At 54.0% G+C, this 121,896-nt stretch overlaps 2 protein-coding genes across 2 annotated transcripts; one reads left to right on the top strand and one right to left on the bottom strand.

The window, feature by feature from the left end:
- The first annotated feature begins 32,606 nt into the window (after positions 1-32,606).
- BAIAP2L1 (BAR/IMD domain containing adaptor protein 2 like 1) lies at positions 32,607-113,424 on the top strand. The gene is made up of 14 exons (XM_062180657.1): positions 32,607-32,854; positions 59,612-59,687; positions 63,552-63,638; positions 93,390-93,451; positions 93,566-93,637; positions 95,336-95,473; positions 96,005-96,157; positions 98,300-98,467; positions 101,082-101,223; positions 102,696-102,903; positions 103,471-103,548; positions 104,447-104,627; positions 112,052-112,089; positions 112,352-113,424. Exons 1-14 carry the CDS (start codon positions 32,804-32,806, stop codon positions 112,425-112,427), a joined length of 1,530 nt encoding a protein of 509 aa, XP_062036641.1. The 5' UTR covers positions 32,607-32,803; the 3' UTR covers positions 112,428-113,424.
- A 137-nt stretch (positions 113,425-113,561) lies between these two features.
- On the bottom strand, positions 113,562-120,004 carry BRI3 (brain protein I3). Its single transcript, XM_062180658.1, has 3 exons — positions 119,796-120,004; positions 119,481-119,583; positions 113,562-113,914 (listed from the first exon to the last, which is right to left on the bottom strand). The coding sequence occupies exons 1-3, from the start codon at positions 119,935-119,937 to the stop codon at positions 113,782-113,784; spliced, it is 378 nt and encodes a 125-aa protein (XP_062036642.1). The 5' UTR covers positions 119,938-120,004; the 3' UTR covers positions 113,562-113,781.
- Positions 120,005-121,896: the final 1,892 nt, after the last annotated feature.

The raw sequence follows: 121,896 nt of genomic DNA on the forward strand, positions 1-121,896 counted from the left end.
CACCATGTGCTGTAGAGTAACACCTCCTGCCTCTCCTGGGGACACTGGGTGGGTGGGTGGGGCACCCAGTCCCTCCCTCCTGCCCCATCCCCATTGTGGCCAGCGAGTGACCCCTGCTTGCCAGTTAGGGGACAATGGACGAGGATTGTTAGTGCCAGGAGACTGGAGCCCTTACCACCCAGGGACCGGATGAACAGGTGACACTGGACCAGCCAGATCTCCGCTCAGCCCCAGAAACTGGAAACCCTACTAGAAGCTCAGGACCCAGACCATGGTGCCACAGGGGCTGGTCCCTTCTGCGGCCTAGCCTCGGCAGACGCCCGTGCCCGCACAGGGCCGCTCCTCCTGTGTCCCCTGTGCCTGTGTCCCCATCCTCTCCTCCTGAAAGGGGACAGGAAACCCAGAAACGCCGGCAGGGTGGCCGGGGAGAGCCAAAGCCTGTCTGGGCCGTGGAGCGTGGCTGGCTGGGGCCGGCCGGTGGGCACTCAGACGTCACGTCAGAACAGGAAGCTGCCAGACGAAAGCGTGTTCGGGGCCTGAACAACAGAGGGACCCGTTCACTGCTGGCCTGTGTCAGGGGGCCTGCAAAACGCGTGAGCACCCAGATTGGCACCTTGATTGGTTTCCCGCCACCAGGACCTGCTAGGTCTGGCTTCTCTCCACAGGATGCTGCACTTCTCACACTCCCTCTCCCTCTCCTTGTTCTACAAGCCCTTGCTCCCTGCCCCTAGGTTTCCAGAACCCCTCTGGGGTTTCTAACTGAACCTGAGTCTCTCGGTTTGCAGACCTACTCTGGCTAAGCCGCAGGTTAAGCGGCTGCCTGCGATGCCGGCTTCCCGTATGAGCGCAGGTTTGAGTCCCAGCTGCTCCATCTCCAAGTTCCTGAGAAGTGGGGCACCTCATAGGGCTGGCCTTGTGGCACAGTGGGTTAACCCGTCTGTGACCCCAGCATCCCGTACGGGCACCAGTTGGAGCCCCAGCTGCTCCACTTCCGATCCAGCTCCCTGCGAACAGCATGGAAAAGCAGTGGAGGATGGCCCAAGTGCTTGGGCCTCCGCACCCACGTGGGAAACAGGGGTTTCCAGGTTCCTGGCTTCAGCCTGGCCCAGCCCTGGCTGTTGCAGCCATCTGGGAAGTGAACCGATGGATGGAAGATCTCTCTGTCTCTCCCTCTCTCTCTCTCTGGCACTCTGCCTTTCAAATATATAAAGCTTTTTTTAAAAAATGGGGCACCTCTTAAGGTAATGCTAAAAATGACTTCCACGAGGTGTCTCAATTTCCTTGGTTTAATGAATCTGTGAAAATCTGGTCCTCCAAATCTATGCATCCTCCCCAAAATAGTCACTCCGATCTCGGGGTGCTGCTCTCGATGGCCTCCTGTGAGCCCAACGGCGTTGTGGGCTTCGTGATTCCGGGAACACCAGGACCTTTGATGTTTAGGCAGCGTGGTGGCACCCCCCACCAGGGCTCCCTCGAGAGAGATCTCTGGGCTCAACACTGGAAGGAGGAGTGGTTTTCTTCTGGCGGCATGGTCACTGCCATGCAATCCTGGCGCCGACTACCCGGAGGTAGATTTAAGGGATCAGTCTCCAGCAAGACCACCCCCGCTTCCGACGCCAGCCCCAGCTGCAAGGCTGCCAGGCCACTCTTCCCACCCTCACTCATCCCCTCCCCAACTGTGGTGGCTGCGTGAGAGAGAGCCCAGTCACTCCATGCCCAGTGACCCAGTTCCCCTGGGAGCAATGAGAACTAGGGGCTGTGTGTCCTCTCCCCACCCTTGGCTCCCCTACCCTGGTCCAAGGATTCTGGGCAGAAGCTGGCAACCCAGCTAGGATCCATACATAAGACGCTAGCTTGCCCAACTGTATCCGTTCTCCCCCAAGAAATGTCACACCTTGATGTGCAAATGAGGGCATTGTGAATAAGAAGACTTTCATGTTAATAAATGCTTCCGGGGCTGACGCTGTGGCTCAGCGAGTTAATGCCCTGGCTTGAAGCGCCAGCATCCCATATGGGCGCCGGTTCGAGACCCGGCTGCTCCACTTCCAATCCAGCTCTCTGCTGTGACCTGGGAAAGCAGTGGAAGATGGCCCAAGTCCTTGGGGCCCTGTACCCACATGGGAGACCTGGAAGAAGCTCCTGGCTCCTGGCTTTGAATCGGCAGAGCTCTTGCCGTTGAGGCCATCTGAGGAGTGAACCATCAGATGAAAGACCTCTCTCTCTGCCTCTCCTCTCTCTGTGTAACCTCTGACTTTCAAATAAATAAATAAATCTAAAATAAATGCTTCCAACCTTGGCAGGGTAAGACAGTGGTAATCGGAGGAAACCCCGCCCCCAAAGCTCTTCCCCCCCTACAAAGGCACATTTCCGACAAAACTTGCACCTGCCGTGGTGTCATTGGACAGCAGCTCCACAAGAAAGGAGCCTGTGGCTGTCATTCAGCCTGTATCACCTGGGGCCAAGCAGATGAAGCAGGTGAGCTCTCCCAGGTCCCTTCCCAAACCCGCCCAGGTCTCCCCATCCCCTCCGGATGGCCACACAGTACTCCGTGCTCATCTGTATCTACTAAACTACGGGAGCAGTGTTCCAGGGACGTGTTGTGCTTTAACGATTCATGTCACCGCTTCCCCCAGGGGCAGGCTGCACGTGCCTCTCCAGATGTGCAGGGAATTCCACGAAGAAAACTGCAGACGTCAGCCGCACCCCTTCGCCAGCTGCCTGGGCGAATGAGCTGGAGCCCACGGCAGATTCAAGAGCTGAAGAAGGGGGAGCAGAGCCACCTGCCCAAGCGGCCTGTTCCCCTTTCACATCCGGATTTTCTGGGTCACCATCTTTGGTTTTTTTTGTTTTTTGTTTTTTTGACAGGCAGAGTGGATAGTGAGAGAGAGAGAGAGACAGAGAGAAAGGTCTTCCTTTTTGCCATTGGTTCACCCTCCAATGGCCGCTGCAGCCGGCGCACCACGCTGATCCGAAGCCAGGAGCCAGGTGCTTCTCCCGGTCTCCCATGCGGGTGCAGGGCCCAAGCACTTGGGCCATCCTCCACTGCCTTCCCGGGTCACAGCAGAGAGCTGGCCTGGAAGAGGGGCAACCGGGATAGAATCCAGCGCCCCAACCAGGACTAGAACCCGGTGTGCCGGCGCCGCAAAGTGGAGGAGTAGCCTGTTAAGCCACGGCGCCGGCCCACCATCTTTGTTAAAAGTTCTCATTTTTGAGACGACTCTCGATAACTTGCAGCTGTGAGAAGTGACACAGAGACCTCCGTGTGCCCTTTACTGGGGTGCCTCCCATGCTGACGTCTGGCAAATGACAGCACTATATCAGACCACTGACAGAGAGAGAGACAGAGAGAGCGAGAGGGAGAGAGAGAGAGAGAGAGGGAGAGAGAGCACTTCCGTTCACTGCTTTGCTCTCCAGATAGTCCCAATAGCCAGGGCTGAGTCAGGGTGAAGCCAGGAGCCAGGAACTCCATTCAGGCCTCCCACGTGGGTGCTGGGGCCCAGGCACTTGGGCCATCTTCCACTGCTTTCCCAAATGTGCTAGCAGGGAGCTGGACCAGAAGCAGAGCAGCTGGGACTTGTGAACTGGTGGCCATATGCAATGCCAGTGTCCCAAGCAGTGGCTTAACCCACTGTGCCGCAACCCCAGCCCCGGGCCACTGATTTTTTAAAAAAAGATTTATTTATATATTTGAAAGGCAGAGTTACAGAGAGGCAGAGGTGGGGGGGGGGGGTGGGGGGAGAGAGAGAGAGAGAGTTCTTCCATCTACTGGTTCACTCCCCAAATGGCTGCAATGGCCAGAGCTAGGCCAATCTGAAGCCAGGAGCCAGGAGCTTGGAGCTTCTTCCAGGTCTCCCACACAGGTGCAGGGGCCCAAGGACTTGGGCCATCTTCCACTGCTTTCTCAGGCCATAGCAGAGAGCTGAATCAGAAGTGGAGCAGCTGGGTCTTGAACCAGCACCCATATGGATGTCAGCACCGCAGGTAGCAGCTTTATGCCACAGCGCCGGCCCCGCCACCAATATTTAAAACACTAGCATCCAATCCCTCTTTCATAGTGTTTGACGGGAGGCCTGTTTTTACCATCCTGGAATCCTTGACTCCCACCCAGCTATTCCTAAATCTGCTTTGCTTGTCCACCCAGTGTTGCCTGTCTGGATGAAGTGCCCAGCCCCACCACCACCCCGTTTTGAACTCCCAAATCCCTCTCTTGCCTGCTCCCACCCACATCCAAAACACCCACGGGTCCTGCTGAGCCCGGCTGAAGAACCCTGGTGCACCTGCTCCTCCCTTCCCCTTCCACAGCGACCCTGGCATGAGCCCTGGCCAGCGCCCTCCAGCAGAGGGAGCTGGGAGGTCTGGGGGCCCAGAGGAAAGTGCGAAGGATTCAACATGGTCGCAGCAGAGCGTGGAACCGAGTGTGGGCCTGTCTACGTTGCGGGGCGGGGGGAGGGGATCCCCTGGGCTGCAGGGCCCCGCACCTGCAAAGCCAAGACCAAGGGGAGCTCCCTCGGGGTTGAACAAAGCTGGGTTTATTGACTGGATGCAGCAAGGGCGAACTCGGACTGTGGGGAACCCTGGGGCATCTCTGCAAGGACTTGGGGTTCAGGCTGTGTTGTGTGCCTCGGGGAGACTGAAGGCAGCAAGACGTGGCTCCAGACCGGGTGCTGTCAGGGATCGGGCGATTCTACAACTGGACCCGGAAATAATTCCCATCTAGAAGGCGAAAAGTATGCAACAAGGCAAGATCTGGGATTTTTTTTTTTTTTTCTTTTTCTTTTTGACAGGCAGAGTGGACAGTGAGAGAGAGAGAGACAGAGAGAAAGGTCTTCCTTTTTGCCATTGGTTCACCCTCCAATGGCTGCTGCGGCCGGCGCATCTCGTTGATCCGAAGCCAGGAGCCAGGTGCTTCTCCTGGTCTCCCATGCGGGTGCAGGGCCCAAGCGCTTGAGCCATCCTCCACTGCCTTCCCGGGCCATAGCAGAGAGCTGGCCTGGAAGAGGGGCAACCGGGATAGAATCCGGCACCCTAACGGGGACTAGAACCCGGTGTGCTGGCGCCGCAAGGCGGAGGATTAGCCTGTTAAGCCACGGCACAGGCCTTTTTTTTTTTTTTAAGAAGGGAAATTCAGGGGCTGGCATCATGGCACAAAAGGTTAAGCCGCTGCCTGCGATGCCAGCATCCTGTCTGGGCGCTGGTTTGAGCCCAGGCTGCTCCACTTCTGATCCACCTCCCTCCTAGTGCACCTGGGAGGGCAGTGGAGGGTGCTTGGGCCCTGTAGCCCATGTGGGAGATCCGGATGGAGCTCCAGACTCCTGGCAGCTTTGGCCTGGCTCAGTCTCAACCATTACAGCCATTTGGGAAATGGAACAGCAGATGGAAATCTCTCTCTCTCTCTCTCTCTCTCTCTCTCTGCAACCTTCACATAAATAAGTGATGTAAGACCCCCGACAGGTGTCTCACACTTTTACCGACCCCAGAAACACGATTCCAATCCAATCGCTGCAAGTGCATGAGGAAGTTTATTACATCTGCGCAGATGGGCCATCTCTGTGCAAGAAGAGAGGCACTGATCATCAACCGCACAGCGTATTTAAGATTGAAAACCACAACATTAGCATATCTCCATAGCATAACACAAAGAATCACAAGATAAACCGCAGCATGACAAACCATCATAAGATCCAGGGTGAGGGTACAAAAGACCTTAAGCAAGCATAAACACGGGGTCATCATAACCAAAAACTTAACATAGCTCCTAAAATAATAATCATATGCTCAATTATCTCATAAACGCATTAGCACAATCATCACATGCTACAAATTTAACTAAAGTTCAATTAGCTCATGAAAGCATTTTGCAAGCCCAGCTATTTTGTACAAAAGCAGAACAATATGCAGTTAGCCAAGCGACTCCATTTTAAACCCAGGCTGCCTAATTTCTTTCTTTAAACCTGTCTAATTTCCTTCATTCCCCCCTTTTCTTTTGGTCAAATTTTAATCTTAAAATTTTAGGAATTACTTTCTAAATTTTGTCCCATATTGGTAACAATTTCTTTGTTTTATAGGGGAGTCTGATCAGAAAACAGGTGCAAGGAGGGCCACCATATCCCAGAAGGGGCCACGCGGGCCACACAACCTCAGCGGTACCAGATATTACCTCCCACGTGATCTTCATTGGGATATGTGGGCTGCCCATCACCGGGGTAAAACAATACAGCCAATCTTATAAGCACAGAAGCAAGTCTGCAGGGTAGGGGAAGTAGGCCCCGCAGAATACAAAGTTACAAAAAGGCATCAAAATTCAAAAACAGAAAATACAACAGAGACAAAAAAAACAGAAAACACATTCCTAAAGAAGTCATACAAATTTGGATTAATACCTGGTGCCTGTTCAGCTGAATTGACCCAAATACTTTCTGTGACTTTCACACACCCTCTTCGACTTACTTTAAACATTTTACCATTTCCATTTCAGTCTAGAGTAAACTAGCCATCCGGATAAAGTCATTCTGACAAACCATGTCCTTTCCTTATATAAAAAGCTCTCTCTTTTTTAAACCCTTTTTACCAACAATACTCTTTTCTTTTATGTCCTTTATTTTTAAACTTTGGCACTGCTGGGTCAGGACCAAGGTATGGGTGATAAACACTTCTACTTTTAATAAACTAAAGAAGTCTATTCATTATGCAGGGTCAGCAATACTTCTTCTTTAGCAATAACAGTATCACACAGATCTATTTGGTAACTTCCAGAAAAATCTCTTAACCAGAATTATATATAAAGTAGAGCCTCTTCCACTTCTTGCTGGATGGAAAAGGTGACGTTCTGCAGCACTCTGGACGTCTTGCTCGATCCCAGTCCAGGCTGCGGCGTAGGCAAACTCACAGTCACTTATCTTCTGCTGCTCGGAGAGCAGAGCCAGGGACTGCTTCTTCAGGAAGCCCTTTAAAGCCCTATAAGGCAAACATTTAAGCAAAGCCTGGCAAAATAGGGAAGTTGCAAAAGTGTAGCAGCATATAAAAAATATGTAGCATTATAAAAATGTGTAGCAGCAATTTGACCCAGTCTCCAGTGCCAGTCCCCACCATTAATTATATGTTTTTCCTAACTATATCCCCAGTACCTTGGCTACCGCTACCACCATCTGACTTACCCTATAACTTTCTATTTCCAACACCTGTGCCACCGTCTGACTTACCCTGGAGACGAAAGCCGGCCCGGTGTCTGACCCCAGTACCTTTGATAGTCCAAATCAGGGAAACATTGGCGCAATTCTTCTTCCTGGTCGATAAAGCCTCTGTCCATTTTGAGTTCCCCGTAGGTAGTGGCGAGAGCGTACCTGCTGTTCTTGTGCATTGCCACCCGCTCCTTTTTCTTAGCTGCACGGAGTGCATGGTCCATAGCGATCAGCCCTGCCTGCCGAGCAGAGTCCTCGGGGGGTTGAAGGTGGAAACCCAGACGTGTCCCAATGAGGGAGGGGCCGAGGGGCCGCTGTCGCCCAGTCTCACCACTCCGCTGCTGTCGTCTTTCCTCTCGCTGGCTTGCAGAGGCCGTTTTCGGTCAGTTCAGTCTCGTGTGGCAGTCGTACACCACTTGACTCTCGTTGTTAGTCGGACCTTAGGCAGACTTGTCCTTTTGGGCACTTTTCTGTGCTTTTGCCAGTCTCCGGGGGTCCCTGCTTACCCTGATTCTCCCTTACTCTGCTTCCTGTTAACTGTGGTGGTCAGGATCCTAGTTAGTTCCTCTTTCTTAGCCCATTTTAAACTTCCCCTTTTTTAACTAAAAAACTTTAACCCCTTCAGCTAAGCTCCTCAGGAGAGTCTGGCAGTAGAGACTGAGTCTTTTACAAAATTCCATTTAAGTAAAGTAAAATTAATGTTAATAAAACAGGCCCTGCAAGTCCTGTCAGGGCTTGTCTTCCCAGTTATATGGAGGAGGAGGACGGCCAGTTAGAACGGGCCGGGGGTCCTCCCTCCTCTGCTTCATTCTAACTGTTACATTTTGGTAGGTTTGTACAATCTTAACTATTTGTTTCCCTTTTGGCTAGACCTCCCGTTTGATCCACATTTGAACTAGCAATACATTTGAACTAGCAACGCCTGGTTGTTTAGCGTTAGCTGGACGGAGACTTCATCGGTCCCTCTTTAAAGGATCTGGCTTCTGAGCCAGAGACTGGAGCAGCTAGAAAGAAACATGTTTATAGCTGAAGTTTAGCACTTTTAATTTAAACAGCCGATTGGTTATTATCTCTGCAAGATGAGAGATCTCTTTTTGACATCTCCAGGGGCCCTCTGGGGGTGTCAAAAGTTCGGATAATTTAGAACTTGGATTTTTAGAAAGTCTGTGAATAACTGATTCAGTAGACACTGTTAAAATAGACATTACAATTTTTGCAAAAACAGATTTTAAAACTTAAACCATTTTTAGGTATTTTGTTGTAACAGAAGATCAGACTTTAACTTTAGGTCAATGTAATTTTGGCATTAGCACTTAACCCAAAGAAAACTCTGTAAACAATTCTAAAGTTGCAAACCCTTTAAAACTTTTTATGACTTGCTTACATTTTCTGAAACTTTATACCTGTAGTTACTTTTACATAGTCTTAAATTGTTATGTATAGACAATCTATGAAAATACATGTTAACAAACTCAAACAGTCTCTCCTATCGAATTTAAGATGTGAAAAGTACAATACATTTTTTTTTTACATTTTGCTTAGCATTAATGCCTAGATGGCTTAAGACACTGAGTTCTGAATTAAAAGTCAAAATTACATTTCCATGCTTTTAAGTAACATAAGAATAACTCCTCCTGAACAGCAAACATGGGCACAACTTTGAAAAGACAGCATAGGTCTGACACCATTTATAACATTTTAATATATTTTACATAATCTAAATTGACTCAAGCAGCGGTTACTTTAACAAATTTTAGAGTCTCATCCTTTGAGAGTTCCAGGGATCCGACTGGAAGCCCAAAGTTGGAAGACTCAGTTTAGAATTTAAGCTGTCAGAGTCAAGCAGTTTGGCCAACAATTAGTACACTTCTAATCAATTGGGTAATCACTCAAACACTGAAAACAGATAAACAACATAAACAACTTCGCGTTGCAGTTTTCCCAATTAAGACTCATAAAGTAAGACTCAAAGATGTAGTTAATTCCTGTCCCATATTGAAGGGGAAAGGCAAATAAGGAAAGTATATTAAAACGCAGAAAACAACCACAAGACTCACAAATCACAAGACTTCACAAAGACACTGCGCACAACACTGGAACGAGACCTGCGCGCCCTAATGAGACGAGACCTGCGCGCAACAAAACTGAAACCAAAACGGGAGTGGCTGCTGCCACCAGCTCTTCTCCCGGGGAAAAAACCCTACTGAATCCTAACCAGAGCTTCCGATGAGAGCGAGGCGGCTGCCACCCGCCACGCCCCCCAGGTAAGCTTAGTGATGGGAGCGAAGCGGCTGCCACCCGCCAGGCCCCCCCAGAATACCGCCAATGGAGCGTCCTCCAAGGGCCTGAGCCAGGGGTCTTGACACGTCTGTCCTTCCTACTACTGGCTCTTTTCAGATACAGGTCCTGCAGGCACAATCTCAGTAAAACATAAACCTCCGGTACGTCAAGCGCCCCGGGAAGAAAATAAAATAATAACAAAATCAACAAAACACACAAAAACACTTAAAACAGCAAAAACTTACCTCCGATTGGAAAATGGAGCGTGGGTCTGGGGTCTCGAATCTCGGTGGAACCTCCAAGAATGTAAGACCCCCGACAGGTGTCTCACACTTTTACCGACCCCAGAAACACGATTCCAATCCAATCGCTGCAAGTGCATGAGGAAGTTTATTACATCTGCGCAGATGGGCCATCTCTGTGCAAGAAGAGAGGCACTGATCATCAACCGCACAGCGTATTTAAGATTGAAAACCACAACATTAGCATATCTCCATAGCATAACACAAAGAATCACAAGATAAACCGCAGCATGACAAACCATCATAAGATCCAGGGTGAGGGTACAAAAGACCTTAAGCAAGCATAAACACGGGGTCATCATAACCAAAAACTTAACATAGCTCCTAAAATAATAATCATATGCTCAATTATCTCATAAACGCATTAGCACAATCATCACATGCTACAAATTTAACTAAAGTTCAATTAGCTCATGAAAGCATTTTGCAAGCCCAGCTATTTTGTACAAAAGCAGAACAATATGCAGTTAGCCAAGCGACTCCATTTTAAACCCAGGCTGCCTAATTTCTTTCTTTAAACCTGTCTAATTTCCTTCAGTGAATCTTTAAGAAAGAAAAGAAATTTAAAGGAGCAGGCACTTGGGCCAGCCAGGATGCCGTGGTTTGGACGAGGGCCATGGTTGTCTGTGTTCCTATGGGATGTCGGGGGCTCTTGCTGCTGTCTTGACCCATCACAGTCAGGTCAATGACCTGGGAAGGTGTGTTCAACAGGAGGACGCCCAGGCCTAGCCGGGAGTGTCCATGATGGCCCAGCTTCGTGCCAGGCCCTGACTCCCCTTGCCACTTCCCACTGGTCTCCAGACACAGCCCGCAGGACGCAGTAAATGCCAAACCGGATCGTAGCAGTCCTCTGCTCAAACCGCCAGCATCCCCTAAGGTGGGTTCAATTGTGCCCCCCCAGAGTAGATGCCCACGTGCTAACCGCCAGGCAATTGCAGCCATTGTGGAGCCAAGGATCGAAGACGAGACCATGCGGGTCTTCCAAGCCAGGTGCTCTGACCATGTCCCTGCAAGGAGAGGCTAGGAGCAAGACACAGAGAGGAAGCCATGTGCACACAGAGGCAGGGGTCCGAGCGATGCGGCCACAGCCAAGGGTGTGTGGAGCCCCAGAAGCTGGGGACAACCTGGACTACGTTCTCCCCCAGAGCCTTCAGAGGGACCGTGGCCCCGCCCGTTCCACGACATCCCACTTCTGGCCTCTGACACAGGGACCTGGGGCCGGCGCTGTGGGGCAGCGAGGGGAGCCACCGCTTGCAATGCCCACAGCCCATGTCAGAGCACCGGTTCAAGTCCCGGCTGCTCCACCTCCCAGCCAGCTCCCTGCTGATATGCCTGGGAAGGCAGCGGAAGACGGCCCAAGTGCCTGGGCCCCTGCACCCACGTGGGAGACCGGGATGGAGCTCCTGGCTCCAGCCTGGCCTAAACCTGGATGTTGGAGCCACTTGGGGAGTGAACCAGTAGAAGGAAAATCTCTCTCTTTCTCTCCCCTTCCACCCCTTTCTCTGTGGGTGTCACTGTGCCATACAAATAAAAAAATAAAAAAAAAAAAAAACACCAAGGAACACATGCATTTCTGTTGTGGGAGCCACCACGTCATTTGTCGTTGAGCTGAAAAATGATCCCAATCTTTCCCGGCCCCACCAGCCCCAAGCCCTGGGCTGCTTCTCTCCAGTTCTCTATCCTACTCCCCTCCGACTTCTCCCATCGCCCCACCCCACCCCGTGCCCCAGCCACACCCACCTTTCCTGTGCTCCACACCCTGCCCTTCACTACTGCTGGTCCACTTGCTGTTCTTGCTGCTGCCGGACCCTCCCTCACGGAGGTCCCTGTGCCGACACCTCCCCTCGGCGAGCCCCTCCCTGGTGTCTGTCATTTCTTTGTTGACCTGTCTAATGTGCGTCTCCCACATAGAAGGCTCTGGGCGGAGGGAGGTGGGGTCAGCTGCCCTGTTTTCCACACTCTCAGAACAGCTTTGTAAACCTCTACTTATTTTAGAGGCAAAGGGACACAGAAGTTCCCATCTGCTGCTGGGTCGCTCCCCGGATGCCTGCAATGGCTGGGGTTAAGCCGGGTCCAAGCCAGGAACTCAGTCCAGGCCTCCCCCGTGGGTGGCAGAGACCCAGTCACCTGAGCCATCGCTGCTGCCTCCCAGGATCCACGTTAGCAAGAAGATGGAGGAAGCAGCCGGAGCCGGGACTTGAACCCAGGGACTCCAGAGTGCGATGCTGGTGTCTTAACTACCTGCCTGGAGTCACCCAGCTCACAAGTGGTACAGCCAGGCCACAAACCCAGGTGGCGGGCCCAGGGGTCAGTGGGCAGTGGGCCCTGGGGTCAATTGGCAGTGGGCCACGGGGTCAGTGGGCAGTGGCCCCCAGGGTCTGTGGGTAGCAGGTTGGGACACTCCGCTCAACCCACAAAAGTGTGACAACACATGTCGGCTGAGTGCGTAGGTTTTCCTGGAAGCGTGGGCTCCAGCCTGTCCCAGGGGGTACCCATCAGGCCGGAGGGAAAAAGGACCCCGACAAGTCTCTCCCACATCCGTGCCCCTCCCAACTGGGCCACCCCACCACTTCCTGGCAAGGCCTGGCTGGGGACGAATGAAGGAGAACAGAGCATCCAAGGAGCCACAGAAGCAGCGAGGAACATTCTGGAAGAACTCTGAGTACCCCGGAATGGGCCACCTCTCCCTCTGTTCCCCCAGCCCCCCGCCCTGACCCCTCCCATGTCCCACCCTGCAACTTTATTTGCTCATCCCCACCGCACCTGGGCCTGAGCTCCTGGGAGAATTCAGTGTGCAGCAGTGGCTCCGCCCTCTGACCCCCTCCGCCCCCAGCACTGGAGCACCCACCCACAAGGTCTGCAGGGACCAGGCCCCTGAGCCTTCGGAAGCCCGCCCCCGCCCTGGGCTGTTTGGCCCAGGGCAGGAGGGTGGGGTGGGCGGGGCTTTTCCCTTGTTGTGTAGCACTTTCTGGCCTGTTGTGCAGAATATTAGCATCTTGCTGCATTGGCAAACAGCCCCGGGGGACACGTGATCAAGAAATACAGTTGCTAAAGAAGGGAATGAGGACTGTGCACCATAATCAGAAACAGAGCGGCGCCCCCGGGGGCAAACGAGAAGGGGGCCGGGTGGAAGATGAGTGAGAAAAGAAAATCAGACAAGAAAATAAAACCTCGCACCAAGCATGCAGGAACTCTGGCCGGAAGGCAACTGTGCCCCACCCCTCCCCCCCCAGAATGAGGGCCTGGGGCCCAGGAGTCGGCCACGCCCCCTCCCCCCCACCCCGCCTTCCTCTGGCCGTGCCCTCAATGGCTTTTCTGAGTCCTGCATCCATGGTGATTTTTTTATCTTCAGGTTAAAAAAAAGAAGAAGAACCCTGGTTTCTTTGGCAACCTCGCTTTTCTCCACACTTCTCGAAGCCCCTGGAACGCTGTCCGCAGAGCTGAGGGCCCGAGGAGGGTTTCTTTGTAAGGCCTTGGGATGCGGCGCTTCCTGGAGGTTGCTAGGTAGCCTGGAAGGTGAGCGCTCCTGTCTCCCGGGGCACCCAATGCTGCTGATGCGATGCTAATGGGAGAAGCTTCTGGGTCCCTAGAAACACACCCTGGGAGAATCTCTCCCGCTCATTCGCCTTGTGAACGGAGCTTTTGTCCACACTTCCTAATTAGCACCCCGCCCAAGAAGTCAGCAGCGCAGGACACAGAGCCCTGATTGGAGTTAGGATCCGGATTTTCCTCGCATCTCCTTCAAAGTTACGGGGCAGGTGTTCGGGGCAGCCGCTGGGATGCCACTTGGGAGGCACAGTGTCCCACAGGGTCCCACAGGTGTGGCAGGGACTCCAGCACCCGAGTCATCATTAGATCCCTCACAGGTACCCACCAGCAGGAAGCAGGATCCGGCACACGGGAGCCAGGACCCAAACGCGGGCAGCCTGAGCAGTGTCTCCACCACTGTACCAAGTGCCCGCCCCTAGACCCCACCTCTGGATGGGAGATTGACAAGAGCAGGTGCGACCAGAGACCGCGCTGACACCACCAGCCCATGGACCCACAGAGACATAGGCGGAGGGGGCTGCTGGGAAGCAGAGACTGCCAGTGAGCAGGAATTGTGCTGGACCCTGAACTGTGAGTGCCCAGCTGCTGCCATGGCTCCTGTGAGAAGTGGGGCCTTGTGGGAGGGCAGGAGAGGAAACAGAGGGAGGTCTCCCACATGGGTGCAGGGGCTCATCTTCCGCTGTGTTCCCAGGAGCATCAGCACGGAGCTGGATCGGAAGTGGAGCAGCTGGAATTCGAACCTGAGTCTATATGGGATGCCGGCATTGCAGGCAGTGGCTTTACCCGCTACCCCACAACGCCCCTGGAGCCTTTTTTTACTTTGTTCTTTGTCGTCGTTGAAACCTCAGAGTGGTCCCAACACAGCTCAGTTTCCCAGCATGCACTTGTCTCCAAGGGAACCAGGAGTCCCCGGAGAGAAAGTATGTGTGAGCGGCACCCACGGGGGACCTTGGCATGGGGAGCGCCGGGCCCAGAGTCCTGGGTTGGGATGCCGGGCCTCAGCTGAGCCGCCCAGGGCTTCCTGCTTCTGCTGTCTGGGCCCATGGCCCACAGCAGCGCTGTCCAGGCAAGGCCACCTCCTGTCGGCTGTCTGTCTGCCAGCCTGCCTGATCCCGGTTGTCCCCCACTTCCCCACGCAGCCAATCTGAGGGGTTCGCTGTGCACACTTGGATTTAAGCGTGTGCTTTGACATCTGTGCTGTGGTTGTGGGTTCAGGCCCGTGACCATGACCCAGGCCCCTGGGGAGGGACACGGGGGCACCTGCACCTGCCCAGCGCATGAACAAGGCCCCGGATGGGACAGTGCCTGGGAAACGGTTGTCCTGGAGGAGTTGCCTTGGAGTCTCCTCCCAGGACACAGGCAGCACCCTTCCTCCCCTGTCCGGAGGGCGGGGAGTGCTCGGACCAGGGTGGGAGGGTGGGCGGGGGCGTGGCTGGGAGAACTTCAAGATGAAGTTACACGCAAGAGACCAGGAATTCCGGACATCGCACAAGCAGCCCACGCACGGCCCAGCAACCAGGGGGTCCCCTCTGAGGCTGTGCACCATCCATTCCCTGCTGCACGCCAGACGTGGGTCCCAGACCACAGAGCACCGGGCACCGAGGGGCAGGGAAGGGGTGGGTGTGGCTCCCTGACACGCCAGGGCGACATCATGGGCAGTGAGGCTGGAGAAAGCCCCCAGGGCCTGGAGAGGGGAGGACCAGCGGGCAGCAAAAAGGGACAGCAGGACACAGGCTAGGCTTTGGGCAAGAGACAGGAGACATCTTAGGAGCAGCTGTGAGAGGCTTGAGGGGTACCAGACCCCACCCCTAATTCTGGGGTGGAAGGGGGACCAGAGGAGAAAGCCCCCCCAACAAGAGGCTGCAGAGGTGTGGTCGTTTGGGGCGACTGAATCAACAGGGCAGGAGAGGCATTCGGGGGTCGCTCAGACACATTTCAGGCTGTGGGGTTGAATCCTGGGGAGCTTTGGGCAACTATGGGGCAACTGCACCCCCTGGTGGCCGTGGAGTGGTGCAGCAAGTAGGCATTCCCCAGAGGTGGTCCCCAAGGGGGTGTGTTGGAGGTGGCGCAGGTGCACCTGCGGCTGGGCAATGCTAGGAACACGACCCAGTCCTTGCCATTGCTGTGACCTGGGCACAGAGTCCACGGTCGGAGCCAACAACCTCCCCTGTGCCCTTTCTCCCAGGGACGCGCCTGTGTGTAACCCTCGACGAAGAAATATATCTCCCTCCCGGCCGTGCTGCGGCTCAAAAGGGCGCGCGGCTCACTAGGCTAATCCTCCGCCTGTGGCGCCGGCACACCGGGTTCTAGTCCCGTTTGGGGTGCCGGATTCTGTCCCGGTTGCCCCTCTTCCAGGCCAGCTCTCTACTGTGGCCCGGGAAGGCAGTGGAGGATGGCCCAAGTGCTTGGGCCCCTGCACCTGCATGGGAGACCAGGAGGAGGCACCTGGCTCCTGGCTTTGGATCAGCGCAGTGTGCCGGCTGTAGCGGCCATTGGAGGGTGAACCAACAGAAGGAAGACCTTTCTCTCTGTCTCTCTCTCTCTCTGTCTAACTCTGCAAGCAAGCAAGGAGGGAGGGAGAGAGAAAGAGAGAGAGAGAGAAAGAAAGAGAGAGAGCCCAGGGCTGGCACCATGGCTCACTTGGTTAATCCTCTGCCTGCTGCGCCCGCATCCCATATGGGCACCGGGTTCTAATCCCAGTTGCTCTTCTTCCAATCCAGCTCTCTGCTGCACCCCAGGAAGGCACTGGAGCATGGTGGCCCAAGTGCTTGGGCCCCTGCACCCACATGGGAGACCAGGAGGAAGCACCTGGCTCCTGGCTTCGGATAGGCGCAGCGCCGGCCGTAGCGGCCATTTGGGGAGTGAACCAACGGAAGGAAGATCTGTCTCTCTCTCTCTCTCTCTCTCACTGTCTATAACGCTACCTGTCAAATAAAAGAAAGAAAGAAAGAAAGAAAGAAAGAAAGAAAGAAAGAAAGAAAGAAAGAAAGAAAGAAAGAAAGAAAGAAAGAGAAAGAAACACAGCCCATTACTAGAGGACAGAGTAGGGTCCCTACATCATGGGGAGTTCACAGAATCTTGCAACAAATCACCCATAATCCACCACTCCGATGCTACCCACCTTCAGTGGTCGACTATACCCATCTCGTCAGCCACTCACCTGTCGATCCAACCACTGCCCCCCCACCCGCCAGCAAACCATCCTATTTTTGTGACGTCAGTACGTGGGACCAGAGCGCTCTGTCCTGGCCCACCCCCATCAATCCACCACCCACCCCCTCAGCAACCACCCCTCTGACTGTTCCCGTCACAGATGAACGCTGGGGCTGTTCTAGGGGTCCACACAAATGGAATCACCACAGAGCGAGTCTTGGGTGTAGCCACATCAGAATCCAGAAAGCTGGCCAGGTGATTCGGCGCCTCCCCCAGGGCTGGCCAACAAGCCTGGGGGCGCTTGGGCCTTTGCCAGAGGTCACAGAAAGCACATCCATGACCAGGACTCAGGTCCCCGTCCTGCTCACCCTCTGTACTGGACAACAGCAGGGATTCTTCTAGAACGATGGTCCTCAAGCCTCAGCAGCCATGGGCATCAGGTCCCCGAGGTCCGAGCTGTGTGGCTGGCACAAGCCAGGTGCCGCAGGCCCGGGGCCCGCAGCTGAGCGTTCCTGGCCTAGAAGCCCCCTGCCAGATGACTGGTGGTCACTCTCCCTGCAGCTTCCTGCACAGGACCTGCAAGTGAGCTCCATGACCGTGGGGGCCACAGGAGGGTGGGTGCCTTCATCCCACGCGGCCTCTCTTCTCCCCGGGGTCACTGCACGGGATTTCCTTGGTGTTTCAGCAAAGGAACCCCACCTTGTGGTGGCGGGGGGAGAAGGGGGTCTTCCCCCCTCTGCCGACTCGCTGATGCGCATCTCTCAAGGCTGCCTGGGCCCAGGTAACCCACTGCCAAGGGCTGGGAGTGTTGGCTCTGCTGTCACATCCAGGACAGAGGCCACCTCCCCATGCTGGATGCTCGGCTTGGGGGTGAAAGAGGTCGTTTTCAGGGTACACACCATGCTGCTTGCATTTTTTACATATATATACATTTTATTTATTAAGACACAGAGATTTCCCATTGCTGGTTTGCAACGGCTGAGGCTGGGCCGAGCCCAAGGGGCCCCGGGGACTCCATCCAGGTCTCCCACGTGGGTGGCAGGGACCCCATGATTCGAGCCATCAGCACCATCCCCCAGGGTCTGAGGGCTGGGCGGGGAATTCAGATGGTCCAGGCTGGGATGCCAGAGGCGCCTCCACTCTAAGTTGCCTGCCCCGCCACTCTTTATCATATTATCTCTATGTTCATTAGGGAAGTGGAAAACCCACAAATTCACACACTCTATGATGTACACTGTCTCCTCCTTAAGTACATACAGAAGAGGGACTGATCTGAAGCACCGATGCTGACAGATGAATACCACAGGAGCTGACGGGGGTGTGGTGATATGGGGGGGCTGGGGAGGGTGGCGAGGCTGCAGGGGGCTGAGAGGCCTCCCACCCATGGCTTCCGGGAAAGGGCACTGGGTCCCATTAGGAAAATTCACTTTTTTTTCCCAGAAGCTTTAAATCGCGGCACCGAGGCCAAAAAAATTTGCTATTATTTTGCATTTGTATTTTGTGACTTATTTTGCATATTACTGTCAGTATAAGAGCACACTTATTTCCCTTAAAATATGGGAATTTGTGAATAAGCTGCAATTTTAAAGTGTGATTTTTATAATGTTTCTGGACGAGGCTTCTTTTTCCTTGAGGGACTCATTTTCAATTTTATAATAAAAGTCAGCTGGAATAGAAGATTGTGTATAAAAAAGTTACTTTAGAGACAAATTTCCAATATCTCTTTACTTATAAATGAGTTGTGTTGTTATCAAAAAGCAACCTTATTCAATTATGTTTGTTTGTTTATTTTACACTCTGTTCCATAGAGAACCAAGACAACTTATAGAGAGAAGACATATGACAAAATAAAACACTAAAACTGGGAGTTGAGGGAAAGCAGAAGGAAATATGTAGGCTCTGCGGAGCCGAGTGGTTAACACATTAAAGTTTGTAATTTGGAGGCTGGCACTGTGGCATAGTAGGTTAAGACTCTGCCTGAAGCGCTGGCATCCCATATGGGCACCAGTTCGTGTCCCAGATGCTCCTGTTCTGATCCAGCTCTCTGCTGTGGCCTGGGAAAGCAGTAGAAGATGGCCCAAGTCCTTGGGCCCCTGCACCCACGTGGGAGACCCACAGGAAGCTCCTGACTCCTGGCTCCTGGCTTCGGATCGGCACAGCTCTAGCCATTGGGGCCATCTGGGAAGTGAACCAGCAGATGGAGGATCTCTCTCTCTCTCTCTCTGTGCCTCTCCTTCTTTTTTGGTGTAACTCTGGCTTTCAGCGTCCCTTATGGGCACTGGTTCAAGTTCCAGCTGCTCCACTTTCGATACAACTCCCTGCTCATCCACTGATTCACTACCCAGATGGCCGCAACAGCCAGGGCTGGGTCAGACCAAAGCCAGGAGCCAGAAGCCTCTTCCAGGTCTCCCACCTGGGAGAAGGGGCCCAAGCACTTGAGCCATCTTCTGCTGCTTTTCCCAGGCCATTAGTAGGGAGCTGGATTGGAAGTGGAGCAGCCGGGACTGGAACCAGTGCCTATGTGGGATGCCAGGGTGGTGGCTTTACCTGCCATGCCATGATGCTGGCCCCAACAACTTCTAACATTTCCCATGTCAGAGGCACAGGGAAAGCTCTGGAGGACCTCACACCAGCAACGTCTGGGAGTCACACATCACTTCTCACAACTCAGAGGCCAGAACTGGTCACGCAGCTTCCCACAACCACAAGAGCACCAGGAAGTAAAATCCTTCCATGCGACAGAAGGGACAGCACTGGAGACGTTTCGAGAGAAGCTCCTCGCCTGACCACCATGATTGTGTAGAATGGAGTCCACAAAAGCAAGAAAACACAGCGTGCAGAATGGTGCCTGGCACATGGTGGGTGCCCAGTACGTAGAGAATGCATGTGTCACGTGACTACATTCTCATCTGGAATGGACAGGGGTTCGACGTAAACCCCACATCAAGTGGGCACACGACAAGCGGGTTACATGGCGGTTCTGGGTCTGCTCCTGTGCCTTCCTTAGGGCTCAGAAAATCAGTGTCAAGGTTTTCCTGTGGCTGGTGCTCTTGGGGATGAGCCTCTGGGGGTGCCACGAGCCCCATCAGAGTGCCTGGGTTCGAGTCTTGGCTCAGCTTGGATTCCAGCTTCCTGCTAATGTGCACCTGGGAGGCAGCAGGTGACAGCTTGAGTACGTGGGTCCCTGACACCCACGTGGGAGACCCAGATTGGCTTCTGGTCTCCTGGCTTCAGCCTGGCCCAGCTCCAGCTGTTGTGGGCACTTGGGGAGTGAACCAGTGCATAGAAGATCTCTCTCTCTCTCTCTCTCTCTCTCTCTCTCTGCCTCTTAAATACAATAAGTAATTTTTTAAAAAAACTTTCCAAGAAGGGGTCCTATAGGTTTCTCTGGGCTTTCAAAGTTCCCCTAAGCCAAATCAAGAACAAGTGATCCGGGGAGAGCAAGAGGTTGGGTATGCCGGGAGCAAGGCCAGAACCCACAACCAGCATCAGTAAAGAATGACAGGGAAATCATTTCCCCTCTCTCTGTGGCTCATTCTCCTCGCCCAGGCAGGGAGCCTGTGTGGGCGATCAGCTGAACAGGTATTTTCCATGCTGGCAAAGACTGCAAGGCTGGGATCCCCTGGGGAGGAGCAGCGCCCTCATCCGTGCAGCCAGTGCGCCATCTAGTGGACAGAGCAGGCAGCAGCTCAGCTCAGCGCGTACCTGAGGACCCAGGCGGCAGCTGGAGCCCAGAGCCATCGTTCCTTCTGTGTCTTTAACTTTTCATCGCTCCCGGAAAAGGAGGTCCCTGCTGCATCCCCCAGAATTACACGGCCCTGGAGAAAAGGGCAAAATCCAGTCCCAGTGAGGATCTAGGCTGACCCGGGGGCAGAGACGGGTGATGGGAGGGGACAGGGGGCTGAAGGTGCCAGGGGACCCAGCTGCTCCCCCACAGCCATGGTGGCAGAGCTGCAGGATGATCCCTAGGGACTTTTCCCACCCCAACACATCACAGCACCAAAGGACACCCCCTGGGCTTGGAGACCTTCGCCTCCCCGGGCAGGCCTGGCCCTGCCATGGTCGAGGTTCTATCTCCAAGGCAAACAGAGCTGTCCCTGTATCGGTGACTGGTTGTTTGCCGATGATGTCACGTCCGTCCTGGGCTGCCTGCTGGCCGTGACTCAAGGGTGAGCAGCTGTTCAAGGTGAATCAGAGCGGGACCCACCCAGACAGGCAAGAATGTGGCTCCGGCCGCGCCCTGCTCCTTGGCGATCCCAGCTCGGGGAGACACTGGAGAGCTGCGAGGGAGGAAGGGGCATCTCAGATCCCCAACCCCTGCACTCAGCATCTCCGTCGATGGCCATGTGGGCCGGAGCTCCCCGAATCTCATTCCCAAATGAAATGGGGAGGCCAGGGACACACAGCAAGAGGAGGGAGGGTTACTGATTGTCCTGGTGCACAGGCAGCCAAATTAGGAGCAAAGGTTTCAAAAGGCAGGGGTGGTAGTGGTCATGGGGCCCCGGGGCTTCCCCTGTAGCGGCCTCCTCCACAGGTGACCCCAGGGGCAGGTGACCCCCGTTTCTGGCTTCCTGCTCCTCCGTTGTGGCTGTGGAAGGTCAATCACAGGCTCACAAAATTAAATCAGAACTTGAAGGCAGCTTGAAAGACACTCCCACCGGCCCAGCCCGGGGTGGAGGTGGGGCTGTGGAAATCGCACAGGACTGGGGGCGAGAGAGCACCCCAGCAAAGGCAGCAGGAGCCACAGCAGCTGTGGACCACTGGAGATCAAGGGCGGCCTGGAGGGTGACAGGAGCTATCCCCCCCCCCCCCCCGGGCCCCGGGCAGTACCACCCAGCCATGCAGCCCCAGGAGCAGGGGTTACCCCCCCCCCCCCCCCCCCGCACAGTCCTCCAGGCTTTGGAGGAGGAGCCTGACCTGGAGCCCCACCTGGGGGCGGGGGTCTGGCAGCCGAATCCCTGGAGAAGCACCCTGGGGAAAGTGATGGCTCTCTGTGCCCCCTCGGGGCCCTGGGGAGTACTGACCACCCCCCGCTGCTGCTGACCCAGGGAAGAAGAGGCCCCTGGGACACGGTGTGACTTGCTCCGAGTCACCCCGGGTAGCCCAGGGCCACTGTGCGTTGGGATGGTGGTTTCTTGTTGTACCTGCCGTCCCTTTTACACCGGCCTGGAAGCGTCTACACTGTGGCGTAGCGGGGAAAGCCTCCATCTGTGATGCTGACATCCCATAATGTGTGCCGCTCAGAGACCCGGCTGCTCCACTTCCAAGCTCCTTGCGAATGTGTCTGGGGAAGTAGTGGAAGATGGCCCAAGTGCCTGGACCCCTGCACCCATGTAGGAGGCCCGGATGAAGCTCCTGGCTCCTGGCTCTGGCTTTGGCCTGGAGCTAATTTGTATCTTTAGTGCCAAATACCCAATTGTTATCAAACTCAAGGACTTTGAGCGACATCTTGTGATACCAGTAAACTGCTAGAATCTCATCTCCTTGTGCAGAGGAAGGCCATGTGCACCCTGGGAGGCGGCGGTGAGGGGCCCCCGCCACCCACGTGGGAGATCCGGGTGGAGTTCCTGGCTCCAGGCTTCCGCCTGGCTCAGCCCCAGCTGTTATGGGTAGATGAGGAGGAGTCAACCGGCTCAAGCCGAGATGGGAGATTTCTCTCACGTGCTCTCTCTCTCTCTCTCTCTCTCTCTCTCTCTGCCTTTCAAATAAATAAACCATTTTTTCAAAATGATGCAAGAGAACTTTCCCGCTCAGGGACGTCTGCAGACGTTGCCGTGTGAGCAGCTTTGCAACGACTCACTCAAAAGCAAAGTGGGTGGTTCCTCTTTACAAGGTTCATGTTTGCCAACTTGGAAAAAAAACGATCCTGAACTTTATACCCTGTACCTTGGAAAAAAGTGGGTGTAAAATGAAGTTGTTCTGGAAAAGTGAAATGAAACGCTTTTGGAAAGCGGCCGAAGGAGCCAGATCCCCGGACAACAGGCCATCTTCCAGGGCAGCTGCAACCTTCCCTGTGGTTTCCCCTTTTGGTCTCCATCATCACATTCGAATCTCGCAGTCCCTGGGGCTTTGGGGTTAATTCCAAAATATGGCCATCCCCACAATGAAAAATCCGAGTGTAAAGACTTTCAACCAGTCCCTTCTCACCGTCTGGATCTTTTTGTTTGAAGAAGCACTGTGTTTGCCCAGATCAAATCCAACACAATCTCAGATTCTCTCCGAGTTTAAGGTCAGTGCAGTCAGCCTTCCACACCTGTGGGCTCTGCACCCAAGAAGTCAACCCACTGCATATCTAAAATATTTAAAGAAAGACAGTATCTATGGGGTCAGCGCTGTGGCTTAGTGGGTAAAGCTGCCACCTGCAGCACCAGCATCCCATTTGGGCACCGGTTCGAGTCCCGGATGCTCCACTTCCTATCCAGCTCTCTGCTATGGCCTGGGAAAGCAGTGGGAGATGTCCTAAGTCCTTGGGCCCCTGCATCCATGTGGGAGACCTGGAGGAAGATCCTGGCTCCTGGCTTTGGATTGGCTCAGCTCTAGCCATTATAGCCATTTGGGGAGTGAACCAGCGGATGGTAGAACCCCCCCCCCCAGCCTCTGCCTTTCAAATGAATAAATGAATATTTTAAAGAAATATGTGCAAAGAAACACAGCATCTATGGGAGCCAGCATTGTAGCACAGAGGGTTAAGCTGCCTGCAATGCTGCCAGCCCACATGAGTGCCAGTTTGAGCCCCAGCTGCTTCACTTCTGATCCCGCTCCCTGCTGATGCACCTGGGAAAGCAGCAGAAGATGGCCCAAGTACATGGGCCCCTGCCAGCCACGTGGGAGGGCTGGAGGAAGTTCCAGGCTCCTGGCTTTGGTCTGGCTCAGCCCTGGCCATGGTGTCCATTTGGGGAGTGAACCAACAGATGGAAGACCTCTCTTCCTCCTCTCTGTAACTCTGCCTTTCAATCAAATAAGTAAATCTTAAGAGAGAGAGAGAGAGAGAGAGAGAGAGACAGTATGTGTAGTGAACATGTCATTTTTCTCTAAATACAGCATTACAACTATTAACATAGCGTTTGCATGGTGTTAAGTAATGCAAGTCATCCAGAGATTATTCAAATTATGAGAGACACTTGCATAGGTTATATACAGGGTACTGATACCTTCTATGGAAGGGACTTGAGCTTCTACAGATTTCGGTACCCAAGAATGTGCTGGAACCAACCCCAGAACAGATCTAAGGGACAACTGCCTGTGTCCCTTAGGAGGACTTGAGCTGCCGGTTCCAGTCCTGGCCACTCTGCAGCTAATGACGCACCTGGGAAGACAGTGGAGGATGGCCCAGGGGCTTGGGCCTCTGCAACCCACGTGGGAGACCAGAATGGAGCTCCTGGCTTTTGGCTTCAGCCTGGCCCAGACCTAGCTGTTGCAGCCATTTGGGGAGTGAACCACGGATGGATGCTCCTACTCTCCCCGCCCTGTCACTCTGCCTTTCAAATAAATAAATCTTGGCCGGGCGCTGCGGCTCACTAGGCTAATCCTCTACCTTGCGGCACCGGCACATCAGGTTCTAGTCCCGGTGGGGCGCCGGATTCTGTCCCGGTTGCCCCTCTTCCAGGCCAGCTCTCTGCTGTGGCCAGGGAGTGCCGTGGAGGATGGCCCAAGTGCTTGGGTCCTGCACCCCATGGTAGACCAGGAGAAGCACCTGGCTCCTGCCATTGGATCAGCGCGGTGCGCCGGCCGCAGCGCGCCAACCGCGGCAGCCAATGGAGGGTGAACCAACGGCAAAGGAAGACCTTTCTCTCTGTCTCTCTCTCTCACTGTCCACTCTGCCTGTCAAAAAACAAAAACAAAACAAAAAAAAAAACAAATAAATAAATCTTAAAATCGGAAATCTCCGTGCTCACGGAGAGCCCCACCTCTCTCTGCTCCGCCCATCCCAGCTGCTTGGAGACCTGTCATGCGAGATGGAAGATGGTGGCTACTCCTCCAGTGGACGTCACATCCGTCCAGGACGGAGGCCAAGCGAAGGGCTACCGGCTCCCAACCACTCCACATTTTAGCGTTCGCAGCAAACCTTTGTTTACATTGTCTCTTGGGCTGGGATGTGTTTCGTTGGCTTCCAGAAGATAAGAAAACCACGTGACTTCTTTTGGATCTTGTTTCTAAGCTCACCACAAGCCCTGAGTGTTTAAAAAAAAAAAAAAAATTGAATCTCTGCCCTTTGGTGTCTTTGGCCTTTCCAACGCTATAGCAGCTTTGGATTTTAAATTTCTTTAAACACAACAAATAATGAATGGGATGCAATGTTTCCCTCGACCAGCGCCTCTTAGTGATGGGTGAGAAGCTCTGTGCACGGTGAGTTTCTGATCCCTATTTCCTGATACTGTAGCAGGACTGATGCTGAAATTTTAATGGGATGCTATGAGGAACAGAACTGCAAAGTCTGCCTTCCGTCCTCAGCGGAGCCCGCATTGATTCCTATAAGCATGCATAGGCTCTTCTGTCAGTGTCAATACGTTGGGGACGTTTTTTAAGAAACGTATAAATTGCTAGTCAAGGCTCTGCTTAATTATTTATAATTGTATGCATTTGCCTAATGGAAATTTTCATTTTTTTGCTGAATTTCCAGGTCCTCGGGGCTGATCCATCCGCTTTTAGCGAAACAGCTGTCTTCAGGGTAGGGTGCTCAGAGATTCACGGAAGTCCCGAGTCAGCCGGAGGTTACGGGAGGTCTGAGCTGTTCTGGAGAGAGATTCTGGAGAAATGCTAGGGCCCCGTGTGAAAGCGGCTGCTGTGGTGAGGTGGTACCAGGCCCGTGAACCCGAACCTGGGTGTGTGATAAGGAAGATGCAGGACACAAGGCTCACGGGAAGCATCCTTGTGTGGCCGACCTCGCCCGTCCCGAGAGAATTAAAGAGTGCTCGGATGGAGAGTGGTGGGCGTGGGTGTTGAACCTGGTGGTTACGATGCTCGTACCTGGCATCAGAGGGCCTGGGTCCCATCCCTGGCTCCAGTTCCCGACCCCGGCTTCCTGCCACTGCAGACCCCGGGAGACAGATGGCTCAAGGAATTGGGTTCCCAGGAGACCTGGATTACAACTCCTGGCTGCTGCTTCTAGCCCCAACCGTTGTAGGCATTTGGGGAGTGAACTGCCAGATGGGAGAAGTCTCTCTGCCTTGCAAATAAATAACATTTTAAAAAGACAAATTATAGGGCCGGCGCTGCAGCTCACTAGGCTAATCCTCCACCTGCGGCGCCGGCACACCGGGTTCTAGTCCCGGTTGGGTCATTGGATTCTGTCCTGGCTGCCCCTCTTCCAGGCCAGCTCTCTGCTATGGCCCGGGAAGGCAGTGGAGGATGGCCCAGGTCCTTGGGCCCTGCACCTGCATGGGAGACCAGGAGAAGCACCTGGCTCCTGGCTTCAGATCAGCGCACCACGCCGGCTGCAGCGGCCATTGTGGGGTGAACCAACGGAAAAAGGAAGACCTTTCTCTCTGTCTCTCTCTCTCTCACTTCAAACTCTGCCTGTTAAAACACACACACACACACAAATTATAGCACCTCGGGCTGTTCACAGTGGGGAGAGGCTGGGCGCGGCAGCATTTTCCAAGTCCTGCATTTCAGAAACTGCCCCCAGTGAGAGGTAAAATCATTCTAGAACTCCAGGAAAAGTGCTGAGCACACAAGGATGCAAATGCTACTCAGAGGCCCCTGGCAGAAGTGGGCAATATCTGGAGTTTGGTAAGCGCAGAAAACACATTTGCTTAGGGAAGGAAAGTCTGGAACTTTCTCTGCTGAGGCTTTCCCATGGAAAACAAAAATGAAGACAGGGAGCAGGAAGATAGGGCAGGCAGATCCATTTCCACGGTTCTGGCTGGGCCATTTCTCTGTGCAGCCAAATGGCTGAGCAACAGCCAGAGAGCAGGCCAGTGTCTCCCCTCTCCGACCTTCCAGAAGCAAAGAATGTTCAGGTTATCTTGGCCCTGGCCAAATAGCCTTTCCTCCCAGAAGCTAGCTTGCACCTAGAGAAGAAAGATTTCAGAACCAGATAGGTAGACAAAAGTAAAAAAAAAAAAAAAAAAAATAGGAATTTTACAATCAGAAGTAACTTGAAGACCAAGTACCCTACTTCCAAGGTGAAGAACTCAGGCGCAGAAATGAACGCTGCCTGGCCCCAGCCAACCTCCTGACGGGGAGAAATGGAAACACGACACTCGGCCCCCTTGTCCGGGGGACTTAGCATCCACACACGGTCTCCGCGGAGCCAACAGAGGGCCTTTTCTTGAGGTTTCTGGCAGGCTGGACAATTCAGAATTCCTCCAGGGATGAATATTTCAAGTGAGGGATAAAATGCTACAATAAAAATGTTTCAAGGCCGGCGCCGTGGCTCAACAGGCTAATCCTCCGCCTTGCGGCGCCGGCACACCGGGTTCTAGTCCCGGTCGGGGCTCCGGATTCTGTCCTGGTTGCCCCTCTTCCAGGCCAGCTCTCTGCTGTGGCCAGGGAGTGCAGAGGAGGATGGCCCAAGTCCTTGGGCCCTGCACCCCATGGGAGACCAGGAGAAGCACCTGGCTCCTGCCATCAGATCAGCGTGGTGCACTGGCCGCAGCGCGCCAGCCGCGGCGGCCATTGGAGGGTGAACCAACGGCAAAAGGAAGACCCTTCTCTCTGTCTCTCTCTCTCTCTGTCCACTCTGCCTGTCTAAAAAAAAAAAAAAAAAAAAAGTTTCAATACATAGCTGAGTTTGGAAGACAGAGAGAGAGAGAGAGAGATCTCAGATACCAAAAACAGACAGATGACGTGGGGGCTCCAGGATTGGTGGCGAAGGCACTGGCTCAGATGTCCAGGAGATTCACCGTCACTGGACGACCACTTGGTAACAAGGACAGAGGAAGTGGGCACCAGAGAAGGTGTCTTGGCCTAGGGAGGACCAGGGAGCTTGGCTTGACTGGGATCTTGAGTAGGAAGAGGTAACCTCCTAGGAGAAATTAGCCCACCAGGCCTGTGACATGGGGCAGGTGCACACTAGGCTGTGATGAGGTCCTTGGGGCACCTGGCAGGCACGGATGCAAACTTCTTGGAGGGATACCTGACAACCCTGGCCATATGGAACAAAAAGATCCCCCGAGGATGACTTTGCAATGAAAAAAATACGGAATGGACTCACCTGGATGGAGAAACAGCTGCCGCCATGACTGCTGAAGGGGAATTTAAACCAAACTACACAAAATAGAACAGAGGGAAAAATAATACAAAGGGCTGCCATGGTGGCTCAGTGGGTTAAGCTGCTGCCCGTGGTGCCGGCATCCCATGTGAATGCTGGTTCAAGCCCCAGCTGCTCCACTTTCGGTCCAGCTCTCTCCCATGTAGGAGAACCTGGATATAGTTCCAGGCTCGTATAGTTCCAACCCTGGTTGGCCGTGGTGACCGTTTGGGGAATGAGCCAACAGACAGTAGCTCTCTGTCCGTCTTTCTGTGTCTCTCCATCTCTCTTTAACTCTGCCTTTCAAAAAATAATTTCTTTTTAGAAAAATACAGAATTGCCCAGGAGAGACTACAAAGTAATATTGTAAATTATTAAAGGACCAAAGGAGCCGTCGGGAAGCAACCCTTTGAAAAGGAAAGTTGAAAGACTTACAACAACTAAAAAGATCAAATTTGTAAAATGCCCCACAACCCAAAGTTCAGGTCCAGCTGGCTTCACTGGTGAATTTTATCAAACACTTAAAGAAAATAAATACGAATATTCCATCAACTCTTCCAAGAAATGGAAGACGAGGGTCACAATGACTAGGGCTGGGCCATGTTGAAGCCAAGAGCCAGGAGCTTCTTCCAGGTCTCCCACGTGGGTGCAGGGGCCCAGGTACTTGGGCCATCTTCTACTGCTTTCCCAGGCACATTAGCAGGGAGCTGGATCGGAAGTGGAGCAGCCGGGACTTGAACCAGTGTCCACATGGGATGCCGGCACTGCAGATGACGCCTTAACCCGCTGCGCCAGAGCGCCGGCCCCAGGAAAAGATCCTAACTACTTATGATTTCATCTTCTTCACAGTGCATGCTTAACACTGAGCGACCTGCAACGCACAAGACAGAAACGACCCTCACCCTCACGGTGGCCCCAGTCACACAACACAGTGGCTTCTCGTGGCTGCTATCAGAAATGGCTGCACCTGCAACAGCTTAAAACAACACACACTGATTCTCCTGCAGAGGCTCTGGGTCCCGGGTGGATCCTAGGGCAGATCCATTTCCTGCCAACTCCTTGATGGGCCGCCCCTGCCTCCCTTCAAAGTGTGACACTTCAGCCTCCTCCTCTGGCCGGCTCCCCCCACCACCCCCACCGCCCCCTGTCCTTCTTATTTCTAACCTTTGTGACAATGTCACACCCAGGACCATCTCCCACCCCCACCCCCACCCCAAACATCACATTCTGTAGATTAAGAACCGGACACCTCTGGGCAAGGGGGGGCATGGCTCCGCCTCCATTGGAATTAGAATGCTGTGGCAGAGGGGGCCCCAAAGTGACAATCTCTGTGGGGCTGCAATCCAGAGGATGGGGGGAGGGAGGAACTGCAGGGCGGGGGAGGGGGGCAGGAGAACGTTCTAGGCAGACGGACTGGGGAGTCAAGCACTCCATGGCCCCGGGCCGGGCTTGGCAGCTGGAGGAGTGGGTTTAGATAGGAAGAAATGTTACAGGAAGGCAAATGAGTTTCCAGTCCACCTTGAGTCTTCCAGAGGCAGAAAAAAACCGCAAAGCGCCATCCTATCTACTTCAATTATTATTTCTTTTTTGGTAGGAATTTGTCCCGATCTACTGTTACTGGCAAGGGACCTCTTTTGTCACAAGACAGAGTGGAATTCTCATGAGCCTCCCTAGAGCAAGAGAGAGAGAGAGAGAGAGGGAGGGCCCTCAACTGGGGGTCTCACAGTAAGTTCAGAAAGACATCGACCCCCCCCAAACAAGAGCTTGTTCTGGTTGCGACTTTCAAAAATCTTGTCACCTGCCATTGTGTCCTGCCGACATTGTCACCAGCTACAGGATCTCGGGGGATTCAAGCCAGCCGGAGCAGGAGCTGAGGGAGGGGCCCCTGGCTGCCGGGGCCCTGGGAAGCTGACACGCCCAGATTCAGGCGGGGCCAGCTGGAGCAGTCGGCAGCCTGAGTCACCCCCTCTGTCCATTCACTTTCCCTGCCTCTGGGCTGCACACCGGCCAAGAGCAACTAGCACTGTGGGTTCTCAGCTTTACAGGAAACCAAACACACACTGGAGGAGTCTTCCACAAGCAGCCTTTTGAGAGCTCACCCACTTTTTTTTTTATTTTAATTTATTTGAGAGACAGAGCAGGAAACAGAGCTCTCATTCAGAGGTTCACGCCCCAAATACATACAATGGCCAGGCCTGGGCTCAAGCTCTCTCACCGGGGATGTCAGGGAATTAATGACTTGAGCCATCACTCTTGCCTTCCCGGGTGTGCAGCAGCAGGAAGCTGGAGTCAGGAGCTGGCACTGGGAACTGAAGCCAGGCACTGCAGAGTCTTAGTGGCCAGGTCAACCACCCATCCCTGTGGCTACCTTTGTGCCCGCGGCGTGACTGACTGTACCTCTGTTACAGCTGTCATTGCCATTCTCCTGAAATTCCACCTTCTGCATCTATATTAAAGAACAGCTCCTGGGGCCGGCGCTGTGGTACAGTGGGTTACAGCCCTGGCCTACAGCACCTGCATCCTATAAGGGTGCCAGTTCAAGTCCCGGCTGCTCCACTTCCGATCCAGCTTTCTGCTATAGCCTGGGAAAGCAGTAGAGATGGCCCAAGTCCTGGGGCCCCTGCACCTGCGTGGGAGACCTGGAAGAAGCTCCTGGCTCCTGGCTTTGGATTGGTTCAGCTCCGGCTGTTGCAGCCATTTGGGGAGTGAACCAGGGAATAGAAGACCCCTCTCTCTCTCTCTCTCTCTACCTCTCTCTGTAAGTCTATCTTTCAAATGAATAAAATACATTTTTGAAAAAAAGAAAAAAGAATGGCTCCAGCTCAGTTCACTCTGCACACCCCACCCTCTGCAGAGCACCCACACAGAGCAGCCAATTCACCCCTGCTCTTTTGTTCAATGGAGACCTTCCAGACACTCACAGGCCAAGCCTGGAGTTGGGGGGGGGGGTGCCCAGAGCCTGCAACAATCCTAGCAGAGACAGACTAAGAAGCAGCCATTCTCAAAGACTTCTAGGGGCCGGCACTGTGGCATGGAGGGTCAAGCTACCGCCTCCAGCGTCTGAAGCCCCTGTGGACGCTGGTTCGAATCCTGGCTGCTCCACTTCCCAGCTCTCTGCTGTGGCATGGGAAAGCAACAGAAGATGGCCCAAATCCTATGGCCCCTGCACCCACGTGGGAGACCTGGAAGAAGCTCCTGGCTCTCAGCTTTGACTCGGCCCAACCCTGGCCATTGCAGCTATTTGGGGAGTGAGCCAGCGAGTGCAAGATTTCTCTCTATCACTTCCTCTCTCTCCCTCTCCTTCTCTGTAACTCTGACTTTCAAATAAATAAATTGTTAAGAAAAAAAGAAAAGGAAGACTTCTAAAGGAACAGGACGATCCTAGCCAGGAACTTATTCCCTTAAAGGAGAATTCAGAATAATCAAATATACCTGTTTCAAAACCTGCACACAGTTCCGGGACTAACCCGAGAGGCTTGCTGGGTTTATGGTGTCTCGCTCATCTGTCTGTGGGCTCCCAACCACACCATGAGCTGCGGAGTTTTAAAGGTTAAGTCTCTCATTCTCTCTCTCTCTCTCTCTCTCTCTCTCTCTCTCTCTCTCCCTGTTCCTTGGATGGCTGCCTGGCAGCAGAGGGCGAAGTGACCTCATTCATCTCAGAAGGCACAGGGGCAAGTGATTTGTAAAGCGAAGGCAGAGACTGCCAAGTTTAAATGGAAACGGACAGACACACTCGGAGGGTCTAATAGGCAACATCTCGGGGCACACGGAACCCAGCTGGCGAAGCTCGCAGACCCAGGACCAGAAATCTATTAAGGAAGAAGGAAGTCACCGCAGTGGCCTGAAACCCGGGGACACACAACATTCCGGTTCCCCAGCATTGCCTGCCTTAGGGTTTGCGAAACCCGATAAGACTCCCCAGTGTGCACGTGGCTGTGTCCGTCCTAAGTCCAGTGGCTTCTCACTCTCTCTCGCCGTTCCCACGAGCCACACACTGTCTCTGTGTGCATTCCCTAATGAACTTTATCACTGGAGCAGCGTGGACGGGCTCTCGGCCCAACTGCTCACAACAGACCCAGCGACTGCAGGCAGAGACAGCCGCTTTCAGGAACCTAAGCCCAGGCAGGAGCTCCCTGGGGGAGAAGCCATTCTGGACCCCCAGGGTCTGGCCACCTCCGCCCTTGGTGTACAACCTGGGACGGCCCCGGGACAGCAGCTGCCTCACCCCTGGGTGTGGGGGAGGCAGGGGTGGGGCAGGGACCAGGGAGCCCTGGAGCCTCGCACCTGCACCTGCCCAGGGAGTGACAACCTGCCGCTGGTCATCAAATCCCATAACCGTCTCCTGAATGGCATTGAGTGAAAGTTCAGTAACCAGATCTCAGCGATTATTCTTTTTTTTTTTTTTTTTTTGACGGCCCAGCCCTGGGGATTCCCTCCAACTTTTGGGGGCCATCGAGGGGGAAGGGCGGTTCAACTACAGAAAAGTACACCTGGGGACTATGGGACCCCCCGCCCCCCGCTGCCCCAAGAGGTCGGACTTGGGGGAACCATGCGGGCCCTTGGGAGCCGCAGGATTCACACCAGGCCCAGGTCCTGGACGCGCCAGGAGAGGGCGCGCTGTGGCCGCCCCGCCCCGTCCGCCTCAGGTGGGGCGGCCCCGCCCCCTCAGGCCAGCTCACCTCCGCCCCGCCCACCTCCGGCCGGCGCCGCCTCAGCCGCCCCGCCCGCTGCACCCGCCTGGCGTGGGCCACGCCCACTCCGGCTCGGCCCGCCTCCTTCGGGGGGCGGTCCCCTCCGGCGGTCTCCGATTGGGCCGTCCCGTCCACCGAGCCGCCAGGCCCCGCCCAGCAGGCGGCCTCAGGGGGCGCCGCCCCGCCCAGTCGGGGGGGCCGGGCCACGCCCACCCCGCCCGCCGCGCGCGTCTCAGGTGGGGCCGCCCGGTCCCGCCCGTGTCGCTCGCTCGGGCCGCGTCGGGCGGCGTTCTCCTCAGTTCTTGGCGGGCTGCGGACGCCGCGGCGCTCTCCGGCCGACGGCTGCGGACCCTCGAGGGCTCGTCAGGCGCGCCCCGGCGCCCCCGCCGCCCGGAGTCCGGAGACCACGAGGCGCCGCCGCGTCGTCCCGCGCTCGCCGGCCCGGCGGCTGCAGCCATGTCGCGGGGTCCCGAGGAGGTGAACCGGCTCACGGAGAGCACCTACCGGGTGAGGCTGGGGGCCGCGGCCCGGGGCGGGGGCGTCGCTGGGGGCCTCGGGGCCCCGGGAGGCGCCGAGGCTGGGGGCGCCCGGGCCGAGCCGTCCCTGGGGAGTCCCCTCTGGGGGGGCTGGGGGCTTCTCTGGGGGGGGTCCTGCCCGCTGGGGCGCCCGGGCCGCGCCGTCTCTGGGGAGTCCCCCCTCTAGGGGAGGAACTGGGGGCTTCTCTGGGGGGGTCCTGCCCTGGGGAGTCCCCTCTGCGGGGAGCTGGGGGCTTCTCTGGGGGGGTCCTGCCCGCTGGGGCGCCCGCCCCGCGCCGTCCCTGGGGAGTCCCCCCTCTAGGGGGGGAACTGGGGGCTTCTCTGGGGGGGGTCCTGCCCTGGGGAGTCCCCTCTGCGGGGAGCTGGGGGCTTCTCTGGGGGGGGTCCTGCCCGCTGGGGCGCCCTGGCCGAGCCGTCCCTGGGGAGTCCCCTCTGGGGGGAGCTGGGGGCTTCTCGGGGGGGGGGTCCTGCCCGCTGGGGCGCCCGCCCCGCGCTCCCCTCCCCCACCCGCCCCGCGCCGCGGTTGCGGGAGTCGGAGGCGGCCGAGACCCAGCCGGCCGGGCCGCCGGGCTTCGGCCCTCCGAGACCCAGGGGCCGGGCTCCGGTTTCCACCGGGTGAGGCGAGCGTGCGGGGAGGCGCCCCGGGCCCTGGGAGGGGGCGAAGCCTGGAGCGGCCCCCGTGGCCGGGAGCCGGCGAGTGCCCGAGGTGTTAGCAAAGTCGCCCCGAGATGGAGCACTGCGTTGTCGGTCGGGCTCTGAACGTGCGTGCGTTAGAGAGGGTTTTTTTCCCAGACGCAGACATAGGCTTAGCGGCCGGTTTGGTAAATTTAAGCACTTAGAAATGAATTCCGGTTGAAATAAGAGATGTGTTTAATCATCTACTATTAATAGAATACAAAACAACTTTTGTTTTAATCCGGCCTAGGCTCCTTGAAGCCGTGAGACTTGAAAGTTCTCGAAATTCAACCGGAGCCGCAATTTAAGGCCATTTTGATAGATTTTTTTTTTCCAACCCTACAGCTGAGTTTGCAAAGTCGGAGTGAGTTCCTGAAATCAGAGGGCTTTATTGACTTTTACTGGATAAGAATAAAAAGACAGGATGAAAATACTTTCATAATCTCTTTTAAAGTCCCAAAGATTTCCCTTCTTCCAATATGAATTATACTCTTGGAGTAGATGCGGTGGACACGGTCGGCCCTGTTTTGGGGCCCGGCGGCTATGGCCACAAGCTGTCCCTTATTTGTGTATTTCTTACATGGAGGGCAGTCTTTAAACATTTGAAGGTTAAACCCTTCTATTTGTATTGAGGTTGCTAATATTTAATCCTGAGGAAGTGGGGCGGGAGGTGGGGCTGCTGCCCAAGTGGCTCCATAAAATGGTCTCACCCCCACCTGGAGTCAGACTTGGGGAGCAGTGGCCTGTCAGTTAAGGAAGAGCTGGGATTGGGGAGTGCAGATCTTCGCACACTTGAGGCGGGGTTCAGGTCTCCTGTGGAGTAGGGGAGCACCCCTGAGCCCTCCCCTCCACCGCCTCCTGGCACCCGGCGTGTTTACCTTCCTCTTGGGAGCTGAGGTCAGCTGGAGAGGGGCGGTCATAGTCAGCGCTCGCCTTGCTCCTTCTCCCACCTCTTCCCGACTTTTGCTTTTAGTGAGGACTCCTTGCAGGAGCTGTACTCCAGCCACAAAAGCCAGCGCTCTGTCATGTCACGTTACCCGGAGAACGAGGACAGGAGGCGGGCAGTGTAGACTTGATCATTTTGGTCACTCGTATTTGTTAGCATCAACGGTCTGAATCGCTTTGGCGTTTTGAAAGATTGTCCCGCACTGAAGATCCGTGCCTTAGTGCCTGGCGCTCCCAGGTGTTTGGAGGCGTGCGGAAAGCTAAGTGTTAGCTGGGTGTAATCACCGGTTCCTCGTCGATGTTTTAGGGTCACAGTTTTGTGTGTGTGGAGGTGCTGGGATCAGAACCAACAGAGCACCAGACACATTTCTTTAATCTGGGAAACGAAGCCAAGGCTGCCAGCCCTTGCCTGAGCCGTGATGGGGCTGACGGGCTCACAGGTGTTTGGAAGCCTGAAAAGCCTTCCACCACCACCTCATTGGGCGCTTCCCTGCCCACCCCCACCTGCGGTGATCAAAGCTGGAAGCGATTTATGGTTAATATGGCAAAAATCCACCGGCAGTGTGGGTGCGTGGAGCTGTGTTAAAAAGGAACTTCCTTCGTGTTACCCAGCAATCGACAGTATTTTACTACCAGAAACACAACCTAACCAGCTGCGATTACAAAAGCCACCTGCAAGTGAGACTTTATGACTTGCCAGAAGGGGTTTAGAGTTTTTTTTTTTTTTAATACTCAAATTTCTCCAGCTTTGGAATAAAGGACTGAATTCCTTAGAGAAAAAGGAGGGATTATAAAGGAGTGTAAGCCTTTGCTGTCAGTCTCGGATAGCCTCACACGTACACATTCGCATTTGCTGCGCTTTGTCGGATGCATGCTTGACAGATGATTCATGGGGGGCCGTGCTCACTCCCAGGATGTGTGTTTTACTACTTGGCAAACAAATGGCATGGCGATAGGCCCCAATATGTCAAGTACTGTGACCGTTGATAATCAGAGTTCACGCGAAGGTCCCTCCCCTTTGCTACACTGTGGTCTATAGTATGCTCATAATTTGCCCTCAAAAGCTTGCTTGTGATTTTTTTTTTTTTTTTTGCATGGTTTTCTGATGAGTACATGCTTTAGTGGTAGAGGAAGAAATAAAGTTCAAAAAACCCCTTAATTAAGGGTAGCCACAGCCTTCCTCGAAGTTCCAACTGTTAAAGTCTAAGGAAGTGGGTGTGGTGTCATCACCTGGCTGCCCCAGCAGAGCAGTGAGTGAAAGGCAAAGGGACACAGGTCTCTGAATGTCACCTTCTCCAGGAGGCCCTAACAATGCTTATCGAAAATTCCGGACCACTCCCTCTGTCTCCCCACCCGACCTTAGCTTGTTTGTCTCCACCCCCAGCACTTCCTTAGAACACACAATGTCATATGTCATGTTTGTTGCCACCTACCCGGCCCCAGAGTGGACTGCAGCAGAGGGAGGGTTTTGTTCTGTTGGGTTCCAAGCACCCAGTCCAGTTCCTGGCATGGAGTGGGCCTGTGTAGTCACTGCGTGAGTGCAGTTTATGGGGTCAGTGTCCTGTGCTGGGCTCCGGGCTCCTTCCCTGGACTCTTTGCAAAGAGTTTCCCTTCATTCTAAATGGACATCAGCGCTTGGCGGGGATCTGTGTTTTGTTTGCTTGCTTGTCATTCTTAGATTGAGAAACAGGCCTTGGGCCTGTGAGTGCCCAGCGTCCACATGCCACTCAGCACCCAGTCCTCCAGGCAAATTTGTTTTCGAGGGGCCAGCCCATGAGAAACTATGCTAGTATACCTTTTCATAACTGGGACAGTTAAGATGTCACTGAAGTGGTTTTTTTTTTTTTTTTTTTTTTTTTTTTTTTGGTCATTCTGTGAATTCATCATCGTTGGGACGATTTAAATGAGCTTTTTAATAAGAAAATTAAGAGCATTTGTTTTTTCATCAGGTAGAGCAAGCAATCTGGGCGTGGGTATTGGGTTTTGTTCCCTGGTTTTATCCTTGCTCACCTCGGGTTTAATGGGAGATGTGTAGGAGAAAGTCTGGCGTGGCTGGCTCCAGGGTGGACAGTGATGACAGGTGTAGCAAGTAACACTTCTGAGAGCTCTGTCTTAGGTATGTTTATCGCTGTAGCCGTTTGCAGCTTGTTATCGTCATCCTTTCCCGGAATGCTGCTACTTCAGGTGTGCTCAAGATAAGATGGGGTTTACAGAGGCACAGGCAGCTTGCCCTTGGCTCCACGAGGGCTAAAAAGGGTGGGCGCCAGTGAGAATCAGGTACCAGGCCTCAGCAGGAACGGTCGCCAGATACCGGATATTAAACTGAACAGCCCAGTACTTTACTTTTAGTCTGATAAATGAAGATACATAAAGCCAACCGATGGGCTGCTTTCCTTGTCCTGAACATTTCTTTCTTGACTGGAAAGGGGTTTTGGAATCTTCACATTGCTGGGAAGCCTGGGAAACTGGGACCACTTGGACAAGTGACACTGTTTAGGAGCTTCAAGTGCTTTGAGTTTATATTTGTGACGTTATTTCAGTATTTGGCATTCGTTTTTTGGCCTTACACAGACTGTCAAGGGATCCTAATGTGCATGCAATTGCAACAAATTGAATTTTTATTTTCTTTAACATCCCACACAGCTATTTATTCTGCAGTTAAAAAGTAAAGGTTATAAAAACTGCACAAACAGTATCTGTTGACACATGGAAATACATTTGTATTGTAAATCGCTGTGGATCTACAGTATACATAAGGAACGTTTAAGTGTATAGATCTCACTAAATTGTCACAAAGCGAACACACCTGTGTAACTGGCACCACGACCGAGAGGTGGGCCGTAACCAGCCCCCAAGTTCCTTCATGCTGCCTTCCATCCACTACACCTGCTCCAAGGGTGGCTACTCTCCCAACTCCTAGCTTTGTCTGCTTTTTTTTTTTCTAATAAATTTGGAGCAGAATACATGTTCTTTTTAAAGATTTATTTATTTGAAAGGTAGAGTTGAGAAAGAGACAAGACAGAGATCTTCTAACCTAGTTAACTCCCCAGGTGGTTGCAACAGCTAGGGCTGATTCAGGCCAAAGCCAGGAGCTAGGGGCTCCATCCAGGTCTCCCACGTGAGTGGCAGGGGCCCAAGAACTTGAGCCATCTTCTGCTACTTTCCCAGGCACACTAGCAGGGAGCTGGAGCGGAAGTGGAACAGCTGGGACTCAGCAGTGCTCGTACGGGATGCTCGTGTTGCAGGTGGCAGCTTAGCCCCTGGCGCTACAGTGCCAGCCCGTTGTTTATCTTTCACCCAGGGTGCTTGTCGGACACACCTCGGGTGATGGAGCAGTCGTAGTTCATTCATTCTTGTTGCTTGTAGGACATGTTCCACTGTGCAGCTACATCACAGTCGAGCCACTTGTTGGGCATTTGAATCACTGCTCCAGAAGGCCGTGGACAGAGCCCTGGGAGCATTCTAGTATGGGTGTGGACAGCCTGGGCGCCCGTTTTTCCTGGGCATACACATAGGAGTGGATTTGCTGGCTGCGGTGTATCTGACCATTTTCCTGTAGCTAGAAACTCCCCGGCAGTTTTCCAAAGTGGTAGCACTAGCTGGCATTCCCACCAGCAGCCTACAGAGAGTTCCGGTCGCTCCAGACCTTGCCAGCAGCTGTTATTTTCCATACGTATGTGCAAATAAAAATTTAAGTTAGAGCCAAAACAAAACCGCCCTGGGCCTGCTGGTGATGGACTCTCTCTGCTGGACACCTGCAGCCTCCGTGGGGCCCGGCGGGAGATCTTTGGTTCTTCGCCTCAGAAGACAGCCAGCATCCTGCGCGTGTGGCTCTGCACGTGGAGTTGTGCACTCTCTAGAGTAAAGCGTAAACTTCAGTCTGTTAGACTGTCAAGTTCCCCGGGCTCAGCACGTCAGAGTTTTGGTATGGAGGGATGTGGAGGGCATAGCTGAGCCTATTGAAGCAGTTACAGTGAATTGAATTTTCCTCTTACTTGAGTATTAAAGTAGCTTTCCCTGTCTTTTAATGTAACTTTTTTTTGAAAATGTGCCTACTGTACCATTAAAGGCACAACAGGCTAGTTTTAAACAAGACTGTCAGTGAGTTACAGTTTAATCAAAACTAGAATTTTCTAAAAGATTTCTTTTTCCCCCAGTTGGATTATAACTGAACATGCTTGAGGACAGGTCCCCAGAATTAACCTTCCAGCCTCTCCCACAGTCATTCACATGTTGTTACACATATTTAATCTTGGAGGCTTGTGTAAAACCTTTTCTCTGGGACAGGCACTGTGCTTCTGAGGGTAGAGCCTCCATCTATGGAGCTGACATCCTATATGGGCTCCAGTTTGAGTCCCAGCTGCTCTACTTGTGATCCAGCTCCCTGCGAATATGCATGGGAAAGTAGTAGAGGATGGCCAAGTCCTTGGGCCCACGTACTCGTGTGGGGGACCTGGATGAAGCTCCTGATTTTGGACCAGCCCAGCCCCGGCCGTTACGACCATTTGGAGAGTAAACCAGCCAGTGGAAGATCTCATGTCTCTCTCTAACTCTGCCTTTCAAATAAATAAATAAATATTTAAAGAAGAAAACATTTTTCGCTAGTACTGTAGTATTTCCCAAATCTATGAAAACATACACTGGAAATAACACCCAGCGTCCCACCACCCAGAGAGGACGCGCTCATTGCTGCAGCCTGTGTCCTGCGGTGCTCACTTCCGTGCCACTGTTCTGTGCTTCGTCGTTCTGTGACGCCACGGCACTCCGTTCTCCATCACGATGTGTGTGGACGCATCCTTGCCAGTTCTTTGCTCTGACGGCGCTGTAGTGTGGGTATCATTGCAGGTAAAAGCTTTGCCCAAACCCATGATGCAAAATACCTAGCGAAGCTGCGGATCAAAGGATCAGCCCGTTTTATTTTTCTAATTTATTTATTCGAGCGAGGGAGAGAGAGAGTGAACACTCCCATCTGCTGGTTTACTCCCCGGATGACTGCTGTAGCTAGGGCTGCACCAGAGCAGGAGGTGGGAGTTCAGCCCAGGTCTCCCACGTGGTGACAGGAACCCAGCTGCTTGAGCCGTCCAGGGTCTGCATTAGCAGTAGGCTGCAGTCAGTGGCCAGGGAGCAAGCCCAGGCTCTCCCGTCGGGGACATGGGCACCTTAACCACTAGCTAAATGTCTGCTCCTACTAGGTACATTTTAAATCCTAATTGTTCCACATTACAAAATTCCCCCCAGAATACAATACAGCTCCAGAGTTTTTTTTTGCACCAAAATAAAGTCTACCTTTTGATTCCACTTTCCGTGAACTTTTTGAATCATCAACAAGTGCACCAAATGATGCTATGATCTGTGTTGTACGAAGGCAGCCTTTCTCCAGACTCTGACCAGTTAAGTAGATCTTGTAAGAGCACCTCTTTTTATGCCCTGTGGAAGATGTGTGTGCACGCACATGCATATATATATATATTCCCTCCCTCACTCCCTCTCTCTCTCTCTCTCTCGATTTTCTCCATGAACTTAGAACAGAGTAAGGACAGACCCAAGTGCTTCCCTCCTTATTTTGCCCAACCTTGATTTTATGCTTACCGTTTTCCTGACCTTGAGTCTCTTCCTGGTTTATGGCTGTTTTAGTGCCTGACTGTTCTGATTGCTAACAGCTGCCTGAAACCTTTGTGATAAAGGTGAGGCCGCTGCGAATGAGATAAAATGTTGCCAGTTTCTCTTTCAAAAATCAAAAATAAACAAGCCTTAGCAGAATGTGTGGAGTAAAATACATGAATGTGGCGCCACTCGGAGGTCTGGTCTGAGCCATGTGCACAGCCTCCTGGAGCTGGGAGCAGGAGCTGGGAGACTAGTTAGGTTGTCCGAACTGTTTGTTTATGTGGTACTTGGGAGGCTAAAACATTCCTAAGCCCTAGCATGTCCTGCAGGGAGAGTATCAAGCTGGCTGTGGTTACCTGCCGGCAGGAGGGAGATGGGGACTGCCTGCTCTCCTCTCCACCTTTTGCATTGTTTACTTTGTTTTTCTTTTCTGTGAATGGGTTACTTTTATAATGTTTTACCTGGAAGAAGTAGAAATGATGTATGTATTTTCCATTTCATTGGGTAAAAAGCTTTCTCTTTTTTTGACAGGCAGAGTTAGAGAGAAAGGTCTTCCTTTGCCGTTGTTCACCCCCTAATGGCCGCTGCAGCCGGCGCACCACGCTGATCCGAAGCCAGGAGCCAGGTGCTTCCCCTGGACTCCCATGCGGGTGCCATCCTCCACTGTACTCCCGGGCCACAGCAGAGAGCTGGCCTGGAAGAGGGGCAACCGGAAGAGAATCCGGCGCCCCGACCAGGACTAGAACCCGGGGTGCCTGCGCCACAGGCGGAGGATTAGCCTAGTGAAGCTGCGGCGCCAGCCTAAGGGTAAAAAGCTTTAACAACTACTAAAGTTTGCCTTTTTATAATTCTGTGTTGTAAGTTAACCTTTTAAAGGTAAATCTTACAGTTTTTTTTCTTTAGATTTATTTATTTAAAGTCACTTACACAGAGAGAGGAGAGGCAGAGAGAGAGAGAGGTCTTCCAGCCGCTGGTTCACTCCCCAGTTGGCTGCAGCGACCATTTCACCAGTCCAAAGCCAGGCCGTCCTGCACGGATCTCCCAGGCCACAGCAGAGAGCTGGATTGGAAGTGGGCAGCCAGGACTCGAACTGGCGCCCATGTGGGACGCTGGCACTACAGGCAGCGGCTTCACCCGCTACGGCACAGTGCTGGCCCTTACAGTTTCTTAATTATCAAGTCTGGGAGTACCTTTTTTTTTTTTAAAGATTTTATTTATTTTATTTGAGGGTTAGAGTTACAGACAGTGAGAGGGAGAGACAGAAAGATCCTCCCTCTATTGGCTCACTCCCCAAATGGCCGCAATGGCCGGAGTTGCGCTGATCCGAAGCCAGGAGCCAGGCATCTCTTCCCGGTCTCCTATGTGGGTGCAGGGACCCAAGGACTTGGGCTATCATCTACTGCCCTCCCAGGCCACAGCAGAGAGCTGGACCTGAAGAGGGGCAGCAGGGACTAGAGCCGGCACCCATATGGGATGTCGGCCCCGCAGGCGGAGGTGGATCAACCTACTATGCCACGGCACTGGCCCTGGGAGTACATTTTTAACATTTACTAACCCAAGACTACAAATGCAACAGAAAATTAGCTCAACAAAATGGAAAACACTCGAATTCCAGTGCGGGAAGCTCTTTAACCCATCTTGGGCCTGACATTGCAAGTAGCTGATCCTTTTCAAAGTGCAGCTGTGTCCTTGAAGACAAAGAAGTACGAACAGCCTGTCAGAAGTCAGGGGGACGTTCGGCTCATTAGGACACATTGCCTAGAATAAACATGCAGAGGCTTGGGTGAAGGTCAGAGCAGGTCTTGGTAGCAAATCCAGCTACCAGCCACCGTTGCAGTGCAGGACAACCACAGGCTGTGTTTGGGGCTAGGAGACTGGCGCAGGAGACAGCCGTGTCACCTGCATGTGCCTGTCACAGGCAGGTGCCTGAGACTTGAGTTAATAGACCGATCAGTCAGTTTCCCCTGTGAAACTAAGTGGGGCAGGTGCGGTGCGGTGCGGTGCGGTGCAGGCTGAGCTGCCCCATTGAGTGCCCGGGATGGAGTCCTGCTGAGGTGCGAGTCAGCGTCCAGGAGGCCGCAGGGGATGAGTCCCTGCCCACCCTGAGGCAGACCTAGAGAAGGTTCCCCACTTGGCCTGGCCCACCTCTGCTACTTGAGTAGAGAACCAGCAGATAGATTCTCTCTGTTTCTCTCTGTTCTGCCTTTCCAATAACTAAAAAATACATTTAAAAATAAAACTCCAGTGACAAATAAGAAAACTTACAACGATGATTCCTTATACTGGAATGCTGCGATTTTTCTCTTAAGCTTTGATGGTTCTCACTGGCCACATGATGTGTGTACCGCTGCAGGTGGGCTTCGTCTTTGAGCAGTTTGAGGTGCAGGATGGCAGCTGTTTCTGACAGCTCAGTGTATTTCTAAGTGTAACGTGCTTTTCCTGTGCAAGACCTGTTCTTGTTAGAACTCAGTCCAGCTTCTGTGTTGTTTGAGAAGACGTCCCACTAACCAACCCATCCTTTGCCTTACCCCAGATTGGTGCGTGTACCTGCTAATGTTATATCATTATCTGTTATACCAGATTGGGGTGTGTGCCTGCTAGTGTCATGTCACCCCAGATTGGTGCGTGTGTGCCTGCTAGTGTCATGTCACCCCAGATTGGTGCGTGTGTGCCTGCTAGTGTCATGTCACCCCAGATTGGGGTGTGTGCCTGCTAGTGTCATGTCGCTCCAGATTGGTGTGTGTGTGCCTGCTAGTGTCATGTCGCTCCAGGTTGGCGTGTGTGTGCCTGCTAGTGTCATGTCACCCCAGATTGGTGCGTGTGTGCCTGCTAGTGTCATGTCACCCCAGATTGGTGCGTGTGTGCCTGCTAGTGTCATGTCACTCCAGGTTGGCGTGTGTGCCTGCTAGTGTCATGTCACCCCAGATTGGTGCGTGTGCCTGCTAGTGTCATGTCACCCCAGATTGGTGCGTGTGTGCCTGCTAGTGTCATGTCACCCCAGATTGGTGCGTGTGTGCCTGCTAGTGTCATGTCACCCCAGATTGGTGCGTGTGTGCCTGCTAGTGTCATGTCGCTCCAGGTTGGCGTGTGTGCCTGCTAGTGTCATGTCGCTCCAGGTTGGCGTGTGCCTGCTAGTGTCATGTCGCTCCAGATTGGTGTGTGTGTGCCTGCTAGTGTCATGTCACCCCAGATTGGTGCGTGTGTGCCTGCTAGTGTCATGTCACCCCAGATTGGTGCGTGTGTGCCTGCTAGTGTCATGTCACTCCAGGTTGGCGTGTGTGCCTGCTAGTGTCATGTCGCTCCAGGTTGGCGTGTGTGCCTGCTAGTGTGTTCCTCCTTGACCTTGGGCATTGGTTTCCTCTGCTAATCGGCTAGTGACAACACCTGCCTCCTGAGGTGCTACAACTTGAAAGCTCTGAGGACGGTTTCTGGCCCATAGTAGGTGCCGCGGTAGTGTTGGCTGGGGCTCGGAGTGGCATGTGTTTACTGGACCATAAACCGCACACGGACATTGATTTTCTTCTGTTGTGTTTACTGCTGTCTTCAGTATCTAGAAGAGTGACTGACACAGAGGTGGAGCTGAGTAAATATTTAATTGTGTTGAAATGACTGGCACATAGTTTTCTTTCCCTCTATGAGCCGTATGCTCCTTGAGAGTTTTTAATCCCTCGTCTTGGTGGTAATGTCGTAAATACCGGGAGATACTTGTGGGGTAGGTAACCGAAGTTGTGTACTTATCACATACTTGGGACTCAAATCATCACCTCCCCTCAGCCAGCAGGATTGGGAAGCCCCCGTGAAAACAGGTGTCCTGACCCAAGCACCGTGAGGTCATTCATTGCCAAACTTCCTGCCGGCGTTCATGCTTTCTCCATCTGCTTTCTCAAGCAGCACAGCTGTGCCAAGCACTGTGGTCGCTACTGAGACCCAGACCGGAGAAAAGACAAGTGGCCTGTGCCTCTCCAGACTCGATAGCTTGGGGACACCCAAGCCAGCCTTGGAGGATCTCCAGCCTCCCTCCACCGTGGCCCACCCTGGGGCACCGATGGTCTCCCTTGACCTTGTCCCAGAGGGCCCTGCCTTTGCCATTTCAGTTCCTGGGAGTTTCAACCTGGGAAGAGAGGAGAAAGAGTCGGTGCCTAGGCAGGTGGAGTTGGAGAAGGGTGTTGCAGGCCGTCTGTGAGATGGCTCTGGAAAGCGGGATACATGGGAGAAAAATGACATGCATTAGAAATTTTTACTTCTCTTCCTGGTACTTAACCTGGGAAGTGTAAGTAAAGAACTTGGACTATTTTTCAATGATTTGGGGGCTTTCGAGCAATCTTTATCAGATGGGAAGGGCTGGCTTGTGAGGAGCGGAGTGGCCCAGCTCTCCAGAATCACCTGCTGTGTGAAGCCAGTGTCCTTTGACCGCGTGCCTGGGAACTGCTTGGGGCCGCTTCCAAACAGAGTCAGCCTAGCTCCTGGGCCGACCTTTCCTGTAAATTCGTTGTTTGCTTTTTATCCCGGGACACACCTTTTAACAGCGATAACCAGGCAGGCAAGAACACTTCACTGAGCAGTACGGCGTGCTCCACAGCCTTCACAGTGTGTCTCTGTCAGCAGCTCTCTTAAACCCACTGACTAATCAAGTACGGTTTCCTTCCTATGTGCCGTTTGTCTGTGACAGTTATCTCTACGTGATACTCAAGAAATGCTAAAAATGTATTTCTTGTTGTCTGCACACCAGCCTGCATTGCCTTGGTGTTTTGTGTACCCAGCTCTCTGTTAGACCGCGTGTTCTCCAGGACTGCCGCACTCTCCTTGTGGTAGGTCCAGCATGGAGGTGGGCACCCTGTATCTGTGTAGGCATGGAAGCAAGGAGCACAAATGTTTCCTTTCGTTGCTTCAAAGGCCCACAGGAGAGGAGTTTGCAGTTACTGGAGTGAAACCTAAGTACACAGTGTTACATACGCATCCATTCATCTTCCCTCCGTCCCCCCTCTCTCTCTCTCTCTGACACACACAAAGAAGGAAACACCACCACCAACAAAAATACACACACACATTCAGATTCTGGTTGCATCACTTTTAACCTAAAGCTGTGTGACGTGGCCATCACACTGATACTGGGCCTAGAACAGGAAGGATTGTGTTCCCATTCTTTCAGATAAGAGCAGAGGCCTCCACAAACCATGCAAAAATGTATAACAGCTGGAATCTCAAGAAGTGGTTTTTATTTCAATCCAACAGGTACTATTTCCTCTGAAGTTCAGAGTCTAAACGTCGCTTGATTTCTGGGGCGGGGTCTCATAATCTCCTGCCCCGTGGAGGCCATCGTGGGCCAGACCTCACTCCCAGTCTGTCGGCTTGCTAATCGCAGGCCAGGAATGCCTGCGGTTTCAACCCTGAAGACTTTTTCAGCACTGCCAAGAAATGTGTGTAACTGTAGAGCTTTTGCATCTGCTGTCGGATGACCTTAAGCCCAGTGTCACTGTCTGCACTTCAGCTACAAGAAACAATCATTTCAAACAATTTCATCCACAGACAAATGTACAGCTTTTGTTTAGTATTTTAAAAATCATGAAATTTTCTAGTCTTGAGCTGGGTTCACATGGCTGGTTTCTTTTTTTTTTTCCAGGTTATTCTATGAGATGGTCATGAACTCAGAATGCCTGTATGTGGTTCTCCCTCCATATTATTATTGTTTTTTAAATAACAGTTGAAGAACCTAGGTTTTTACACTAGTTTATCGGGGACTCAATTTTCTTGTCCAAAAGGTGCAAGCACTCGGGGAACATCCCCCGTGGGTGGAGGTCTTACTGTTCTCGGGGCTTTAGTTTCACAGTAATTCTTGCTGCCTGCGTGAGGAGGGAGTCTGTTGCAAAAACCTGTTTCTTTAAGCAGTGGAGGAAGAAGTGGTGGCTAAGAGACCACGCTTGGTGGTGCCCCACGTGTCTCCCTGGGTGACTGCACTGGCCTTGATCACTTGGCTGGTTCTCAGGTGGCTCGGGCTCCACCAGGTGCTCCAGGGCTCTGTGAAAAAGCCTCGCGGCGCCCCAAGGCTGGTCCGTCCCTCTGTGTCACCGACCCTAGCCTCGACGTCAAGGATGGAGTCGCGGAAGCCTGCGGGCTTCTCAGCTCCCTCTCCAGCGTGCCTTCTGCACCCTCAAGAACACTTCTGCAGAAATCATCCCGTATAAAACAAACCCTGGATTATGGATAAAGCAGGGGACAGTGCAGGGCGAACAATGAAGCAGTCACCGTGGAAGCTCTGCAGAGGGCCTTCTCCGTGGGGTGAAGATCGCGAAGCCGCCTCCTTGAAGGGCACCGTAAGGGTCTCTGTCTGGGGGAACATTTGCCATCCTGGCTGGAAAGGCAGCTCTAACCCAGCAGAAGATTTCTCAGAGTAGATGGGTTATAGTTTCCTACTAATGGCTCAAATTGATTTTCACCCTGGGAGGGGCAGTGCTGCAGACTGCTCTGTGGGCATAAGCGCTCTGCAGGCCAGGAGCACTGTCCCTGGTGGCCCAGCCCCGTGTTCACATCGGACAGCAGATGCCTGGCTCCCCTGGGGACAGGCTGGTTAGGAAAGACCTGGGAACGGGCAAACCCGCACAACTCTGTGACCATCTCATGCATTAGGGATGTGAGTCCTAAGGCTTTGGCAGACTGGGATGTAACAAGAGTCAAGGGTTTTCGTTATTGCTGGTTTTCTTTTCTTTTTTTTAATTTGACAGGTAGAGTTAGAGAGAGAGAGAAAGGTCTTGCTTCCGTTGGTTCACTCCCCTAATGGCCGCTACGGCTGGTGCTGCACTGATCCAAAGCCAGGAACCGGGTACTTCCTCCCTGTCTCTCATGCACGTGCAGGGACCCAAGCACCTGGGCCATCCTCCACTGCCCCCCTGGGCCACAGCAGAGAGCTGGACTGGAAGAGGAGCAACTGGGACTAGTACTCGGCACTCAACTAGAACCCAGTGTGCTGGCGCCGCAGGCAGAGGATTAGCCAAATGAGCCACAGTGCTGGCCTATTGCTGTTGATTCCTTAAAAAAATAAAAACATTGGGGCCAGTGCTGTGGCGTAGCAGGTAAGGCCACCACCTGCAGTGCTGGCATCTGATATGAGTCCCAGCCACTCTACTTCCAATCCAGCTGCCTGCTAATGGCCTGGGAAAGCAGTGGAAGATGACCCAAGTCCTTGGTCCCCTGCACCCACTTGGGAGACCTGGAGGAAGCTCCTGGCTCCTGGCTTCAGATTGGCCCAGCTCGCTCCTTCTGGGGAGTGAACCACCGCCCCTGCCTCTGCCTTTCAAATAAATGAATAAATCTTTAAAAATAAAAACATTGTTGAGGTTTAATTTATTTATGAAGGTACACAAGTCTTCATAAAGTTCATGAAAAATGGCTGTTATGGAAAAATGACATGGACTTCCATAGTTTTCCACACAAAAATAAACTTTTAATTCCATTTTTCCATGTGCATTTTGAAATACCCTCCTATCATAAAATTTACTTTTTTTTATATAAAAGATTTATTTGAAAGTCAGAATTACAGAGAGAAGGAGAGGCTGAGAGAGATCTTCTATCTGCTGGTTTACTCCCCAGTTGGCCGCAACGGCCGGAGCTGCGCCCGATCAGAAGCTGGGATCCAGGAGCTTCCTCGGGCTCTCCCACGCGGGTGCAGGGGCCCAAGGACTTGGGCCATCTTCCACTGCTTTCCCAGGCCACAGCAGAGAGCTGGATGGGAAGTGGAGTATCCAGGACTCAAACCGGCGCCCATATGGGATGCCGGCACTGCAGGCGGTGGCTTTACCCGCTACTCCACAGCGTCAGCCTCATAAAATTTACTGTTTTAAGTGTGTGATACAGTGATTTCCAGTGAATTTGCCAAGTCATCCAATCACTTGTCTGATTTTGTAACCTGTCACCTCAAAAAGATGCTGGGTGCCCATTTGATGTCACTCCTCGTTCTGACTCCTGGTGCTTGGCTAATGTATTTGTGTCTGGATTTTTCTGTCCTGGACTTTCACATAAATGAGGTCAGACAATGCTCGGTGTTTTGTGAGTAACTTAGCATAATGGAGATCGTGTGTGGTATGCATCAGTACTTCAGTACTTTTTATCCCTGAATAATACTTCATTGTATAAACAGACCACGTTTTGTTCAGCCGTTCACCAGCTGATGGACATTTGAGTTGTTTCTAACAAGGACACACACCACACACACATACACATATTTATTTGAAAGACAGAGATGGCGATCTCCCATATGTTGGTTTACTCCCCAGAAGGTACCTTTTGTACCCACGTTAATGCCTGGTCTTAAGAGGTAATTTAAATGACAACTTGGAAAACCATAGGCTAGGGAAGCAACGTTCACACAGAAAGTGCTGGCCATTGTCTGTTTTTTTGTACGCCTGTTGGGACTTAGTTGGTGACGGGCGGGGCCCTTGGTCAGAGCTGTTGCTTTGAGCTAAAGAAGTTGCCAGCGGCTACCCCATTGCCTCATGCTCGATGTCATGGCTAAGTGGCCCGCTGGGCCATTGTGTCTGAGCTGTGAGCTCAGGGGAGCTGGCAGAGCTCAATAGGTGAGCACGCAAGTCTCTCCCTGACACAGTGAGGGGATGCACAGGTGGGTAAGGGAAGGCCGTTGGCCACGAATTCCGTAAGGAGACAGTGCACAGGTAATTCTGTGTGAGGTCGTGATGAGCACTTAGAAGAAAGGGAAGCCAGGAACAGAGGAGAGAGGGAAGAGCAGGGTGACAGGGTCGAGGAAGACGTCCGCAGGAGTTGTGACTGACGTGGGTACAAAGGGTTTCCAGGAGCGGCAGGTGCAGAGTCGCTGAGGTCACCGTGCCTGGAGCCCCCAGGGCTTTGGGAGAGCCGGCCACAGCCCAAGCGCAGGAGGAAACTAGGTCTCAGTCCCAGGGGATGGTGCCTTTCGCCACGCTGGTGAGAGCACAAAAGTCACAGGTGACGTTTCTCTGTGATGACCGTGAGAAGTGAGGCTCAGACTATGGAATGTGGCATGCTAGGAGATCACTTGGCATTGTCTTCCCCTGCTTCGCTGTGTCCAGTCGTGTGCACTGTTTTACTCCTGACAAGGGAAATAGTTAAGACACCTTTTACAAAGCTACATTTTTTTTTTTTTTACTTATCAAATGGGCACAGGTGTGACGATACAAGTGTTGGGGAAGACAAGGTAAAGCAGTACTTTCCTGCAGCGCCGGTGGGAGCATCAGTTGCTGCAGCCACTGTCTTCAAGTTTGACAGTGACAAACAGAAAGGCTGTCACGTGTGCGTGTGCCAGCCAGCAGTGCTGTTTGCAGGTAAACCCTTAGCCTGTGTGCGCAGGAGACAGGTACATGCCTTTTAGTTGGCTTTCATGAACACTTGTGAGCCATCCAAATGCCGCTCAGTAGAGGAATAGCTGGGTAAAGTGCAGTGTATTTGTATGATGAACGTGTGTATATTTATATAGAAAACAAAAAGGTTCATTTCCAGAAATTGTCCTTTTCCTCAGGGAAACCCTTTGTCTTAAGGCCTCTCAGCTGATTGGATGACCCCATCCATGTAATTGAGGAGAGCTGACTGTGGGTGTTAACTTGTCTACACGGCACCTTCCCTGTAGCCCCCTTAGGTCATGCTCCTAAAACTACCTCCCACAGTGGGCAACCACAGAGAAAAACAGGAGCACTCGGTGCGGGTCCAGATGAACAGGGCTCAGAAGCCTAACGCTGAGTGCAGAGAGAAGAGTGAAATGTATTCTATGATACCATTTAAATACATGTATATATACTTTAAAACACAGCATCATGACCGTGTGTGTAAAAGTATAAAGTGCAGGTCAGAGTTTATGTCCGTCTTAATTAGCAGCTCTCCCAGCTTCCCCTGGGGAGGAGAAGCGAGCTGTGAGGCTTGGATGAGGTGGCCGAGTATCCTGCTGTTCTGCCTGGTGTTTGCGTACCTTTCTAGCAAAAGGAACCAGTGTGACAGTTTTAACGTTTTTGTGGGAGACTTCCTGCTGTTGTGGATTCTTTGTCTTCTCCCGCCTCACTCCGCCCCCCGCCCCCCGCCTTTTTTTTTTAAGAGAGAAAGAGAAGGAGGGCCAGCAATTAGTGTGTCCAGGGTGAATCGGTCCATGTCATTAGAACATCTTAGATGAACTAGTCATCAGACATCAGAAGTCAGATAACACCTCGGAAGAGAAAACAGCCAGGCAGAGTCCCATGACCTCCCACGCTGACGTGGTGCTCTGACCCCGTGAACGTGCTGTCGCCTTATTTCACAATGCACGCGAAGGCACTGCCGAGGCCTTGGGGCAAGCACACAGGTTGGGAAACTGCTGGGGCTTGACTCCGCCTCTCGCCGTCCCGAGGGACAGCAGAGCTTTGGTGTGTCACCTGTGAAATGAGGATGATAGCCAGCACAGCATTGGGAGCAAAAGCGATGAGCTGCTTGTTGTCATCCAGAAACAGGAGCGGCCTGCGCGTGTCAAAGTGGGTCTCGCCTGGAAACACGAGGGGGGCGCTGTCAGCTGAGTGGGGCAGACGCGCCCCTCAGCTTTGTTTTCCCCAGCACCCTCACACTTGGAGGTGGGGGCTGACCCCTTGCTCTCCACAGTCCCGACGAAGTGGAGGTAGCTGGAGCTGCACGTGCAGACGGGAGGCTCGCCTGTTGGAAGGGCAGAGCCGTCAGCTTTTCTCTTGCAGTATCAGTGAGGACAGTGGGCCCAGTGTGTGCCAAGTGTCAAGTACTCTGACGAGCACGGAGGTACTCCCGAGCATTAGGTTGTCTCGTTCAGTCCTCTCCGTGCTGGGGGAGCGGGGAGCATACAGAGTCTCCTTATTGCCGTTTTAGAGAAGAGATTGGGGCTCAGAGGGATCGTGTTTGTCCAAGGACTCAGAGCCGGAGTGTCTAGCACAGCACGTGCCCACACCTCCCAGACCCATTGCAGATGTAGGGCATGTTACAAATTCTAGATAACACAAATAGGTAGAAGACAAAGTCACACCCAACACAGTGTACTTCCAAAAGCTGGTGGAAAAATGGGATTAGAAGTTTCGCTTTAGCGCCACAAAAGTTGATACGCACAGCATTTTTCATAATAAACGCACCCGCAGTGTGCATGGGTTTCAGAATTGTTTTGCACTGGGGCAGGCGTTTAGCTCATGGTTAAGACGCCGCTTGGGACACCCAGGTTCCGCGCCACACCTGGCTCTGGCCCCTGACTCCAGCTTCTTGCTAACGCAGACCCTGCGAGGCAGCACACAGTGGCTTATGGTTGCCACCCATGTGGGAGACCTGGACAGCGTTCCTGGCTCCAGCTCTGGCCTAGCGCAGTCCACTGCCAGCCGTGCTGGGCACTGGGGACTGAACCAGCAGATGGCAGTTCCGCTTCTCTGTCACTTAAATAACGTTTTGCACCAAAATAAAAATACTTTAATTTGGTTTTTCATAAATATTTCTTTCTTTCTTTTTTTTTTTTTTTTTTTTGACAGGCAGAGTTAGACTGAGAGAAAGGTCTTCCTTTCCATTGGTTCACCCCCTAAATGGCCACTAAGGCCGGCGCGCTGCGCCAATCTGAAGCCAGAAGCCAGGTGCTTTCTCCCGGTCTCCCATGCAGGTGCAGGGCCCAAACACTTGGGCCATCCTCCACTGCCTTCCCAGGCCACAGCAGAGAGCTGGCCTGGAAGAGGGGCAACCGGGACAGAATCCGGCACCCCGACCGGGACTAGAACCCGGGGTACCGGCGCTGCAGGTGTAGGATTAGCCAAGTGATCCGCGGCGCTGGCCATGAGTATTTGGAAGTGCCTTGTGTGATGGCTCGTACAGATGACAAGGGAGCATTTTGTGTTTATGTATTGGAATGAGTGTTTCTGATCCAGCGTTGCAGTTCAGAGATGTCTCGTTGTCTTTTTCTTTTCCTGGCCTGGGCTCCACCTTCATTACAGATGTGAACAGTGTGATTTGTGACCATCTGATAGCCTGCAAGGAGCTGCCTCTTTGCCAAGTTTCCTTAAAATACTTTCCCTAAAGGCAGAGGAGGTGGTCGGTGTTGGTGAGGCTCCTCCAGGAACTGCAGCTTCCAGCGGCACTCAAGGATGAAGCAAGATTTTCTAACAATCACATGTGTCTAGAAGTGTCCTAAGTGACTCCTTGGGACAGATAACTCACCACCTGCCTTGGGAATGTGCCCTGCTTAGTTTGAGCACTGTATAGACAGGACATGTACATTACCCGAGTCAAGTTCCAGAACTCTCTGCTTAGAGATTCTTAACCTTGAAAGCTTATCCTGTGTAATTATTACACTTAAAAGGTTGTTTTGGCTTACTTGAAGGGCAGAGAAAGTCCGAGACAGAGTTCTTCCATCCACTGGTTCACTCCCCAAATGCCTGTTACAGCCAGGTCTGGGCCCGGCTGAAGCCAGGAGCCTGGAACTCAGTCTGGGTCTTCGTGTGGGTGGCAGGAACCCAAGCATGTGAGCCATCATCTGCTGCCTCTCGGGTTGCTTAGTAACAGAAGCTGGAATTTGAATCAGCCAGGACTCAGACTCAGGCACGCCCATGGGGAATGTGAGCATGTCAAGCAGAGGCTTCACCGCCATGCCACCTACCTCCATCAAAAAAAAAAAAAATATATATATATATATATATATATATATATTGAAAGAGAGAGATCTTGCATGTGCTGTTTCACTCCCCAGATGGCCTCAACAGCCAGCGCTGGACCAGGCCAAAGTCAGGAGCTTTATTGATTCTCCCATGTGGGTACCAGGGACCCAAACACTTGGGCCATGTAGTGGAACAGCAAGGACTCAAACCAGCACTCACTTGGGATGCCAGTGTCTCAAGAGGCAGATTTACCTGCTACACCACAATGCTGCCCCTCTTCACTTTTTAAAATTTATTTATTTATTTTGAAAGGCAGAGTGGCAGAAAGAGAGAGAGAGGTCTTCCATCCGTTAGTTCACTCTCCAAATGGCCACAGTGGCAGGAGCTGGGCCGATCCAAAGTCAGGAGCCTGGAGCTTCTTCCAGGTCTCCCACATGGCTGAAGGGGTCCAAGGACTTCAGCTATCTTCTGCTACTTTCCCAGTCACATTGGCAGGGAGCCAGATCAGAAGTGGAGCAGCTGGGACTTGAACCAGTGCCCATATAGGATGCTGGCACTGCAGGTGGTAGCTTTTCCTGCTGTGCCATAGCTCCAGCCCCCCTCTATTCACTTTTTAAACAGAAAAACTACCAAAATATCAAATATCTTGTTCTTGCTCCTGTTTAGAACTGGAAAAAGAAATGAGAAGAAAAATTCTTAAGAAATTTAAAGTTCAGCCAGCGCTACAGCTCACTAGGCTAATCCTCCACCTTCAGCACCGGCACCCCAGGTTCTAGTCCTGGTTGGGGCGCCAGATTCTGTCCCAGTTGCTCCTCTTCCAGTCCAGCTCTCTGCTGTGGCCCAGGAAGGCTGTGGAGGATGGCCCAAGTGAATGGGACCTGCACCCGCATGGGAGACCAGGAGGAAGCACCTAGCTCCTGGCTTTAGATCGGTGCAGCGCTGGCCGTAATGGCCATTTGGGGGGTGAACCAATGGAAGGAAGACCTTTCTCACTGTCTCTCTCTCTCACTGTCTAACTCTGCCTGTCAAGAAAAAAAAAAAAAAAGAAACTTAAAGTTTGCTTGGGTTGGCTGTCAGGCCTTGCCACAATTGAATTAATTTATTAATTATGCACAGTTGATTTATGGGTAGTTCTGAATGGGCAAAGGTAATATTCAAAAATGACCCCAAAAAGTTTAAATGCTAAGGAAGTTAGAAGCCATCTTTGGATTGTGTGACTGCTGTTAGAATTAGGATCTGAAACTTTATAGGAGGCAGGGGACATGGCTGGGATGAGCTGACCAGCTGGGAACCTGGTGGACAGTGACTGTGGCTGCTTCCTCGTGTGTTGTGCAGAACTGCTGACCACTGACTGTCCGGGGCTGCTGAACTTTTGCAGTAGAATCCAGTCCTGTTCACGTAAAGTATGGCAGTGGTATTGCCAGTCTGTTAGCTGAGACTTTATCCTGTAGCCGTGGCTATCCGTACTTTTCCCTGATGGGAAGCGAAACTCTAGCTGGTTGAAGTGGTTTGGCAAATTGTCCTCTTGGCCAGGCGGGGGTAACTGCTAGCTCTGTATCCTAAGCTTTTGTTACTTTTTTTTGTGTCAAAATAGTGCTTACCTATTTTCTGTTCACTCTAAGATACACTTGGAATAATCTGCAGCCTTTTATTTTTTAGTGCCAGACTTATATTGAGTCTGTATTGTTGACGACTCCAAATTTTGCAGACTATGTGACAGTCTGAGTTTAGCAAGCCTGGCCAGAGCAGTGGCCTCTGACCCGACCCCTTGGCCTCCCCCAAGCCATGAGGCCAGTTCAGTTTCCAAGTGCACCCATTGGGACTGCAACACCTTACAGATCGGGGAAGACCAGGGCTGCTTTGCTTTTTTGTTCCTGGGTTTAAAAATAACATGTACTTCAGCTAAAATAATTACATTAATGGCTTAGAGCCAGTCTAGAAATGGGTTTTCCACTGCTTAAAGTGGCAAAACTTTTAGGAGGGAAAATTTGTGTAGCTGAACCTAAATAATAAAATAAATTTTTTTTTTGAAGTATCCATGTCCAAGTTTTCAAATGTAACAGCTCTTGTGTGGTTTCCTCTGAAGCTGATTGTAGTCTCAAGTCTTGAACTTCGTTTCTTCGATAGACTCTTGTAGGTAGTGCCTTGTGTTTGATATTAACTTTGGAAGTTCTCATCATTCTCTCATTTTTGGTATTTCAAGATGTTGGAGTTAGAAGAGAACATTTGAATTAGAGCAAGAAAATTTTTTTTTTTTTTTTTTTTTTTGGACAGGCAGAGTGGATAGTGAGAGAGAGAGAGACAGAGAGAAAGGTCTTCCTTTTTGCCGTTGGTTCACCCTCCAATGGTCACTGCTGCCGGCACATCTCACTGATCCGAAGCCAGGAGCCAGGTGCTTCTCCTGGTCTCCCATGGGGTGCAGGGCCCAAGGACCTGGGCCATCCTCCACTGCACTCCCGGGCCATAGCAGAGAGCTGGCCTGGAAGAGGGGCAACCAGGATAGAATCCGGTGCCCCAACTGGGACTAGAACCCGGTGTGCCGGCACCGCAAGGCGGAGGATTAGCCTGTTAAGCCATGGTGCCGGCCAAGAAATTAAATTATACCTTCCTGTTGTTTGGGTTAGAGCAGTGTTCCAGAGTGGATCTGTGCTTCTCTGTGCTGTATGCTGTGTCGGTTGCCTAATGCTTGTACCATCTGGACTCAGTGTCACAGGACTAGTAAAAGATTTCAAAGACGATAACTTTAAAATAGTTTTACCTTTTAATTAGAAGGTTTTATAGTGAAGTTGCTAGATCTGTAAAATTGCTGTAATCTTGAAAGACTGCTGATGGGAATGCAAAATTTCAGCTACTCTGGAAAAAGGTGTGGCTGTGCCTCACAAAGTGGAACGTACACATACCATATGTCGCAGCAGTTGGACTCTGGGTGTTTATCTTAAGATATGAAAACTTATGTTCACACAAAGACCAGGACACGGTTGTCCCTATCAGCTCTGTTTGGAGTAGCGAATGGCTGGAAGCAGCCCAGATGTTCTTCGGCGGGTGAGTGGAGGAACTGTGATGCAGCCACACCGTGGAATATGACGAGCCAGGAAGGGGGATAGGCTGTGGCTGCACACGTGCTGTGTCGAGTGAGTCGGTCTCAGAAGGTTGGGCCCCGTGTGATTCGTGTTCACAATCAGTCTCACAGGGACTGAGACTGGACGAGCTTGGAGATTGCCAGAGGTGGGGATAGGAGGGTGTGCCTGTGAGGAGCAGCACAAGGACTTCCTGGATGTTGACGGATGGCCTGGGGAGAGGGCTGTGCCAGTCTGTGCATGTGATACGGTGTCATGGAAACAAACAGTAAAATAAAAACTGATAAAATCCAAGGGAGGGCATCTGCTTCCTGGGTCTGATAAGGTGCGGATGGGAGGTGCTGGGGAGAGCTGCGTGGGAACTCGATTATTTTCCAAATAGGAGTTAAAGAAGACGACAGCGAAGGGATCTGAGGAGACAGGACAGACAGCTGCTGCTGCAGGTACCCACTGCGCCGTCCTGCAGAGGGTGGCTGAAGGGCCGCTGGTTGTAAACAGTCTGGGCACAGCCGTCTGGCTCCAGTCCTGCTAAATGAGTGGCCTTCCAGTGAGGTGTGGCAGTCACCCCATGCGTGTTTCTTTTCTTCCTTTTGAGAACATGTAAAATGATGGCAAAGGAATTAAAGATCAAAAAACCTGCAAAAGAAGCCTAAAAGGAAACATCAGTTGGCAAAAAGCTTAGAGAAATGTTGGGTAATAGAAAATAGAGGAGTGTTAGTTGGCCCCAGAGGACCTGGAGAACTGATGAGCACGGGGCCATTCTCTCCAGGAAGCCCCGGAAGCTGAGGGCCAGGCCCACCAAAGGTGGGGACCCCGGGTGCATGGGGCTGGAGCAGGAGGCGGGTATGTGAGGTGCTGGGACTCCAGTTCCCTCCGCTGCCCCTGCCACCGCCACCTGCCTCTCCCTCTTTTGCTGGCTGGGATTCTCAGTCGCGGACTGGTTGAGTCAGAGGAGCAATGGCCTGGGAAGCACCAGCTGAGTGGAGGGGTGGAAACAAAGGAATTCATTCAGCTCTTTTCACTGTGGGGTTCCCAGCCCCACTCCTGACTGGGAAAGCTGTCCCTCCCCCCAGGCAGTGACGGGAAATCAGAGAAACTTCTGTGGAGGACCCCAGTGGCCCCAGCTGTTGTATGTGTATGTGACCGGTCTTCCTCAGCTTCCGAGTGAAGCCAGCGGCCACCCTGTCCCACAGCCACCGCTTCCAGGCAGCGTCTCAGGGCTGTGCTGCTAGCCAGGATCACTGGACGTCTAAGGAAAGCCTTCAACACTGCAGGCAGAGGGAAGCCTAGCGGTGAGAAGGAGGAACAGGAGGTGCAGTGGGGAACTGGGATAAAACAGAAAAACCACAACTCGGATAAAAGAAAGACATTGCATTCATAAAACGGGGACAGAAGGGCACTTCTAAAAATGAAGAAACGCGAAAGTGTTTGGGGCCGGCACTGTAGTGCAGCGGGCTAAAGCCCTGGCCTGAAGCGCCAGCATCCTATATGGGTGCCGTTTCTAGTCCTGGCTGCTCCTCTTCTGATACAGCTCTCTGCTGTGGCCTGGGAAAGCAGTAGAAGATGGCCCAAGTCCTTGAGCCCCTGCACCCACATGGGAGACCTGGAAGAAGCTCCTGGCTCCTGGCTTCAGATCGGCCCAGCTCCAGCTGTTGTGGCCATCTTGGGGAGGGAACCAGCGGATGGAAGACCTCTCTCTCTCTCTCTGTCTCTGTCTCTACCTCTCTCTCTAACTCTTTCAAAGAAATAAAAAATAAATCTTTTAAAAAAAGTGTCCTTAGAAATTAAAAATATATCAAAAGCTTAAAAAATAGAAAAGTTGGAATGTAAAGCTAAGGATATCTATCCAAGACAAACAGTAAAAAGACTTAGGAAGAAGGAGACTAGAGAATAAATCCCGGATGTGTAAAATCCCCATCAGAGTTCCAGGAAGAATGAAGACGCAGGGTATAAGGATGTTGTCCAGACCCAAAGGACTTAATTTTCCGCATGGCTGGGGTGCACTCAGTGTCCAGTAATATAAATTAAAAACTGCCCACACTGAGACAGCATTAGGAGATTTCAGAACGCAGGGACAAAGGGAAGCCTTCCCAAAATAAACTATAAAAAAAAAAATCCCGAGAGAAATGACAGCTGACTTCTCAGGAGCAAAGCTGAGTGCCAAAGACAAGTGGAGCAGTATCTCAAAAAATCTAAGGGAAATAATTTCAATCTATTACACCTCACTCAGCAAAATACCAAGTAAATGCCAAGGTAAAAATAACTTCAGACATACGAGGACTCCGTTTACCTCTCGTGCATCCTCTCTTGGACCGTTTTTGGAGAATGGTTCTCAGCAGAAAGAAAGGAGAGAGAGAAGCGGGGCCGACTGAGGGCTGTGACATGGGTGACCAGACAGGGATGTGCGAAGGCAGGAGCCTGGCAGGTCCAGGCACAGTTGGGCCACACCGAGGAAGAGGACACACAGTCCTTGGAGGAGGTTCTGGGGGCTGACAGTTGTGTCATTTGACAAATATTGATGGGCCTCTGCTGGCTGTGAGGGAGTGTGGGGGAAACGTCAGCTGCATAGAAGCTACACCAGCGCGGGCTGCAGGGATGGTTGCTGACCCCAGGAGAAAGGAAACGTGACCCTTAGTCCGTGCCTTGTATTGAAGTAACCAGTATTTACAGGGTCACAACAGACACTACTGATTTACCAGAAAATTGGGATTTGTCATGTAAGGATGGGGGGAGGGGAAACGAGGTGGTAGAGAGGTGAGCCTCACACACTAGCAAGAAACCGACCTTTACTGCCCAAAACTGAGGAGCTGAGAGCATTCAGAACTACGGCAGTGCAACAGCTTGGTTGAAAGCGGTCTTGGCAGAAAGACCTGTGCCTGTTTCAGCCTTAAGCCGTTGTTAGTCCTGCTCTCTCCCTACTCCTGCTTCACCCTGAGAAGCCTTGTCTGCCTCCTGTGAAAGCCGAGTGCCTTTTCTTTCTTTTTATCACATGGTCATCCACAAAGAGTGCGCATCTCGGGAGGTGGGGATCAGGAGACCTGAGCTCTTTGTTCATGGTCAGCACCGTGGGAAAAATTTGTTTCCTGTACTTCAGATGCAGCATACTTTACCCTTAAACCAACATTCTAAATAATTGCACATCTTAAAATTGGCATAACACTTGTCTGTGACTTTCTAGAGAATGGCACCTTTAAAGATGAGAACCATGGGTAACCACCTCATGAAATCCAGGGAGGGAGTGGCGGGGTGTAGGGGACCGTGTGCACAGGGCTTACCACAAGTCCTTAGCGAGTAAACCAGCTGCTAGAAACAAATGCAGTGACCACCTTGAAAGATTGAAGGTGGGCCTGTTTCCAAGGCCATCTGTAATACCCACTCCGCACACCCTCCCCCAGTAATCAGAGTAAAAACAAAATCTCTTGGGAATTTCTGTAGGCTTATTAGCTAAAACATTGCCCTTAATCATAAATTAAGTACACAGGTAGCTTATCGTGCACTTGTTTCCTAACACTAGCATGACAACCACTAATCATCCTCTTAACCCCAGGGCCCATGGTCCCTGTGGGCTGTGACAGAGACCTGAATGTCTGCTGCTGGCCCCATTTACAGTAGGTTGTCCTTGGCCGTGGGCAGCTGGGAGAGTACCAGGACTGCAGGCACCTGTTCCTGGGGTAAGGCAATGGATGCCTCACGTGATTTTTAAGTCCTCTGTTACTCCGTCACTGTTTTGTTAGCTAACAGAGCTAGCCTTGGCCACTTAGTGACTAAATATAGAGTTTGTTCAGTCTACTGTATATTTTATTAATTGCTTTGTTTTGTCTGTTTGTTTCTCAGAATGTTATGGAGCAGTTCAATCCTGGGCTACGCAATTTAATAAACCTAGGAAAAAATTACGAGAAAGCTGTTAGTGGTAAGTCTTTTTTTTTTTTTTTTAATTTTCAGTATAAAGGACAAAAAAGCCATTCAGTAAATATTTGCTTGACATCTTTAGAAAATTAATATTGAGTACTTAAGTATCTTCATGTAATAGAAATTAACCCACGGAACTTTGTAATGATAGTACATATGATATTAGTGTATTTGGAATGAGTCAGTGAGTGACAGTGAAGCTCACAGATGATGTATTTTAACTGCCAAGTTACTGTTTTTGACCCAGTTCAATCTTTGACAGCGTTGCCATAAGTGTGTTTTGTGCTTTTTAAACCAAATTGTTTGTGAACTGATGGCATATGTAACATACGCACTTACCATCATTGGTTAGTGTCTTGCCACACTGGAAGTCATTCTTTTATTTGTGTAGCAGAATCTCTTGCCCTTGGATGATGGTCACTTTGGGAAATGTTTAGCCGGAATGGGAAAATGTCTGAGCTAAAGGCTGGACTTGCATGCTCATTTCAACCTGAGTACTTCATTTAGAACCGTTCAGGTGTTGGTGTTTGCCTCCTTTCGTGAACCAAAGTTGTTGACTAATTTTAAGACATTTCCAGTGAGGCTGTTGATGGGCACCTGCACATGTGTCTCCCGGCTGAAGGGCAAATGTGAAAATGTGTCAGTGATCGCCTGGGAAACTTCAGATGCTAACAGCCGCCAGACTGTAACATGGCCAAGAAAATTCTCCTTGTGTAGCAAGTATACCACCCCACCCGAAATACTCAGACCCCAGCGTCACCCTCTTCCCTGGTTCACAAAGACCTGCAAGTGACGTAACTAGAAAATTTAGTTCCCAGCGGTTTAAGACTCGAAGGCTTCCGATCAGGTCTGGGGTCTTTGCCTTGCCTCCGGGTCCTCCCTCTCACCACACCCTGCCTTTGGTTGCTCCCGATCGCTATTTTTACAGTGAACCTGTGACCCGGGGAAAGGGTGCACAGGCTGGGCTCTGGGTGCCAGCAGCACTGCTGTCGTCACTGGGACCGGGGACAGCCTGCTGCCTTGCTCTGCGTCTCTGTGCCTTGTGCTTGCTGTCCGCATCAGGAAGGGCAGCCGCTCCAGGTTCTTCTGCTTCCCCTGCAGCAGGAGCAGCGCCCGTGCAGGCGCCTTCCCTCCTCCAGGGAGCAGGGGCCTGGCGTCGCCGACTCTCCTTTGCTGACATCTTAAGTACTCAGTATTATCTTCATCACAAGGCACAGACTCATCGCTTCCGATGTCCCTGTGAAGGAGATCACTGTGACCTGCAGCGACTTTCCCCCCTTCTAGAATGCACTCCCTCTCTGAGGCCAAGTTTTACAAGTGAGTCCGTCCACTCCCACAGCCTGGCCTGCTGATGAGGCTTCCCCACCAAGGGTTCTTATCACTAACACCTCCTGGAGATGGTACTCTACTTCAGTCCGTATTCCCAGAATTCATAGCTCCTCTGGATGTGCCTTTCCAAAGTCATTGTGAGGAACTTAGACGAGTTGGTGAAGTCCTTGGTAAGGACCGGGAGTACAGTTGGGGAAGCCAGCCGTGTACTCAGCAGTTAGGTTATAGGGCAGTGTGTGCGCTGCATAGACCAGCCTCACAGCAGTCTGAGCAGTGATGGTTGGTGTGGGCCCGAGAGGCCAGGAGGCCCTGCAGGACTGAGCTACTGACGCAGACTTCAGCAGGCACACACTGCTACCTGTGGAGCGTCCAAGCCGAGCCTTAGGATCCCCTCTGGCATCTGGCCTGGGTGAGAGGCCTTGTCTCCACAAGCAGCCTCCTCTCTTCAGGGAGGCCAGACTGGGTCCTCACTCAGTAGCAGAGGGGTCCCAAGAGCTATCGAGCCCCTGTGGGAGTCATGCTTGCTGACGCCTCATTGGCCGAAGCAAGTCACATGGCCAGACCACACTTTGATGTGGTTAGGGGCCACCCAGGCGGGAACCCAGGAGCCGTGATTCATCAGAGGCCCATGAGTAAAGCTCTGCGTGAGCCTGGGGTGCAGCGGCTCACCTGTGGGCAGTGGGGGCCGTCAGGGGCTCTTGAGCAGAGGAGCCCAGTGAAACCATCTCGTGAGGAAGTTACCTGGCTGAAGGAGGTAGAAGAAACTGGATTGACGAAAGTGTTGACCATGAAAACAGAAAAAATAGGATTGATTCCTTAAAACAATAAATGATAGAAAATGAATCTACTTTATCACAAAAGCAAAGATGTTTTATAGGACCGAAGGGTATTGCGTGGTTTTAAATGCAGGTCAACAGTTAATGAAAAATTTCAATTTAATGTGTGGAGGCAAACCAAACATTCTGTTCAAATGTTGTGTAATCTTACATGCCATTCTCCCACTAGTTTGCTCCTCCGCTTATCAGTGCTTTGCAGTTTAAAATCTTGGTCCTAAAATATTACATCTGTTAACTTGACAGTGTACTGGCTGGCTGCACACCTTGTTTTTAGCTGGAGTCACCTTTCGTTCAGCTGTAGCTCAGACCAGAGTCAATAAGCACCATGATTTAAAGCCAAGGAAGTGCAGTGCCTTAGCTGACTCACCGCCGACCTTGGCACGTCCCAAAGAGTGTCCAGTCTGCCCCCTTAGCGAGAGGGGCTGATGGATAGGTTAGCCGAGCAGTGACTTGAAAAGTCTGCATAAGGTGCTGTTCTTTCTACGGTCATTCTTCGGGTTACCCTTGGTCTTAGAGCAGCGCAGCAGAATGTTGTGTTCCCTTTTCGTGTATGCACGTTTAGTAAAAGCTGTGCCTTTTATAATTCTTTTAAACTCTGTAATAAGTCCCAAAATAACCTGCCATACAAACATGACTTTGGACCTACAGTACCTTGAGCTGAGTCTGTACGTGGGTCAATTCTGTGCCCCTTCCCCCAGTGCTTGTTTTTTAAAATCCACCTTTAAAAACAATGCCCCTTATAAACTGAGGCAAAAACAGCTGGGGTGGCCTGTGGTTTTCCTGCCAGTGAAAGGAAGGGGCTGGACAAGGAGCTCTTAGTCTCCACAAGCAGTGGTCTCCAGAGCTATGGGAAAAACTGATTGCTACTTGTGAATCCAATCTTTGAGTAAAAAAAAAAATGAATTATTTTCTCCAAAATCACATGGACCAGGCCAGGTCTTGTAGAAAAGCTGGCTTGTCCATTTCCAGTGATGTCCTCAAACCGAGCTTGTGGTAAAGCGGAAGAGGCCAGTGGTCTCCTGTCCGCTCTGGGCTTCCCCTGCAGGGTGTTCTATAGGTGAGCGGCGTTGGTTCGAAAAGCAGGGCGCGTGATGGTGGTTTAGTCTTCAGAATCGGGTAAAGGGGGAAATACTATCTTTAAAATAATTGGAACTCATATAGCAAAAACAGATATTTCCTAATCTACACCAAAAAGGGGGGGAAAAGTAGAGCATTTGGTTATTTCAGAAAATTCTATTTTTTTGAAGAATAATTTTATTTCAAATATCATAAGATTTTCCTAGCCACAGATCTGTTTGGTTGCTTGTGATTCAGAATCGCAGTAGAGAGGGTAGAATGCTGTCACAGGCCCGGGTCCCTGGACCGCGTCCCCCTGAGTAGTGGGCTGCACGGGTGGCTGAGTTCCCAGCCTGATTGCGGGCTGGGGGCATGTTCCCTCTGGAGCTGGCCTCAGGAGACCGCGATGCCTTCTGGGCGCGGCACCTGCTGCTGGAAGAGTCCCCGTCGCTGGTCTGCGGCGAGAATCCATGGGCTATCCTGTGGGTGGCACAAGTGCCGCTTTCTGAGAGCCACGCCTGCCGCAGCCCAAGGCTTCCTGCAGCCAGAAGGGATTGAGGGATGTTTCGAAAAAAAAAAAAACTCCACGTCACTTCCTCCTGTCCCTGTTGAAGTGTTGATTTTGTGTTGCCTTTCCCATCCAGCTATGATCCTGGCGGGAAAAGCCTACTACGATGGAGTGGCCAAGATCGGTGAGATTGCCACTGGGTCCCCCGTGTCGACTGAGCTGGGTGAGCTGACCTTCTGTTATGCAGAACCCCAACTGTTACCCACGAACCCTGATGAGAATGCCTGCGGTGGCCCCGGTCCAGGATGGAAAGGAGAGCAAGCCCAGCACTCTGTGGTTTGAGTTCCCAATGGTCTGTGTCCACGGAGGCTTCGTCGGAGGGCAGGCCAGGGGCCTTCCAGACTTGGCCTCTTGGCTCTTCTAGGAACTCCGACCTCTGCCTTTTGCCCATCGCCTCTGGTCCCTGGAGCCCCAGGGAGCCTTGACCTACACTCATGACCAGGGGTGGGGGGAGTGAGGCCTGCAGCCCATGGCACGAGTTGCTCCCGTGACTCACCTGGTGGAAAACCCAGCTCCTTCACGTTTCCCTCTTGGCTCTCGCCGCGTCCACAGTTGCCTTCGGTTGTGATTTTTCCGGTTTTGCTGGTATGAATCGTTCTCCTGTGCGGGAACAGGAGCAGGGGCAGCCACACCCTGGGCAGCACTGGCAGCAGAGGACTGGTTTCTGTTTACAGAGCCACTTCTCTGCTGCCACTCTGGGGAGGGCAGAGTCCACAAGCCAGCCCTCGTCTGTGCAGCTTCGGAATATGTTCACGAACATGGACGAAGGGTAAAACTGCTGGCGTAATGTGAAAGGCTCAGAGAGCCAGAGCAAGGAGCCGGTAGAGCTGTGTTTAAAGTGCGCTCTTCTGTTAAGAGGTGGGGAGGGGAGGTGGAGGAGAAGCACGTATCACCATCACCACGTGGAGGTTCCGGTAATTCTCACCGTTTCAGGTCCACTTGCCTTGAGGCGTCTCAGGACTGGGCGGGGCGGGGCTCTCATTCGTGGTCTCTGACAGCTCTGTACTGACCAGAGGCAGAGCGTGTGCCTGAAGTTACTCTGCAGTGAGAAGGGCAGTCCTCCCTTGTAATCAAATCAGCTGCACGCACGGAGAGTTTGGAAACCCTGCCTTGTGCTCAGTGTGTGACCTGGTGAGCTGTGTTGCAAGCTCAATCCGTTGAAAGTAGCACAGACTGCCTTCTTGATAGAGCAGATAGCAAACCTTAGGGCCTGGGGGGAGGAGTCGCGATGATCATAGGGTTCCCAAAATAGGACGACATTAAAAAGAAACAATCTATTTGTGTCAGGATCGGGGGAAAAATGTGCTCCTTCCATTAAAACATATGGTGCTGATTCACCGATGTCCAGTTGCCTTCTCCGTGTTTTATGGGGTTTGCCGCTGTTTAAATAAGACTCTGTTCCACACCTTGCTTTATTCAGCTGTGAGTCCACGAAGTTGAGTCAGGTGTTTCCATGGCAACGGTGTTGTCCTAAACAGAAGCTTAAAACTCCCTGGTGAGCTGACTGTGTTACTCTGGGAAGCCCCCGTGTGGGTGCCGTTAGTGTTCAGAGTGAATGGGAGCGACTTCTACTTTGGGTTTCTCTGAGTCCTCCCTTCACGTCTATTCACGATCTCACAGTTACTGATGTTTTCTTCTACCGCTAGTCGGTGATAAAACGCTACCTCAGTAAGGCTTGCTTTTGTAGGCCTATGTATACTTCTTTGATTTCCCTAGTTTTTACTTTGCTGCTAAACTTTTAGACTAAAATAACACCTTGCAGGGCTGGCATTGTGGCACAGCAGATCAAGCTGCTGCTTGCGAAGTCAGCGTTCCATATCGGAGCGCTGGTGTGAGTCCCAGCTGCTCCACTTCTGATCCAGCTCCCTGCTCATGCTCCTGGGAAAACAGCGGAAATGAGCCACGTGCTTGAGCCCCTGCACCCACGTGGGAGACCTGGGTGGAGTTCCCTGGCTCCTAACTTGAGCCTGGCTATTGCGGTCTCTGGGGAGTAAACCGGGAGATGGAAGATTCTGTCTCTTCCTCTCCTTCTCTGTTGCTCTGCCTTTCAAATAAATAAGTCTGTAAAATAACACCTGTGTCTGTTAGTCCCTCTGTAGTAGAGTAGTGGACAATTCATAGGAGGAAAAAAAATGATAAAGGTAGATTGTACCATTCTCATTTTCCAAGGCATAGTTACTGCCTCTTGATAGTGGTGTCTGTAACTTAGTTATAAAACGTACCTACATTATTAATTTTGTATAAAACTGAACAGATATTACTGTGTGTATGTATGTATGTTTCAAAATGTTCACAGGTCTTGCAGTTGGCTTCTGTTAGTAAGGGTGCAGCAGAACTGTTGCCTATGTTTAGCTTTAGATATTTCCATTTAATTTATTTACTTAGCAGGTAGAAATTCCCACTCCCTAGTTCACTCCCCAAATGCCCACAATTGGCCAGACTGAAGCCAGGAGCCTGGAACTCAGTGTGAATCTCCCACATGGGTGGCAGGGACCCAAGTCCTTGAGCCATTGCCTGTTGCCTCACAGGGTACACACTTGGCAGGAAGCTGGAATCAGGAGCAGAGCCGGACTCAAACCCAGGCACTGCCATATGGATGTGGGTGTCCCAGACAGGGTCTTAATCGCTCGGCCAAGCGCCCACCCCGCAGTGTTTGCATTCAGATACCCGTCCTGTGTTGCATTATCCATTGCTATGTTCACATTGCTATGTGAGCAATTCAGGATGCTTCTGCCCAAAAGTAGCATAGTACTTGACTAATACTGAGTTAAGCTCTCTGCATGCTTGCTATTCCTTGTTAGGCCGGGAGCAGGGAGTTCCCAGGTAGTTAATCCTCACTAAGCACCCAAGTTCCTTTTTTCTGCTTCTTTTCATTTCCTCCTGGTTCCAGAGCAGCTGCCGACTTAGTGATCACATCTTTCTTCCTGTTCCCAAAGGCGTTGTCTTCCTAGATGTGCCCGTTTACAAAGGAGGAAGCCTTTGCCCAGAGCCCTAGCACACAGTCCCTCGTGTCCCCTGGCCCCATTTAGATCACATGGCCGGGCCCCAGCTGCCAGGAAGGCGTCTCTGGCACGATCAGCCGAAGAATGCGGGGGAGGAGAGGGCGCAGCTGCCGGGACCTGGCCCGAGGACGGCCCCCGCATCGGCGGCTGTGGCGTTGGGTTGCAGCAACTTCCAGTGCAGGGAAGGGCCTCCACAGATGTCCTCTGCAGCTGTCCGCAGCGTGCACAGGGGCCTCTGCATTTTTCATGTGTGTCTGCTTGGAGCGTGTTTTCTCCCGTGTGGGCTGGTGCGTGATTCTGGAAACAGGTGGACACTTCAAACTCTGTGTCGTTTCTCTGGAGAAAGAAAAGTCTCTGTGATCCTCTAGAACCTGAAAATTAATTCTTTAACATTTTTACAACAGCTTAACCGACTACTGTTCACACGGAATTCACTGATAAAGTGTGAACTTCATTCCCTTTAGTATATTCGCCAGGCTGTGCAAGAACACGGAAGGGGTCACAGGAGAGGAAGAACACGGGACTCCCCCCGTGGGGGTCTTGTCAGGAAGGGGATGGAAGGTCATAGTCGGTGTCAAAGCAGGGCCAGCGGTGTGGTGATGGCGGTCAGCAGGCCCCGGGGAAGGGGTGCTTTCACCTGGGTCCTGGCCGTGAATGCCAGTGTTACTGGAAGTCAGGGAGGGGCCGCGTCCACTCAGCCTTTGTGCTTACGCGGGTCTTGTGAGGTGTCCACTGCTGCCAGGTGTCTTCTCTACCTCTTGTTTCTTCTGCGGCCACCCCTGAGTGGAATTTTACCCTGTGATCTTCAGGGCACAGCATTGCCTTGTGGGGGCGTTGCTAGGCCCTGAGGGAACTCTTGGTGATGGCCTCTACAGACAGCTGCGTTGGGTCGTGGGTCCCTGGCAGTGTTCCTCAGAGCCAAGCAGGACAGAGCCAGGGTTGGTGTGGCAGGGGCGTCTGTGCCACCTGGGCCTCAGAGCTCGCCCTGCCCAGCTGGAACCCAGGAAGGATCCTGGGACCGAGGATGGTGAGGCCAGGCCACATTTTACTTCCCCTACTGCCTGGCACCAAGGTGCTCAGTGTTATGTTGCTGCTGTCAACTTGTGCTGTGACCTTGGGCAGCACTTCCCCTGGCTGAGTGGGCTGGCCACACCCTGCAGGTTGTCGGAGGTGAAATGAGGCCAGGTGCCCGTGGCTTCCCGCCCAGGCGAGGCTGTGAGGAGGCTTCTCCGCCGCCACTTCACAGACTCCCAACATTGGAGGACTCAGCAAAGCAGCGCCAGTTTTCCTCGCTGACCTTGCCATGAAGTGGACAGTCCAGCTCTGTAGGAGCATCCGTTTCCTTCCTTGATTCGTGAGCCGGTTCCTCGGTTCTGCCCATTGTATCTTCGTTCCCCGTTTCACTAACCACTCCTGTTACCTTTATTTTCTTCCTTCCATCTTTGTGATCACTCTGTTACTCCTCCCATGGTACACTTAGCTCCTTAGTACTGAATACAGGCTGTCCCAGTTCTGCACAGTAATGGGACCGTAAAGATGGCTGTGTGGGTTGAAACCATGCCATCATCTTGATATTCCGTAGAAAAATTGGCTATTGTTCCGCAACTCATAAAAATGTTGCCAGCAGCATTTACTGTTTGTGTGGGGAAGTGAAGAACTGGTAACACCGACATTTATGTAGCGTGCTGTGAGGCATTAGAAGGACCTAGAGAACGAGAGTTCTTACTTGGAACACATTTGTCAAGAGTGGTTTCAGCAGTGCTTGCCACGGCCTCGTGACCTCCCGAGTGAGCCTCTCTCCGTGCCTGAGCGAATCATCGTGGTCCTCTCTGCCTCTCCGTCCGTCAGAGTCTGAGGAGGAGCCTCGGTTTCTCTCCTAAGTGCGTGGCAGATTCCCACACCCACGTAAGCGTCCTCCCGTGGCAGCGGCTGGAGTCCTCCGCTTCCACTCAGTTCTCAGAGCCTGGAGCAGCAGACGGTCCCCCGAGGAGAGGACCCGGTCCCAGATGGCCCCTTCTTCAGACGCCAGCCGAAGAGGTTGTCACCTGTACTCCTGTCCAAGGGGTTGTATCAGGGTTCCCTTCCCCCCTCCTCGGGCTTCACTGATTGGCTAGCGCGGCCCAGGAACTCGGGGAAACACTTCTGACATGTGTGGGTTTGTTAGGATGTTACGAGGACACACAGGAAGAGCTACACGGGGCATGGTTGTGTGGGAAGGAGCCAGGAGCCCCACTCCGGGTGCCACCCTCCAGGAGCCTCTTGTGTTCCAGGCTCTCCGCACACCACATCTTTTTAGGTTCTGCGAAGCGTGCCTGTTGGGCGTGACAGATTATATTACTGGCCTCCCCTAGTGGGGACGGGGCTGAACCTTCTGGTCCACAGGCAGCCAGCCCCTATCCTGAGGCACGCACTCGTTATACAGAAAGACGTCCTCGCCTTGGGGAGTGAGGTTCCGAGGGGTTCAGGAGCTGTGGTGTCCAAAAACAGGACAGCTATCAAATGCGTTTCACACCCTCACAGCCAGCTTCTAGCATTCTACCTTCTGTGGTCTCCGTGTTGCGGTAGCTGGAAGGAGCAGTCCTCTGGCCTTGGTCCTGGTCAAGACTGTCCCGGCCTTCCTGAGGCTTTTGACTTTCCACGTATTTTAGAGTCAGCGGTCAGTTTGCTGAAAGACATCTCTGGGGATTTTCACCAGGGACCATTGACTTCACAGATGAGCTTACAGAGAGCTGACGTCTTGACAGCGTTGACTATTCAATACCATGGTGGTGGCTGTGTCCTTTTATTTAGTTGGCTTCATTTCTGTCAGCACTACTTTGTATTTTTCATTTTAGAAGCCTTTTTTTTTTTAATTGTGTGCTTTTTTTTGTCCTGTTAAAAAAATTTTAAGGATTTATTTGCAAAGGCAGAGTGACAGAGAAATCTTCCATCTGCTGGTTCTCCCCTAAATGACCAGAGGTGGGCCAAGCTGAAACTCCATCCTGGTCCCCCGTGTGGGTGGCAGGGGCCCAGGTACTGGGGCCATCACCCGCTGCCTTCCTAGGCATATCGGCCGGAAGCTGGGTCAGAGGCGGAGCAGGTGGGATGTGAACTGGCACTCAGCGTGTGGGATGCCAGCTGCACAGGCAGCACCTTAGTCTGTTGTGCCATAATGCCAGCCCTCATAAATGGTACCTGGGAGTTATTTTCGGGGGCAGTGCTGTGGTGCAGTGGGTTAAAGCTATGGCCTGCAGTGCCCGCATCCCATATGGGCACCATTTCAAGTCCCAGCTGTTCTACCCAGCTCCCTGCTAATGCACCTGGGAAAGCAGTGGAGGATGGCCCAGGCCCTTGGGCCCCTGCACCCATGTAGGAGACCTGGAAGAAGTTCATGGCTTTGCATTGGCTCAGCTCTGGCCGTTATGGCCATTTGGTGGAGTGAACCAGTAGGTGGAAGACCTCTCTCTCTGTCTTTACCTCTCTCCGTAACTCATAAAAAAATAAATCTTCTTTAAAAAGTCCCTTTAAGTTTTTATTTTAACATTTTTATAACAAATTACAATTCACAATAAAATTCACCAGTTTAAATTGTAAAGTTCAATGCTTAGTGCATTCATGATGTTGTACATTTACTGCCACAAAGTTAGAATGTTCTCATCAACCCCTGTACCCATCAGCTGTCACTTCTTACTTAACCCCACCCCAGCTGTGTGCAATGATCAATACACTCTCTGTAAAAATGTTTTTCTTTGAAAGAGTGACAGGGAGAGAAAGAGATCAAGAGATCATCCATCCACTGGTTCACTCCTCAAATGCCTTCAGCCGCTGGGGCTGAGCCCGAGCCAGGCCGAAGCCAGAAGCCCAGAACTCCATCCAGGTCTCCCACGTGTGTGACGAGTCCAGTCAAGCACTTGAGGCGTCCTCTGCCACCTTCCCAGTCACATTAGCAGGAAGCTGGATGGAGAAAGTGGAGCAGCTGGGACTTAACACCAGGCACTCCAGTATGAGACACGGACACTCCGAGCAACGGCTTAACCCACTGTGCCCAGTGCCCAGTGCCAGTGCCAGTTAGTGTTCTTTCTGTAGGTTTGGTTATGCTCATATATAGGATCATACACTATACGGTGCCGTGCGCTTGGTGTAGGGATTTCACATTTCATTTATGTCCTCTGTATCAATATTCCATTTCCTCTTAGGGTGACTAATGCGTCATAGATAGGCAGCATTTTGCTCACGCACCTATCAGCTGCAGGATATTTGGGTGGTTTCCACCTTTCCATCTATTAAAAATAGATGTTGCTGTGGGCGTGTGTGTACATATGCAGTTTTCCCTCGCTTGGATACGCCCTCCGGAGTGGTTCTGCTGCCTGTGTGATGACTTTAAATTGAGCCCTTTGAAGAACTGCCAGACTGTTTTCGGCCTGGCTGCACCATATTCCCTTCCCGCCAGCACAGTTTGAAGCTCTGGTTTCCCCACATTCTTGTCCGTACTTGTTGTCGTCCATTTGGGGTTTGCTTTCTTCTCTGTCGTAGCCGTCCTGGTGAGTGTGAAGTAATGTCTCACTCGGTTTTCATTCGCATTTCCCTAATGACTAATGATGTCGAACAACATCTTTTCGTATTCTTACTTGTCATCTGCCAGTCATCTTCGGAAAAATGTCTCTTCAGCTGCTTTGCCCATTTTCACTCAGTTATTTTTGTTTTTGTTAGAGTTTGCAAACTGGCTTTAAAGGTTTCTTTTATTTTGTCATTTATACAGTAATTGTGGTGTGTGTTCTTGACCTAATCCTGCGGATGCTGTCACTGTATCTCTTGTCATTCATGAAGGATTCTTTCTATAAGGGGTCGACTGTCTTTTAGTTCTATTTTATGGTGGATGTGTTGCTGTCTTTCATCTAGGCACAGTATAAAAGTTTTGGCATTGAGAGCTGATGCAGCATAGTGGGTTAAGCTGCCGCCTGTAGCGCTGACATCCCATATAGGAACTGCTCCACTTCTGATGCAGCTCCCTGCTAATGCACCTAGGAAAGCAGCAGAAGATGGCTCAAGTACTTAGACCCCTGCACTCAATGGGGACACATATATGAAGCTCCTGGCTTTGGCTTGGCTGAGCTCAGCCATCTGGGGAGTGAACCAGTAGATGGAAGATCTGTCTCTCCTGCTCTCTGTCTATAACTCTGCATTTCAAATCAATAAAGTAAATCTTTAAAAAACAAAGTTTTGCCGTTGAAAGTCACCAGGGCTGGCGCCGTGGCTCACTCAGTCCTCCGCCTGCAGCGCTGGCTTCCCATATGGGAGCCGGGTTCCAATCCCAGTTGCTCCTCTTCCAGTCCAGCTGTCTGGACTCCTGGCTTTGGATCGGCGCAGCGCGCAGGCTGTAACAGCCATTTGGGGGAGTGAACCAATGGAAGGAAGACCTTTCTCTGTCTCTCTCTCACTGTCTATAACTCTACCTGTCAAATAAATAAAAAAGTAAAGAAAGTCACAAAAAAATGGAAAAATGTCAAATACTGGGGACACTTCACTGATAATACAGTTCACTTCTTGTAGAGACGTGAGAGACACGTAAAATACGCCGTTTACAAGGTTTTCTAATTATCTAAAACTTAAGGAAGAATGATAGGTATAAATCATCTATAAATTTGCCAGGCATACCTTTCACCCCCACCAAGAACTTGATTCGTGATAATTTTTTCCTTTGTTTTATTTATTTTTTTGAAAGGCAGAGTTATACAGAGAGATCCTTCATCCGCTGGTTCACTCCCCAGATGGCCACAATAACCAGGACTGGGCCAGGCCAAAGCCAGGAGCTTTTTCCAGGTTTCCCACATGGGTGACGGGAGACCAAACATTTGTGCCATCCTCTGCTGCTTTCCCAGGCACATTAGTAGGGAACTGGATTGGAAGGAGCAGCCGGGCCTCAAACTGGCACCCGTATGGATGCCAGTGTGGCAGGTCAACCTGCTACACCACTCAATCTTTCTTTAATGAAAATAAAAGGTCCTTTATGAAGAGTCTTCTGTTACACGGGATATTCAGAACATGTATCATTGCTTTTCTCCAGCTGTATTTAAAAGTGATAAAAAAAAATATTGATGATTTAAAGGAAATTCTGGAATGAATGAAAACGAAAAGCATTTTCATATGAAATGATCTCAAATTATTGGAAGCATGTTTTGAAGTCTCTTTCAAATTAATTTTGCCAGAATAATCTTTTTCTCAGTTGCATCTTTTTTGAATGTTTATTTGCTGATCTTCTTCTGAAAGAAAATCTTCTTCCGGAAGACAAGCCAACAGAGATCTTTGATCCACTGGCTCACTCCCAAATAGTTGCAACAGCAACTGGATCAGGCAAATGTCTGATCAGGCGAATGTCAGGAGCCCCGAACTCCACCCAGGTCTCCACGTGGGTGGCAAGGGCCCAAATACTTGTGCCATCACCTGCTGCCTTCCAGGGTGTGCATTAGCAGGAAGCTGTATTGGAAGCAGAGCAGGGACTTGAATCCCATGTGGAATGTGGATGTCCCAAGCGGCATCTCAGCCACTGAGCTAAATGACAGCCCTGATGAACTGGCCGTTTACAGACCCTTAGCTGGAAGGCAGAAGGTTTTCAGTGCCATTCAGTTGCTTAAAGGTAGCTGATCATGTGGATTTGCAGTCCTTTTCTCCAAAGAAGTGGTTTCTTCCTACCACGTCTCAGTGTCCAAGGGTAGCGGATGTTAGCAGGATCCCAGTGACCATGCTGGTGTAGGAACCTCAGGTCCTTAACCACTGAACTTTGTGGGAAGAAACAGACAAATGAAAACCAAAACCCAGAGCCCTGTAGGAGGGATTTGGCAGGTAAGTGATTTTTTTTTTTTTAAAGATTTATTTATTTATTTGAAAGAGTTAAACAGAGAGGAGAGGCAGAGATACGTTCACTTCCCAATTGGCCGCAACGGCCAGAGCTGCCCTAATCTGAAGCCAGGAGCCAGGAGCTTTCTCCGGGTCTCCCACGAGGGTGCAGGGGCCCAAGGACTTGGGGCCATCTTGTACTGCTGTCGCAGGCCATAGCAGAGAGCTGGATGGGAAGTAGAGCAGCCGGGACTTGAACCGGCACCCATATGGGATGCTGGCGCATCAGGTGAGGGCGTTAACCCGCTGCTCCACAGTGCCAGCCCCAGGGAAGAGATCTTAAACCACATGTTTAATTGTAAAATAAAAAGTCATAGAGTCAAATTCACGTGACTCCCCCCACCGTCCCTGGCGGCACACACAGAGGTTCTGTCTCACGTGGTTCCACTCGGGGCAGCACACTGACCTTGCAGTGCTCGCTCCAGAGGAAGCTGCGTTTGGAGTCAACTCTAGTTTTGTCCCTAAATCAAACAACATTTATTTTTAAAACTTAGAAAATATTGAAAAGGTTGGAAGAGAAAACAGAGGTGGTCACTGAACATACTTTGGCAGAAATATCCGAAAGAGTCTTTGAATCATTCTCTTCATCTTTAAATCAGAGAAAAACTAAAATTGTTCTTATTTCTCAAGACATAACAGGACTTTGGGGAATTTATAAACTTCTTTGAATTCCTTACAGCTCAGCACTAAATAGGTGTGGGCTCTGTCCCACTGGAGTCGGCTATTCCATTATTTCATTTTATGACACTATTTGGGCCGGTTTCTTAAACTGGGTACAAAACAGATTTCATCTTCTCACATCACAGGACTTAGAAAATCATAGGCTTTCTTTTCTGTTGATAGGATGTAGATAGATTGTGAAACTTCGTTTTATATATATATATATATATATATATATATATATATATATACACACACACACATATATATACATACATATTAGAATTTTGTCTTGTTGATACTCAGAATTCAACTGGACAGTCTTTAGTCTTTAAATGAAGAACTAAAAAAATTCTGAAGGTTTTTTTTTTTTTTGACGGAGTTAGTGAGAGAGAGTGAGCCAGAGAGAAAGGTCTTCCTTCCGTTGGTTCACCCCACAACTGGCCACTATGGCCAGCGCTGCGCCAATCCAAAGCCAAGAGCCAGGTGCTTCCTCCTGGTCTCCCATGTGGATGCAGGGGCCCAAGGACCTGGGCCATCCTCCACTGCCTTCCCAGCCACAGCAGAGAGCTGGGCTGGAAGAAGAACAACCGGGACAGAATCTAGCGCCCCAACCGGGACTAGAACCTGGGGTGCCGGTGCCGCAGGCCGAGGATTAGCCAAGTGAGCTGCGGCGCTGGCCTTTCTGAAGTATTATTTAAGAAACGTTATTTACTCACCAAGAAAAAAGTACAGATATATTCCTAATGTGTAGATAAAAATTAAAAAAATAATACCAGAGTGGGTGAGAACTGCTAGGCCAGAGCTCTTGGTTTTGGTCAAAAATCTCTTTATAGGTTACGCTCACTTTAAAAGAGATGAAAATCCTTCCCACAAATACAGGGGATTTCAGGGTACCTTGTTGCCTACTTCCTTCACACAGTGCCTGCTGTATGCCAGGCTGCTGTAGCACCTCGTAATTCCTCACTCCTGTGATGCCGCCACAGCCCTGTGGGGCAGTGCTGTTAATTCTGCTTCCCTTTCTCAGCTAGGGAACCTGGGTTCAAAGAGAGTGTGTGATTGCCAAGGTCACCCAGCTGCTTCATGGCTGGTCACTGCTCCCCAGCAGCCTGACAGCTCTGTGGCCTGATGTGACTATTTAATTTATTGTATGTCAACGAGATAAGCTCCCTAACATACTTTATTTTGTGGCGGTCAGATTATCCTGGCCATGATGCCTCAGCCACATAAGGGATGGTGTTAAATAGTAGCAAAGCAGCGTACAGTCTGAGGCCTGGGGAAGGTCTGTCTTGCCGTTTCCTTCCGAGTCAAGACTTCAGAGCTGCACTTGGGAGCACTGATGGCCGTGTGTGCCAGCTCTCCTGTGCAGCGTCACAGTGACATCGGCAAAAGTTGCCTCCTGGAATTGGCCGCGTGGTGGATGCTGTCAGCTCTGTCAGGTGACTTCTCTTAGTTCAGTTTGCTGGTGGCCATGGCTCACTCCAGCACGTCTTTGTCCTTTTCAGTGCAGGAAAGACCTTAACTATAATAATTGTAGAGAAAGGCTTTAAGCATATAAATATACGGCTTATAAAGTCTGTGTAAGCATGTACCCTGGAAACCTATGCATCAGATAGGCCTATGGTATAAATATGTGAAAGTTCCTGAAGTGTTCGGGTGTTCCGTGTTGTAACTTGTCCTTGTCCATAGAGTTGTTGTAAGAAAAGCGTCCCTTCTCTCACTTTATTTTTTTTTTTCTTTTTTTTCTTTTTTTTTTCTTTTTTTTTTTTTTTGACAGGTAGAGTGGACAGTGAGAGAGAGAGAGAGACAGAGAGAAAGGTCTTCCTTTGCCGTTGGTTCACCCTCCAATGGCCGCCGCGGTAGCGCGCTGCGGCCGGCGCACCGCGCTGTTCCAATGGCAGGAGCCAGGTGCTTATCCTGGTCTCCCATGGGGTGCAGAGCCCAAACACTTGGGCCATCCTCCACTGCACTCCCTGGCCACAGCAGAGAGCTGGCCTGGAAGAGGGGCAACCGGGACAGGATCGGTGCCCCGACCGGGACTAGAACCCGGTGTGCCGGCGCCGCAAGGCGGAGGATTAGCCTGTTGAGCCACGGCGCCGGCCCCTTCTCTCACTTTAAGTAACCGTGTGTCCACGGGCTGTTCCATGACTGCGGAAGACTCCACGCGTGACCGCTGAGTCAGCACATCAGGGCTGGTCCGCAGAACGCTGCGTGCTTTCAGGTTTCCCGGTGGGCACCACCCAGGTGCAGATTGGAAACCCCATTGCCCACTTTGACTGTACTCTATTATACTTGCTCATTCTCTTAAATCTTCAAAGTGTGTTTTTCTAAAGATGCATATATTTTGAAAGCAAAAGACAGAAAGGTCTTCGATCTGCTGGTTCATTTCCCAGGTGGCCTCAGATGAAGCAGCTAGGTCTGGTCCAGGTCGAAGCCAGGAGCGCAGAGCTCTAGCTGAGTCTCCCACACGGAAGGCAGGAACTCAGACACTTGGACCATTTTGTGCTCTTTCCCAGGCAGATGAGCAGGGCCCTGGGTCAGAGGAGAGCATCTGGGGCTCCAGCTGGTGCCCTGATGCAGGATGCAGCTTAACTCAGTGCACCATGGCGCCAGCCCCTGAATCGTTCAAGTTTTGAAGTGTGTGGACAGAAAATTATGTTGTTTAAACTCAGTTTTTACAGTCACTCAAATTAGTCTTATTTTTTTTTCCTCGAAGAATGTGTCCCGGCAACTCGAGGGGAGGGTGTAGGCCTCCTTGTTCTCAGGGCCGCCGGCCATAGCCATCACCCAGGACAACTGGCCCCACACTGGACAGACTGAGCAGCTGTCTCGGCGGCCGCTGCCCTCCTTGTTCACAGGAGCTGCTCACAGAGGTCCCCTGCAGGTGGATATGCGTTTCTGACTCTGTTCCTAGCTCTGTGCTAGGTCTGAAATGAAAGGTCGGCAACAAAAGCATTCAGTTCTAACACACAGGTGGTGAGGAGGGAGGTTAGGGCAGCCCAAGAACAGGTGGCTCTGGTCACATGCACGGGAAATAGCTGTGGGGCATGGTCCCTGTGGCAGGGCGGCTCAGGGGACTCAACAAAGGCAGACACGGTTAGGATCAGGACCTGAGCTGGGTCTGGCCCAGCCACCCTAGATACACTCTCATCCATGCCGTGATGGTGGGTGGTGGTTCCCACGGGGCCTGAAGTGGATTCCCCGCTAGTGCAGGTGGGATCTGAGGGCTTGGAGCCTTCAGCCACGCGGGAGTGAATGTCTTTCCTCCAGATCTCATTCTGTTGGAGATGCCTTAATGAGATTGGTAAAAGAAGGATGCCAACAAGCTCACGGCAAGACGCTCCACATCCTCAGCCACCAGGGAAGTGCAAACCAGAACCCGGAGACGACTCCTCTGCCCCAGTCGGGCAGCCATATTGCAAAGAGATGATCGAAGTGCGGGCAAAGAGCTAGAGCAGCTGGAGCAGTTGCAGGTTGCTGGTGGGAATGCAGAGTGGCTGCTGGTTGCCTGCAGGTAAAACCAGAGTCAGCATATGGCCCACTCGAGGAGGGACGTGTAGGGGCTGGCGCTGTGGTGTAGCAGGTAAAGTTGCCACCTGCAGCACCAGCATCTCATATGGGCACAGGGCAGCTGCAGCCATTGGGGGACTGAACCAGCTGATGGAAGTCTCTCTCTCTCTCTCTCTCTGGCGTTGCCTCTCCCTCCCTCCCTGTGACTCTGACTTTTCAAATAAAATAAATAAATCGTTTTTTTAAAAAAGGATGGAGGAAGTGTGTGCCCAGCCATTGACGCCAGCACTACTCATGAGAGCCAACAAGTGGAAGCAGCCGGTGAGTGGGGGACGCATTGTGCCCCGTCCACATGATGAGCTGCAGTCAGCCCTACCTGGAGCCATGTGCTGATGCGTGCTACAGCTCACGTAAACTGGAAACAGGCTAGGGGCACGACGTTCGGTCAACAGACCGAGTATCCGATGACTCTGGGTACGAGAAACACTCAGGGTCCAAAGAAGCTGGGTTTCGGAGGTGTGGGATGAAAGGGAACGGCTCTGAAGGGCCACGAGGGCTCTTTTCCAGTGGTGGAAGTGTGTTTGAACTGGGCTGTGGCGGTGGCTGCACACACCAGGTGTGTGAGGGGCACTGTTGGTGAACAGATCTGTGTGTGGTCTGGGAGCAGTTCTCAGCATGGGAACCGTAATTAATCCATCCTGATGGTGACGACGAGGCAGTGACCCTCCAGGAAATTCCAGCTGCCCAGCGGCGTCCTAGCATCTGAAAACCTGCATTAGGATCCAGGTTGGTGAGAAGCCTCTCAGAGGGCGTGCCCTGTGTGCCTTATGGCGCTTCCCACGCTGCTCACAACCTCGGCCTGACCCCATAAAGAGGTAGATAGCCCTGAGTCAGGGTGCGTGGCGCAGTAAAGCTCTTTGGCTAGCAAGAATGAAAATGAGAAATTCAGTGGGCTCCACGGCAGTCCTCCGAGATGCAGGGTGCAGTTTCCATTTTATGGACAAGAAAATGGAAACGTGGGCCGGACGACTTCCTGCAGCCCACTAGTAAGCAGTGGAGTTGGGATTCCCATTCGGATCCATTGATTCTGTGGATAGCAGGGGGTTCACCACAAACCCACAGAACTCGGCTTTCAGGCCTCTCCAATATCACCTTGTTCTTAATTCTGAGTTCATGATTTTGTGTTTGTTTCCTTAAAGAAAACCCCCTCAGAAGTTGGATGTCTGTGAGGGAAACAGACTTGAACATAGTCTTTAAAAATTGGGGATTGAGAGCCGGCGCTGTTGTGTTATGGGTAAAGCCCGTTGCCTGCAGTGCCGGCATTCCATATGGGCGAGTCCTGGCTGCTCCGCTTCCAACCCAGCTCCCTGCTAATGCACCTGGGAAATCAGCAGAGGATGGCCCAAGTGCTTGGGCCCCTGCCCTTATGTGGGAGACCTGGAAGAAGTTCTTGGCTTTGGCCTAGCACAGCCCTAGCCATTGCGGCCACTGGGGAAGTGAACCAGTGGTTGGAGGATTCATTCTCTCTCTCTCAAGTCTTTCAAATAAACAAATTTTTTAAAAACAAATTGGGGACTGAGCAGGTGAGAGGAGGATTGAGCGCTCCTGTGTGGTGTTGCCTAAGTCCAGAGGGAGGGAGGAACAGGTAGCCGGAATTCGGTTCGCTATAAAATGATGGCCTTGAATGAGGCCTTCTGTAAAGCGTTGAGGGAAGCCACGAGCAGCTGTGCTTGCAATAGTGCGTCAAGAGTGGCTCTTGGGCTGGGGCGGGTCCTGGTGATCCCCCCCACCCCCCCAGGTCTGCCTGCAGTGGTGGTGGGGGGTACACCAGAGGGGAAGTGGCTGCGCTTGCCAGGAGCGTGCCACCCCCGCTCAGCTCAGTGATCAACTTGTGGCGAGACAAGGATGTGAGCAGACACACTTACGGATGTGCTCAGGGAGTTTGTTGATTGAGGGCATCACGTAAGGGTACTGGGCTTCAGTCCTACCCATCTGACTTCGCTAGGCCTTCCTGAAGCTGTGACCATTTGCAGCATTCATAGGGCAGCGTCCGTATCGGCCAGATGCTTGCAACACAGTAAGGGAGGCCATGAGAACGTACACCGCACAGATGTACTGCAAAACAGAGGTCACCGAGAGAGGACGGTGCCCCCCGGGCCGCGCTTACTGCTGGATGGAGGGGGCCAGGTGCTGCCTCTGCGCACCTGGTCTTGGTGTTTAGGGAAAGGACTGTGGGACCAGGCTGTTTGTATGTCCCATTTCAAATAGACGTAAGCCTTATAGGACTGAAACGTTTTGAGTTATTAAAGCTGACTAATATTTTAGGAGCATGGGTTCAGAGTTAAAAATTACTAAGTGACTAACGAGGCAAATTAAGGGGCAAGCTCTTTACAGCTAAGAGCTGGAGTCCCAGCGAAGTCTCTTCCTGTAGCTGTCGAGTTTCCTGAAGCTGATGTTCATGACTCATGCACCTGTCGCAGAGGCAAGGCCCATGGTGGCTTCTGCTTATGTAACAATAGCATTTGTGTGCACTCAGGTCTGTCTTTCCTCCTTAATGTGTATGACTAAGGTGTTTTGTGTGTGGGTTTTTTTTTTTTTTTTTGGTCCCTCTTTTATTCTCTACTCAGCCCTGCACAGGTTCCCATTTCATATTGAAAAGTTATTTATATATATATATATACACATATATACTTTTAAATTAAGTGACAGAGGCAGAGAGTGAGCTCACATATGCTAGCTCACTCTCTAAATGTCAGGATCTCAATCCGGGTCTCCCGCATGGATGGCAGAGAGACAGGGGAGAGAGAGAGAGAGCGAGAGAGAGCGAGCTTCCATCCGCTGGTTCACTCCCAGAATAGCCACAAGTCAAGAGCTTCATCTGGGTCTCTCCGTGTGGGTGCAGGGGCCCAAGCACTTGGGCCGTCTTCAGCTGCCTTCCCAAGCCATTAGCTGGAGCTGAGCAGCCAGGACAGGAACCAGCGCCCATGTGAGATGCCGGCATCACTAGGCCACAACATCAGCCCCTCGATATTTTAAAATAACCTAGGAGACCTCTGGGAAATTTGCGACTATATTTTTCATTTTAGGAGAATTGGAATATACTTTTTATGTATTAAAAAATGTGTCCTTTATGAATAATCAGTCTAAAAAATATGGAGCTTAGTTTTTATCTTTATTATTTTAAATTTCTATATGCTATTTTGTGCACTTTGTAAATGTTAACGTCTCCACGTATTTGTTTGCATTGCTGGCTGACTCCGCCCCACTCCCAGTCTCCTCTGCTGGCCAGGAGGTGTGAGGGTGGGGAACAGGATCTGTTAGGGAAAGTTATTCTTTAATCTGAAAAAGAAGAAGTCACTCTGATATTCTGAAAAGCACCTAAAACCAAATACCTAGGTGCCCAGGAGTCACAGCAGTTTTTCTTTGCTATTTCAATTTCAGTGTGTCCTTGAAGTGACAGGCGTTCTGTGACGGGCATTGTTCTGGGGATAAATCAGTCACGGAGGATGGGAATGGAGTGCGCTGGTTGGGCAGGATGATCAGGGGCATTTTGGAGGGAGTGGGCGACCTCACCAGGCAGGTGTCTGGGGACCATTCCAGTGGAGGGAGCTAAGTGCCAAGGCCCAGAGACCTTTATGGGCTTGGGTCACTGCCACTGTGGAAGCCAGTCAGTTTGAGGTGCAGTCAAGGGCTAGGAAAGTGGGAGGGGAAAGACTTGTCCTCTTACGCGGAGGTGGAGGTAGGGGCTGAGGATTTTGGTCTGACTTGGGTTTCAGAAGCCCCCTCTCCTTGGCTTCTGTGAAGAGCAGACGATAGAGGGTGGCGACAGGGAGACTGGTTGACAGGATGATGGCTTGGACTGGGGTTGGAGGTAGAGACTGGGACTTTAAAAAAAAAAAAAAAAAGACTTATTTATTTAAGAGGTAGAGTTACAGACAATGAGAGGGAGAGAGAGAGAGAAAGGTCTTCCATCCACTGGTTCACTCCCCAAATGGCTGCAATGGCTGGAGCAGGGCCAATCTGAAGCCAGGAACCAGGAGCTTCCTCCAGGTCTCCCACATAGGTGCAGGGGCCCAAGCACTCGGGTTATCCTCCACTGCTTTCCCAGGCCATAGCAGAGAGCTGGATTTGAAGAGGAGCAGCTGGGAGCAGAAACGGTACCCATATGGGATGCTGGAGCCACAGGTGGAGGATTAACCCAGTGTGCCACAGCACCGGCCCTGGGCCTGGGATTTTCTGGGGGTGTCGACTGTCCGGTTAGGGGAAGGTGTGGGATGCCTGTTACGCCATCCAGAGATGGCGAGTCATCCCCTGGAAATCCGAGCCTGGAGGAGGGCCTGTGTGGACGCAGACTTGTAGAGCCCTGGGAGGGAGAGCGGCCCTGTTTCACCTCCAGCCCTGAGGGGTCACAGCATGGCAGACGCTTTGTTTCGTTTCCTCACTGGATTCTCAGCAGGTCCTAGGAGGGGCCCACAGAGGAAGCCGGGGAGGCTCAGAGCTGGCAGGTGCGGGGCTGAGAGGGAAGCGGGAGAGGCCTCTGCCCTGAGCTGTTTTCAGCCACGTCCTTTCCTGAGGGCCCCATCTCCAGCCTGAGTTGTGTTGCTGCGGATGTCCCTGCCCTCCCTGAAGCCCACATCTGCGTTGTCTCAAGTCAGGTGCGTTGAACAGGTCGCCATCCACTGCTCTGTCTGACGCTGGGGCAGGGAGCCTGTGTGAACCTGAGCGGTGATGAAGTCATGGGGACGGGTTTCCTGGGTGTCTTGGGGAGTCAGTCTGGTCGATGAAGTTGTACTACCTGTGTGACCCGTGTACCCTGAGCTGAAATGGCTGCGAGCACCAGGCCAGACCCTCCACCGTGCGTGCACACCCCTGTGATGCCGCCCAGCCTCGTACTGGAAGTGTTGTGGCCAGTGCTGGGCAGCACCCTTGTCCTTGGGCGCCCAAGAGAGCAAATCTAATTCCATCTGTGTGTGGTTTCTCCCTGCACCTGCGTGAGGATGCAGAGGAGTGAGGCGTGCGGGCCAAGGGTCAGCCCCAGCTCCGCGGTGCTTGTGAGACCTTGGGAATCTTCCCTCTCCAAGTTCCCATTTCCACTTCCTGTCACAAGGCCTTCTCTGGCAGGCAGTGGGCATGGTGCTTGGTGAGAAGGCAAGACAAACCACCCTGCTCTTTGAGGATCCTACGGTGTGTGCTGGTATTGCTCCCCTGAAGGTGTGAGGAGGGGGAGGAGTCTGGCTCACTGCCTTGCAGCTGCTTGTGTGCATTTCAGGTGTCTCGGTGGAGCAGAGATTAGATTCACTAGAATGGACCCTAGCATCACATCCTGGTAGACCCACCAGTGTCTGCCTAGGGTGTTTCTTTTTTTTTTTTAAGGTTTATTTATTTTTATTTGAAAGGCAGAGTTAGAGCGAGGCTGGGGGTAGGCTGGTTTTCCATCCACTGGTTCACTTCCCACATGGCCACCATGGCCGGAGCTGGGCCAGTCTGAAGCCAGAAGCTTCTTCCAGGTCTCCCACGTGGGTGCAGGGGCCCGAGGACTTGGGCCATCTTCTACTGCTTTCCCAGGCCATAGCAGAGAGCTGGATTGGAAGAGGAGCAGCTGGGACTTGAACCAGTGCCCACAGGGGATGCCAGCACTGCAGGCTGCACTTAACCCACTATGGCCTGAGCAAGTGGTGGAGGATGACCCGAGTGCTTGGGCCCCTGTGCTTACGTGGGAGACCAAGAGGAAGCTTCAGATTGGCCCTGCTCTGACTGTTGCCATTTGGGAAGTAAACCAGAGGATGGAAGACCTTTCTCTCCGTCTCTCCCTCTCACTGGCCTGGGTGTGAGGTTTTAAAGCAAAGACATAAGTGACTCCTCGGGGGAGGCAGGGAGCAGTCTCTGTTTTTAAGCTTTCTTTACTGGGAGTGATTGCTTTAAAACTTAAGAACTGAGAACCTTAGTTCTTTGTGGAAAAAAACTCTTCACTTAAAACGTTTAAGATGATCACGCTTGGAAATACTGAACTGAAGCTGTCTTGTAGTGCCTCCTCCACCTGTCATGCTGTTGAAAAGCTTAGCTTTGTGTTTCAAGTTTCTGTTTTAATATTTTTAAAGAAATGTTTAAGTTTTCAGATGCAGCATCTCTTTGTTTTGTTTTTTAACAGGCAGAGTTAGACAGTGAGAGAGAGAGAGAGAAAGGTCTTCCTTCCGTTGGTTCACCCCCCAAATGGCCACTACGGCCGGCGCGCTGCGCCAATCCGAAGCCAGGAGCCAGGTGCTTCCTCCTGGTCTCCCATGCAGGTGCAGGACCCAAGGACTTGGGCCATCCTCCACTGCACTCCTGGGCCACAGCAGAGAGCTGGACTGGAAGAGGGGCAACTGGGACAGAATCTGGAGCCCTAACCGGGACTAGAACCCGGTGTGCCGGCGCCGCAGGTGGAGGATTAGCCTAGTGAGCCGCGGCGCCAGCCCAGATGTAGCATCTTTTAAGCCTTGAAAGAAAATGTCTACAGTTAATCAGTTGTATGATAGGGAATAAGTAGTTGCCAGCTTTATTCATTATTTATAATACACCTGTCCTCATTTTTTTGTCAGCATCAAAATGATTGTGTTTTTCCTTTAGTCTACTGATTTGATGAGGAAAGAAAATGAATAATTAATGTGAATTTACCTCACTTGTAGAAAACACCTACTCTTCTAAATGTATTTTACATTCAGATATAAAGAAAACAATCACTTTAATCCATGTATGGAGGAAAAATTGCTGTTATTTCTTTATGATATATAATTGACACATTTGAATAAATCAGTATTGTCCTGGGGAAAGTGAAGAATAGTACATTAATATGCAACTTGGGAAATATTTTTTCTTCATTGCAAAGCCTGTGGTTTGTTTAACTTGACAGTTTAGCAGGTAGATTAATTAGTTTAATTGCAAATCAAAAGTCAAGTGGGAAATAAACATTTAATTTGCTTCCTGAATCGATTTACCAATCCTGGTGACAAATCTCAGCTCCTAATAATGAGTCCTTGCAGGTGCTTCTCGGAGACGCTGTCTGCAGGCACACTTCAGGGAATTACAAGTCTCACTATCTGGCAAGGTGGGCTTCCATCTGGACTGCCTCACTCAGAAGTCTCGATTTTAGGGGCTGGTGCTGTAGCACAGGACACTGCCATCCCATAAGGGCGCCGGTTCGAGTCCTGGCTGCTCTGCTTCTGATCTAGCTCCCTGCTAATATGCCTGGGAAAGCAGCATAAGATGGCCCAAGTGCTTGGGCCCTTGTACTCATGTGGGAGACCTGGAGAAAGCTCCTGGCTCTGCACCAACCATTGCAGTCATTTGAGGAGTCAATCAATGGATGGAAGAGCCCTCCTTCCTCCCTCCCCCTTCCCTCCCCCTCTTTCTCCCTCTTTCTCTCTAACTCTGCTTTTCAAATAAATCTTTAAAAAAAAAAACTTGATTTTAAATATCTAGAATGTTTTCTAATGGTATTGCCCAGTGAAATTTAGGTCCTATTGAAAGGATAGCGCCGGCGCCGCAGCTCACTAGGCTAATCCTCCGCCTCGCGGCGCCGGCACACCGGGTTCTAGTCCCGGTCGGGCACCGATCCTGTCCCGGTTGCCCCTCTTCCAGGCCAGCTCTCTGCTGTGGCCAGGGAGTGCAGTGGAGGATGGCCCAAGGGCTTGGGCCCTGCACCCCATGGGAGACCAGGAGAAGCACCTGGCTCCTGCCATCGGAACAGCGCGGTGCGCCGGCCGCAGCGCGCCTACTGCGGCGGCCATTGGAGGGTGAACCAACGGCAAAAGGAAGACCTTTCTCTCTGTCTCTCTCTCTCACTGTCCACTCTGCCTGTCAAAAAAAAAAAAAAAAAAGGATAGTAACACTTTGTTTTTTAAAGATTTCCTTACACATGAGCTTAATACTGGTTCAGTGTCTAGTCATATGGGATTTGTTGGTTTCCATTTATTGTTCCCTCAAATGTTATGTCATCTTCTTTAAAAAAACAAAACGTACTGTCCCTCTGTCTAGATTATCTTATTTCACTTTTCTTTTGTTGCCAAACTTCCAAAATGGGGAGCCTGTCCCCACTTCCTCCCTCCTCCATCATCACTTCCTTTCTTCCCCATCTCTGACCAGAGGCCTGGGAGCTGGGAGGAGCCTGACCTGGGTGTCTGGGCCCCGGTGACTACAGGACACACTCGTTAGGGCCCTTGGTCCTCATACCTGGCAACCCAAAGTCAGGTATTGTAGCTTCTTGCCACAGGAAGATGAAAGTGAAAATTTTGTGAGCAGAGTGTGCCCCTTGTTATTGATTTATTCTTGATATTATATCTTGTTTGTGCCTCAGAACCTCTGAGACTGGACCTCCGAGCTGCTAAGTTTGGTGACAGGGAACAGAAGCTGCTGGGACTTTCTCAAGGAGGCAGAGCTCCGTGTGGGCGTGGGGCCGCCTGAGTGGACGCAGCCTGCAGTGGCCATGGTCATGCAGGTGGGCACCAGTGCTCTTGCCCTGTAGGCCACCAGGGAGACCTGCAAACCTCTGCAGCGAGGGCTGGGGATCCAGGGAGAACAGAAGGCACTTTCCTGAAGGAATTTCTGTGTGTACAGCAGTAGGACAAGTTCTGCAGGTGCCGGTTTATGACTCTGTGGGGCTGCGCTGGCCTCCTTTTCCTGCCGTGGCTGTACTTCCTGCTCCTTTTCATTAGAGGCAGCCCGACGTTCGCCAGGTGTTTACAGACTTCTGAAGCCTAGGCCGTGTGAAGCAACCCTGGAGCACAGCAGGCGACCGAGGACCAGGCTCTCCTGCTCAGGGCTCTGGTTCCCGGTCCCTACTGCTTGCTGTGAGGGTTCTGATTTGTTTTTACTTTTAGGGCGGTTCTCTGTTTGCAGGAAAATAAGCAGATCTTACACAGGATGCCCATGGACGCCTTCTCCCCCTCAGCTGTCCCCTGTCCTTAACATCTTGCATTGTCACAAATGATGAACCAGTATTGACATTTACATTAAGGTTCTATGACTCTTTTTTTTTTCTTTTTAAAGATTGGTTTATTTATTTGAAAGGCAGAGTTATAGGGAGAGAGGGAGGTCTTACAGGGAGAGAGGGAGGTCTTCCATCTACTGGTTCACTCCCTAGGAGTGCGGTGGCTGGATTGTGTGGTGAGACTGTTTACCTTTGTCACGAACTGCCAAAGCACCATAGTCCATTCCCACCAGCACAGAATGAATGTTCCTGTTGTTCCACGTCCTCTCCAGCATGGAGCAGTGTCCGTTTTTATTTTTGCTTCTTTCTTTTGGACATTCTGATAGTTGGGGTCTCGTTGTCTTAATTTGGAGTTCTTGAGCGGCATGCAGTGTGGAGCATCTTTATGTGTGCTTACCCATCACCTGTTTGTATGTGTTTTTTAGCGAGGTATCCAGATCTTTTAAAATTTTTAAATATTTTAAAATTTCATTTATTTGAGAGACAGAGCTCCCATACACTGGTTCGCTCCCCAGATGTCTGCAGTGGCTGTGCTGGAACCAAGAGCCAGGAGTGTAACCCCAGTCTCCTGCGTGGGTAGCAGAAGCGCAGTTATTTGAGCCATCGCCACTGCCTCCCAGAATCTGCGTGGGCAGGAAGCTGGAGTTAGGAACTGCAGTGAGAAGTTGAGCCCAGTCACGCCGGTGTGGGACACAGGTGTCTTAACCGCTGAGCTAACTGCCCGTTTCCTGTCCTATATTTTCATGGGGTTTTCAAGTTTATTTGGGATACAAGTCCTTTATCATAAGTTTTTTTGTTTTATGAATAATGCTTTTTGGTGGTGTTTATAAATTCGTTGCCACACCCAAGGTCACATAGATTTTCTTAGTGTTATCTTTTGGAAGTTTTTCATCTTAGAATTTTTATGGGGGCCGGCGCTGTGGCTCACTTGGTTAATCCTCTGCCTGCGGCGCCGGCATCCCATATGGGCGCCGGGTTCTAGTCCCAGATGCTCCTCTTCCTGTCCAGCTCTCTGCTGTGGCCCGGGAAGGCAGTGGAGGATGGCCCAAGTCCTTGGGCCCTGCACCCGCATGGGAGACCAGGAGAAGCACCTGGCTCCTGGCTTCGGATCGGCGCAGCACTGGCCTTAGCAGCCATTTGGGGAGTGAACCAACGGAAGGAAGACCTCTCTATCTCTCTCTCTCTCACTATCTATGACTCTACCTGTCAAATAAAAACAAAAATGAATTTTTATGAAAGTTATTAGGTCAATATCTAGAATTGCCTGTTTTTTTTTTTGTTTGTTTTGTTTGTTTGTTTTTAGCAAGTTGATGTCCAGGTGTTTGACACCAATTTTTGAAAGCGCTACTCTTAGGGCCAGCATTGTGGCATAGCAGGTTAAGCTGCCACCTGTATGCCTGCATCCATTTGAGCACTGGTTCAAGTTCCTTTGTAGTACCTTGCTCATGTGCCTGGAAAAGCAGCAGAAGATGGCCCAAGCGCTTGGCCCCTGCACCCATGTGAGTGACCTGGATAGAGTTCTGGGCTCCTGGCTTTGGCCCAGCCCTGGCCACGGTGGCCATTTGGGGAGTGAACCAGTGAATAGAAAATCAATCTCTCTCTCTCTCTCTCTCTCTCTCTGTAACTCTGCTTTTCAAATAAATATTTTTTAAAAAGAGCGAGCTGGGGCTGGTGCTATTGCATAGCAGGTAAAGCCGCCTGCAGTGCCGGCATCCCATATGGGCACCGGTTCAAGTCCCTGCTGCTCCACTTCTGATCCAGCTCTCTGTTATGGCCTGGGAAAGCAGCGGAAGATGGCCCAAGTGCTTGGGTCCCTGCACCCGAATGGGAGACCTGGAAGAAGCTCCTGGCTTCGGATCTGCACAGCTCCAGCCACTGTGGCCAATTGGGGAGTGAATCAGTGGGTGAAAGACCTCTCTCTCTCTCTCTCTCTCTCTCTCTCCCCCTCTCCTTCTCCCTCTCTCACTCTCCCTCTCGCTCGCTCGCTCTCATTTTCTCTGCCTCTTCTCTCCCTATGTAACTCTGACTTTCAAATAAATAAATAAATATTTAAAATAAAAAAAGATTATTTATTTGAAAGTCAGAGTTACACAGAGAAAGGAGAGGCAGAGAGAGAGAGTCTTCCATCTGCTGGTTCACTCCCCAGTTGGCCACAATGGCCAGAGCTGTGCCGATCTATAGCCAAGAGCTAGGAGCTCTTCTTGGTCTCCCACATGGGTGCAGGGGCTCAACTCTTGGGCCATCTTCTACTGCTTTCCCAGGCCATAGCAGAGAGCTGGATCAGAAGTAGAGCAGCCGTGACTCGAACTGGTGCCCACACGGGATGCCGGCACTGCAGATGGCGGTTTTACCTTGCTTCTTTGTAAAAGATCAGTTGGTGATGGCAGCAGTGAGGATTCTCCAGAGGGAATCAATAGGATAATAAGATGGGATTTATGTGGGAATTGACTCACATGCTTATGGAGGCCCACAGGAAAATCAGGAAAGCCGATGGCACAATTCCATCCCGAGGCCTAAGAATCCAGGAAAGGAGTGGATGGAGAAGAGAGGGAACTCTATTCAGGTGAACTCTCAGCTGCCGGGGTGGTGCCCACTCATTTTTCCCTCAGTCTACTGATTCCACTGAAAACGTCCTCAGAGGTACACCCAGAAACAGTGTTATGCTGGCTGTCAGAGGATGCTATAGCTCAGTCGGGTTTACCGTCACAGCTCCGTTGAGCAGGTCTGTCTCTGAGCTCTCTATTCAGTTCCACTGATTGTCTTTTCTGCAACGGCACAGCATCACTCTAAGTCCTGATCAGTTCTCTGACTGCTCTTCAGTATTGTGTTGCTACTTGGGATCTTTTGAGTTCAGAATAAACTTCGGAAGCACTTTGTATATACACAAAATGACCAGCTGGGATTGTGATCACTATTGCATTGAATCTGTAGACAAGTTGAGTGACCATCTTCGCAGCATCAAGTCTCCCTGTCCATGAAGATGGGATACTGTCTGTGTATTTAGATCTTCCTTGGTTTCATTCAGAATTGTGGCACTTTTCTCATATAGATCTTGATCAATTTGTTCCTAAGTATCTCATTTTCTTTTTAATACAAATAATATTTTTAATTTCAAATTTTAATTGCTTGTTGCTGATACATAGGAAAGCAGTTGGCTTTTTTATGTTAAGTATGAATCTTGTGATGTTGCTACCACTTGACTGATCAATTCTTAAGTTCTTTGCACCAAAACAAATTTGCCTATTAATTCCATTTTTTTTTTTGAAGCACCCTCATATTCATTCTAGAATTTGTTTTTGTCAATTTATTTGGGATTTTCTATGTAGACAACCATCTGAAGAACAGTCTTCGTTCTTTCTCAATCTTTATTTCCTGCATTCGTCATCCTGCCTCTGTAGGGCTTCCGGTTTGGTACTGAGAAGGATTTGTGAAAAGGGACATCATGCCTCACTCCCAATCTAAATGGAGAGGAGGTTTCCTTCCAGTTTTTCACCATTGTGCGTGGCATTACCTATAGGGTTTTTGTAGATGTTCTTTTATCTACAGATAAAAAGTTGAGGGTGTGTTCCCATCCGTTGTAGTTACCTAGGAATTTTAACTTGAATGAGTATTGGATTTTTTTTTTTTTTTTTGGCAGGCAGAGTGGACAGTGAGAGACAGAGAGAAAGGTCTTCCTTTGCCGTTGGTTCACCCTCCAATGGCCGCTGCGGCCGGCGCACTGCGCTGATCCGATGGCAGGAGCCAGGTGCTTCTCCTGGTCTCCCATGGGGTGCAGGGCCCAAAGACTTGGGCCATCCTCCACTGCCTTCCCGGGCCACAGCAGAGAGCTGGACAGGAAGAGGAGCAACCAGGACTAAAACCTGGGGCCCGTATGGGATGTCGGCGCTGCAGACGGAGGATTAGCCAAGTGAGCCACGGCACCAGCCCCCCATGGTGTTTATTGGCTATACAGTATTGTCCAAAATGTGGGGCATATTTGTTCAGAGTTCCTGAAGTTAGAGCCATAGTGTGGTAGCCATCATGTGTGTGAGTCCTGGTGGACACTGATGGCAGGCCTTGCCTCTGAGTCTGGCTGTGCTCACGACTGTGAACATGTGGAGAGTGGGTTTGGGGTGCACAGTCTTTAGAATGACTCCTTCAGACTGAGTCACACTGCTGTCGCTCCTGGGAGTTTCTTTCTTTCTTTTTTCTTTTTTCTAAGGTTTATTTCATTTATTTGAAAGAGTTACGGAGAGAGGTAGAGACAGAGAGAGGTCTTCCATCCGCTGGTTCACTCCCCGGATGGCCACAACAGCCAGAGCTGAGCCGATCTGAAACCAGGAGCCAGGAGCTTCCTCCGGATCTCCTATGCGGTGCAGGAGCCCAACTTCTACTGCTTCCCCAGGCCATAGCAGAGAGCTGGATCAGAAGAGGAGCAGCCGGGACTAGAACCAGCCCATATGGGATGCCGGTGCTTCAGGCCATGGCTTTAGCCCGCTGCGCCACAGCGCCAGCCCCGCTCCTGTGAATTTCTTCCCAAAATACTGACTTGGGATGAAGGAGAAATGGTCGGTGCCATGCACACGGTGGTGCGGGCGCCTGCCAGGCTCGCCCGAGGTTCCGCCCCATGTGAACTGGGCTACGCTTTCCTGACCCCACCCTTGAATTTTTCAGGGTATTTTTTTTAATTCTCAGATGTGATTTATGAAAAACTTGGGTAACAGGACTAAGAGCAAACAAACCCGTGACAGCATTTCAAGCGTAAGCAAACCCTGGCTCAGTTCCAGATTAAACCTCCATGGCCTGCGCAGGGGCTGTTTCCGCCTTCTGCTTCAAGAACTCGCGGAGCAGCCAGCGTGGGCTTCAGTCCCTTTATGACCGGGAGTTGAGAGGCGGCTGCTGAGAGGCCAGCACGTGACCAGGCTCACCAGCTCAGGGGTTCCTTCCCTCCTGAGCCACCTGATGCTCCACGCAGAGCACCAGGGTTAGCGGTGTCCGTGTCCATGGGAGCCTCCGCACGGGCACCCTGCTGTTGGCAGCACGCTTGTCGGAGGCCCCGTGAGCTGGGCTTGGCAGAGCAAGGCCATGAAAGAGCTCGCTGTGAGAAAATGTGAGTGCCTGGCTTCCAGCTTGGAGCACCCCGCATGACTTCAGGAACTTGTTGTTAGGCTTTTTTTTCCCCCCAGCAGATCTGGCTTGCCGGGAACAGAACACTTGATTTTCCAATATTAGAAGTGAGTCTTAATTAGTTTTTCGTCTCCAGCAGGGAATTGTTTGGGGTTTAAAACAGACATGGAGGTCACGGAGACTTTGCAGCGTCTGAAGTGACCAGGGGATGTAAACGGCACGTCAGCGTGGTGTGCTCTCGGCCGGTGGAGCCGCCTCTTGAGGAGCCACAGTTGGTTTTTTCACGTGGAGGATGGAGCTGCCGCGTCGGTCAGGGTCGGGGGAACTTGGGTGGAAACGAGCTCCAGGATGTTTCTGCCCTCAAGTTGTGCTGGAGCTCACCTGTCACCTACAGCAGGAACCCTGCGCGGGGACCTCGGGAGCCAGTTCACCTGAGGCATCCTGGGGCAAGCTGGGGAATCGCGGGTGGCATTGACGTTCTGGGGAGGTCGCTGGTGCCTGTAAGGAAGGTGGCCCAGAAGAGAACTCTCTGGGGATCTGGAGGTCAAGGCTGGAAGCAGGTGATGGAGGTGGGGAGAAGGGGCCTGCTGGGATCGCATGTGGTGAGCAGCAGTGGGGGGTGGCGGGGACAGCCGTTTCCTGCCCGTAGTGAGGGGGATCATGGGGGCTACTGCATTCACGTCTCCTGCCTTCCCTCCCGCTGAGAAAGGCCTGCCTCCCGTGGCTAGAGGGAGAGCAGCAAGTGGTCACGTATGCAGAGAGTCCCCGTCCTGGTTGGGTGGGACATGGGTGAGATTGACCCCTGTGGGCTAGCAGGCTGGCAGCCAAGACTAGTGGGACTCGCTCACTGCGAGCTCCCCCGTGGACGCACGGAGTGTGAGAGGCCTCGTGGGCCCCCACACGGGCCTGTTCAGGAGGGAACTGTGCTCCTTGTACAGGGATGGGGGAGGAGCCTGGCTGGTGATTCCTGAGCCAGATATCTGAGGATCTTCCTGAAATGAGTGGTGGAGTCACTTGTAAGGAGGGACCAGCAGAGGCAGAGTCTGTTCTCATCCTATTGCACCACCGCCTTAATTTAATTCTTCCTTGTCTACGGCAGCCTCTCGGTCCCCCTCAGGAGCTCCTTATCTGGCATCTGACCCGCCAGCTCAGCCCGCCCCTCGTGCACCTGGTTGAGGTCCGGTCTGTTGGGTGGTGCTGCCTCCGTGGATTCCTGTGGTTCTCCCCGGTGGTCCCGTAGACAAGTTGGTGGGGTGTGCTCCAAAGCCAGCGCTTGCTTTGTGGCTGTCCACAGGGAGAAGCTCCCTTGTCCTGGAACATTCCCTCCTGTCACTGAGTCTAGAGCTGTTGTCATCCCAGGAGAGCCCTGTGTCTGCTGCAGTTTCCCCTGGCCTTCCTGTTTTCCAGAATGGTCTGTGAAATAAAATAAGGAAGAAAATAGCTGCTTTATCTTAACACCTCACAATTAATCAGTGTGCCCCAGGGATTAAGTAAAAATAAATAATTTGTTTCCATAGTTAATTACTGTGATGGCCGAGGTAATCATTTATAAGAAAATTTCACGATTCAGTCACTTATATGAGGTTCAGCGTAGGGAACAGGTAGATGTAGAATGAGCAGTGTGGATTAGAGGAGAGAGCCGCGTTGTTTTGTTGGATGATGCTGTGGGTGGACTTGACCTCTGCTGTTTCTCTGGAACCTGTCCATCTGGGCCTGAGGTCCCTGAGGTGACCCCTCCCCTCCTTTACTTCCTGTAGTATCTTGACAAAGTCCCTAATACACCTGATTTTGTTCACAGGCCATGTTCTCATAGAGATTTCGAACACCCACAAGAAACTCAATGAGAGTCTCGATGAAAATGTACGTGAACTCTTTACATTCACAAAATATCTGCTTGGTTGGTTGGTTGTTTTTTAACTTATTTTGCTTAAAGCCCCTAATCTGGTGTGAATTGTTTATTCCTTTGGCTAACAGTTCAAAAAATTCCATAAGGAGATCATCCATGAGTTGGAGAAGAAGATAGAACTCGACGTGAAATACATGAACGTGAGTACACGGTTTGCTGCCACCCCTCTCCTGGTGCCCGACGGCGCCTGGGAACTTTCCCCTCGGCTCTGTCGGCTCTGCGGGCAGAGCTTGGCGTTGGTGTCCCCGTGGATGCCCCAAGGGCTGAGTGGGCTTGTTTTTAAAAAAATTTTTTTTTAATTTTTATTTATTTGAGAGGCAGAGTTACAGGGAGAAGGAGAGTCAGAGAAAGGTCTTCCATTGCTGGCTCACTCCCCACATGGCCGCAATGGCTAGAGCTGAACCAACCAGAGGCAGGAGCCAGGAGCTTCCCCCAGGTCTCCCATGTGGGTGCAGGGGCCCAAGGACTTGGACCATCTACTGCTTCCCCAGGCCATAGCAGAGAGCTGGGTCAGAAGAGGAACAGCCGGGACTAGAACCGGCGCCCAGGTGAGGTTCCGGCACTGCAGGCAGAGGCTTAGCCCGCCACACCACAGTGCCAGCCTGTGGAGTTCTTTATGCTAACACTGGGGATCTTTATGAAAAAGCATTGAAGAAAAATCAGTTTTCAGAGGACCTGCAGCTGGGACAGACGTCTGGGTCCATGTTTCACAGCCAGCCTTTGGGACAGGAGTCATGGGGTGGGGGTCTCCACCAGGGGCTCCTTGTTGCCCCCTGATCCAGTCTGCAGACTTCTGCATGTGCATCTCTGGTACTGCCCATTGGAGCAGTTTTCTGGGTCTCCTGTCTGGTCCTCCAACCCTGGTGCCCAAGGCTCTCCACCTTCCTTTCTGCTTAGAATGCTCTTCTATCATCCACAGTCCCCTTGCCTCTCACCGAGACCCCTTCTGGCAGTAAGCAGCGCAGTGGGCCTGAAGTCATCCCTCCATGGTCCTCGTGAGGTCCGTGGCCAGGGTGGGTGTACACGCCGGTGAGGCCTTGGCCGCTGGGACTGGCTGAGTGCCGGGTCGTTTCCCACACAAACCCTGTAACGTGACACCCTTCTTATCCTCACTGTATAGACGAGAGGCAAGCACAGGTTTCAGCAACACCGAGTAACTGCTGAGATGGGGATGAAGCTAGGGTGGCACCTTGGGCCTGTCGGGCCCCAGCCCCTACTGAAGCCGTTACCGTTGTTCGTTCTGTTTCTTGACCCAGTAAGTCACGGAACAGCCAGGAGTGTGTGACCCGATATGGTTTATGTGTTCACCACAGCACTCACCATGCAGTGTCAGAAAACCCTGGAAGAAAGAAGAGATAGGCGGGCGCCGCGGCTCACTTGGCTAATCCTCTGCCTGTGGTGCCGGCACTCAGGTTCTAGTCCCTGTTGAGGCGCCGGATTCTGTCCCGGTTGCCCCTCTTCCAGGCCAGCTCTCTGCTATGGCCCGGGAAGGCAGTGGAGGATGGCCCAAGTGCTTGGGCCCTGCACCCCATGGGAGACCAGGAAGAAGCACCTGGCTCCTGGCTTCGGATCGGTGCAGCACTGGCCGTAGCAGCCATTTGTGGGGTGAACCAACGGCAAAAGGAAGACCTTTCTCTCACTGTCTAACTCTGCCTGTCCCAAAAAAAAAAAAAAGAGAGAGAAAGAGAAGACATTACTGTCTTCTAGTCAGGGCCCCTCACAAAAGCATCCAGGTCCATGTTGAGCAGGGGGGCCGTGGGAGGCGTCGGGGAGGCGGCGTGGGCGAGCACGCTCACGGTGAGTGCCGTGGTGAAGTAAGCCTGGCGTTGAACCTGCAGGCGACTCTGAAGAGGTACCAGGCAGAGCACAGGAGCAAGCTCGACTCCTTGGAGAAATCGCAGGCCGAGCTGAAGAAGATCAGGAGGAAAAGCCAAGGAGGGCGGAATGCGCTGAAATACGAGCACAAGGAAATAGAGGTGAGCCTTGCGGTGACGTGTGTGCCCGCTTGTGCGGTTGAGGGGGAGGCCTGCTCACTGAGGTCAGCTTCCACACGTGCCCTCGCTGAAGTGGACAGGAAGCACGCTGACTTAGTTTCCCAAAGTACTTGGTGGCCTCCTCTTCCCATGAAGCAGGCAGGGAAAAGGGGCACTGTCCCCACTGTACAGGCAGGAAAAGGAGGCCTGGGTGAAGTCATGTGATTGGCATTTAGAGCTGGGGTTTGAACCTGCCCGGTCCCTAGCAGAGCATACTGATGTCCGGCACGAGGTAGCGTCTAGGGCACACTGCCCTGCGGGAGGACAGAGCCTCTGAGCCCTCTGTCCATCTGCACTCGTGAGTCAGGGATCTAATGACACCCTCAGGAGACACGTCTGCCTAATGTTTGCTTGCATCTAGTGTTTGCTCCATTATCAGAATAGACCAAGGGTGCAGACAGCAGAAGGTGAGTGACAGCTGCTGCCGTCTGACGCCTCCCGTCACCCCCGTGTGACTGCAATTTGTTTTGCCAGTACGTGGAGACCGTGACTTCTCGCCAGAGTGAGATCCAGAAGTTCATCGCAGACGGCTGCAAGGAAGCCCTGCTGGAAGAGAAGAGGCGCTTCTGCTTCCTGGTGGACAAGCACTGCAGCTTCGCGGACCGCATCCACCGGTACCACCTGCAGGTGGGCGCAGGGCAGGTCGCCTGGGTGCAGGGCTCCGCGTGCCGTCTCGGGGTGCCCGCCTTTCGCTGGAGGCCTCCCGGCGTGGGCCTGTTTCGCCGACGAGGAGACTCCAGAGAAGCAGTGTTGGGCCAGCTGGAATAGGTAAACTGAGAGAAACACAGATGAAGCGGTCCAGGGGCTGCTCGTTGCATTTAATTTATTTAGCAGCACATCCATTTTCAAAATCCCTCATCAAATCACGCTTCATTGAAAACGGCTTCTTTTTCCACTTTTCTCACCTGTGAGTCGACTTCCCGCAGACTCTCTGATGCCTCATCAGACTGGGTGATCTCAGGGTGCCCGGCCTGCTCCCCTGGGAGGTTTACCGCGTTCCTTTGTGGGTCTGAGGGGTAGGGTGTGTTCAGTGGCCGTGCTGCTCCAGGCCACGGACCCCCACTGTCCCCCACCAGGACACCAGGTCTTTAACTCGGCGCTCCCTGACGCGGGAGACTTCCCGAGAAAGTGGGCACAAGCCGCCTTCCCCTGGCCTTTGCTGTGTGCACACATTACCTATTCTCGAATGTGTTTGCACCCGTAGGGAATATTTAGCTACTGAGTGAATCTACATACCCATGATCTACCGTTGTAGATCAGGGGGAGAATTGCTCTGTTAGATGCCCGCTCTTGCTGACAGTGCATCCGTACGAGTGCTGCTCTGGAATCCCCGGTTCCCAGAGAGGGCAGCCTGCTGCGGCCGCGTCCTGCAGGCGGCAGGCACGGCCACGCGGCTCTCCCTGTGGCGGTAACCCTGTGTCATGGGCACCTGGCCCGTGGGCACCAAAGCTCCGGCTCTGCCAGAGCCTTTCTTAGACTTGACTTTGGGTCCCAGTGTTAGACTGACAGAAACCAGGTCTTCTGTACTGGAAGTTGCCCCAGCTGCCAGGAAGCTGTTGGTGTCTTCCTTCATCCCGGGCGAAGAGGCCCACGCAGGTGGTCGGTGGCATTCCCCTGCCCCGTGCTCCAGGGAGGCGGCTGGGGTCCTAGCCACTCCTGAGTAGGCGCTGGCTGAGATCCATGAGATTGCCCCACAGTCGTTTCAGGCCAGGACCCCTGCTCCCCTTTTCCAACCAGATTGCCCTAGGAAAGGGGTTCTCAGGCTTAGGGGAACCCCCAGGAGTGGTGACAGAAGCAGAGCCGTTCACGGGAGAGCAGCCCAGCCCCCAGGGCCACAGGGCCTCACCTGTGCCTGTCTGCGTCCCTGCTGTGCTGCTCTGAAGCCACCACGGTGGCTGTGCTGCAGGAGTGCCCTTGGCACCGCCCGATACACCTGTCTGTGGGCCCTCTGTGCTGGACAGGACCTGGTCCACTCACCTAACCCGTGCACTGAGTCCTGCGGGGTCAGAGAGCTGGCTCCTGTGCCTCTCAGGAGGTGCTGCTCTTAGAAGTAGGAGGAGCCGGCGCCGCGGCTCACTAGGCTGATCCTCCGCCTGTGGTGCCAGCACACCGGGTTCTAGTCCCGGTTGGGGTGCCAGATTCTATCCCGGTTGCCCCTCTTCCAGGCCAGCTCTCTGCTATGGCCCGGGAGTGCAGTGGAGGATGGCCCAAGTGCTTGGGCCCTGCACCCCATGGGAGACCAGGAGAAGCACCTGGCTCCTGCCTTTGGTTCAGCACGGTGTGCTGGCCACAGTGCGCCGGCCGTGGCAGCCATTGGAGGGTGAACCAACAGCAAAAGGAAGACCTTTCTCTCTGTCTCTCTCTCTCACTGTCCACTCTGCCTGTCAAAAAAAGAAGAAGAAGAAGAAGTAAGAGGAGGAGGGAGAATACGGTAACTGGCATTTCTGTGGCCAACCAGAAAGTAGAGGGGATTCATGCAGACAGCTCAGCCCTTGCCGTTAGCGTCTGGACTTGTTCTTAATAACTCACAGTCCCCGTTGGGTCATAAGTCCTGTGTGCACACTGAGGACGCCTGGGGATCCCTCTGAGGCTGAAGCCTGGGTGCTTCTTGGCACAGAAGACGTGGCTCTTAGGTGCTGCACCTGCTCACCGAATTGCACCTGGTGCTGAGCCAGGAATGCGTTACCAGTGACGACACCATGTGAAATGTTCGTCAGCTTTTCCAGCAGAGTGCCTTTGTCTTCAGCTTTGTTTCTCTCTGATTTGCAGTCTGCGGAGTTACTTAATTCCAAGCTGCCCAGGTGGCAGGAAACCTGCGGTGATGTCACCAAAGTGCCCGAGAAAATCATGAACATGATAGAAGAAATAACAACCCCTGGCTCCACCCCGGTGTCCGGGACGCCTCAGCCGTCACCCATGATGGAGAGGAGCAGCATGGTAGGGACCGGTTAGCGCTCCGATTTCTGTGTGTGTGTGCTCGTGTGCTGTGGGCTGTGTCCACGCCGTTAGCGCTCCGATTTCTGTGTGTGTGCTGTGGGCTGTGTCCACGCCGTTAGCGCTCCGATTCCTGTGTGTGTGTGCTCGTGTGCTGTGGGCTGTGTCCACGCCGTTAGCGCTCCGATTTCTGTGTGTGTGCTGTGGGCTGTGTCCACGCCGGGCCTGGCTGCCTTGTTGGACGCTCCTTCCTTCCTTCCAGGCTCACCTCAGCCCCTTCTGTGCAGACTGGGAGTTTGCTCTCCAGGTGTTTCATGTTCTGGTTTCTGTCTTGCTTTGGAAATTTTCTTGTTGATGTTTTTAGGGATTCTGGCTTTATAAGTTATATAAGCAGAATAGATGAGAAAAAGTCTGACGTGAGACAGACTTCTGGCCTAGTGGTTAATGGGCTGCTTATGTCGCCCACGCCCCACGTCACAGTACCTGGGTGTGATTCCCATCCCTAGCTCCTGACTCCAGCTTCCTGCTACTGCGGACCTGCGAAGCTGTAGTGATGGCTCAAGTTTGTCCCACCACGTGGGAGACCTGGCTCCCTGCTTCAGCCCAGCCCTGGCTGTCGTAAGCATTAGGTGTGTGAACCAGTGTGTAGAAGCATCTTTTGCTCACTTGCTCACTCTCTTTCTCTCGCTCTGTTATGTCTCTCTTTACCAAAAATAAATAAATAAATAAATGAGCAAGCTTTTCTGGGGAAAAAAGAGAGCAAGAGCTACCTTAAAAATAATAATAATCTGGCCGGCGCCGTGGCTCAACAGGCTAATCCTCCGCCTTGCGGCGCCGGCACACTGGGTTCTAGTCCCAGTTGGGGCGCCGGATTCTATCCCGGTTGCCCCTCTTCCAGGCCAGCTCTCTGCTGTGGCCCGGGAAGGCAGTGGAGGATGGCCCAAGTGCTTGGGTCCTGCACCCGCATGGGAGACCAGGAGAAGCACTGGCTCCTGGCTTCGGATCAGCGCGGTGCGCCGGCTGCAGTGGCCGTTGGAGGGTGAACCAACGGCAAAAAGGAAGACCTTTCTCTCTGTCTCTCTCTCTCTCACTGTCCACTCTGCCTGTCAAAAATAAAAAATAAAAATAATAATCAGCCAGCATTGGTCACCGTGTAAGGTGCTCCAGTGAAGCTGGTCACCAGAGGATTCCGGCGTTGTCGTTTGCTGCTCTTGAATCTGGACTTCTGCTCTTCACCAACTCCCGTGGACCCACTACCTGTCTACTTAAAGCCCCTGAGAATCCACGTGGAAGGAAGTCTCAGCCCCACCCCAGTGCAGGACAAGACCCCTGCAGAGCTGGAGCCGCTCCCCAGAGCAGTGCGCTCGGTGCTGCTGTAAGGGGGAGAGAACCAGGGGCATCTGTGTGTGTCGTCAGTTGGGGAGCTGATCAGTCTCCTCCCTCTGTCCCACCCTGCAAAGCAGCAGGCCCCAGGGACTCCTGTCTGTTGGACAAGCAGCGTGCGTGGACCGCAGAGGCAGGGCACACTCCTGGAAGTGTGTCTTCCCTCTGCCATGTCGCTGTGGGTCTGTGGTCATGAGCACAGGCAACAAAGACTCAGCGTGCCAGGGCCTCCCTGCCCAGGGCCTTCCCGCCTGCACAGCCGGCCAGCAGGGGTCAGAAATACTGAGGACAACAGTGCATCTGTACAGATGTGTTCCTTGTCGTTTTTCACTATTTTGTGGTATTTCCATTGTGTCAGGTATTGTAAGTCATCTATAGATGATGCAAGGTGTACGCTTTATCCCTTTACTTCCACCTCCAAAACAGCTCCCCAGTCTGCCTGTTTGTCACCCCTCTCCCCTGCAGAGGTCACTGCAGGGCCTTCTGCTTGGCCTAACACAGCGGCCAGAGGGATTCTGGACGCACAGAAAAGACTGGTTGCTTGATAGATTGGGTTTGAGTTACAGAATGTTAGGGATAAAGAGAAAGTTCTAGAAACACTTCAGGGATGGGGGCGCAGGCTGGAAATCAGTGACTTAGAGGGAGCCTAAAACCTGTAGAAACAGAAAGTAGGCTAGTGGTTGGCAGATGGTTAAGGGGAGTGGAGGATAACTGCTTTGTATTCTTGCTTTTTGTGATGGTGAAGACAAAAATGAAACAAACAACAGCGTGTGATACTCTTGAATTCAACATGGGGCATTGGGAGTAGAAATTGGTTCAGCAGGTTAAGCCGCTGCTTGGGACACAGACCCCCTACAGGGAGTGCCTAGGGCCTACTCCTGCTTCGCTTCTAATCCAGCTGTCTGCTAGTGCGCCCAGGAGGCAGCAGAGGCTAACCCAGGTGCTTGGGTCCCTGCACCCACACGGGCGGCCCAGCTGGAGTTCCAGGCTCCAGGCTTCAACTGGCTTAGACCTGGCAGTTGCCGGCATCTGGGGAGTGAGCCAGTGGACAGGAGACCTCTGTGTCTCAGCCTTTCAAATCAGAATTTTTCATAAAAGGAGGGGCATTGCCCTACAACTGAGAGAACTGGAGGGACAAGGTGGGGTTGAAAGCATGCGGTAGGCAACAGCTCTGGGGCCCGGGGCGGCCGCTGCTTTGGTACCTGATAGTAGACTAACACAGAACTGTTTACAGGTTGGGAAAGACTACGACACCCTTTCTAAACCAAAGATGCCCCCCGCTCCGTCAGCCAGAGCGTACACCAGTCCTTTGATTGATATGTTCAATAACCCAGCAACAGTCACTCAGAGCTCAGAAAAGACAAATAATTCCACAGGTAAGAGACTGCAGTTTGATTCTCATGCATTTTAAAAAGTAAGCCGTCAGGACTGGGGGTGCGCGTATCGTGCTTTAGAGGGGGACGCTCAGCCCTGAAGCCTCCAGACTAGCCACGTCTCAACATCAGGCTTTGCGTTGAGGCCGCGGCAGGTGGCAGCCCTACAGTACGGGCTGGTGTTGACCCGGGGCAAACACTGCTGAGAGGGGGGTGTGTGAACATTCGCGGAGAGCCTGCACAGCCTCGTACTTTGTTCCCTGTTCCGTGGCAGTTGTAATAAAATCTCTTTATCAATACAACAAGCCAGGAGGTCTACACGACAACATGGTGGTTATGAATCTTATCGGCAGGCCCAGTGCTCTGTGTACCTCACACTACCCAGAGACAGGAGGTCCTGCTGCTCGCGTCTTAACTCTGACGCCGCTTTTCAGCCGCTTGGCTCTGGCACTGTCGGCAGACGTTTGGTGAGGCTTCACTCCTCGCCCGGGGCCTGGCACCCAGGACCTTCCAGGCCTCTGCTGGGTCCGAACGTGGCAGCATCAGGCTTGGCGCTGGAGGGCGCCTGTGGAGCTGCTGAGCATGACCGAGGCTTCTAGGACGCTAGCTGGGCTTGTGAGTGGGAAGGGGGCCGTCCGGCAGGCACTGGCCTTGGAAGGAAGTGCTGTGAGCGCCCTGATGCCGGGGCAGCCCACGTCTCATGGTGGCGGGACTGGGTCCAGTTCCGCTCTGCTCTGTGTTCCAACTTCCTGCTAGTGCACCCTGGGAAGCAGCAGGTGGTGACCCAGGTTGTTCGGTCCCCGCCATCCGCGGGGAGACCTAGGTTGAGTTTCTTGGCCCGGCCCTGGCTGTTGGGGACATCTGGGGAGTGAAGCAGTAGAGGGGAAGTTTCTCTGTTTTTGTCTGTCTGTCTCTCTTTGCCTTTCAAATGAATTTTAAAAATAAATTGAAAATTTGAATGTGTAAAGCTAAGCTGTATAATTGTACAGCATTTATTCCCATGACTCTGGCTCTCGCTGGTGACAACCAGTTGAAAGTTGCCAGTGAGTGATTTAGTGCCACCAAGTAGCACGTTAAGGAAACAGCAAGTTGGTGTTGTAATTATTAAGAATTTGCAAGAGTAAAGCAAGAAGAGATCTCAGATTGTCTTAAATATACTGGGCTAGCAAAGTTTGAGTGTACAGAAAAATGACATGAGCCTGGGTGCGAACAGACACAGCTGGGCAGCACCGTGTTCAGAGCAGAGGCCCGAGGCAGGTTCCTGCTCTGCCACTTGTTGGCTGTGTGATCTTTGAGATCACTGGGCACACTGGGGTCCTGGAGCTGCCTCTGTGCAAAGAGCCGGGGTTAACGTCACCTGCAGAGCTGTGAACCCCCCAGCCTGGCCTGCCCGTTGGCTCCCAGGTGCTGACAGGCGAGGGAGTCGCGGGTTGTGCTCTCTCCGGGCAGAGCTGAACTGCCTGCTCACTTCACAGCTGCTTCAGAAGACGCCAGTCTGCAGCGCTCCGTTTCAGTGGCCACTGGCCTGAACCTGATGAGAAGGCAGAGGGTGAAGGCCATTTTCCCGCACACCGCCGGCACCAACAAGACCTTACTGAGCTTCGCACAGGGGGACGTCCTCACGCTGCTCGTGGCCGAAGAGAAGGATGGCTGGCTCTACGGCGAGCACGACACCACCAGAGCGTAAGTCTCGGCTGGGCGTCTGCTCACGGCCTCCAGCCTCGGCCCTCGTGGGCCTGCTAGCCCTGTAGCCAGGGTTCGGTCTTACAGTTCTGCCCTGGTCAACTGGAGTTAGTGGGGCTGTTTTTTCTGTCTGTGCATGTATAAATTTGGTACATTATCAGATCACACAACGTCACCTCTGAAAGTTAGTTTTTTATTTTTCTTTTAAATATGGCTTTTGTCTTCTCAAGGATCTACTTTGTTAGAGTTCAACACATGTGAGGTTTAAATGCCATCCTCCGCCTGTGCCAGTACACACACCTTCCCGTAACTGAGTTATGTCAGCAGGCTACGTAGATTACTCAGGAGATTACAAAAAGAGGAAACACAAATACAGCTGTTACATATACAGGACTCATTGTGTGCAGGATGTCCCTGTCTCTGAGAGCCCTGATTTCATTCCATCCACACTCGCACCTTTATGGCAGAACGGCCCGGCCTTGCCCGCGCCGCCGTCAGGACGACCTCTGTCCGGCCATGTTTCCTGCTGACCCCACAGAGAAGCCTTTTTCTCGCTCTGACCCGCAGGAGGGGCTGGTTCCCGTCCTCGTACACAAAGCTGCTGGAAGAAGACGCGCAGGAAACCGTGGCCCCACCCACGCCAAGGTAGTGAATGTGTTTCGGTCTCCCTGACAGCTGACTTTGCCCGGACGTCTTCGGGCACAGCAGAATTTTGATGTGAACCCCACAGAGAAGCCTCGGCCTGCAGAACTGTCAGAAGCGGTGATTCCTGTTGATGGCTGCTCACACCACCCCCTGCCACCCGCGTCCACCCTCCCGGGCCCTCCCCTGCCCCTGGCGCCCAAGCCACGGCACACGTTCTCTGTGCTCTTACTTGGCAGGCCCTGGCTCTGGAGTACGTGCTGGAAGGCCCTCCCTTGGGCTCCTTGACCTGTGGGGTGTTTGCCATGGTCCTCAGCAAGCCACCACCCCTCTCCCGTCTCCTCTGTAGCCCCCCTTCTGCCCGCCTCTTAAACACTGGCGTCCATCCGGGCCAGACCAGCGCCTGCCCCACAGCCTCGGCCACCCCGACGGGCCTCAGTCGGTGCCTGCGCCATGTCTGTGTTCTGCTCAGACAGTGTAGCTGCCGCTCAGAGACGGCTCATTCCACAGCCCCCCGGGCGGCGAGGAAAGGAGCGGGCACTCCCGTGTGTGGCGGGCAGCCCCGCGCTGAGCCGCATCTCCACCCTGAACCTCTCGGGCTCCCCGCTCCCATCCAGGCGGCCCCTCAGCGGCACCTGCACGTCTCCATCTGTAGTGTGGTGGCTAGAGTGCCGCTGCCGAGAATGGAGGACGTGAAAGTTCTGAGTGTTGAAATGTCTTTAATCCTAAGTGTGCAGGACTTGCTGGGGCTTTGCTCTGGTCTTCATTGTGTTATTGGTAACTACATTAATCCAGCGTTGACACAGAGTGACAGGGGGAGGGGGAGGGGTGCCGGTCCCCTCCTGACTGCCCTGCTGGCCGTGGCCTCCTCTAACCGGGGTTCTGTCATTTTGGGTTGGAGCCCGGCACCGGTGAGAAGCGTCAGCACCGTGAACCTCTGTGAGAAGAGCAGTGTGGCCATCCCCCCGCCCGACTACCTCGAGTGTCTGTCCACGGGAGCAGCTGCCGCCCAGAGAGGGGGCACCGCCGAGAGCACCTCCACCTTCAAAGCGCCCGGCTCCAGACTAGAGGCCACACCTCCTGTGAGTAGAACTCGCCCTCTGCTCCGGGTGCGCAAGTGTGGACGGGAAGGTGGCATCCTGGGGGCGGGGTACCGGTGTGGACGGGAAGGTGGCATCCTGGGGGGGTGGGTTCTGGTGTGGACAGGAAGGGTGGCCTCCTGGGGTGGGGTACAGATGGGAAGGTGTGGTGTGGATGGGAAGGTGGCATCCTGGGGGCGGGGTACCGGTGTGGACAGGAAGGTGGCGTCCTGGGGGGAGTGGTGTGGACAGGAAAGTGGCCTCCTGGGGTGGGGTACAGATGGGAAGGTGTGGTGTGGACAGGAAGGTGGCGTTCTGGGGGGTGTGGTATGGACAGGAAGGTGGCCTCCTGATGGGGGCGGGGTGTAGGTGGACAGGAAGGTGGCCTCCTGGGGTGGGGTACAGACGGGAAGGTGTGGTGTGGACAGGAAGGTGGCCTCCTGGGGTGGGGTACAGACGGGAAGGTGTGGTGTGGACAGGAAGGTGGCGTCCTGGGGGGTGTGGTGTGCACAGGAAGGTGGCCTCCTGATGGGGGCGGGGTGTAAGTGCACAGGAAGGTGGAGTACTCAGGGCGGGCGTTTTCTGCTGAGGTTCCCCTCCCACGACCTGTACCCTGTACCCCGTACCCCTGTGCCCTGTACCCGAGGCCTCCTTGCGTTCCGCTTTACCTTGTCGGTGGCAGTTACATGCAGTGAGCACGTAGAGTGCTGGATTCTTAATTCTGTTAGGTTTTCAGTCCGTCACGGCCGTGAATCCTGGCTGCAGGGTTTTAGTCACTTAGTCACCATTTCCTGCCTTTTTCCTCCCGTTTTCATGTTGTTTTCTGATGAGACACTGGGGTTAAAAGTGGTCACTTGGTTTTTCCTCAGTGTTTACTTTGTACCTGGCCGTGATGTAAATAATGTGTGTGACCTTTAACCCCAAGCCTGGCAAGAGCGAGCAGAGGGTGGGCACGTGTGCTGGGCCCAGTCCCTGGCTCCTTCAGAACTTCTGTCCCAGGAAGACAGCCGATAATGAGATAAAAAATACACAGAACTGTCGATGGTGACGCGTGCAGAGCGTGGGGTGTACATCCAGGCCCAGCCTGCTGGGATCAGAGTCCTGGCCGGGGACGGGGGGAGCTGCCACTGGTGAGGAAAGGGGACAGCACTGCGCTGTGGCTGGGGTGGCCCCTGCCTGGGACCTTCACCCAGGACGATGGTGACCGAGGTCAGCTGAGTCTGTGCCCCTTGAACTGCTGAGTTTTGTTCTGTTACATGTTTGTTTTCAGTGAGCACTGTGAAGGAAAGCTCTGCACAGTACTGTAAAAAATAAAAACTATATTTGAGAGGCAGAGAGAGAATCGATCTTCCACCTGCTGGTTCACTCCCCAAATGGCCACAGCAGCCAAGGCTAAGGAGGCCAAAGCCAGGAGCCAGGAGCGGCTTCCAGGTCTCCCACGTGGGTGCAGGCACCCAAGCACTTGGGCCATCCTCTCCTGTTGTCCCAGGCCATAGCAGAGAGCTGGACGGGAAGAGGAGCAGCTGGGCCGGGAACCGGTGCCCACATGGGATGCCGGCGCCACAGGAGGGGGCGGAGCCTGGTATGCCACAGTGCTGGCCTCCTTGCTTGCTTTAGAGATCCTATTCTGAATGCCTTTGGCGCCCCTTCTCAGATAAGCACTGAGTGACATGTTGTTTGCACTTTGGACGTTCCAGATTACTGCAAATATCAAACTCCAGAAGTTTTCCCCAAAAGTGACACGTGGTTCTGGAAACAAAGCTTTTCCGCTTTGGGCGTGGCAGTGACATCAGGGCTGGGGTTGCAGCAGTATTCAAGGCCCTCATACCTCCTGAGACAACATTCAAACTACTTGTGAAGTCGTGTTTGGAAATAATCTTCAGGGTTGGGTTTTTTTTTTTTTTTTTTTCAAAGATTTATTTATATATTTGAAAGAGTTACAGAGAGAGAGGTCTTTGATCCGTTGGTTCTTTCCCCAGATGGCCACACACCAAGGGTGGGCCAGGCAGGAGCCAGGTCTCCCACACGGGTGGCAGGAGCTCAAGCACCTGGGCCATCTTCTGCTGCTTTTCCAAAGTGTAAAATTAGGGCTGGCGCTGGTGACGTAGCAGGTAAAGCTGCCGCCTGCAGTGCCGGCATCCCATATGGGCGCTGGGTCAAGTCCCGGCTGCTCCACTTGCGTCGATTGCCGTGAGGATGTGAGTGGGTCCCACGCTGTGCGATGAGTCCTGGGCCCTCCCGTCCCTTTGCTTGGTGCCGATTTGTACGGAACCTGGTGGGTCCGCTGCTGGTGTCCTTGGCCGCGTCCTCTGCCTGTGCTCCCAGGACTGGCAGTCGGAGCCCAGCCCTGACAGAGAGCTCCTGTCACCGCTGGAGGCGCGCCTCTGGTTCTCCGCCGAGCCCCGCTGCCTTATCCAGGTTGTTCGCGGCCTAGTAAGGGCAAGGAATCCTGCCTAGAAGTGCTCGTTAGCACTGAATTAGGCCTGGTGTGGGGAGCGCCGAGGGGCGTTCTCCGGGGAACGGCGTACCCAGACATCCTGCTTGGAGACGGCGCGCTGATCGGCCTCAGTGAGCTCCCACATTGCAGTGGCTGGGGTAAGTGTGGCCTGGCCTCACCTCAGACCTCGGTATTGCCAGCACTGCAGTGCCGAGGCCGCCCGGGAGCCACGGGTGGCCTCACTGGGAGCAGGGGGGGTGATCTGCCGCGGCTGCCCGCTCAGACTCCGGGGCGTCTCCAGTCAGTCCCTGGCTCCCGTCTCCCGGGCTAGCGGCCTCTAACATTGATTTCCTGAGAGAACGCCTGGAGTCCCCACGCCGCGCACAGGGCCTGGTGAGAATCCCAGCTGTCACATTTATCCAGGGGCAGGACACGACTGCTCATGAACTCCTGATGACTGGAAGCTGCCCTTAGAAGGCGTGGTCAGTGCCATCCCCCAGGGCTCCCGGCCACGCCCGACAGCGGTGACAGTCCCCAGGGCCGCTCAGAGCTCTGCTTCCGAAGGGCAAACACACGAGGCCTGGGCGTGGCGGTGCCTCACTGCAGAAGTGGCCGGCACGGCCGGTGACCACCAGAGTCCGCTCCGTCCTGGCGCAGGTCTGTGCTCAGACGCGCTTCGGAGCCGTTCACAACAACGTAGGCGAATCTGCCCCAGGTCGCTCCATGCCAACACTGAGGAAGAGGAAGGCCATCCTGGGGGGGGGGGGGGGTTACGCACTCGGCAGGGATCTGGCGGTGCGGGGGGTTACGGCCTCCGGGCTGCAGCTTGGCCGTGCACAGGAAGAGGCTGGTGGCGCAGCTGTGCGACCGTACCTTGTAGGGAGACGCCCTCCCTCCAGGCTCACAGGAGAATCACACCGGGGTGTGTAGGTTTCAGTTTGTTCCATTACACTTGGGAAGCAGTGGCTTCCTGGGGGCTGGCTTGATTTTTTTTGAAAGTTCTGCTTCAGAATAATCAGATTGATCAGTTCTGTGAGCCTGCAGACAGACAAGCGTGAACTCCTGAATGGGCAACACCCCACGCCACTCTGCCAGCAGGTCCGAACTCGGGGTCTCCCTCCGAGCCGGGAGCGGGTCCTAGCAGCCTGCGTGCTCTGGGGACGGGGAACCACTGCACCCCTGCTGAGAGGAGCGCGCCCCGCCCAGACGGCTGCTGCTGACTCCACTGCTCCGACGTGGACGTGGTACGCAGGTGGATGTTCCACCTTCTGCCCGCCAGCGTCTCGGCGTCCTCTCCCTTGCCACCAAAGCCCCTCTGGAACCAGCTGAGCCCACGCCACTGCCTTCCCGGCACAGGCCTGGGTCTGGCAGCCCGGAGGCCCCGGCCTCGCCCTCCCTCCTCACAGCGAAGCGAGGCCGGAGCGCCGGGATGGTCGAGCCCTGGGGCTTGTGCGGCTCTTTAAAGCCAGTGAAGGTGTTCCTGTGACTTGTGCGGGCCGGTGTTTCCCATGATTCTCTGCACCAGAAAAGCAGCAGTGTCCCAGGCCCTCGTGGAGGGCGGGGAGCACAGAAACAGCTCCCATGGTCCCCAGTGGGTCGAGGCCACCGTGATCTGTGCGTCAGAGCCGTCCTGACAAGGTGCCTCCCACTGTCCTCTGTGCGGTCCGTCAAGGTCAGGAGGACTTGCTGTGGTCCTGACCCAGGGGCTGATGGAGAACACCAGCCAGTGGAAATCACAAGAAAACATTCATTGGCTTCCAAAACCCAGTGCGGCCGGCAGTGTGGCGCGGCCGGTTAGACACGGCTTGCAGCGCTGGCCTCCCGTATCAGAGTGCCGCCTTGAGACCCAGCTGCTCTGCTGGTGCGTCTGGGACGGCTCAAGTACACGGGTCCCTACCACCTACCTCTGTGTGAGGCCCGGAGGGAGTTCCGGGCTCCTGCCCGCAGCCTGGCCCGGCCCGGGCCGCTGCAGCCATTGGGGAGTGCAGCAGTGGAAGATCTTTCTTTCTGTCTCTCCCTTTCACTCTGTCATTCTGCCTTTCAAGTAAATAAAAAATAAATCTTTTTTTGCTTTTTATTTTAGATTTATTTATTTGAGAGGGTTACACAGAGAAGGAGAGGCAGAGAGAGAGAGGTCTTTGATCTGCTGACTCACTCCCCAGTTGGCCGCAACAGCCAGAGCTCAACCGATCAGGAGCCAGGAGCTTCTTCCGGGTCTCCCACATGGATGCGGGGGCCCAAGGACTTGGGCCATCTTCTACTGCTTTCCCAGGCCACAGCAGAGAGCTGGATTGGGAGTGGAGCAGCCGGGACTTGAACCGGCACCCATGTGGGATGCCAGTACTGCGGGCAGCGGCTTTACCCGCTATGCCACAGCACCGGCCCTCAAAATAAATCTTTAAAAAAAAAGTGAAAGATTGGAAGGCTTGAGCGCCTCCCTGAGAGGCACCACTGGCCACGATTTCAGGGGCTCCCACGCCCCTTCCTCAGGACCCCTTTATCTGTGAGATGTAAAGAATGAGGACAGGGCCCCCAGCAGTGGGTCACGGACGCACCTGCTTGTGTCGCTGGTTCCACGTTCTGAGCGATCTTGGGATGCTCTATAGTCTGCTGCCTCACCGCCAGCTCCAGCCAGGAGTCGAGGGACACAGCTGAGTGCAGGCAGGCGGGTGAGGGTCCTGTTCCCCAGGGGCGGCTTGGCCGCGGTGACACTGCCCGCACACAGCACCAGGAGCAGGGGGCGAGCGGTGCTTCGGTACACGGAGGTGAGAGCTGGCAGGTCAGCTGGAAGGGTTGCGCACGCGCCTGCGCAGGGCGGCAGCCACAGGCACTGGACAAGTAGGAGTGCAACCCGGGAGTCGCTGTGCGTTCCTTCGCCTTGCGTGCAGTCAGCCGCATGATGGTCTGGTCCAAATCTCAGAACGTTCTGCTAAGAACTTCGCCTGGGCATCGTGGGCAGGAAGCGGGCACGTGGCTGAGGCTCCGGAGCTGGCAGCCCGGGCACCTGCGGGTGCCGTCCACACCGACTGTGTTAACCAGCTGGTGGTGGGGAGCGGACACAGACCCGTGAGAGCCAGCCGTGCGATGAACATGGCACACAGCCTTCCTGCCGTGTGTGCCGCTGCGGTCGGTTCCGCGTGACCTTGCCTCTGACACAGCACTGGGCACGGGGAGCGCCCCGCCCTGTACAGGAGGCCTCCAGAACTTCTGAGGCAGGTAGCTCAGGCACCCTGGGCGTCTCCACGCCTGGGGGTGCTGTGACCGTGAGCCCCGGGGCGGGCTCAGCGGCACCTTCGTTGGCATGGCTGTGGTCATGGCTTTTCCCTGGGTGGGTCTGAGGTCCCCAGCGGAGAGCTCAGTGCCCGGGGCCCCTGGTCAGGCGAGGGTCTGTCTGCGGCTGGACCAGGCAGCGCCCCCTTAGGGGCACTGGACAGAGCAGGTAGGGGAAGGCATGGACACAAGGCGCAGTGGCCAGAGTCCACATAAGGCATGCTTGGAGGGAAAAAAAAAAACCACAGGTGCACCCACTGGGCCAGTTTGCCATGGCCACAGTCAGCCTGCTGAGCAATGTGGCCTGCCTGGCCCCACAGCACCTAAGAAGGGAGTGGGGAGGGCTGGGGACAGCGGGTGCAGTGTGGGGGCAGCTCCTGACCCCGTGACCCCATATCCGGAGGAGAGCTGAGGTTTCCAATTGGAACAGCAGCAGGTGTCGGGGAAATCCGGCGACGGAAGCGAGCGTTTTATCCGAGTCCGCACGCAGTCCTGAGACTCCGTTAACCAGCCACAGCTCAGCGGACGGCCTCACAGCCCCCAGCCAGCCTGCCCGAGGCCTGTTCTGGGGTGGCCTTGCGTGGACAGGCTGGCCCTGCTGGGCCGTGTCGGGTCGGAAGCTAACCGGTTCTGCTGTTGGGGGTGTCTAGGGCTTTCCCTGTGGGCCGCCGGCATCCGGGAGGCTTGGTGCCATGTGCTGTGCCCTGTGTGTTCGGGGGGCTGCCAGGCTCCGGGTGGTCGTCCGGTGGTCCTACTCGCTGTTGCCAGGATTCGCTGTGGTTCTCGCTCTGATCCAGGGGCCAAGCGCCCAGCAGCCACAGAGCTGGGCCAGAAGCTGGGCAGGGCCCGGGGGATTGCGTGTGAGGCCTTGGGCCATGGGTGTCTCAGGTGGGGGACGGTTGGGTTGGAGCACTTCCTCCCACTGCCAGCTCCGCCAGATTCCCAGTGAGGCCGCAGAGGGCGTGCCCGGGGCTGGGCGTGGCATGAGGTGCACGCTGCCCTCCCTCCCAGAGGCCAGGCGAGGCAGCTCCGCACTCCTGCTGCCGCTCAGTGCCCCGCGGGCATGTGCCAGAGAGCAGGGCAGCAGCCCCGGGTTTCAGTGCCGCCTGGGGTCGTACACAGGCCTGGGGCCGCCCCCTCCGAGTCCTGGAGGGACGGTCAGACGGTGCTGCGCTGCCCTCTGCTGGGCACCCATCTCAGTGGCGCCAGGCGATTGCTCTGAACAGCAGGTGAAGCAGCCAGAAAGGGGGGGGGGCCAGCCCTGGGGGGCAGTGCCGGCGGCTCCTCCCTTCACCTCCGGGACTCGCGCAGGACAGCAGCCCCCAAACCTGCACGGTTTCTTGCCGCATTTCCGTGTCGTCATTCAGGACTCTGCTCCCGAATCAGACACCCCCGTCCCCTGGATTCCCCACGCCTGTGGTGGTGCCGACACTGACTCTGCTCCCATCATGCACTCCAGGGCCGAGTTAGACTGCGCGCCCTGGACGTCACGCTGGTCCACAGGCTGTGCTGCGGCACTCCAGTGCTGGCCAACTTCTGGTGCCCGCCCAGCGCCCTCCCGTTCCTGCCCGTCCCCTGCCCAGTGAGCCTGGCCGGGTCCTCAGAACACGCGCGCCAGGCTGGTCACCTGCCCTTCGGCTTTAGGGAAAGGACCCCCCCCCACGGCCTTCTATAAAACATCCCAAGTTCACAGCTCCTGTCAACTTTCTCTCTCTCACAGAATGATGCCAACGGAACCACAAAGCCCCCTTTTCTCAGGTACGTGTGACCCCCACCCAAAGCTCCGCAGGCCACGAGCTTGCCCTCCCCTGGTGGGGGTGCGGGCAGCAGGCAGCAGCCGCACGAGGCCTGGGCCCAGGGGTGGGAGACTGGCGACCTGCGTGAGGGACAGCGGGCATCCTTCTGGCCCAGCCGCCCACCCCGTGCAGCAGCGTGTGTGCTCTGTGGCGCGGGCGGGGGGACAGCTCCCCTCGGGTGGGTTCTATCCTGGGGGTCTCTGCAGAGGTTCTTTCCCCCACAGTGGAGAAAACCCTTTTGCCACTGTGAAGCTGCGACCGACGGTGACAAATGACCGATCGGCACCCATCATCCGATGAGAAGACGCCGGGCTCTCCGGGTTCCTGGGTGTGCGTTGGCACGGCCGTGAGCCTCGCGGGAGGGCGCCTCACTGCAGTCAACGTATTCTCACTGGGACACAGCTGGGGGTACACACTCTGTCTGAGACGAATGAGTAGTAGCTTCCTGATCGCCCAAAGTGTTTTCTTCCTATAAAGTAGATCTGGTTCCAGTACTTTACCTTTTTTTTTTACACTACTCTGAGTTCCTTTTCAGAGTAAGGGGCAGCCGGGCCTGATGCCCGATGCCCCTGAATGCCAGCCAGACCACAGACTGACAGCGCTTCGTGCTGCGACGGCTAGCTAGAGAAAATACTACGTCTAAGATTGCATCTCTGCATGCAAGAATTTTAAATTATGGAAATATAGAGGATGTATTAATTTTTTAACTTAAAAATCTAAACTTCTGATTAAACAAATGGTGGCGCTACCCAGGGTGGGGCAGCCCCCGGGCGGCTCCGCAGTGCGCGTGCCCGACCGCCTGCCCCTCCCCGCGGATGGTGACCCTGGCGGTGGTTAGGGCTGGTGCTGTATTTCAGCCGAGCGGCCACGGTGCCTGAGCCAGACACGAGCCAGGGGCTGGGCCTGCTGTAGAGTGCGTGGAAGTTCACACGGAGGCCCGGCCTGCCTGTCGGCAAGGAAGGCTTTGCTTCCCGGCTCCTTTGCTCTCCCCCTAAATACACCATCTTCTAGAAGCTTGAACGGATCAAGGTCAAGTGCAGAGAAACCAGCGTACATGGACAGTTCCTGCCTCGGCCATGAAGGCTCCTGACCCGGGGCTGCTCTGACCCCCACGGCCCCGGGTCAGGAAGAGAGGCTGGGGGGGGGGAGGAGCCTTGCCCCGGGATTGCAGTGTGCTGCCCCCGTGGCCGGAGCCAGGGTCACTCACCGGGCCAGCCTCGCGTCCTGGGTACCGGGTGCGGGCTCTGTTCACGCCGAGATGTGATGCCAAATTCTAATAAAGGCGAGCTGGAAACGAGCGTGTGTTCTGGTGCTGCCGGAGCGATGGCCGCCGTCACCAGGCGTGGGCCGGCGTGTGGGCCGCCTTCCCCCTGTACCTGGGATGTCTGGGATGTTCCAGGAGGGCGGTGTGCAAACCGAACAGAACCAGCGAACAACGGTAGGAATCTCATTTATTTAAAACAGTGTTTCTCACCTCTCAAATTGAAGACTGCAAAAAATAAGAGCAGTGCTTTTGTGAGCTGTCGTTCATCTCGGGAGCAGGGCGCAGGGCGCTGGGCTCGCGCACGCCCCTCTAGCCCCACCGCGCCTACACCACAGTCCCGAAGCTCAGCCAGAACTACTGTACACATTTACAGCAGAGAGCCAGCGCCCTCTAAGCAAAGGTTGCGCCACAGTTGGGGCATCTCCGCTTCTTCAAGGCAAAGCAGCAGATGAACCCGAAGGGAAACAGGATGATGGCCAAGAAGATGCCCAAGAAGGTGAAGCAGTCCTCCAGCACCCCGACCCTGCGGAGAGAGGGCGCCGGTCAGGACCCGGGCGGGACGGCAGCCTCGCACGGAGGGAGGGGGCACGAGCCCAAGGCTGCTTTCTGGACACCACTGGGGCATTGCCTGCTGCTGCCCTGAGCGTGGAGCCCTCCCACCCTGTACCTACACCTGCTCCTCCGTGGGAATGACAGGATCCCTGAGACCGAGACCCAAAACCAAATCCACAGCACTTTCCCCCAGTGCCGAGAAGTGTGGTTTGCATGCCCTCGGAACGCCCCTCCAAGCGATGGAGCTCGGTGTGTCCACTCAGTGCCTAGAATGCCACTTCAAAAGGCGCCATCTCCAACCTCCCGAAACCGGACGTTTCCCTCCAGGGTGGGCGGACACAGGCTCCGCGGCGCCGGGGTCAGCGCCCCAAGTTCCAGACACAGCTGAAATCTAAACGAGAACCACAGGAGCCCGTGCAGCCCATGTCCCTCGCACCGGGCCTCCGAGAGGCCCTGCACAGCGCACACCCCGGGAAGGAGAACGGCGAGGGGCCCGGACAGGACAGCTGGAACGGGGTAGAGAGGATCTCGCCAGGTAGAGACCCTCCCCGTCTCCCTGCGGCCCGGGGGAGCCCCACACCCTCCTCCCAGGCCTTGCCCAGCCTGCTTCCTTTGTCACCGGCCCGTCGCCCTCACTACTGCTACCCGGACTTTACACCCACAGCGCCGCACACAGTACACGGGTAGAACGCCGATGCCGCGGCTGGTGGCGCGCTCATGGGAGGGCTGCTACTGCCAGACGGCTGGAGCCAGCCTGTGCTGCAGGCCAGGGACCCCAGCCCCAGACAGAACCCCCAGGCCTGCTTCCAAGAATGGGTCCTGGAAAAGCAAGCCCGGGTGTGCCAAAGCCGGGTCCTCAGTGCCCAGCTGGCTTCAGCCCCCGGAGGAGGAGTGCCTGCAAAGATCAGGTTCCAGCTGCACCTCCCAAGGTGTCCCCCGCTAACACAAAGCTGGGTAGGGGAGTGGGTGGTGGCCCTGGGAGGACCAGAGCCCACACGGGCCGGGCCCCTGGGTCTGAGTGACAGCAGGTGACGGCTCACGTACCCGGGTCCCCGCCAGCCGCCCAAGACCAGAGTTTCAGACGCCTGGTTTCGGCCTGGCCCAGCGCTAACCTCTGCAGGCCTCTGGGGAGTTACCCAGCGTGTGGGAAATCTAAGACTTTAAACGGAGAGGCCGCTCTTCGGTCACTGTGTTCAGGGAAACTTCTGTCCTGCGACGTCCCGGTGAGGCCCTGCGGGAAGACTCCCGGCGAGCTGTGGTTCACCCGGTGTTTTCCAAGCGCCCAAGGCCTGGCCCCGCTGAGTCCATGCTGACGATGGAGTTCCAGGACTCCACAAGCGTCTGCTTCTACGCACACAGGCCCCCCGGCCCCAGGCTGGCCACCTGGGGCCACTCAAACAGTGCTGGGCACATGGCGCTCTGTCTGGCCAGGGGTCAGGCTGCCGGAGACCCAGGTCAGAACACCTTAGGGAGCCAGCACCGTGGCAGAGCAGGCTGAGCCGCCGCCTGCGACCCCCACATCCCATGTGGGCACCGGTTCACGTCTCGGCTGCTCCACGTCTAATCCAGCTCCCTGCTAATGGCCTGGGAAGGCAGAGCCCTGCGTCCACCTGGGAGACCTGGATGAAGGCCATCTGGGGAGTGGGCCAGCAGAGGGGAGATCTTTCAAATAAAAATCTTAAAAAATAAGACACCTTAGGTCACAGTGCGCCCTGCACCCCCAGCTGTCCCCACACAGCAGTGGACAGGATGGGGCGGCACTGGGCTAACCCCAGAGCAGCTGTCTGAGGCCGGTGGCCCTGAACCAAGGGAACCTGCTCAAGCAGGTTGTGAGCACCCCCAGAGCTGCGACCCCAGGACACAGGTTTGTGTGTGTCCCTTGGAAGGGCAGGGCCTCCCTGGGGAGCAGCCCGCCCTCCAGAGGTGCCCACAGGGGCCGGGCTGGGGACCAGTGAGGTTGGAGGACGGTGGCCCTCACCTGTGAGGCCCAGTGTCTGCTCCAGGGCCACAGGAGGTGCCAGGGAGGTGGGGTCAGGTCAGGTGTCCCAGAGGCTGCCAGCCCCCAGGGTTCCGCAGCACAAGGGTCCGTGACAGCCGCCCCTCCCTGCTGCCGCTGTCCCCTGGGGACATGTGCCCCACCCCACCTCCCTGATGCTCCATCCACACGTCAAAGCCCCACCCACACCCTGGAAGCCAGATGCCGGGCAGCCTCCCGAGGCCAGTGCCTCCCTTCCCAGCCCCCAGCACCACCAAGACTGACCACTCCGGCCCCGTCACAGCCCCGTTCAAGGGGACAGGCCCTTCCTGCCCACACATCGGCACCTCCAGCTGGAGCTCAGGACCCGGAGCCTGGGCCACCCTCTGTAGAGCCCTCGGTCAACACTGCCAGCTTTGCCGTGGCATAGCGGACAAAGCCGCCGCCTGCAGTGCAGTGCCATGCCGTGCCGGCATCCCATATGGGCCCCGGTTCGAGTCCCAGCTGCTCTAGTTCCAATCCAGCTCTCTGCTGTGGCCTGAGAAAGCAGTAGAAGATGGCCCAAGTCCTTGGGGCCCCCTGCACCCATGTGGGAGACCCGGAGGAAGCTCCTGGCTCCGGATCGGCGCAGCTCTGGCTGTTGTGGCCATTTGGGGGGTGAACCATCAGACGGAAGCCACATCCACCTCCCCCTCACTGGGGGCGGGACCATCTCTGGGTGCTTCCCCCACTGACATGGATGAGCCCACAGGATCCAGGCACCCCGGGGGGCCCACTTCCCAGGGGAAACGGAAACAGGTCTCATAGGGTGAGTGGACAGCTGTGGCTCAGGCCGAGGGCGACACCTGCAGGCAGACCCGTGCCCTGAGCTGACCTCCGCGGGATCCGGATCTACTCAGGGTGAGGACGAAGTGGGACTGCCAGGCAGACCCCACCCCACAGCCCAGCCGGCACGGAGGAAGCCTGCCCCGACCCCCAGCAGCCTCTGTTCTCTTCCCCTCCAACCACCCCCACCCTAGGACGAGTCTCAGCTCAGAATCCGACCCCAGTGAACCCTGGCCAGCAGGCCGCACCCCCACTCTTGGGCAACAGGTCACATGGGAGACTGGGGAAATTAGGGAACTAGCTCTGAACACACTCTCAGCGGGCACCTGCCTAGAGCAGGGCGGCGGGGACCCTGGCCACACTGGGAACAGAGGGCCCAGGAGGCTGGAGGGGATGAGCTCTGGGCCGGGCCAGGCACCTTCTGCAAGCTCCCAGCAGCCCCAGGCTGTGGGTACCACCATGGCCCCTCTACGGGCGGCTGGGTGCCCCCCACCGTGAGAGGTGTGTCTGGGAGCACCCAGGTGGGCTCCCGGGTCACGGCACCACGGCAGGGCGCCTGGACCCACCATGCAGCCTCCTCAGAGAGCAGGAGGGGGCAGCCCCGGGCAGCTTCCCACTCCAGAAAGGTGCTCCCCCAGGGGCTCCCCAAACCAGTCGCCCAGTACAGGGCCAGTTCTCCCCTGAGCCGTATCTGCCAGGTGTGGCCTCGGCCTTCCAGCAGGAGGCAGGCCCAGCCAGGCAGGTGCCCTGTCTTCCCAGAGCTCACCTAGGCCACCACTCTGGCCCAAGGTGGCCAACTCTGCCCACAGCCCAGGTGCTGTCCGGGCGGGTCTGTCCCTTGCTCCCCTGCCTTGGGCCGGGGCTGGCTAAGCACGGGCAAGGCCTACCTAGCCCCACCCCGCACTGCCAGCTCCCCCTACCCGCTTCCCCAGGCCTCGGCTGGCGCCCGGAATTCCCGACTCCAGGTCACGGGTGGTGAGGCGGCGGGCCCTCCGCCCACCATCACCCTCCTCCCAAGGCCTTGGCACAGCCCCCTCCTGTCACGCCCCACCCCCATGGCCTCTGCAGCCCCAGGCCCGCCTGCTCGAACCCACAAGGGCACCGGCAGCATCCACACTGAGCACGCTGGACCTCCGGTGGCGTGTGACGACGGCTGTTGCCTCTCACCTCCTCTCGGCTCCCGAGACCCCGTTCTCCCTAGGCGCCCCCCCACACTCTGGTCACCTCCTGGGGGCTGGCTGCAGAGGCCCCCGGTGCTGGGCCCTCATCCTGCGTCTGAGCACAGCACACAGCCCCTGGCGCAGCGAAGGGCCAGCCTCCAGAGGCCTGGCCCCTGCACGGACACCCTGATGGCCAAGGCAGTGCCGAGCCCAGACGGGCGCGGGGCAGGGCTGCGGGGAGCCAGGCGCCAGGCTCACCTGCTGGGGCTGGAACCAGCATGTTGCTCTAAGCGGCTAAAAAGGGAACATGGCGCTCGGTGGCTCAGACAGGATGGCAGAGTGACAAGTGACACGGGTCTCGCGGGCCAAGCGTCGCTCAGAGGGACTCCCAGACCTGTGACTGGGGCAGATTCCTGCCAAGCCACCAGGGAGGGAAGGGACGGGCCAGCGCGCTGTCCCCCGGGGCGAAGCCGCGCCTGCTCGGGCACCTCCCGCTCTCCTGCCCACTCCCTCTCCCCTGACCAGCCGCAGAGTTCCCGCGGGAGCCCGCTCCCCTGCCCACCCCGAGCCCCACGCCCCCGGGCTGGGCAGGGCCCACAGGCTCGGGCGCCAACTCCGAGGATGGAGGACCCCAGGACGATGCCACACCCCGCCGCCCCTACAGAGCCCCGCGTGGGGCACCCGACGGGGCACCTGCATCTCCCTCAGAGGACACGGGCAAGGAAGGACCCCCACCCCAAGAGCAGCCAAGCCAGACACCCCGAGCTCCTGCAGGATCAGGCGCTTGGGCTAAGGAGCCCATGCCCAGGTGGGGACACGCGGGGCCTGAACCAGCGCCCCAGCCTGGCCCTGGGACTCGGGGGAAAGGGGCCGCTGTGAGACCCCAACCAGACGGCGCCCGCCCGCCCGCCCCGGGGGTTGGGGGTGGGAGAAGGGCCCGGCCAGCCCAGCACCCCTCCTCAAACGCGGAAGATACCAGGAGCTCTCTCCCCAGGGTGGGCCCTGGGATCCCCTAGCTGGGATGAGCCGGCCGGGAGCCCCACCGAGCTGGCTCAAAGCCACACACAGGTTACGGTCCCTTCCCGGGGAGCAGGCCCCTGCCCCCTCCCAGGGGGCCTGACCCAGAGCCCTGAGCCCTCAGGTGCTGGAGAGACGCCCACGCCCCGGCCAGCTGCACAACAGGTGCCCAGCCCTCCCCCCACACACAGGTGCCTCCGGGGCTCTCCCCACGAACTCCGAAATGAAGTCCGAACCGGGGTTTCTGAATCCCGGCTCCGAAATAACCACTTCCTCCTCCCGGACCCAAGCCCAGCACCCCGGGCGCTGCCGATCCACCCAAGCCCAGCACCCCCACGTGCCAAGCCTCGCTTGAACCCCGGGGCCCTGCGTGGACGGCAACTGCCGCCCCCGGCACGACCCCCGGCGCCCGCCCCGCTCTGCACACGGCTGTCCGGCGCCCGTGGGGCCCTCCCCCCTCCAGGAGCTGACCGCAGAGCAGGCTCGCGGTGACCCAAGCAAACCTGACCCCCCGCGGGACTCCGGCCCCACCCCCCCGGGACCCCCCGCGGCGCACTCACCTGCACACCGGGCAGCCGCCGACGACCACGATGGAGTTGGCGGGGTAGCGGGTGACGGCCCGGCTGTGGATGTTGTAGACCCTGGGGTGGTGAGTGGGCAGCCCTGCGGACGGACAGCTCGTCAGAGGCCGCTGGACGCCTCGGCCCCCGGGCCCCGGGCCCCGGGCCCCGCCGCCCTCCCCCGGCTGCACCCGGCGGATACAAAGTTCACCCGGGTCGGGGCCAGGCCTGCCCGCGGCCCGCGCCAGGGCGGCCAGCCTCGGCCGGGCCCGCGCCCCCAGCCCCTGCCCGGGCCCGCCCCCCGGCCGGGCCCACCTGTGACGAGGTAGGGGTAGGGCGGCGGCGGGGGCGCGGTGGGGATGGCGCCGTAGCCGTGCGGGCCGCACGCGTAGTCGCCCTGGCCGCTCTCCAGGTTGTAGGGGGGCGGCCGGTCCTGCAGCAGGGGCTTGTGGTCCATGGCGGCCCGGCCCCGCGGCGGCCCGCCCGCCCGCTCGCTCGCTCGCTCGCCCGGCGCGGACGGAGGCGGCGGCGGCCCGGGCGCTCGGGCCCTGGCAGGCGCGGCGCCGGCGGGGCGGGGCGGGCGGGCGCGCGCCGCGGCTTCCCCGCCCCCTCCCCGCCAGTCACAAGACCCGGGTCACGTGGGCGGCTCGCGGCGGGGGCGGGGCCGCCCGGGCGTCTTAAAGGGCCAGCGGCGGGAGCGCCTCGCCGCGCGGCCGTGACCGTCGTGGCGCGCGATTTCCCCTGGGGGCCCAGCGGCCGCCCGTGTCCTTGTCGCTGTCCGCGCCAGGAGGGACAGCCTGGGCACGCGTGGACGTGGCCCGCGGGGGAAACCGAGGGCGAGAGCCGCTAAAGGCAGGGGCTGTCCAGCGGTCCGGGGGCTCCGTCCAAGCCACGGGACTCCCAGTGGGGGCCCCGTGCGCCCCGCAGCCGCCTGGGAGGGCTCCTGGCAGATGGCCCTGCACCTCAGGGCTCCTCTGGCCTCGCCGGCTCGCCTGGGCTGGCTGATCAGACCCTCTGCCCCCTTCTCCAGTCTCTGATGTTTCGTCCCCTTTGAGACGGACGAACTGGGATCTCATGCAGGCTGGGGTGTGGCTGGGGGAGGGGGGACTCACAGCAGGGCTCTAATGAACGCCTTGGGGTGAGGGTGAGGGTAGGGGTTAGGGTTAGGGCTAGAGTGCACCTCCTGGCCCAAGCTGCATGTGCAGACCCCGGGGGTGGGGGCGAAGTGGGGGGCCGGCCTTGTGGCCAAGCAGGCTAGGCTTGGCATCCCAGGAGGGTGGAAGATGACCCAAGTGCTTGGGCCCCTGCACCCACCTGGGAGACCTGGGTGGAGTTCCTGGCTCCTGGTTCCAGCCCGGCCCAGCCCTGGCTGTTGCCGCCATCTGGGGAGTGAATTAGCAGATGGAAGTTCTCTCTCCCTGCCTGTCTCTTTCAAATAAATAAATATTTTTTTAAAATGACAAAAGGGCACACACACAGGAGCAGTCCGGCCAGGAGCCCCCAGCAAGCTGCAGTGGAGTGGGGGGGGGGGGAGCAGCGAGGAGCCCGCTGGGTGGCCCCCGTGGCTACTGCCTTCCCGGACCGGGCACCTGAGACCCCAGCTCACCCTGGCCTGAGTCACCGGTGTCGGCAGAGCCCTGGGCCTGGCCAGGGGCCACGGGACAACGTCCTGTCCCTGCTCGCTGAGCTTGAGCGTGGCGCCAGGAGAAACCCCCTCCCCACAGAGGGGAAGGGGTGGCAGGTCCAGTTTGCACACGGGGACTTGCGCTGCCCACCTGTCCCAAACAGATGCCTCCAAGCGGCTGGGGGCAGACCCACCAGGGCGCTCCAGGCAGCAACCCCTTCTTTGTCACAAAGTCCCTGGGGGTGGAGAGGGGGCAGGGGTGATGGGAGGCAATGGGAGGAGGCGGGGACTGAGGCCCCTGTGGGGCGTTCCTGGGGGCCTGGCTGAGAAGGGGCTGTTTGCCCCAGACAGCTCTGCACTCACAAGGACCCGCTCTTTGCCAGTTATAGATGGTGGGGGGTGGGGTGGGGAGGTGGCCGGGAGTGACAGCTGTCCATCAACTGCTGGGATGCTGGGGACAAGAGGTGGATTTTGTGTACAGTGAGGGAGACCACAGACAGGCAGGAGGAGGCCAGGCAGGTGGGCGCAGGTGCAGGCGAGTGGGGGAGGGCGCAAAGGTGGGGAGGCGGCCCCAGCCCTCCCCACAAGGCAGGCACCCAGTGCCAAGCGGGCCACCCACCCTGATAGCACTGGGTGAAAAGACCCTTCAAGGAACCTCACCCGTTTCACACCCAGCAGACCCTCTGAGCCTCTGTCACTTTCCCCAGTCCGAATGGCCGGCACACTCTGGGCCGGGGGGGCCCATCTGCCCCGGGGAACCTGGCTGCCTTGCGTTCTTTCTTGCACGGAGAC

Source organism: Lepus europaeus, chromosome 21 (genome assembly GCF_033115175.1).
Source record: "Lepus europaeus isolate LE1 chromosome 21, mLepTim1.pri, whole genome shotgun sequence".
Taxonomy (NCBI): Eukaryota; Metazoa; Chordata; class Mammalia; order Lagomorpha; family Leporidae; genus Lepus; species Lepus europaeus.

Excerpts from the sequence above, each read along its gene's own strand:
- BRI3 (XM_062180658.1), bottom strand. The coding sequence starts at position 119,937 with ATGGACCACAAGCCCCTGCTGCAGGACCGGCCGCCCCCCTACAACCTG. Across the intron at positions 119,584-119,795 it reads CTACCCCTACCTCGTCACAG|GGCTGCCCACTCACCACCCC; the intron begins GTGGGCCCGGCC and ends GTCCGTCCGCAG. Across the intron at positions 113,915-119,480 it reads GGCGGCTGCCCGGTGTGCAG|GGTCGGGGTGCTGGAGGACT; the intron begins GTGAGTGCGCCG and ends CTCTCTCCGCAG.
- BAIAP2L1 (XM_062180657.1), top strand. The coding sequence starts at position 32,804 with ATGTCGCGGGGTCCCGAGGAGGTGAACCGGCTCACGGAGAGCACCTAC. Across the intron at positions 96,158-98,299 it reads TCCACCGGTACCACCTGCAG|TCTGCGGAGTTACTTAATTC; the intron begins GTGGGCGCAGGG and ends TCTGATTTGCAG. Across the intron at positions 104,628-112,051 it reads GACTAGAGGCCACACCTCCT|AATGATGCCAACGGAACCAC; the intron begins GTGAGTAGAACT and ends TCTCTCTCACAG.